Source organism: Lynx canadensis, chromosome B2 (assembly GCF_007474595.2).
Source record: "Lynx canadensis isolate LIC74 chromosome B2, mLynCan4.pri.v2, whole genome shotgun sequence".
Taxonomy (NCBI): domain Eukaryota; kingdom Metazoa; phylum Chordata; class Mammalia; order Carnivora; family Felidae; genus Lynx; species Lynx canadensis.
The window spans coordinates 63362368-63506546 of record NC_044307.1 but is presented as its reverse complement, the minus strand read 5'-3'; the positions used below and the strand labels follow the sequence as shown (position 1 = coordinate 63506546).

The 144179-nt window shown below is 36.2% G+C and overlaps 1 protein-coding gene across 4 annotated transcripts; it reads left to right on the top strand.

The window, feature by feature from the left end:
* The first annotated feature begins 23150 nt into the window (after positions 1 to 23150).
* Positions 23151 to 135046, top strand: LMBRD1 (LMBR1 domain containing 1). Of its 4 annotated transcripts, XM_030315782.1 has the most exons (17): positions 23253 to 23339; positions 26312 to 26387; positions 29529 to 29705; positions 34882 to 34942; positions 51204 to 51301; positions 53423 to 53490; positions 65386 to 65474; positions 69024 to 69097; positions 78071 to 78196; positions 83155 to 83307; positions 102353 to 102417; positions 102524 to 102626; positions 103168 to 103272; positions 105211 to 105360; positions 107136 to 107214; positions 134238 to 134329; positions 134472 to 135046. In XM_030315782.1, exons 3-17 carry the CDS (start codon positions 29679 to 29681, stop codon positions 134586 to 134588), a joined length of 1407 nt encoding a protein of 468 aa, XP_030171642.1. In that variant the 5' UTR covers positions 23253 to 23339; positions 26312 to 26387; positions 29529 to 29678; the 3' UTR covers positions 134589 to 135046. The 4 variants fall into 4 exon arrangements, with proteins under 4 accessions (XP_030171641.1, XP_030171643.1, XP_030171642.1 ...); XM_030315781.2 differs by lacking the exon at positions 26312 to 26387 and having other exon boundaries at positions 23151 to 23339; XM_030315783.1 differs by lacking the exon at positions 26312 to 26387 and having other exon boundaries at positions 23180 to 23314.
* Positions 135047 to 144179: the final 9133 nt, after the last annotated feature.

The window sequence follows — 144179 nt, the reverse complement described above, 5'->3', positions numbered from 1 at the left end:
GTTAAGTGTCCGACTTCAGCCAGGTCACGATCTCGCGGTCCGTGAGTTCGAGCCCCGCGTCGGGCTCTGGGCTGATGGCTCAGAGCCTGGAGCCTGTTTCCGATTCTGTGTCTCCCTCTCTCTTTGCCCCTCCCCCGTTCATGCTCTGTCTCTCTCTGTCCCAAAAATAAATAAACGTTGAAAAAAAAAATATATAAACAGGCTGTGGGGCGGGATTTTCAACTTTCTAAAAGAAACAAACAAACAAACAAACAAAGGACCTGATTAATTTAACTACATAACATTTTATAAAATTTACTTGACAAAAGGCCCAATAATTGAGACCAAAGACAAATAACAGCCTAGGAGAAAACTATTGCACATATATTGCAGTTTTGCTAATTTTCTAAATATATAAAGAGCTTTTAAAAATCAATGGGTGTTGGGGCGCCTGGGTGGCGCAGTCGGTTAAGCGTCCGACTTCAGCCAGGTCACGATCTCGCGGTCCGTGAGTTCGAGCCCCGCGTCGGGCTCTGGGCTGTATGGCTCAGAGCCTGGAGCCTGTTTCCGATTCTGTGTCTCCCTCTCTCTTTGCCCCTCCCCCATTCATGCTCTGTCTCTCTCTGTCCCAAAAATAAATAAACGTTGAAAAAAAAAAATTAAAAAAAAAAATCAATGGGTGTTAACTAAACTTATTGTGGTAATCATTTTGCAATATATACCTATATCAAATCATTATGTTATACTCGTAGAACTAATACAATGTTATATGTTCTAGTACATCTCAATTTAAAAAAAATCAATGGGGAAAAAGGGCCAAAACCAATAGAAAATGGGTGCCAAGAAAACAAAAACAAAAACAAATCTCAGGAAAGAATTACAATGTCTCTAACATATGAAAAGAAGACTCAACCTGTCATACTAAGAGAAATGTTAATGAGAACTACTTGATACATTTCTTACCTATCAGGTTTGCAAACATTAAAAAGCTTAATAATTGTGTTTATGAAGCACTCATTCATTGCTAATAGGAGAGCAAAATGGTACATTCCCTCTGAAGGGGAAATTGTTATTATTTAAGGGAGAATATTTATGAATTTATTTTTTGATCCCAAATTCCCACTTTGGGAATTTACTGTGAAGATTAATTTGATCCTCTATATACTTACACATATATGAGGTTATTCATCATAGCATTATTTGTGAATGAGTGAATAGTAATGCCATCAAGTTATTGAGAATAAGGAACAGATTTCTGAGAGAAGATGAGTTCAGATTCATATATGTCTTGAGATGTTCCAAATAGAATATCCCACAATATATGTGTAGAAGGCCATGGAAACTCTTGAAGAGATTGGCACTATGTTCCACAGTACTTGGTGCCCTGCAGTGTACTTCAATGTGTAAAACATATGACTGCTCTTTCACTTCTGCCTTCTTGCAAAACGTCTTTTGTGGCCAACACTAATCTAGAACTATAAAGGTTAGAGGATTTTAGGAGCTATAATTCTAGTCTAATAAAGTCAACACAGTACAAGACCACAAATGGTGAACTGAGCCTCTGAAGGTTTTAGTTATTTGTGCACAAGCCTGCTGCGAAAGGGCTGTATGCTATTTGATTCTAAAGCTGGTGTTCTTTCTGGTACATTGCCCTGAAATTTTTACCTGGACTGGCTACACATGGGTGGGGAAAAAAGACCTGTAGATGGAAGAACTTTCTTTTTATATAATCATGCATACACATAATAGAATGTCTTTATTGCTTGTGGTTCTATGCCACTTATGTAAATAGATGTTTAGCAAAATAGAGGAGCTATGTGGCTGAGAATACTGTCTATAGGTTTCTGGAGAGCAGGTTGCTATTCTGACAGGAGAGAAAACTGGTGCCATCTTTGATCTTTGTACCTGGAACCATCATTGAGATATGAGGGTGTGGCATTTTCTTAGTCTGCTTGGGCAGCTATAACAGAATACCACAGACTTAGTAGTTTATAAACAATAAACATTTATTTTTCAAAGTTCTGGAGGCTGGATATTCAAGATTCTGTATGGTTGGTGAGGGCCCCCTTCTAGGTCAAAGACTTTTTATTTTTCTCCCACAGAGTGGAAGGGGCAGGGGTTCTGTGGGAACTCCTTTATAAGAGCACGATCATGATCCCACTTTTGAGAGGTCCACTATCATGACCTAATATTCTCCCAAAGGCTGCACTTTCTAATTCCATTACATTAGGCATTAGGATTCCAACATGTTCATTTTGAGAGGATACAAACCTTCCAGGTCATTACAGGCATATAGTGGAATGATTCCCATATATCGTTGGCACAGGGAAGCCATTCGTGGAACTATCTACTTGACCTTTGGTGTTGGATGGATAGAATTCCTAGATGACAACATATTTTGTCTGTTAATCTGTTTTGATTAGAGAGACTGGTAACTTTTTGGAAATGAATACTTCTGTAAGGAAGATGAACAGATAGACAAAATGCAACTAAAGGTTATAGTCAGGATCAACTTCATGGGAATTCAATCACATTCAGATAGACCCCATGCTTGGTTTAATGTACTATCACTATCACTGCCTTGAAATTCATAATAATTACATTTGCTTTACTTATGTGAATTTGAATTCAAAAATTGTATTGGGGCACCTGGGTAGCACAGTCACTTAAGCATCCAACCCTTAGTTTCAGCTCAGGTCATGATCTAATGGTTTCGTGAGTTCGAGCTCTGCGTTAGGCTTCATGCTGACAGCCCAGAGCCTGCTTGGGATTCTCTCTCTCCTTCTTTCTCTGCCCCTCTGCCACTCACACTGTCTCTGCCTCTCTCAAAACTAAATAAATAAACTTAAAAATTTTGCATTTTTCAGATGCCTGGGTAGCTCAGTTAGTTAAGCATCCAACTCTTGATTTTGGCTCAGGGCATGATCCCAGGATCATGGGATAGAGCCTCAAATGAGGCTCCGTGCTGGGTGTGGAGCCTGCTTGAGATTCTCTCTCTCCTCTCTGCCCCTCTCTCTGCACACTTGCATGTGTACATGCACTCTCTCTCTCAAAAAAAAAAAAATTGTATTTTCAAATTTTGTAAGTGAAGTCCAGTGGGGAAATGGAGGAAATGGAAGAAATTTAAAAAGCTGTATATTAAAAAAAAAAAAGCTATATATTTTACTACCTTTAATAGCACTTTTTTTCTGCTTTTATAATAAGGAGTCCCTCATTTTCATTTTTCCCTGAAAATTATGCAGCCAGTCCTAAGAACAGTGGTGATATGAAACTAGCACACTCTAAAATCAATGAAATAGATATTTGAATTATGTGTTAAAACTAATACCAACAGTCCAACAGTAGGGACTCAATAGTAAAAATTCGATGCCGTCATGAAGCAGTAAATATTTTTCATTTAACAAAACTAAGCTTATTCACAAGATTGAACTACAGAATATTAATATATCTACGATGTTTCACCAAGGAAAACCTGGATATTTGATGTGGAACACTAACATTTGGACCTGTTTGGAGGCAAACAGCACTTGTGCCATGCTCAGAGGTGGAATATGGGATAGATGAACATAACTCCAAACAAAGGCAATGATCAAAATGTTTTGGAGTTTGGAATTTGGAGACTCCCAGCCTGTCCTTACAGCCACTGGGTAAAGCAGGGAGGTCAGGTAAGTATGCCTGGAAGATGGCATACGGCTCAGAGAATTAAAAAAAGGAGCAGCTGGGGTACCCTCAGGAAAGGCAAAATGGAGCAGATGGGCATGGAGAGAAGTAGGAGGGTGCAGTGGGAAATGGGCGGTGAGGCTGCTGGCTGGCCCAGACCCAGCACGTGTGGGAGTAACAAGCTGGAAAGCATATCCCAAAGAGGAGAGATAGTATTCCCTTTTACAAATAGGTTCAGGAAGAAGAGAACAAGAGCAAAAGAGACTGCGGGGAAAAGAAAAGACCAAATATATTCATCAAGAGGCAAAACATGTACAAAGAAATATATCTAAAATGCTCCACAAAATTGGAGTAGAATACAGACGTATTTTATTGCTCAAATGAATCATTTGACCTACAATATATCTGTTAGGAGAAGTTGAGTCTTACCTTCTTGAGGCATTTCCCTTTACCCCACACACTCATCATCAATAAGCCCAGGGCATGCTCCTTAACCAAGGAGAGCCGGGCCCACAGAGTGATGCAGTACACAACTCCATTGTTTATCCCTGTCATGCAGTGTGAGGTTGGAGACTGGTTTGGGGTAGCTCCAAAGTCTTATCCATCATCTCAGGGATGCTCTTGCTGGTTCAGAGCTGTGTACAAGGTCACAGTGGTGCCCTTCATTGGGAGCCAATGTGGCTTCTCTTTTTCATTCACATTCCCTTGATCAGCTCTTATTCTCCAAAGCCTAACAACTGTGGCAGAGTCAGGAGGCACCTTTAGACCTTGTCAGCATAAATCCTCACATGATGCTTGGGGACCAACGTAAGCAATGTGATTTCAGGGACAAAATTTTCCCATGATAATTTTACCTCAAAAGTTTCTTGCTTTTTCTTGAAGTCTAAGACTTAGTGGAAACTGGTATGGCAGTTTACACAGCTCAGATTCTCAACATCATGTCTCAGAGAACAGGATTTGGGGGTTGATTTTCTTTCCTTCCAGAAAGCCTTGGATTCTCCTCCAGGGTAATCAGCTTTTGCGTACAGGACCTTTAGTGAGGGACATCATTAATCAAATGATAAAAGGTTCTATTGCACTTTTCCCATGCCCATCACTAGTAAGTCTTATGTCCCTGCTATTGTGTAAGAGAAGGAGATTCTCAGTGATTCTTCATAGAAAAAATAGCTGCTTATTGTGACTTTACATTTTGCCTTTCTGTAAGAAAGAAACAGAAACAGAAGTAACTTCTCTTATTAAAATGTGTGTGTTTATGTGTGTGTGTCTAATGTATCCGCCATATCAGACACTATATTTTGCACAAATGAAATATGTAATACATAGAGATGATTAAGGACTAGTTTATGTGTTTGTACCTTTTTAGAATGGCTGTTTTATTTATTCATTTGATAAAAATTTATGGATCGCTTCCTGTGTGCCAAAACTGAAGACGTAGATAACAAAAATAGCCCCAGGGCTAGAGACTCAAGTGGAGAAAAAATCGATAAGTAGACAGACCATTTTAATACAACATAGTAAGTGCATATGCTAGCTAATGAGTACCGTGTTCTGCAATTATAAAAAGGTTGTATTAATTAGGCCTTCTTTGTTGTTGCAACGGCAGAAATTCCCTCAGAAGGACTTTAGTCATATGGTGTTTATTAGAAGGCTTCATGTGGAAATAAGAAAAAGAGAAATCTCACTCATGTGTCCTGGCCTCCTGGGAATCCAGGAAATGCCCCCAATCCAGTCCCCATGGGAAGAATTGAAATCTTTTTGGTAAAGCTGGGTTTCCTGAACTGCAGGAATGTGGACAGTCATTCAGGATTCAATCTATGCCATCATCAATTCCTCCATGATGTAAATTTTAAAATTCTTTACCTTACATGCCACTGCTCATTCAATTTTCATTTATCTCCTTTCTGAGTTATAGCTTATGTTTCTTTCTACCTTCTCCTGGTATTTGGCAACTCGCTGCTTCTGGCCTGTAACTTTTATTGCCAGGTGACGGCTTCTGCTTTCTCTCTCTACCTTTTTCCTTTTGCTCTGTTATCTGGTCAACACTCTCCCTTTCTCTTTTCTTGATTTCAAAACTTCCTGTGTTTGTAGTCAGTTTATCCCCATTGTCACTGTTAGGCATAATTAGCCAGCATCCTCCTCTTATTTTCTCCTGTCCAGTTTATAGACCAGGTCCTCTCTTCATCTCCAGTATTGTCATCTGGCATGAAATCAGAATCAGGGCATAACATGGGCACTAAAGTGTCCTAATACTTTTTTGCAACAAACGGTTACGGGCAGGTTCACCTTCAAAGGGCCAATGGGCATAAGAGGCATTTCAAGGTGAGGTTTGCCTAAGACAAAGATCAATTTCAATATTTCTAATAATTTATGAACTACTTATACAACATTCAAGTTACCAATTACAAAACTCTATTGGATATATAATTGTACAAGAGGTGTCATGATACCCTTAAAAGGTGATGCCTAAAAGCTTTGAGGCTTTTATCTTATAGGTTCCAAGCTCTCTACTTGAAGCCACAGATTTTTTTTTAAGTTTTTTATTGAAGTAATCTCTACACCCCACATGAGGTTCAAACTCATGACCCTGAGTTCAAGAATTGCATGCTCTTCCAACTGAGCCAGCGAGGTACCCCAAAGTCACAGTTTCTTATGTGAATTTTAGTGTTACAGTTTTTGATTAATCAGAAACTTTCTTCAACTGTCTGATTTTATATGCATACCACACATTGATAAATATATAAATAATTGGGAAACCTATAAGATATTCAAACATAACTATAACAAAAGACTAAACTGACAGTCATAATTTTAGTAGTAAATTGCTAAGGAATATTTTTATGATTATCTTATTAGTAAAGCAAAATAACATTGAGAGTTTTTTAGGTCAATTTATTTTTCATTTTTTGTTTTTTTTTCACAAAAATCTTGCAATCATATATGAATTTGAGCATATACAAATCATTTGAAACACCTGATAACTGAATACTATCTTGCAGTTGGTATTTCCTGTCCTGTTGGCAACAAGTGAAAATCAGATGACAAACATATCAAATTGAATGTATGAAAGTAGTTCATTGGTTGAAATAGAAAAATGTGATGGTAGAATTGAATGATCCCATGGCACAAGATAATGCAGGCTTACCAAATTTAAAATAACCTCTTCGGTTAGTTGATGTTATATTCACATAATGAACAAGTGATTTGAAGAAATTCTATCTGTGTATGTCCCACTTCATAATACTTCATTAGCAGAAAATGCATAATAATAAATTGTTCTATCCCCAATTCCAATAATAATTGAATTACAAAAACCATTTAATGCATACTTCAGTATGTGCCAATAGTGCCAATACATTATTTTCAAGGGAAGAAAAAAATTCATACAATTATCAAGTGGCTCCACTTTAAACTGACACTCAAGGATAACTCACTAGCACAGACTCAGTTAAACATAAAGTCTGAATAAACTTAGTTAGCAAACAAAGATTTGAAGTTATTAAGTACTCTGGGCACAGACATTTTCTACATTTGTGTTATTGAAATCAGAATTCCAAAACAGATTAATTATATAGCAGACATAAGCCTACATCTTTCTACTATTAAACTCACCACTGGGTGATTTTGTTTCAGCAAAACACCATCATGCATCATATTAAAATAATGTTATCAACATGAAGTTTATCTTCTTTTAAATTTTTGCTTAGATTTTATTTTTTAATTTGTTTTAAAGTATAAAAGGTCTATAAGTTCAAGGTATTTATAGTTTTATATTTTTACATATTTAAATAGCATCACAAAAAATAATTTAAATTGACATAGGGGATTCCCCAAAATGTTTCTCTCTTTGCGAAGATCCACCCATATATCATTCAAGTTTGAGAAATACTGGCTAATCATGTAAAATATGGAGAATTTTATTCACTTTTAATTCCAAAGCAGAGACCTACTTCTGAGAAATGAGTAGCCAGAAGGGGGGGGTCAGAGTAATAGAACCCAGATACTTAGCAGTTTTATGAGGTGGGAACAGTGTACAAAAAAAATTCAATAGGGGGACAGGAGAGGGAGGGATACTGCTGAGGAAGGAGTGGTGCTTAGCACAAAAATGTTAGCCTGTCTGGCCTTTAGCAAAGTTTTCTACAGAGAAGCCAGAGGGAGAGAGAGAGAGGAGAATTTTTTTCTCAACTGCAAGGCAGAAACTTTGGGAAGGGGGTTCCTTTCACATGAAAGAATACAAAATTGTGAATACAAAGTCAAACTCAAAAGTGTATTTTCATTTAGAACAAGAAAAAAACAAATTAGAAAATTTTAATAGCTGACAAATATCACAGACATAAAAATACAACAACAACAAAAAAGTCCTCTGGCTCTATACTTTTCAAAAGTTTTGTCTCCATCACCCACAAACTTCTGCTGTTGGGCACTATGAGATTTGTCTTCCTATCACAATACAGGACTCTGTCTTGGCCTTTGTGTCATAGCATTTATTAAGTTGTGGGATATTTACCAACACCAACAAACAATTTTCAATTCTCCTGACACAAGCTGGGTGTCCAACAATTCAATTCAAATCTAAAATAATCTACCTGGAGCTGGTATCGGATCCCACAAGTTAAAGGGTTCAGTTCCACAAGACTAAGGTACTAGGTCATCCATACTTCTGATTGGCAATAAATCTGGGTTTCCCACAATTCCCTCTGTGATTTGCTAGGTTCCACAATTAGCTAGAATGTCACACAAAACTTAGAAAGGCACTTTAGTTATATTTGCCAGTTTATTCAAAAGGACACAGCTCAGGAACAGCCAAATAGAGGAGATGCACAGAACAAAATATGAGGAATGGGAGTCCTTAGAACTTTTGTGCTGTCCAGCATACCACCCACCCAGCACCTCAATAGGCTTACACTCTGGAAGCTCATCCAGTCATTCAAGAGTTTTCATAGTGCTTAATCTCCAACCCCCAATCCTTCCCTTCTCAGAGGTTGGTGAGTGAGGCCGAAAATTCTAAACCTCTAATTGCTGAGTCTTTACTGTGACTAGTCCCACCCTAAGATTGTCTAGGGACCCCACCCTGAGTTACCTCATTAGCATCAGTTTCAGTGTGATCAAAAGGGACTCATTGTAATAACAGAAGACACTACTGGGGTGTCTGGGTGGCTCAGTGGGTTAAGCATTCCACTCGGTTTTGACTCAGGTCATGATCTTGCAGTTCATGGGATTGAGCCCCATGTTGGGCTTTGTGATGAAAGCGTGGAGCCTGCTTGGGATTTTCCCTCTCTCCCTCTTTCTCTCTCTCTCTCTTTCTCTCTCTCTTTCTCCCCCCACTCACACACACTCTCTCTCTCAAAATAAACAAACAAACAAACAAACTTAAAAAAAAAAAGACACTCTTATTACTCAGGAAATTCCAAGGGTTTTAGAAGCTCTATGTCAGAAATCAGGAACAAAAAACAAATACATTTCTTATGTCACAAGTGGAATAGTAAGCCATAAAAGCATTCCTAGAAGCCATTCCTGTAACTGGACACCTAGCAATAACTTAGCTATATAGGATTATAACTATGAGCCACACAAATACATTCCATTAAACCCACACTAAATGGAAACTTAACCCTATTTGCTCAGAGGTGGATCCTCAGAATGCCTCTGGTCACTCAAAAGACACTCATACATAGGAGGGGAATTGTGATAGATAATCTAAATGGAAAGAGACAGTGATATCAAAAGATTAAAGAGAAAATACATTAATTTTTTTTATATTTGTGTATTTATTTTGAGAGAGAGACATACAGACAGACAGAATGAGTGGAGGAAGGGCAGACAGAGAGGGAGAGAGAGAATCCCAAGCAGACTCCATGGTATGTTCAGAGCCTGATGCAGGGCTCAATCTCACGGACCTCAAGATCATGACCTGAGCTGAAGTCAAGAGTTGGATGCTCAACTGACTAAGCCACCCAGGCACCCCTAAATTTTTTTAAAGGCTTACTCTTTCTTTCTTTCTTTCTTTCTTTCTTTCTTTCTTTCTTTCTTTCTTCCTTTAGATTTTTTTTTTTTTTTAATTTTTAAGTAATCTCTACACCCAGTTTGGGGCTTGAACTTACAACCCCAACATCTAAAGTTGCATGCCTCACCAACTGAGCGAGCCAAGCACTCCTACTCTAAAAATATTTTACAAAAAAACACAAAAGCATGTGAACACATTTCTAGGCCCTCTTTCAGAGACCATGGAAAATGCCTATGCAAGTGAGTCATTGAAGTTTAAGTTTCATTAGTGTCACTGTAAATCTGACCCTGCAGACATGTGAGAGGAAATGAGAGTGAGGTCTAAAGAGGATTTTAAAGAAGTTTAATTACCCTAATTATCCTTTGGTGTTTTCTAAAGAGACAGAATAAAGATTTCACTTGCTTCTAATTATATTTTTATGCCCAAATGGAACAATTCCTTGAATGTGACTCTAGACTGTATTATAAGTAGCCCCAGAATCATACAGGTTATGAGATAATTAGATAATAGTAAACAGATAGTTGACTTTGGTAGATGGTAAAGGTAAAGACCAAATGGTTTTCTTTTCTTTTTTTTTTTTAATGTTTATTTATTTTTGAGACAGAGAGAGACAGAGCATGAACGGGGGAGGGTCAGAAAGAGAGAGGGAGACACAGAATCTGAAACAGGCTCCAGGTTCTGAGCCGTCAGCACAGAGCCCGATGCAGGGCTTGAACTCACGAACCGCAAGATCATGACCTGAGCCGAAGTTGGACGTTTAACCGACTGAGCCACCCAGGCGCCCCAAGACCAAATGGTTTTCAAAAAAAGTTGTGAAAACTTGAATTTGCATGTATTTATCAGAAAACAAATCTGGCCTAAGGAAAAAATGAGTTGTGAACATCTGACGTGGGAAAATTTCTATAGAGCTCCATTTGCCCTTCAAAATTAGGCATATTCTAGAATTGGTCAGATGTTAATTGCTGTAATGGCTTAGTGTTTTTGTTTTTTGTTTGTTTAAAAGTTATGAAAAGGAAATTTCTTAAAGGTTTCTATCAAATTTACTACCAAAGCTGTCTTTTATGTATGTATGTATGTATGTACGTATTTATTTATTTATGAGAAAGAGAGAGAGAGAGAGAGAGCAGGGGAGGAGCAGAGAGAGGGGACAGAGGATCCAAAGCAGGCTCTGTGCTAACAGCAGGTAGCCTGATGCGGGTTCCAACTCAGCCAAAGCAGGACACTGAACTGACTGAGCCACCCAGGCACCCCTCTTCCATTTCAACATGAGAAAATGCTTCTCTGAATGACAATGAGGTATCAATCCAGAAAGTGTGCATGTGGGCACATTTATGTATTGATGAGAATAATTTAAGAATTTGATACCTACTGTTTCTAGGTTCTTTTTCTCTAAGGTCTTATATATGTAGAAATAGCCTTGGCTTTTTATTTTACACAATTCTTAAACTGTCTGCTAGTTAAAGATTATCTATAATTGATTCTAGAAAGGAAATAGATATGGAATCAATATTACCAGGGTCACTTGATCTATAAGACCTACAGAAAGTTTTTTTTTTTTTTAATCCAGGATAGTTAACACAGTGTTATATTAGTTTCAGGTGTACAATATAATGATTTAAAAATTTTATATATTACTAAGTATTCATCAAGATAAGTGTCCTCTTGGGGCACCTGGGTGACTCAGTTGATTAAGTATCCAGCTTCAGCTCAGGGCATGATCCTGTGGTTCACGAGTTCCAGCCCCTCTTAGGGCTCTGTGCCAACAGCTCAGAGCCTGGAGCCTGTTTCAGATTCTGTTTCTCCCTCTATCTCTGCCCCTCCCCCACTCATACTCTGTCTATTCCTCAAAAATAAATAAAACATTAAAAAAATTAAAAAGATAAGTGCACTCTTAATCCTCTTTACCTATTTCACCCATACCCCCAACCACCTCCTCTCTGGTAACCATCAATTTGTTCTCTATAGTTTAGTCTGTATTTTGGTGTCTTTTTTTTTTTTTTTTTTTGCCTTTCTTCATTTGTTTTATTTCTTAAATGCCACATATAAGTGAAATCATATGGTATTTGTCTTTCTCTGATTGGCTTATTTTGCTGAGAATTATACTCTCTAAATCTACCCATGTTGTAGCAAATAGCAAGATTTCACTCTTTTTTTATGGCCAAATGATATTTCAATATGTATATACACACATATATACACACACGTATATATACACTACATCTTTTTTATCCCTTCATCTATAGATGCACACTAGGGCTGCTTCCATATTTTGACTATTGGAAATAATGCCTCATAAACATAGGGGTGCATATAACCTTTCAAATTAGTGTTTTTGCATTTTGGGGGTAAATACCCAGTAGCGGAATTACTGGAGCATATGGTGGTTCTATTTTTCATTTTTTGAAAAACCTCCATACTGTTTTCCAGAGTGGCGGCACCAGTTTGCATTCCCACCAGTTGTTGTATAAATTCTTTATGTATTTTGAAAACTAACCCTTTATCAGATATGTCATTTGCAAATCTTCTTCTGGTCAGTAGGTCATCTTTTAGTTTTGTTGATTGTTTCTCTTGCTGTGCAGAAACATTTTTATTTTTATATAGTCCCAATAGTTTATTTTTGCTTTTGTTTCCCTTGTCTCAGGAAACATGTCTAGAAAAATGTTGCTATGTCAGAGAAATTACTGCCTGTGCTCTTATGATAAGAAAAAAATAGGATAAAATGGGCAGAGAGGGAAAGGATTAGGACCTGAGGTCCCTGGGCAGGGAAAGACATATTTTAGAACAATGCTGGGAGTGTCTGACCATAGAAAACCCCTTCAGGTGACTCCCCCTCAGGTTTCCTTCAGGAATTTGACAAAAGACCTGACTAAAAATAAATAGACCATAAGACCTAATACCCACAGGGAACTGGTATGGCCATAGACCACTCCTCATACAATGGAAACAAGCCAGTCAGATATGGAGAACCCAGCACCTAGAATTATCAAGCCAAAAGGGGTAGAATCTGAGAAGGAACAAGGAGAGGGTTGTCTAGAACCTTATAAAACAAGGACCCTCCTCTTGCACTGTTGGTGGAAATGCAAACTGGTGCAGCCGCTCTGGAAAACGGTGTGGAGGTTCCTCAAAAAATTAAAAATACATCTACCCTATGACCCAGCAATAGCACTGTTAGGAATTTACCCAAGGGATACAGGAGTGCTGATGCATAGGGGCACGTGTCTCCCAATGTTTATAGCAGCACTTTCAACAATAGACAAATTACAGAAAGAGCCTAAATGTCCATCAACTGACGAATGGATAAAGAAGATGTGGTTTACATGTACAATGGAATACTACTTGGCAATGAGAAAGAATGAAATCTGGCCATTTATAGCAATGTGGATGGAACTGGAGAGTGTTATGCTAAGTGAAATAAGTCAGGCAGAGAAAGACAGATACCATATGTTTTCACTCATATGTGGATCCTGAGAAACTCAACAGAAGACCAGGGGGAGAGGAAGAGGGATAAAAAAAAGAAAAAGTTACAGAGAGGGAAGGAGGCAAACCATAAGAAACTCTTGAGACTCTTAAATGCTGAAAATAAACTGAGGGTTGATGGGGGGTGGGGGAGAGGGGAGAATGGGTGATGGGCATTGAGGAGGGCACCTGTTGGGATGAGCACTGGGTGTTGTATGGAAACCAATTTGACCATAAATTTCATTAAATAAATAAATAAATAAATGAATAAATAAAACAAAGAGCAAGGACTCTCACCTAGAATCCTCAGTATTAATTTTTGAATGTCCCTTCTATGTAAAGAGAGCTTTCCTGCTATTCTTTTTTTCTAATCTTATATTCTAACCAACTTTTGCCTGCTGCTCATTTTGTGTTCACCTTTTCATTCTTTGAAGTGGTGAGACAACCAATCCCGGGTATTGTGGTAAAAAATCCTACAACACTCTTCTAGGATTTTTGTGGTTTCAGATCTCACATTTGGTCCTTAATCCATTTTGAGTTTATTTTTGCATATGGTTTAAGAAAGTGGTACTGTTTCATTCTTCTTCATGTAGCTGTCCAGTTTTCCCAACCACATTTATTGAAGACTTCCCTTTTCCTGTTGCATATTCTTGCCTTCTTTCTCAAAGATTAATTGACCATACAACCATGGGTTTATTTCTGGGCTCTCAATTCTGTTTAATGCAAAATCTATTTAATGCAATCTCTAACAAAATACCACCAGCATTTTTCACAGAACTAGAACAAACAATCCTAAAATTTGTATGGAACCACAAAAGACCCTGAATAGCCAAAGCAATCTTAAAAAAGAAAAACAAAACTGGAGGTATCACAATCCCAGATTTCAAGCTATTCAAAGCTGTAGTAATCAAAACAGTATGGTACTGGCACAAAAATGTACACAAAGACCTAAAGAAAGTTTTAACATTGTTCATTTTTTTCAGGGCTAAAGTTATCAGTAGCAGTTATTTTTTTAAACATCAATTTATTAAAATTTTTGAAAAAAGAAGAGTCCTCTTAATTATAAAGCTGTTTTTATGTAAAAAGACAAAACATGTCAATAGCTTTGTTATTCTGCATAGAATTAGAATCTTTTTTAAACCATACATATCGTTGGTTGTTTTGATTATGTACAATACGAAATGCACAATGAATATTAATTAAGACAAGGATGTTGGGCCTTTTCTCATTTAGAAATATCAGTTTCTCATTAACTAGGCAAAAATTAGAATAGTCTTTGTTGTCACTACTCCTAGAGTAAATCACAGAATCTGTAGAAAATGCCCTCTTTGTCTTCACCAGGAGTTCCATTGTCTTGGGTCTTAATTTCCTTTTGGACAAACCCTTCCTTTTCTGTTAATTGTCTTCCATTTACTCCTCCAAATTCGTTCTCCACCCTTCTCTACCCTGCTGTGTACCCAGGGAGGCTAACTATTATGCTGTGCATCAAATGGATTCCCTTACCCTTTGGCTTTGTGAATTTATCCAAAGGAGGCACTGGCAGGAGTTAAGAGGATGGGAGAAGAGAGAATTCAGGGCACTTATCCCCTTGGCTCTCTCTCTCTAAGAGATGTTGGGTTGACAATGGCTACTAGGTGGCTCTTACCTAAGTTTATAGGTCTTGCCAGATTTCAGTAACTTCTTGTTTTGTCCTTTTAGTGGTGGTACTGGCTTCCTGCTGTTACAATTTTAGGATTAGTTTCGCTTTTCCCTGCTCACACTTTTGTAAATAGTCTAGTCATTAAACTCTCTTGATTAACCCCTTTTGGCTATACTCTCTGTTTTTTTTTCTTCTTACCAGAATCCTGGCTGATTAACTCATCTCCTTCCTCTCACCTGACTACCTCATTCCCAGTCAGAATGGCTAAAATGAATGAATCAGGAGACTATAGACGCTGGAGAAGATGTGGAGAAACAGGATCCCTCTTGCGTTGCTGGTGGGAATGCAAACTGGTGCAGCCACTCTGGAGAATACTATGGAGGTTCCTAAAAAACTAAAAATAGAACTACTTCAACGATCCAGCAATTGCAGTTAGGTACTTATCCAAAGGGTAAAAAATACAGATTCCAAGGGGTTTATGCACCCCAATGTTTATAGCAGCATTATCAACAATAGCCAAAGTATGGAGAGAGCCCAAATGTCCATCAACTGATGAATGGATAAAAACGATGTAGTGTAGGGGTGCCTGGGTGGCTCAGTCGGCTAAGCGTCCGACTTCAGCTCAGGTCATGATCTCGCAGTCCGTGAGTTCGAGCCCGGCGTCCGGCTCGGTGCTGGCAGCTCAGAGCCTGGAGCCTGCTTCCGATTCTGTGTCTCCCTCTCTCTCTGCCCCTCCCCTGCTTGTGCTCTCTCTCGGTCTCTCAAAAAATGAATAAATGTTAAAAAAAATTAAAAAAAAATATGTCATATATATATATATATAATGCAATATTACTCAGCCATCAAAAATAATGAAATCCTGCCATTTATAGGTTCCATGTGGATGGAGCTAGAATGTATTATAATAAGCGAAATAAGTCGATCACAGAAAGACAAATACCAAATGATTTCACTCATATGTGGAATTTAAGAAACCAAATAGATGAACATATGTTGGGGGGGGTAGAATAGAAGGAAACAAACCACAAGAGACTTTTAATAATAGAGAACAAACTAAAAATCAACAAAAAAGGTTGAAGGAAGGAGGTGGGAAGGGGGTGAGCTAAATAGGTGATAGCATTAAGGAGACCACTTGTGATGAGCACTAGGTGTTGTATGTTAAGTGATGAATCACTGAATTCTACTACTTAACCAACATTGCATTGTATGTTAACCAATTGAAATTTAAATAAAAATTAAAAAAAAATCAGAATCTATGAAATACAGATTTTTGTCATTCCTCCTTCCTAATCTGTTTTTCCTAATGTGTTCCCTATCTCAATTTAGTGTCACTGTCATTCTCCACAGCTCTAGATTGAGAACTGGCAACAGTGTTGCTTTGTAACAACTATGGTTAAGTAAATGAGATTATTTTCTATAGTCTGGATTGGTTTGATCCAATCAGTTAAAAGGCCTTAAGGGCATAATTGAGGTTTCCCAGAGAAAGCAGAAATTCTGCCTGTGGAATTTCTGCCATTGTCAGCTCCTACCTTAGAGTTTTCAGCATGCATTTTCTCATGGCCTGCTCTATGGAATGCAGACTTGCCTAGCCAGCCCCCATAATTGCATAAACCAATTCCTTGCTATAAATTTCTCTCTCTCTTCACCTTTCACACTTAGACACCATGTCTTGAAAATGAATCTTTATTACGATCTCATAAATTTGTCTTCTTCTTTCATGTTGACAGCTTGCTTAGCTTTCATCATCTCTTGCCTTGACTGTAGTGACAGCATCTTAACTGAAATAAACTCTGCTGCAAGTATTCTCCAGCTCCAACTCAGCATTCACATTCTTTTCCTAGCCTATCTGATAAATTCTTACAAAAATTAGTCTCTTATGATTCTGGAATCTAGAATTCCAAAATCAAGGTCGCAGCAGGGTCATGCTCCCTCCAAGGCTGGGGTTAGGGGCGTGGGGGAAGGTTCTGTCCCTTGCCTCTCTCCCAGTGTATGGTGGTTGCTAGCAATCCTTGGTGTTCCTTGGCTTATAGACACATTAATTCAATCTCTGTCTTTGTCTTCACATGGTGTTCTCCCTGTGTGTCTGTGTTGATAAACTCATTTTCATCCTTTAAAACCTAGCCCAATGTGGCCTCCTCCTGGAAGCATTTCTAAACCTCAATGAATATATTTCATATTTTTAATTAAAGCATTTTTTTTAAAAAGGATTTGGACATAGTGGTTGAAATTCCCTACTTTATATCATTAAAAAACAATAGAAGAATTTACAGTATCTATTGGCAACAAATAAAAACATAAGGGTAAATGTCTTTAATCATTTAAAAACTTAAAGATCGACTTAAAATTCTTTCATATTGTGCTACAATATCTAGAACTGAGCTACTTTAGCTCCATATGTTCTAATGAGAACAATTGGTTTTTACAAAATTTTATGATTTATAAATTATTAACATGTGGGAATTTAACACCAAAAGTTACATTTTGATTTCAAATATAAGCTGAGAGCTGTGTCCAGAAAATGAAGGAAGCAGAACTACACATGAACAAGAATAGATGTTGGAGTCAGGAGAGGAATCCTATTGTTAGAAAAAAGCACAACACAAGTTACAAATAAAAAATGCATCATTTATTAAAATTATTGAGTATGCTATGGATCATTTTAAATATAAATTTAGAATTAGTTTTTATTGTAATTTCTAATCAGAAATGATTTTGACATTCCCTTATGTTTGAGTTGTATATGCAAACTTAGTTTATACCTTAAAGTACATAAATACCAGGTTTAGGAATTGACACCACGGAAAACATTTGGATGCATTAAGTGATATTTTAGCATGTCTAGACTATGTTTAAATAATTTCTTTCATAGCCAGAAGAAAAATCTTAAGAAGAAAATGAACATGTACCACAAGTTCACGTGGGAATGTTTGTCCCACTAGAAGTATATAAATGGTATCCATTAAGAGTTTATAATTGCAGAAATATGGAAATGTGGATTTTACAATTCACATTATGATACTATGTGCAATCTAATTTTAGGATGACAAATTGGAAATTTGCCTCTGTGTCCACAAATCAGAAACACTCAGATATTAACATTTCAGTGCCATTTTCTATACAATGAAACAGATGAACTATACTTTTGAAATACCTTATACTTTGGGGCTCAATAAAGCTATTTTGATTTTAAATGAAAAAATGTAGACCATAAACATTTAATTTTTCATGGGTTGGCTCTTGTGCAAAAACCTCTGGCTCCCCACAGAATTATACACAAATGAGCAAATGTTCTAGCAGAACCAAATTGGCCTCTCCACCATATGTGCCAGTTCCCTCATAAACACACTTTCAGCCCTTTACAAAGAAAAGAAGAAACTTCTTAGGGTTGTGATGACAAATTCAGTTGGATGACAGTGGAAGGATTACATGGGAAAGGAGATAATGTAGTGATGGGAGAAAAAGGTTTACTCCAACCTTCTCAGGCCCACAGTAATGTTCACTCAGGATCACTGTTAAATCTTTTTGACAGAAGATTAAGTGTAGGCAGTACATGGAGCACAAAAGAGAGCTAAATTCTAAATCAACAAATAATGGATCAGGATAGACATGTGCAAAATCACTAGGATCTGAGGCCAGCAAGGCTTAACTGTAACCTGACTGAAGGTATTAAACAAGCTAAAGAAAGAATTTGTCAATCAGAAGGATTATTGGTTAGCAACAGAAGCACAGACAACATGACAGAAAGAGAAATTTTGAGGCTTTTCAAGTATCTTATTTGCACAGAAAGTCCAATGTTTTACATTTTCAACAAAGTAACAAAATAAAAAAATGATGTATAAAAATCAGCTGTTTTAAAAAGAAAACAACAGCATGTTAATATCTGATCTGATTGTATAATACATAGTTAATTTGGATCCATAACTAGACTTTGTTATGGTCTAAATGTAATTTCATAGTACAAGCCATATCAACTCATATAGTTCCCATTGTGTGATTAGTTTGACTATGGAACTTTTTTGGATTGCTGATCCCTCTGCTGGGTCCTGATCCTTATGTGTCCTGACTCATCTTCTCTTCTACCTTCTAGATCCAGGCCTTTGTTAGGCCTCTAAATCCTACTTAATTTCTTCATTCTCTACTCCCTTGGTGTCCCCTTGACATCAATTTTTCCTCCAGCCTGTTACTTCTTCTTCTTAATTAATTGAAACTTTCAGTTTTCTTTTTGCTGTTTCTACCAATTCCTATGTAAGATTGTTTTTATAAATTTTACTTCCTAGCATGATCATAATCCAACCTTTGGTTTTCCAAAAGCACTTTGTAAAGGGAATGAGAAACCATTCTCCTGCCTCTTGTTTCCCAAACCCATCCCCAATTCTCCAGCTTAGGGAGGGGAACCACTTGAGTTCCATAGGGGCCAGAGATGAGAGGAATGATTATCCTTTCTTTATGAACTCTTTTGCTGGGAGTTTTGGCATCTGTGATCATTGTAGTTTTCTTTATTCCATCTTTGTCTGGTTTTGGTACCAAAGTGACCTTTGTAGGTCATTACTGCTTGACCCACTTGGGGCTGTTCTTCAACTTTCTGCTGTCCACATGTTCCTGGTTCTCAGAATTCTTAGAAAGGCCTCCTCCAGTACAGGTTGCTGAATCCATCCATAGGAATAAGCACATAGATAGGGTGGTTCTCAGAGGCCATCTACCAAAGCCTTCAGTGTGAACTTAATGGGCTATGGTGGGGCAGGGCTGGGAGGAAGGGCGGGGCTGGGAGGAAGGGTGGGGAAGAGCTAATCCACACCCTTTCTGCACAGAGATACTCCCAGCACAGGTTTCTATGCTAGCTCAGCACTAGGCACCTCTGTGAGTCACTCCCTCTCAGCACTTGGAGCAAAATGCTGGGCCTCTCCCAAAATTCAGGTCACACCCTCTAACCATATGGGTGATTCCCTGTGTGTCCTCTTCTCACTGGCTTTAGGAAAGAAGGACTACTCAAAAGCTGAAGGAGAGAGGAATGGGAGAAGGGTAATTGCTATCTTGCAAATGTTGCTTTCCCCCTCAGAGGTCTCTAGCTCTCTCTCTCTTTTTTTTTTTTTTAACATTTATTTATTTTTGAGAGAGAGACAGAGTGTGAGTGGGGGAGGAGAACAGAGAGAGAGAGAGGGAGACACAGAGTCTTAAACAGGCTCCAGACTCTGAGCTGTCAGCACAGAGCCCAATGCAGGGCTTGAACTCAGGACCGGTGAGATCATGACCTAGGCCGAAGTCAGACACTTAACCAACTGAGCCACCTAGGTGCCCCAAGAGGTCTCTAGCCCTCTTAACAGTAATGGGGGCTAGCTTTTGATAGGTTTTCTGCAAGGTATCCTCTTATTAAATCCCTTGGGAGTGATGGGGTCTACATGGCCATTACTTTGAACTTAAAATGGAGCAGATTCCACAGAAATTCTGGTACCTTCCTGGTGGGGAGTATGGCAAGGGTATTCTTTAGTAACTCCATGCATCTTAGTCTCTTTAGCCTGCTGTAACAAAAATACCATAAACTGGGTGATTTATAAACAACATAAATTTATTTTGTATAGTTCTGGAGACTGGGAAGTCCAAGATCAAGGTGCCAACAAATTCAGTATCTGGCTAGAGCTTGCCTCCTGGTTCATAGGTGGCTGGCTTCTTATAATTTCATATGGTAGAAGGGGCAAGGGAGCTATCTGGGGTCTTTTCTATAAAGGCAGTAACTATTCATGAAGGTTCCACCTTCATGACCTAAGTACCTCCTAAAGGCCCTAGCAATAAATACCATTACCTTGGGCTTTATGACTTAACATGAATTTGTGTGTGTGTGTGTGTGTGTGTGTGTGTGTGTGTGTGTGTGTGACAAATATTCAATCTATAGCACCTGGAGAGCAGGACAGGATTACCTGTATCAACAGATAGTATCTGTTATTTCATCCTTGCTGGCCTAGTCTGTATGCTAAATGAATAGTCCATCCTGACTAGGCTGAAGAATGGAGAGACAGGTTAATATGCACATCTCTACCTGTCCAGATGCCTCACATTCTCTTTCTTTTCTTTTCCAATTTTCCTGAATCAAACTATTACTATTCTTCTACCTAGTCACACTTGTCAGCAACACAGGTTATAAGCTTTTCCAACTTGAAAAATCATGCAACTGCCCAACAGGATCCCAGTACTTAGGCATTCAGAGACAACAGTTTATTAAATGGACTTAATTCAATGGACAGCATATCAGTACAGAAATAGGCTGTTTGATCTTGCTAAAAGCTCCAATTTCACATAAAATGTAAAGTGGTAGGGAAGATTATGGTCTTTAACTCTTTGTTTCCCTTCTAGCCTTATGTAAATTATCCTTTATATGCAGAATTAAAAAGGGATGTGAAATGGGGCACCCAGGTGGCTCATTGGTTAAGCGTGGGGCTCTTGATTTCAGCTCAAGTCATCTCACGATTTGTGAGATTGAGCCCTGAGTGGGGCTCTGCGATGACAGCATTGACAGAGCCTGCTTGGGATTCTATCTTTCCCTCTCTCTGCCTCTTCCCCACTTGTGCTCCTGTGTTCGTGCTCTCTCTTCTTCTCCCTCAAAATAATAAACATTAAAAAAAAAGGGATGTGAAAGGAATTTTTTCTACAACTCTTGAACCCCTCAGCCAGATAAAATACTAGTAAATGGATTAGAGTTGGGAGAAGAAAAGTTACAGAGATTTCTTTCATGAGAATTGTTGTTGGTTTGTGGATCCCCACCTTTAACTCCAAAAGAGTGTGAGTTTGGGGGTGAGGGAACATTGGGTTAGGATGTTCCCATTTAACCTTAGACTAGTGAGGCCTCAAGGGAGCTACTTGGAGAATTTGAAATATGGTCCCTGCAATTGAGAGATACGGAGGGCTGGTGCCTGACTCAGGCATGGGAGAACTACAGCAGACTGTGGAGTGTAGGCTGACTCCCTCTGGGATATCCAAGAAAGGCTGATAGCTTTGATGGTAGAAGTAGCAGAATAGTTACACTGAGATTGGCCTGTGCTTCCAAAGGTTGTTATGTAAGGTACTTATGATCATTTCCTATACAGGGGATTTGAGCCATGAGGGAAAGGGGGAAAACTGGCCTGGGGTTGTCTTGAGACCTTTCCTCCAAGCCAAGTGAGCACCTAGGAGAGGATTAGGAGACTAGCAGGAAAAAGCAGAAGAGTACCACAGGGGTGCCTGGCTGGCTCAGTCTGTAGAGGGTGCAACTCTTGATCTTGGGGTTGTGAGTTTGAGACCCAGTTGGTTGTAGAGACTATATAAAAATAAAATCTTAAAGCAAAAACAAAAACAAAAATATACCACAGTACGTCTGGAAACTGGTGAAGGAATTTAAATGACCACTTGGAATAGAGATGTCACTATTCACTTTAAGGAAACTATATAGGAAAGATGTCTCCAGAAAAGTGAATGTTGCACAGAAGAAAGACATGATCAAACATTCACAGGTACAGAAAACACAAAGCCAATTTATGACAGTATCAACTTATGTTAAAACCGTTCTCTCCTCTACTTTCTTCTTTTCTCTTCCCTTCATCCCCACTCCTTCCCTACTTCTGGATTCAGCTAGAAGTAGGTCTTAGGTAGGGGGGTGGGGAATAATTTACCACCACATAATGCATTGTAAAGATATGGTAGGCTTAATTCATAAATTGTGTCTTGATTACAAGTTATGCTCCTTCAATTTAGTGGTTTAATATGTACTCCGACTGCAGGGGACCCAGGCGATCTATCCCAGGAACTATCTCCTTGTCTCAATAGGGCCTACCATACTGTTTCCTTCATTTATGATTAGGAGAGCCTGCAATTTCCCTATGAAAATGTTCACAAAGTCATTACGGAAATTCACAGTCATGTATAGAGGTAAATCGAAAAGCCACAGCACCATGTGATAAGCCCATGTCCAGTGAAGCAGTTACTCAGGCTGGGGGCCCTAATGTCAGCAAATTAGAGTCATTTAGGCATTGGGCAAACTTTTTTTTTTTTTTTTTTTTTTCAGACGGCCATTCCCGCAACCTGGTGAGCTCTGCTAACTGCATGACCCATTCTGTCTTGGACAGTAGGGACAAACTTCCTCTCTAGGAGAAAGTTGAAACTCCTAATGTTGGCTTGAATTTCCAGAAAAACCCAATCCAGGCCTTGTGGAGTTCCCTCGCTTTCCCGTCTATCAGCTTGGGCTGAACCAATTTTTCTAATAAGGTTGCGATGCAGTAAAACAACACCCTGACTTAAAGCCTTCACCTCACCTCGGGAGTGAGCAGCGCGGTGACGTCACGGCGTCCCGGGCACGCCCCGCCCCCCGCCCGGCTCAGCGCCAGGGGACGCTAGAGGGCTGGGGCTCCTTGGCAACCATTTGCTCCGCCCCTCCCGCCCCCTCCGCCTCCTCCGCCCCTTTAACCTTTAGGGTGCACGGGCGCAGAGTCCTTCACACTCTTTCCCCTTTCCCCCTCCCCTTTCCCCACCCCCCGTGCCCAAGTCTCCGGGCCGGAAGTGAAGATGGCGGCGGCGGCGCCTTCTGGCGCGGCTTCGGCGGAGCTGGTGATCGGCTGGTGCATATTCGGCCTCTTATTACTGGTAGGGGAGGTGCTCATAGTTTTCCCAGTGTTTGGACTGGTGGGAGAGAGGGAGGGGCCGGTCGGCCCGGCAGCTGGTCTGTTAGGGCCTGGGAGACCCTCCTCGTCCCGCCCCGCCCCCCTTTTAGTTTGGACTGTTGGGGGCTCCTCTGCTCCGGGGCGGGGCCTGCGCTAGGAGTGGGTACGGAGGCACTGATTTCCGGCTGCTTTTGATGTATTTTCCCTGATGACGTCTAGTATTGTAGGTTTCCATTATCGAAACTCTTACCCTCATCCCTCACAAGAGCACTGGGACGGGTGGAGTTTGGGAACGGAGGAGACCCTCCGGGTTCAGAAGGGAGAAGTGGCCCCTGGTCCCCACGTGAGACGGGAGCATAAGGTGTGGGGCAGCAGCACCTGATCTTTGCAAGTTCAGTAGGCGCTGGCCTTGATCTGGCAGGAGGCCTCTGCTTCCCAAAATTGTTTGTCCGTGTTCCCTACCCTTGGGATTATTAAGTCTGCAACCTTCTGTACCGATTGTGCGATGCTTTGATGACGTGAGGTGTTCTTTCTGACTTCCCGGTTTCACATTCCTTTTCAGTCTTTTGTGATAGATGTAGAAACCTATGTAGGGAAGAGCTGTAGCCCTCTTTACTGCCAGTATCAGGGTGTGTATATACTAAAATGTATCTGACCTCAGGTACCACCTTTCCCAGTCGTCTTACTCCTGTTTAGTGATCAAAACGTGGGCCTAAATAGCCCAAATGGCCTAGTTTTTACTTTACTGCCTCATATTAAAACCCTTGGGCTTATTTTATTTGGGGGTCCAATTTGTTTCTCTCCATAACCCTCCCCATTCTCACTCTCCTTATCCTGTTGGGTACTTTGTGTCCCAAAGTATTTTGCTGCTTTGCAATTACTAAAACAGAAAACAAAAATCAGCCCCTAAAACTGCTAACTTCAGTTCTGGAAATCAAGACTTGTTAGATTCCACTACAATATCTGCAAGCCGGGTAGTATGTTTTGCTGGTAAATGTTTCAGAAAAAATGCTACAAAGAAAAAAATGTGAAAACTTATGGAAAATTATCTCCTGCTACCTTCACTCTCCCAGAAAATAATACTGCCTTTACACTGGAACATACTTTATTTACTCTTCTTGGTGGAGAAAATGGAAACTATAGAGGGTGGCCATGTCTCCAAAGCCATCCAGTCTTGTACTTACGGAGTTCTCGCGTTCAGGAGTTCCTGAACAGACTATCATATTCAGTTGGTTTAGAAGAAAACAAATGAGCATGGAACCAGTATCAAAGTCTGGCAGGAATATCTTGGCAGTTATCAATTAATAAACATTTAATGTATATGAGTTGTGCTATAAACTGTGGGAGGATGTAAACAAAACAAAGTAGCTTTTAAGTGGGCCTGAAGATAGGTGGGAAAACAAAAATTCTTAAAATAGGTATTGTGAGTACTGAAAACCAAAGTATGATTTTATAAATGATATAGGACTTCAGAGAACAGAGAGTAATATCAAAAGAAAGTGGAATTGAGGTAGACATTGGATGGATGAATAAAGGAAGTCATTGAAATTGGTGATGATACACCAGGAAAAAAAATAAAATGAGAAGGGAATTGAGTTTGAAACTAGATGTTGGAACAGGAAAAAATTAGTAATAAGGGCTATCGTTTAATTTTCTGCAAATTCCTATAATTCCTGGCTTATTAGAAGAGAGCTAGATTCTTTTTTTTTATTATTTTTATTTACAAAATTTTTTTTAATATATGAAATTTGTCAAATTGGTTTCCATACAACACCCAGTGCCCATCCCAAAAGATGCCCTCTTCAATACCCATCACCTACCCTCCCCTCCTTCCCACCCCCATCAACCCTCAGTTTGTTCTCAGTTTTTAAGTCTCTTATGCTTTGGGAGAAAAGAGCTAGATTCTTATGTCTGCTTTTGCATTCAGTCTTTTGAAATGTTATTTTGGTTGAAGTGTATGAAGAAAATCCCGTTTTAGTGGTACCTCGCAGAGGAGTATTGTTTAGGTAATTGTGGATATTCTTAAATATGACACCAAAACTCAATAAATAGAAGCTTTCTAAAGGTTAGTTGAAATAATGGAATCTGAAACCCTGTGAATAAACTTCATTCTGTTACATTAAAATTTGTTGATCCCTGTTGAACTTGAATGGATCTTTCTGCCCCATGCATGGTTTTATAACATCATGCATTGATTATTTGGAAAATACTGGTTCACTGAGTGATGCAGATATTCCAAATATGGATATATTTCAATATATAATGTTAACATATCACATTCATTATTATTACCACTGATCTTGTCAGAAGAAGTGTTCCAGAAATAAGTACTGAGAAACTGTCAAGCCCACAGTTGTGGATACAAGTTTTCCAAAATTCTGAGTTTCATTTAAACTCTCGAATTTTATCTTTGGGAACAAATACTGTCAGGTTTTTTTTTTTTTTTTTTCTTTTTTTCCCTCTTGAGGTGATAGGTTCTGTTTGTTCATTTCAACAAAATATGCCAAGTGTCCCAAGTCTGAATAACCATAATCACACGTACTGTCAAGTCAAAGCGATATTCCTTTGAAACCAGTGCCTGACTTGGTTTTCAGCTCCTACATTACTCCTAAGAGATAGCTAGCACACCTTAACGTGCAGCAGCAGAAACTCCAGCCTAATCTTCGCAGTTTCCCCCATGGAGTATTAAAAAAGATTCAAGGGTTGAAGTTCAGTAAAGTTAATTTTTACTGTTTCATTAAGCACAGTCTTAAATTGTCCTCTGTGGGTGTGTATCTGGAGGTGAAGAATACAGTAACTACTGGCAGAATTTGGTGCTGTTGTCTTGATTCATGCTTAATTTGCCAGCAGTGTTTACCCATGACTTACACAACATGAGTGCAGATAGCAACATAGTGAAAAAGACAAATGACTTTTTAGTATTATGAGAATAGTTTTCAATTTGCAAATCCTTAGGGTTCTGGGACTGCCAGTGGTTGGAGGACTTCACACTTTGACAGCTGCTGCCAGTAATCTACTGAAGAATCGAACAGTAAGATTGACTTATTTGTGTGATCCTGGGCAAACAGAATGGACTTCAGTTTCTTCTGCCACATGAGGAATGGTTAGATTTAGTCCTCCAAGCCTATAATCTAACTACCTATGTTTACTATATGAAATCTAAACCTTTCTATATAAGTCCTCCAAGATCCTCAATTGCATTTCCCTTTGCTATATAAGAGAGAGACTTCATTTCTGTAAAGCAAGTTTATTCTTGTTACTCAAAGTGACCATCACCTTGTTAGATATACTAACAAGGGAACTTGTTAGATGTACTAAATATAAGACCCCAGCCTTACTGACACAGAAAGGATCTATGCTCATTAGTTTAAGAAACATTCATCCGTTCTCATTCCTGCCTCTCCCCCAGTCATTGTCAACCTTAACTTCTCATCAAAGTCCACTAAGGAGTTTTAAAAAAGCCTACTGCCCAGACCAGTTAAATTAGAATCTGTTGGGAGAGGTTGGAGACTGCTCTAAACTTTTCTTTGTAATTATTAACAAAATTGTATATTTCTTTTATGAAATGTTCTTAAGATGTTATTTCACATGACATTTGATTTCATATGATGTAGTGACCTATGACAATTCATATGACAGTTGCTATTTGTGAAGCAGTTATTGTGGCCAGGCACTGTGCTAAACTCTTTACATCTTATTTAAGTCTTATAACCTGCTATGAAATATTCTTATTACTATTTTGTAGATGATGACATTTGATTTATTTTATAATGTAGTCACTACTGATAGATTTTACCCACATAAACAAAAAGCTCTTTGGGGTTCTCAGTTTTAAAACTATAATATCTCCTGAGACCAAAAAAATTCAGTATTCTCTGTCTTAACTATTTTGCTTGAGTTGCCCTTTCCCTACTTGTCTGTCTGGTTTTGGCAAACATCTTCCTTTGCAGTAATACCTATCACTTTGAACTTTGTAAAGTGCAGATCTTTTTGAAATCCATCAAAAAAATTACTGAATACTTTGTGTGTCAGGTCCTGCTAAGGATAGAATGGTAAAGCTCAACTTGCAGTGGCTTCAAAGTAATTTGAGGAATGTTTTAAATATTTGTGGATTCATTTAAAAACAAAAATGGTACAATATTAGTATAAATTAATGAAAAATGTTTTCCTAACACAAAAATAAATTCATAAATAGCCAGAATTTGACACTAGGTCTTATTTTTCCTCCAACATCCAGTTTCCAAAGTCTACATTCCCTTCTTATGTTATTTTTTCTGCTGTTCTGACACCAGCTGAAATATTAGTAATATGAAGGAATTACATGCAACAACTTGGATGGATTTCAAATGCATTATGCTAAGTGAAAGAAGCCAGACTCAGTAGATGACATGCTATATAATATAGTACATTATGACATTCTAGAAAGGCAGAAGCTATCGGGACAGATAACAGTGGTGGAGAGTAGACAGAGGGGTTAACTACACAGGGGCAAAGGGGATTTTTCTGTGGTGGTGGAACTGTTCTTACATCTTGGTTGTGGTAGGGGAATTTGGAAGCTGTGAAACAAGTTGAGTGGTGGTGTTAGTTCAGTTCAGGCTCCTGAACTAGGATACCCGGAAAGGAAGTAACAGTGGAATCTGTTGAAGAGAGTGAAAGGACAAAATGACGCTTTTGTCCCAGAGCTCTTAATAGAGTTTATTTAAAACAATGGTTCTCTCTTATGGTTAAGTCATATTCCATTGCCATTTGCCACAACATGGATGGACCTAGAGGGTGAAATAGGCCAGAGGCATAAAGGCAAATACCATATGATTTCACTTATATGTGGCATATAAAAAGCAAAACAAAAAACCAGAAACAGACCCATAAATACAGAGAACAAACTGGTGGCTGCCAGAAGGGAGAGGGTGAGCAAAATGGGTGAAGGGGAGCGGGAGGTACAGGCTTCTAGTTATGGAATGAGTAAGTCATTAGGATGGAAGGTCTGCGATATTGTAATAGAGTTGTGTGGTTATAGATGGCAGCTACACTTGTGAGCATTGCATAGGGAGTAGAATTGTAGAATCACTATGGTGTACACTGGAAGCTAATGTAACATTGCATGTCAACACTACTTTAATAAAATAAAAAACAAAGTAACAGTGGTTCTCAAATTTGGCTCAGATTGGAATCCTCAGGCTTTTTAAAAATGCTGTGGCCTGCAGGAACCTCACTCTGATTTGTGGGGACAGCATAAAGGTATTTAAAAACTGCCCAGGTGATTCTAACCCAGCCTAGGCTGAGAATCACTGGTTTAGTACCTATCTGTAATTCCCTACATTTGAGTAGAGGAGAGTTTCTCAAAATGTAGTTCTTGGACCAATAGCAGCCTCAATTGGAACTTGTTACAAAGGCACATTTTCTGGGCCCACTCCAGACCCCTGAATCTGAAACTCTGGGGGTGGCGCTTAGCATTTTTTACTATAACAAGCCCTCCAGGTGATTCTGATATTCCCTAAAATTAGAGAATCGTGAGCAAAGTCCTATGCTCTGTGTTAGTCATTAGAAAGGCATTGACAGCTATTAAGAGTACCTGGTGGATTAGAGATGTCATCCTCAGTACCTCTGAGTGTACTTTTATCACTGGAAAGTTCCTTGCAGTGCACATGTACTCATTTTTAATGTTCACTTTTCTTTGTTTAATGCCCTTTAAAATTTGAATTCTATTATAATTTGTTGATTGCATCGTGATTATTGGCAGTTAGTCTTTTAGCTGAATGGTACCCTTGAACTGTCATAATGGGGCAGAAGTTAATTTCAATTCAAGTTATATTGTATTAGTCTGGAGAAATCTATAGGTAAAAAGTATGCAAAGCTAATTACAACTATGACATATGAGACCATTAATGATTGCAGTGTATTCAATGAGGATATATGTAACTGAGCACTGTTATCAATAACTTGTTTTTTGGTGTGTCTTTGCATCTAAGTGAGGTTGTACTGCATTCATGAAATAGGCTTTGAAAATTATAAATCTAGAATAAGGTTATAAGAGGTAATGGACCTTCATTACACATGTAAAAGGACCTTCATTTGACATAGTTTCCCATTGGAAACTTTCAAACACATGCTAAAATCAGAGTTAGAGAATACATAGTGCAGTAGCAAAACATTTCTTTTTGTTGTCTTTCAGGCTATTTTGGCATTCTGCTGGATATATGTTCGTAAATACCAAAGTCAGCGGGAAAGTGAAGTTGTCTCCACCATAACGGCAATTTTTTCTCTGGCAATTGCACTTATCACTTCAGCACTTCTACCAGTGGATATATTTCTGGTTTCTTACATGAAGAATCAAAATGGTACATTTAAGGTAATTACTATCGTACTTTAAGGTAATTACTATCATACTTGTGATTTTTTTTCCCCTTTCAAATTCTTGGCAAATAAGTGTTTAAGTTTAGTAGTCCAGTATATATTATGCTTCTGTTGTTGTGTCTGGGAATCAGTGAGGGTGCACATGCAGCACAGAGGCTAAGAATGGGACAGCCAACATGGAAGACTAGAAGTGAACTGGTACTGATTCAACAACTTTCCAAGTGTGAAGAATACCTTTTGTCAATCCGAAAATATATTAAGTAATGCAGTAGGTTTTATTTTTGTATCTCTCCTAGCTCCCTTGAAGTTTGAGTTGATTTACATTAATGAAGTAAATAATTTACAAGGGCTTTTTTTAGTGGTGGATCACAATTGTAGTCTGTTTCACATTGAGTACTTTGAGTCTGTATGGTATATGGAAAAGACCACTAAGCTAGCTGGGAGTTACAAGACCTGAGTTCTAGACTTGACTCTACTATCTAGGCTATATTTTGGTCAAATTAGTTAAGTTTTCTAGACTTCAAGCTCTTCATTTTTAAAATGAAGGATGTTGGACTGGAAGATTTCTGATTTCCTTTCCAATTATGCAAATTATTATTTAAAACATTTTTTTTTAATGTTGTTTATTCTTTGAGATTGAGAGAGAGAGAGAGAGAGAGAGCACGAACAGGAGAGGGGCAGGGAGAGGGAGACACAGAATCTGAAGCAGGTTCCAGGCTCCAAGCTGTCAGCACAGAGATTAATAAAACACATGAAGCTGCTCTTTTCATGGAGCTTACATTCTGTAAGATCAGGCCAACAGTAAACAGTCAAAACAAGTGAATTTCATGTTGATACATTCTGTGAGGAAATATAATAGATTGATGTGAAAGTTTAAGTTGTGGGTAATTCAGATAGGGGCACAGGAAGGCCAGATTGCTGGAACAGATTACTTGAGATGAGACCTGGATAAAGAGAAGCCAGTCAGGTGAAGAACCAGAGGGAAAAGCCTGTGGGGAGAGGAAACAGCAAATACAGAAGCTCGAGATGAGTTTGGCCTATTTGTGGTATTGTGGTGTTGCACTTCGGTACTAGCTGAGATTAAGACGAGGCCTGGTGGATTGTTTATGACCTTAAGTCATGTTAATAGAACTGTATTTTGGACAAATTACCTTCAAAATGCCTATTGTATATATAAAAGTGGAGGTATCAAGTAGGAGTTGGAAGTGTTGCTGAGAGGTGTAGGGAGAGGGGTAGAGAAGTGACTGCTGGCTTTGGTCAGTGGTAAGCAAGGAACAAGATAGTTTCAGTGGAGCACATGGGTGGTCAGGTTGGAGTGGGTTAACTCTGGATGGGAGGTGAGGAAGTGGTGATAGGGAATGCTGAAAACTTTTTGAGAACTTTTGTTCTCTAAGGGATTAGGAGGTGGGATCAAGAGAGGTGTTGTTATTTGTGGTGGTTATGCGTATTATCTCTGTGCTTGATGGAAGTTACTAGAGTTGGTATACTTTAGGATTCAGTACAGTGGGAGAAATTTTTGAGAGGGAAGATAGGATATCATTGCAGGGACGGTGTTCTTGAGAAAGCAGAGGAGTTGGAGATCTAAATGTGAAAGGATTGGCCATAAATAGGACTATAGGTACTTGGCTGGAGGAAGGACTAACATTTGAATACAGATGGAGGTAGGTGTTAGATTTGGTAGTAAGTTGAGTAAGCTCCTGTCTTACGGCTCCAAATTATTTTAGGGAACTCCAAGTCAGCGTTTTTTAGGCATTGACATTTTGTGCTGGTTTATCTTTGTTGTGGGGGTTATCCTGTGCATCATAGACAGTTAACACATCTTTGCTTCTACACGCAAATGCCAGTAGCACACTGACACTCCCCCCTACCCCCTGGGTCTCCTCCATTGCCAAATGCCCATGGGAGCCAGAGTCACCCCTGAATAAAAACCACTGGCTTAAGGTAAGAATACCAGGTAAAATCGAGGTGGGTTGTGTAGTTTTGGGTTGGGCTGATCATTTCAAAGTGTCATCTTGAAGAATAGAAAGGAAATTTTACATACATGATCCACTATATCTTTGTTCTATGGAATTTCTATTTTCCTTTCATCTCAAGTGGTCTTTAATATTCTCTAGTATTAGTTCTTGGGTCTTCAATGACTCTGTAGTTTCTTTTGGTTTCTACCTTGGGAGGCAGTGGTCTACAAAATGTATCAAGGGCATAGCGGTTCTCAAAAGGTAAAAGAAGGAAGGTTTCATAAACTAAGCTCTTTTGACAATATATACCTTGGAGGCAAAACTGTATAAAAGCCAAATGCACTAATAGTACTTGAATGATGTATATTTTACACATATTTTTAGCTTTAAAATAGTAACAGAAGTATTTTCTTATTGCCATAAGATTTGGTTAAACAAAAGAACCTTGCAGGATGAAAAATACTAAATGTCAATGAATCTTTGGCTTTAGATTACCTTAACATACTTTCTACTTTTAACTTTTTTCTGAGGTTGGGGTCTTGTTTAATTTTAAAGTTTAACTTTTAAGTAATTCTCAATGGCCACATTAATTCTTGTGGGATTATTTTGGAAATTGGAAGGGAGTTTGTATTAGGGATAGATGAATTATCCTCTATTTCAAAAAATCTTCAGGATTCAGAAATCTTTTTAAAATTCTGTTTTGTGCATACACAACAGCTAAAGAAACTGTTAGGAGCTGAAGTTTTGATTATGTACATATTAATTTGGATACCTGAATCATTGAAAAAATTTCCAGTCATGGAACAGAATTCTCCCCAGTGCTTTGCCATGGCCATGTGGTAAACACTGTTGCAATTTTTTTTTTTTTTTTTGTATATGTGTGGGTGTTTCATTTTTTAGACAAAGATTGCATGTGTTAAAACTATTAGCTGCAATGTGTTCTGTGCTATCCCCTCATGGATATCTATATATGCTAGTTTATATAGATTCCATTGTTTTTAATGTCTATACAGTTTCTCCTCAGGCATTTAGATTATTTCCAGTTGTTGTTACTGTTTTTTAATTTTTTGAACAACACTACACTGAATATTGTTGGATAAAGAGCTCTTGAGTGAAGAATCAATAAACATTTGGTGCAGGCTGGAATTACGGAGAGAACGGTCAGCAAGTACACAGGTTCTTATCTACTTGACATTCTGCAAAACGATGACCTTTCCCAAAGTGCAGGTGCTTTAGCAGAGGTACCTCTTCCTCCTTTTGTTCGCTCGTCTTATATGGCAAGAAGGAGAATGGCCTTGCAGGTAGATAAACAGTATGGACTTGGGTGCCGGGTAGTGTGCACTTGATACAAGCTGTTCATGAGGTGCTTGGACATTCCAGTTGCTGAACCTCTAGAGACTTTGGGCTCCTTTAGTCCTGTGAATATGGGGTTCAGCTCCTCCTACTGTATGGGAAATGGAGGCTTCATTTTGGTAGCTTGTTGCCATATAATCCAGTAAGAGCTCTTGAGGTCATTCATTAGACAGTACTATTTGTCTTTAAAACATATCTGTGTACTGATACCTGTCCTGATTTGTGTGAATCTTTTTAGGATATATTCCAACAAACAATGTTTAGATCATAGACTATTTTACTTACCATGTAGGAGATGGCTTTGTCTCCACATTTGCCACTAATAATGTGTTTTAAATTTTGCCACCTAAGTAAATGAAAAGTTACTATAATAATAGATTTTTATGTTTTATTAACAAAATCTCATAATTGGGTAAATTCCTCATTGTTGATCTTTTTCGAAAAATTTCCTAGCTCTTGCCTGTATGTTTTTCAGATGATTTTTTTAATCAGCATGTCAAAATACTCCACCTCCTAGTATATTGGGATTTGGATTGGCAGTATATATAGTTTTTATAGATTAATTTGGAGGGATTTGGTATTTACAGTCTTTTCATGTGGGAACATGTGACTTTCATTTATTTAGATCTTTAAAAAGTTCTATAATCAATTTAATTTTCTTTGTATAATATAACATTTTTATTTAACCTATTAAATTTTTTATAGTCTTTATTGCTATTGGAAAAATACTATTTTATTCTACTTTGTGTGTCAAGGTTTTGCTTTTGTGGTGCTAAATTTGGATTTTCCACATTTTTGTTCTTTTACCAATTTGTCAGCAAGAAATTCATAGATGTTCATTGTTCAAAGGATTTGTAGGTGAAAAAGAAAAAAAAAAGAAAAACCTAAATTATTTTAGAAGGAACTTTAAATGCTGATACCCTTCCTTAAGAGCCGGTATAGTGGGATGTTGATACCACTTGAGCTCTTAAAGTGTTTATAGAAAAGAAATGACCTTTGATACCAATTTGAGCCTTACTACTTAATAGCAGTAGTCACTTAGACTCTCCACATTTAATTTTTCATATGCATAAAGTTTAGGACATTTAATAAAAAGATTTGCATTTAGTTCTGATTCATTAGTATACAGATTTTTTTATTTGAAAAGATTAATTTGAATTATATTTTCTAAGTTAAATTACTACATTTAAATTACTAATTTAAAGAACACTTGTGTGGGATGAAGGCAAAGAAGTTTAGATTGACTTTTTTTTAGGTATTTTTAAAAAATGTATATTGTACTCAAATATCTTCTTTCTAAAATTCAATCGTATTTCACTCTCTGTATAATAATTCGTCACTATTTTCTGTTTTCCTTAGGACAAAGTCCAAAATACTTAGCATGACTCATAGTCCCTTAAACCTGGCTCTTTCCCTCCCTTGCTCCACCTGCTTTTTCTTAGCTTTCCAAAGGCTCTAATGAAACTATATGTTTAGTTTCTTGCAGTTTTTTCAAACTTCCAGCTATGTTCCTCCTATCTTCTGTACTTCCTACTGTTTGTTTTTTTTTTCCTCCTATTTTCTGAGAACGACCTTTCTTTCTTCATTTTTCGGGTTAGAATCATTTTGGGAAGCCATCCCTGATCTTTAGGCTGAGTTTGGTGGCTCCTGTTTATGTGTTTCCCTAGAACTATGTTGTCATCTGAGCATTTGCCTGTTGAAGTTTGTTTACTTATCTGTCTCTTAATTAATTATTGAAGGCACAGGCCATACTTGTTTAGTTGATGATGTATTTATAAGTGACATTTAGTTATATTAAAACCTAATTGTAATTGTTACACAAATGGATGTTTCGTTAATATTTCTATTTCCTTTTTATCCCAGGACTGGGCTAATGCTAATGTCAGCAGACAGATTGAGGACACTGTATTATATGGTTACTATAGTAAGTATCTCAGTTTCATTTCCTATTTGGGCTGCTAACCAAAATGTAGAATTAAGCTATGTGTAAACATTTTGCTATCACTTTTGTGATTATTGTTTCAACACTAGGAGTAAGTAATACAGCAATACAGCATTCATTCCCATAATCTGGAAACTTTTAACCTACTCTGCTTCATTTGGGTTTATTTATATGTCTCTTTAGAGTTTCAGTCAAGTTACTTTAAATCTCAAGTCTTGTCCTTTGTTAACATTACCAGTTTCCCAGTTGCGCTCTTGAGTTAAAAAAATCTCTGTTTTCTAGACATTTTTTTCTAAGTATTGACACTAGTAGAGGGTACACTGGAGAGTTTGTAGCATCAACTTTATTGTGCTATACTGATCCAGTTTAATCCAAGGGATTCTGGTTGATTGGGTCTTTCCTCTCTCTTCCTTCCCGAATGTTCAATTATAAAAGCTTATTATAAGCACCTAAATGTTTCCCAGATGTTCTCTCTGGATATACATAAGACTTGTGTTTTTACAAAAATATTAATGCTGATTTAAGGAAGGGATGTCATTTTTTTTTCAGCAATGAATCAATATGTTGAATAAGAATTCAGCAGGACACTAAATTGGAGACTGAAAAAACATAGCAGTTTCTTTTGGTGGGATAATTTTTTCAAGGGTTTCATTGAATTTTAACTTAGTTGCTTTGGCTCTGCCTTTGCCTTTTCTCCTGATCTAAAATCTTCAGACCCCATGAAATTCTATCCCTCTGGCGTGTATTTTAGAAATATTTTGTGGTATTTTAATGTAGAATTCATTATTTCTGATGAATACATTAAATGTAAATTATAAACTATAAATTTGACCTGTTAGAACCTTCGAAATGGTGCTGTATTAAACAGAATGTTATCTTTTCAGTACAGATTTTGGTAGGATGTATATAAATCACTTCAAAAAAAGTTTTGGGGGAAGGGAGCCTCTCTTCTATGTGACAGTAAAGTGTATTTGTGCAATAGAGCACATGACAAGATAAGGCAACTTTTATCTTGGTGCAGTCCAGGTTGAAGAGCCATATTTTATCATTGAACCTAGAGGCTACCAGATTAATCCATTGTAACCAAGGTTACAAAGACATTTATACAGGAATGTTAATTGAATGAACATGTTAATGAAGCCCTTCCAGTTGTTTTATGGAGAGAATTAATCTACCTAAAATGATTTTAGTGTGTATTTTTCTCAATTCTCCTAAGGAAAGTATGTCCCTACTATTTTAAATGCATAGCATGGGAGATAAGTTAATCATTACAAACGGTAGAGGACTTAAGGATAAAGGGTTTGATTTTTGGCAGAACTTGAGTTATAGTTGGAAACATAACTACCTTGGGATAGTATAGTTGAGATACTGACTTAGGGAAGAAATTTGCATGAGAAGCCAAATAATGATAGAAGATTTCTTGATGACTGTGGATTCAAGGCAAGACTAATATTAATGGTTTTTGGCATAAAGTTAGTCATATCCACCTTAGCTATGGCTAATAGGCTCTTGGCTTTTACTTAGATGGTGACCTACCCCCCGGGAGCCTAAAGGATTGTATAGCTTCTGAAATAGTTACTATTCCCAAGCCCACCTGTTTCTCCAGAAATGCTAGATATTATCCAAAGAACTATTTTTATGTATCCATTCTGTGAGATTCCATAGTTTATCTAATTACTTCTAACATATCAACATGTTTTCATTGTCTAACCTTGCCAAGAACTGTATGAGACTTTCATATTCAACGTTTTACTTAATTTTCATGAATGTCATTTTTTGGGAAGTATTTTCTGTCTTTTACAGATGGAGAAATTGATATTTAGCGATATTAAAGATCACCTTGTTAGTGAGTGGCATAGCCTAAAGCTGGAGCTTTGTGGCATTAAATGAGCTGCCTTTTAATAAATGGTTCTGGGGATGTTACCTGTGGGAATTCTTCATAGCACTGAACCCCCAGGGCAGCTCCAAAAATCATCTGGGATCTTTTAAATAATACGGAATGCTAGATTACACTCAGAATGAGTCTGGTTTACTTTGGTGTTCCATTAATGTCACCAATGCTCTTATCAGAAAAGTGTTTATGTATTGGAAAGTTGTAAAACTCAAGGTGGTGGATTCAAGTTTTCCAAAAATCTTAATTTTCTTTTGAAAACTTAGGTTTTATTGGGCAGCAATACTGTTACTTATTTTTTTTGAAGTGACAAGGCCACTTTATTCATTTTTGAGAAAGTCCATCTAATACTCAAGCCTGGATAACTACTGCTTGTCTGTCAGTTGTTCTTTCAAGAAAAATGGTGTTCTTTGAAAAAAAGTGCCTAGTGTAGCTCACAGGTGAAATACCAGAGTGCTTCTCACAAGGGCAATTTATGTGCACCTCTCTTCTCACAGGATATTAAAAAGGTGGGTACTCAAAGGTAGACATCTAATGGAATTATTACCGCATCAAAAGGGACTTGCCTAAATAAAAGTTTTCCCCACTGGTGATTGCTTGGTGGTGAAAAATATTATAACTATGGGGTGCCTGGTGGCTCAGTTGACTAAGTAACTGACTCTTGATTTCGGCTCAGGTCATGGTCTCACAGTTCGTGAGTTCAAGCCCCATGTGGAGTTTTGTGCTGACAGTATGGAACCCCCTTGGGATTCTCTCTCTCCCTCTCTCTCTCACCCCTCCCCTGCTCTCTCTCTCTCTCTCTCTCTCTCAAAATAAATAAACTTAAAAAAAATAGTAGCTGTTAGTGGAATGGCTAATGACATTTTGATATTATTATGAAAATAATTTTCATATTTGCATACCCTGAAGTGATCCGTGCTATTCCTAGGGTCTGGAAACCGTATTTTTGAGATACTTCTGTTATATTAATGGAACTTTGGGTATTTTTTTCCTGGAAACTCAGGCCAGCTAGCTGCTGCTTCTACCTGCTTGTTCTCCCCTAGCTATTGATTGGTTATTAACAGTCCTCAGGTACCTGAAGCTGCCTGCAAAGGAGTCTCCTGGAGCTTGTTGAAGGATGAGAGAGTAAAGTTGTTTATTTCTGCCCTTTTGCCCTATACTCATAGGGATTCTGTACTCAGAAGAGACCCCCTCATATGAGGCTATTGTTTATCCTAGAAACATTCAGGATTCAGTCCTTTTTTCCTTTTTGAATGTTTTTATTTCTTGATTTATATCTTTAAACTTCTTTGATATTTTCTTTTAAAAAACTGCTCTTGTCTGACATTTTTGTTTCACTTCTGTTTTAATCTCATGTTTGAACCTGTTCAAGTTTTTATCTCACATATGTGTTTAGGCTTTTTATCTGAGTTCTATTTTTACATTTCAAATTTATTTTAATCTTTAAATTTTTACATTGTATTAATTGTAATTTATTGTAAAGCTTACTATAATGTTTTCTCTAACCATTCTTGAAATTTTTAGTTTTAACACTTCACTACTTTCTTTTAATTTCTTTTTTTAAATTTTTAATTTTTTAAAAATTTTTTAGTTTTTTAAAATACAATTTATTGTCAAATTGGCTAACATACAGTATGTAAAGTGTGCTCTTGGTTTTTGGGGTAGATTCCCATGGTTCATCACTTACATGCAACAGTGCTCATCCCAACAAGTGCCCTCCTCAATGCCCATCACCCATTTTTCCCTCTCCTCCACCGCCTGCTTCCACCTTCAGTTTGTTCTCTGTATTTAAGAATCTCTTATGGTTTGCCTCCCTCCCTCTCTGTTTGTAACTATTTTTTTCCCATTCCCTTAGATCCACATATGAGTGAAAACATATGCTATCTGTCCTTCTCTGACTGACTTATTTCACTCAGCATAATACCTTCCAGTTCCATCCACATTGTTGCAAATGGCATGATTTCATTCTTTCTCATTGCCAAGTAGTATTCCATTGTATATATAAACTGCATCTTCCTTATGCATTCATCAGTTAATGGGCATTTAGGCTCATTCCTTAATTTGGCTATTGTTGAAAGTGCTGCTATAAGCATTGGGGTACACGTGCCCCTATGCATCAGCACTCCTGTATCCCTTGGATAAATTCCTAGTAATGCCATTCCTGGGTCATAGGGTAGTTCTATTTTTAATTTTTTGAGGAACCTCCACACTGTTTTCCAGAGTGGCTGCACCAGTTTGCATTCCCACTCACAGTGCAAGAGGGTTCCCATTTCTCCACATCCTCACCAGCATCTGTTATTTACTGGGTTGTTAATTTTAACCACTCTGACCGGTGTGAGGTAGTATCTCAGTGTGGTTTTGATTTGTATTTCCCTGATGAGGAGTGACGTTGAGCATTTTTTCATGTGTCTGTTGACCATCTGGACGTCTTCTTTGGAAAAACATCTATTCATGTCTTCTGCCCATTTCTTCACTGGATTATTTGTTTTTTTGGATGTTGAGTTTGGTAAGTTCTTTATAGATTTTAGATACTAATCCTTTATCTGATATGTTATTTGCACATATCTTTTCCCATTCCGTTGGTTGCCTTTTGGTTTTGTGATTGTTTCCTTTAATTTCTTTTAAGTGAATTTTCATTTTACTTAATAGTTTCTCTAACTTTTTGTTTTGATTTTGTATGCATTCAGGGGTTGTAGCAATAGAGCCCAAACCAAAAGCGGGAATTATTCAAGACTGGTGTGGGGCGCCTGGGTGGCGCAGTCGGTTAAGCGTCCGACTTCAGCCAGGTCACGATCTCGCGGTCCGTGAGTTCGAGCCCCGCGTCGGGCTCTGGGCTGATGGCTCAGAGCCTGGAGCCTGTTTCCGATTCTGTGTCTCCCTCTCTCTCTGCCCCTCCCCCGTTCATGCTCTGTCTCTCTCTGTCCCAAAAATAAATAAACGTTGAAAAAAAAAAAAAAAGACTGGTGTGTTCAGCCCTTCTGTAATTGTCCTATCACTTTATCCTAGAGACCCTTCCTTCTTCTGACACTGATTCTTGGGCTGTCATTTTTTGTGTAGATGTAAATTGAATTATATAGTATATATTGTTTTCTGTTTGGTTTCTTTAGTGTTTAGCATTATGTTTGAGATTCATCTGTATTATTGCAGGTAACAGTACTTTGTTGATTGTCATTGCTATAAATATTCCATTGTATTAACATATCATAGCTTGTTTATTCTGAAATTCATGATCAGTTGAGTTCAGTTTTGGGCTGTTTCTTTTTTTTTTTTTTTTTTTTTCAATATATGAAGTTTATTGTCAAATTGGTTTCCATACAACACCCAGTGCTCATCCCAAAATGTGCCCTCCTCAATACCCATCACCCACCCTCCCCTCCCTCCCACCCCCTATCAACCCTCAGTTTGTTCTCAGTTTTTAACAGTCTCCTATGCTTTGGCTCTCTCCCACTCTAACCTCTTTTTTTTTGTTTCCTTCCCCTCCCCCATGGGTTTCTGTTAAGTCTCTCAGGATCCACCTAAGAGTGAGAACATATGGTATCTCTCTTTCTCTGTATGGCTTATTTCACTTAGCATCACACTCTCCATTTCCATCCATGTTGCTACAAAGGGCCATATTTCATTCTTTCTCATTGCCACGTAGTACTCCATTGTGTATATAAACCACAATTTCTTTATCCATTCATCAGTTGATGGACATTTAGGCTCTTTCCATAATTTGGCTATTGTTGAGAGTGCTGCTATAAACATTGGGGTACAAGTGCCCCTATGCATCAGTACTCCTGTATCTCTTGGGTAAATTCCTAGCAGTGCTACTGCTGGGTCATAGGGTAGGTCTACTTTTAATTTTCTGAGGAACCTCCACACTGTTTTCCAGAGTGGCTGCACCAGTTTGCATTCCCACCAACAGTGCAAGAGGGTTCCCGTTTCTCCACATCCTCTCCAGCATCTATAGTCTCCTGATTTGTTCATTTTGGCCACTCTGACTGGCGTGAGGTGATACCTGAGTGTGGTTTTGATTTGTATTTCCCTGATGAGGAGTGACGTTGAGCATCTTTTCATGTGCCTGTTGGCCATAGTTTTGGGCTGTTTCAAATACTACTGGTTTGAGGATCTAGTGTATCTGTATTTTTTTAAAAAGCATTTACTGCATTGTTGTTCACCATACGAATGCTCTTATTCAAAGAATCCTAGATTATTAGGTGTTATAATAAGTTCTTTTTGCTCTTCAGTGTTTCTCTAGTGAAAATAGATGTATGCATATTTAGATGAGGTAAGTTATGGAACTAAGGAAGAATAAGATGGACCAAGAAACTTTCAAACTCCTATTTCTATGCCATGCCTTAAGAGCACTTAAGAGGGCTTTTATGAAGTTTTTCGTTACTCCCTGTTGGTTAAATCCTGAAAAGTTGTACCTGGAGTCTTTACTATGCATTTTGAATGTAGGGTTTGCAACCTCCTAGTGTCTAGTTTGAGATGAGTACTGTGGGACCTTGAAGTCATTTAACTTCTTTATGACTACTCCACTTGTGAAGTGGTGATAAAGTAGTATCTACTTCATGGTATGAGGAGTATGAGACATGTGGTATCTGGTATCTGTTGTTGTTTTAATTCACATCAGCTAAGAGAGCAAGGAAAGTAAACCCCTGTGCAATGATACGGGAAAATTAGAAGAATTGACCTAACATCTCATCAGATTTACATCTTTTTGATTCTTTGTTTTAAAATATTTTTTTAAGGGTTATTTATTTTTGAAACAGAAACAGAGACAGAAACAGAAACAGAGCGGGGGAGGGGCAGAGAGAGAGGGAGACAGAATCTGAAGCAGGCTCCAGGCTCCGCGCTGTCAGCACAGAGTCCGACGTGGGGCTCGAACTCACGAATCATGAGATCGTGACCTGAGCTGAAGTTAGACGCTTAACCGACTGAGCCATCCAGGCGCCCCACATCTTTTTGATTCTTTATTGTTGTGAAAACATCTCTAAATTGCTTTTTTAGGTAAGATGGACTGAGACTAAATTGGAGGACTTTTTTTTTTTTTTGATTCAGTTTTGTGAAGTTCTTGATGAGATAGTTGTGCTTTCCTTCCCCCTTCTTAAAAGACTGTATTCTTAATCATTGGGGGAAGTTTTCTAAATGGCTTTGGATTACATTTGCTCAAGACATTCTCTGGATAATGACTCCGTGAGACTTAGTGTCCTAAGGATTTGTTTCCAAGTGGAAATAGTAGAGGAAACAAACAACCAAAAAAAACCAAAACAAAACAAAACAAAAACCCTTAAGGAAAATGACTATTCTTCAGACTACATATTCTAAGTTAAAGCCTATAAACAGTTTTGTTCTCTGTCAGATCATGCTCCTTGCTGAGTTGTATACTGTCAGATCATGCTCCTTGCTGTTTGAATCAGTGAGGTACTATTAACAGCAGTAGTAGTTACCTGTTGTGTGTACCAAATCACACCCAAATTTAGCAGTTTAAAACAAACATTATCTCACAGTTTCTCTGGGTCAAGAATCCAGATGCAGCTGACATAGCAGTGTTGCAAATATTGACAGATTTGATGTTTAGTCAACATATAATACTTTTATACTTGCAAAATATTTATTAAGCATGTAACATATAAAGTTTGAAGTCCCTTGTGTGCCTTTCCCTGGTGCCATCTCTCCTCCAACCCCCTTAGAAGTAATCACTATTCTGACTTTTTTAGTCTGTTAATCCCTTGCTTTGCCTTGCTGTATCTGCCATGCTGTATCTTTGGTTTTACATTTTGAACTTTATATGAAATTACTTGTTTTCATTCAGCCTTATGTTTCTGAGATTCTTACGTGTTCTTGCATAAGGTGTAGTTTATTGTGTATGAATATAACACATGGTGATCAGTCTGGACATTTGGATTTTTTGCTACTAAAAACTGTGTGAGGAACATGTTTGTACACGTTTCCTGTTGCGTATGTGCAAAATACATACATAAAATTGATGGACCATAAGTTATGTGCATCTTGAACATTCTAAATAATGACAAATTATTTTCCTCAGTATTTATACCACTTTAATTCCCATGAAAAGGGTGTGATCCTTCCAATTGCTCTGTATCCTAAAGTTGGTGTTTTTGTTTTTGCTGTTATATTCCAATAGAACATTATTTACAAAAGCAGGTGGTGGGCCAGATTTGGCCTATAGGCTGTAGTTTCCTGGCCCCTGGCCCAATCTATTACAGTTATATAGAAAATAAAAATAAAAGCTGTGTGTGCAATCAACAACTAAAAGAAAACATCCCAAAGGTTAAATTAGGTGGCATTTAGGTAGTTGAATTATGTGTAACTGTTTTATTTTGTGTGTATATTTTTATTTTGCAAAATTACCCAAATGAGTATATACTACCTTCAAAATGAAGGGGAGAAAAAGAACATTTAAAAGTGTTCATGGGGGCGCCTGGGTGGCGCAGTCGGTTAAGCGTCCGACTTCAGCCAGGTCACGATCTCACGGTCCGTGAGTTCGAGCCCCGCGTCGGGCTCTGGGCTGATGGCTCGGAGCCTGGAGCCTGTTTCCGATTCTGTGTCTCCCTCTCTCTCTGCCCCTCCCCCGTTCATGCTCTGTCTCTCTCTGTCCCAAAAATAAATAAACGTTGAAAAAAAAAATTAAAAAAAAAAAAAAATAAAAGTGTTCATGTATTGGGGCACCTGGGTGGCTCAGTTGGTTAAGTGTCTGACTTCAGCTCAGGTCTTGATCTCATGGCTCATGAGTTGGAACCCCGTGTTGGGCTCTGTGCTGACTGCTCAGAGCCTGGAACTTTCTTTGGATTCTGTCTCCCTCTCTGTCTACCCCTCCCCCGTTCGTTCACTTTCTCTCTCTCTCTCTCTCTCTCCCTCTCTCCCTCTCTCCCTCTCCCTCTCCCTCTCTCCCTCTCCCTCCCTCCCCCTCTCTCCCTCTCCCTTACCCTTTCTCTCTTTCTCTCTTTCAAAAATAAATAAACATTTAAAAAAAGTGTTCATGCATTATCTAAGTTCTTGGAATAGCAAGGAAACTGTAACCTGAGATTAAAATATTGCTATAAAATACTACTGACAAGGGGTGCCTGGGTGGCTCAGTCAGTTGAGCATCTGACTTTGGCTTAGGTCATGATCTCCTAGTTAATGAGTTTGAGGCCCACGTTGGGCTGTGTGCTGACAGCTCAGAGCCTGGAGCCTGCTTTGGATGCTGTGTCTCCCTCTCTCTGCCCCTTTCCCTCTCATGCTCTGTCTCTCTCTGTCTCTCGAAAAATGAATAAACGTTAAAAAAAATTTTTTAAATACTACTGACAAGGCTAATATTATATGGATAATATGGAACAGCAAGACGGTGGCTGTAGTTTCAGAATCCATAGTGTACTTTTTTTGGAGTATAGTTGACACACAATGTTACATTAGTTTCAGGTGTTCTCTATGCCAAACTTTGATACTGCTATGTATTTTTAGTTTTTGCCAGTGTGGCAAGTGTGAAATGATAGGTCCTTAATCTTCATTTCTCTTATTTTGAAAAAGAAATTGCATGTTTTTAAAAAATTTATTGGATTTTTCAATTTTCTATTTGAGTTACCTTTTTTAAAATTAGGTTGTTTGTGTTTTTCTAACCGTTTTAAGACTTTTTTTTAATGTGCTCTGAGCTGTTCACACAGTGATTCCAAATATTTTATTTTTCCTCCCACTGAGTTCCACTCCCCCCATCTTTCTTATGAAAGTAGGGACTTCTGAGCTTTGATTTAGCCATATTCATGAACCCTGTAATGATGACTGGAACATACTCATTAGATGTTTGAGTTGAATACATTTTATCAGAGGAGATCATCATGTGAGGTGGTTTTTTTTTTTTTTAATCTTTTAAGTAATGTATTACATAGGTAAATTATTCTTCAACCAACTTTGCACTCCTAGGATAAACCTTGATTGGTCATGATGGTGGCTTTTTTGGTTTTTAAATCTCTTGTTGGACTTGTTTTGCTGTTACCTTATTTGGGATTCTCTTGAAAATTGACTGAGAGGTGAGACTGGTTTATAAATTTCCTGTATCTTATTATTCTTGTCAGGTTTGCATATGAAAACCCTGCTAGCTTCATAAAATGAACTGAGAAGTATTTGTATTATTACTATTATTATTATTTTAGAGAATGCTATGGACTAGTGAGCATTACATGGGACTCTGTCCCATAATCTGTACCCATGTTTAATAACTAAGGGATAGAAGTGAGTGTGGTAGTTTGTACAATTATTTCTAATGACCTAGTCACAAAACTTGTTTCTAATAACTGAGTTCTGCTGGTTAGAATTCTTAATAGCCAGATGGAAGCACTTCTAGTAAGGATGAAACAATAGTTTCATTGAATTGGAGGTATTACTTCCACCTAACCATTTGGTTTCCTTATTCTATTGAAATGAACAGGCAATAATAGTTACCATGTTGGCTGCAATGATTGATGCTGGTTATTAGGGGAAATAGAGTTGCTGCTACACAGTGAAGGCAAGAGGTATACCTAAAACCCAGGGGATTCTGGGGCATCTCATGATGCTAGCATGTTCAGTGGTAAAAGTTAATTGAGATCTGTTACACTCATGGCTCACAGGCTCTGGATAGTTCAGGAGTGAATGTTTGGGTTCTTCTATTTCTCGTGTCATATTCTGTTTTAGGGCTTACACCTGTCTGCTGGTTAACAGATTGGAAATACATGGCATGTATAGTATAGTGTTGTCCTTATTTTATTTTATTTTTTTTTAGTCTCATTTAAAATAAGTCTGGAAATGGGTTATTCAGGGATCATATGGCAGTACTATGGCATCATGAGGGTCGTAAACTTGTGTGTTTTTTTTTTTTTTTTTTTTCCCTCTGCTCTCCATCCTTAGTACATGACTTCCATCTTATATAGTTACCAAAGTCCAAAATGATGGCTGGAGTTTAAGTTGTCATGTATCCATTTCAGGCAGGAAGCTGGAGAAAAGGGGAAGGACAAAAAGGGGCATAGCAGCTGAAATGAAAATGAGTATTTGGATATGCAGCTAGCAGTCCTGACCCCGGATTCTTTCAGCTGGGTAAATGGGATAATTTTAGAAGGCTTTTAGAATTCCCAGAATATCTTTATACTTTGACCCTCTAAAACAAAATGCTTTGTAGTAATGATTAATTATATCTCACAATATTGACTAAATTATCCTTTGTTTTAGTGTTTTCATCGGTAGTTAGGAGGAACAAAGAATGTCTAAAAATTCAAAAGCCTAATTTATCCCAGTTGGGGCACTTGGGTGACTCAGTTAGTTAAAGCGTCTGACTCTTGATTTCACTTCAGGTCATGATCTCATGGTTCATGGGCTCGAGCCCCATGTTGGCTTTGGACTGACGGCATGGGGCCTGCTTGGGATTCTTTCTCTCCCACTCTGTCTCTGCTCCTTCCCTGCTTGCGTACTCTCCCTCTCTCTTTTTCAAAATAAATGAACTAAAAAAAAAAAAAAAAGCCTAATTTATCCAAATTCATTTTCCTGTGAGTTGCAATTTAATGATAGACATTTTTTAAAAGGTAGATTGTCTGCTTTGTGTATATGAAAAGATCGTAACAATTATCATATATTCTTTGACCCAGTTTTTGTCCATATCCTTTTAAGATGGACATGACATGATTGCTCTCTATTCATTTGTTTTTGCTGCTTTCTTGCTAAGTTTTTTAAAAAAGAATTTGTTTTATGAGTTTAATTCTTGCCAATTTTTGTGGACATGAGGTTCTAAAATTTGTTAATATGTTTTCTTTGATGTTAGTGGGACTATTAAACCAGTCTGTTTATCTTTTACTTGCTAGTAGCAATCTTTTAACAAAAACATTTACAAATTAAAGCACACTTTATAAAGATGTAAGGATATCAGAGTGTCATCACTGTTAAGAATAATTTTCCTTTGTACATAATTATCAATTTGAAGTAGAACTTTAAAAGAAGCAATTTCTCTGTTTCATGATAGTGGTAGCAGCAACTTTTTTTTTTTTTTTTTATTTACAGGTATATAAACTCAACCTGGACATTAGGGAACTAATCTGAAACACATAAAAATGTTAGTTTTTTTTTTCTTTACAGATTAACATTTATGGGCTAAAGGAAGGGATCTTTATGAAGGACACTGAAAAAGAATAGTCAGAAGATAGTTGATTTAGAGTGTGGTGTTAGCAAAGCAAAGATTTAGAGCAGTTGTTCTACATGTATTTTGAATCACAGACTGCTGAAGGGATATTATAGAATCTTCTCGGAATTGTGTCTGTTCCCCACTTCCTTCCTTCAGGTGTTGATTCCTAGAAACTGTCTCTTTTGGGATGTTCCTGTCAGCAACATATGCAAATTTTAGTTGCTGTACATCTTCATGTCTCTTTACAGTAAGTAGCTACCACAACCACGTTTTTGACTTGTGTTGCAATAAACTAGTTTTCCAGTTTTAGAACTTCCTTAAGTTCAGTCACAAAAAATGTACTCTTGTGTCTGGGCTTGTTTTATTACTTGTGTGTATCCGTAGTTTGTTCTTTTTTGTTACTATATACTAGTCATTTGTTTAAATACAATACCACTTAGTTTGTTTATCTGTTTACCTGTTGATGGACACTTGGATCGTTTCCAGTTTTTGGCCACTGTGAATAATGTTGCTGAGAACACTTTTGTTGTTCACCTGAGTCAGTTATCGCCTACCTTCAGGAAGGCCTGCTTGTGTGGCTGACCCTGGACTAACTCCTGTGAACCCAATGCTTGGATGTACTTTGTATTGTGCCTGTTTTACAAGGCCCCAATAAAAGCCCTGGACTCTGTAACCTCAGCAGGCTTCTCTGGGCAGAAACACTTTGCATATTTTGCTGCTCTTCATTGAGAGAGGAATAGAATTGCTGGATCATGTGGTAGTTGTAAGTTTAACCTGGTAAGAAACTACTAAACGGTTTTCTGTAGTGTTGGGCCACTGTACCCTGCCTCTAGCAAAGTATGAGAATGTCAGTTGCTCTACATTCTTGGCAGCACTTGGTATTGTCAGTTTAATTTTAGCTGTTCTTTTGGGTATGTGTATCTCATTGTCGGTTTAATTGACATCTTCTTGATGACTAACGATGAGGGCCTTTTAAAGTGTGCTTGTTGGGGCGCCTGGGTGGCGCAGTCGGTTAAGCGTCCGACTTCAGCCAGGTCACGATCTCACAGTCTGTGAGTTCGAGCCCCGCGTCAGGCTCTGGGCTTACGGCTCAGAGCCTGGAGCCTGTTTCCGATTCTGTGTCTCCCTCTCTCTCTGCCCCTCCCCCGTTCATGCTCTGTCTCTCTCTGTCCCAAAAATAAATAAACGTTGAAAAAATAAATAAATAATAAATAAAGTGTGCTTGTTGGCCATTTTGTATATCTTCCATGGTGAAGTGTTTGTCTTTTGTCCACTTTAAAAAATGGGTTATTTGTATTTTAATCAGTTATAGGAATTAATTTTATAGTTTGTTATGCTAATTGAATACGATGTTAACTTATGTAGCTACAAGATCATTGATCATAGGAGTTCAGGAATATAAGTAATGTTTATGAAATAGCCATAGGCTATTTGGCTACCTAAAGGCATAAGCCACCAAGTAGTAGACATAAGATAAGCAACATGCTGAGAGTGAAGCCAAGCCTTATTGCACCTGTTAATTTATGAGAATTTGGGGGATGTGGCTATCAGCCCACTAAACTCTGTTATGCTAATTTAGTGTTCCTCCTATTCTATATAAGTTATTTGATTAATTGATTATTTATTTATTTATTTATTTATATTTTGAGATAGTGTATGCACCTGAGCATTTGAGTGGGGCAGGGGCAGAGAGAGGGAGAGAGAGAATCCCAAGCAGATTCTTTGAGCTATTAGGGCAGAGCTCAAAAAGGGGCTCAGTCTCAATAACCATGATATCATGACCTGAGCCGAAATCAAGAGTCCAAACACTTAACCGACTGATCCACCCAGGTGTCCCTATTCGATTATTTTAATCATAATTATTAGAATAGTATTTAGTGTGATTTGTAGTTGTGTCCCTTTTATTTTTACTTTATTTTAAAGTTTTTAGAATACTTATTTTCATTACATTTGGATTATGTGTTATTTCCATTGGCTGTTAGATTTATAATAGAAATATTAATAATAACTACAGCTGATTCTTGAACAACACAGGTTTGAACTGTTAGTTACGCTTAATGTGGATATTTTCTGATAAATCCGTACAGTACTATAAATGTATTTTCTCTTCCTTATGATTTTCTTAATAGCATTTTCTTTTCTCTAGCTGATGTTATTGTAAGAATGTGTTGTATAATACATGTAACATATAAACTGTGTGTTAATTGAGTGTTTATGTTACCAGTAAGGCTTCCAGTCAAGAGTAGGCTATTAGTTAAGATTTAGGGGAGCCAAAAGTTATATGCAGATTTTCATCTCTGCAGGGAGTGTGCCTCAATACCCACATTATTCAGGGGTTAACTGTATTCTCAATCTTGTGATAGAAACACCAGTGTTCATTACCCTTAAAGAGTTACTGCCATTAATAGTTTCTCATAATATTAAAAGACTGCATATATTTCTTTTTTTTAATATGAAATTTATTGTCAAATTGGTTTCCATATAATACCCAGTGCTCATCCCAACAGGTGCTCTCCTCAATACCCATCACCCACCCCCCATCAACCCTCAGATTGTTCTCAGTTTTCAAGAGCCTCCTATGGTTTGACTGCCTCCCTCTCTAACTTTTTTTTTTCTGTCCCCTTCCCCCATAGTCTTCTGTTAAGTTTCTCAGGATCCACATAGGAGTGAAAACATATGGTATCTGTCTTTCTCTGTGTGACTTATTTCACTTAGCATAACACTCTCCAGTTCCATCCATGTTGCTACAAAGGGCCATATTTCATTCTTTCTCATTGCCAAGTAGTATTCCATTGTGTATATAAACCACAATTTCTTTATCCATTCATCAGTTGATGGACATTTAGGCTGTTTTCATAGTTTGGCTATTGTTGAAAGTGCTGCTATAAACATTGGGGTACAAGTGCCCCTGTGCATCAGCACTCCTATATCCCTTGGGTAAATTCCTAGCAGTGCTATTGCTGGGTCATAGGGTAGATCTATTTTTAATTTTTTGAGGAACCTCCACACTGTTTTCCAGAGCAGCAAGACTGCATATATTTCACTAAACATCTGTAGTGCCCAAATTTAGTTTGCTGACAGTTATTTTATGATTGCTCAGTAAAAATCACCTTTTACTTTTCTATTGATAATTTAGGGCTGTTTGCTGAGTTTTATAGCTATGCTGCATTTCATGGGGGCTGTTTCATAAGTGGCCTCCAGATAAATAAGATAGTGCTAGCAAGTATTAAGATCATGTTTAAAAATTCTATAACTTATATAATCATTCCTTCCAACAGTAAAGTAATTGAGGTTATATTATACATTACTAACAAATCCTTTTTTTTTTTTTACAAAGGAGTATAATGATTATTATCCTGTGATTGTCTTATATAATTATATTGTCCCTCTTTCCATGAACTTATGTACATGCAAATAAGTGCAAATTCACAGAAAATTTTAAAAACACGTTTCTTAGGTTTATGAAGCCTCTAAAAGTTGTTTATGTTGTTTTTGTTGTTAAATATACTTTGGCTGTTCAAATTTTAAGTTTTAGACTGAATTAAAAAAATACTTTGGCTACTGGGTCAGAGTATCTTTAGTATTATTTTAAAGCAGATAAATAGTAATTTGTATCTGTTAACTTTGAATCTGATTTTACTGTTTTACCATTCTTAACTTTTCTCAGTTTTGATTTGTGTAAGATCAGTTTTATAACACTACATATTTTAAACTTAGATTGAGGAAATTATTTGTACCAAAAGAACAGTATCAATTATAGCTGTTTCTTTAACTTGAGTGACTGGCAAATGTTTTGTCAACTTTACTTGATTTTAAGTTGGAAGGAATATAAAAGTTAACATTCCCTTAAATGAGGTGGTTCATAGGAAGTTGTTAGCACTGTGGTGAGTACATAGTAAGAGCTCAAATGTTAGCCGTCACACTTGTTATAGGCACAGTTATTATCATTATTATTGCTGAAAATTGACCCATAGTTAATTTGAATTAAGATGGTGCTATTGATTTCTTGGGACAGGGATCAGAAAAGGCTGATTTGGTTATTACATATAAACATAGAGTTACAGGTATAAAGATCAGATGGGGGAGCAAATTTGGTATGTAAATGTGAATTTGGTTAAGTTAATTTGTATGTTAATATACACACACATAAGAATATATGTATAACAATTATTAAGTTCAAATGTATTCTGTAGAACTCAGTCTATTATTTCTTTCCACAGCCTTATATTCTGTTATATTATTCTGTGTGTTCTTCTGGATCCCTTTTGTCTACTTCTACTATGAAGAAAAGGATGATGATGATACCAGTAAATGCACTGTAAGTATGTTTATTTTAGAGGTCCCAATTTAGGGGGAAGAGGAAAGATTATTTCCTCAAAGGATGACATGACTGTTTGAATTTATTATAGAGTTGTGTTGTCTAATAGAAATACAATGTGAGCCAGGTGTGAAATTTCAAATTTTCTAATAGTGACATTAAAATAAGTAAAAAGGAGCAGTTGAAATTATTTTTAATGATACGTTGTATTTGATGTAATAGGTTCCAAGTAGTATTATAATTTCAAATAGAGGCAAAACACATTATTAATGAGATATTAAGTTTCTTTTTTCACACTAAGTCTTTGAAATTTAAAGTGTATTTTACATTACAGCACATCTCAGTTTGAACTAGCCATATATCGAGCGCTCAATAGCCACATGTGACTTGTTTAGAGCAGTTCTAGAACAGGGATTGGCAGACTTTTTCCCTAAAAGGCCACGGAGTAAACATTTTAGGCTTTGTGGGCCGTATAGTCCCTGTCTCAACTACTCACTTTTGCTCTTGTACTGTAGAAGTAGCCAGAGACACTACTTAATGAGCATAATGTGATCCAGTAAAATAGGAAGCAGGCTACATGGGGCCCACAGGACAGTCTGCTGACCCTTGTTCTAGGACGTAAAGAACACTTGCAGACAATTTTTACTAATCCAGGATAACACTCATATAAAAACCTGATAAATATAACATACATGCATGTTCCAAATTTCAGACCATTGTCACTTAATATTGGTATAAAAATCTTAACTGAAATACTACCAAATTTAATTCAGAGGTATCTTAAAAATACATTAATATAGTATAACTGAGTTGTGTCCATCTCTAGATTACATGGATAATTTGGAATCAGCACACCTATTAATATATAGTAATTTAATAGGTCAAAGAAATTGTATGTTGAAAGGTATTTGCTAAAATTGAATAATTTTTTTCTGATTTAAGGGAAAAAAGCAGCATAAAAGGAATGTCTTTTATCTTTTTATTGAGTTACAGGACTTTGTTTTATACCTTGGTTATATTTTGTATTTAAGCACAAAAAAATATATGCAGTTTTCACTCAAAAGCCAGAATTATGCTTAATCAGGTTTATTAAAACCTTAAAGTATTTGCATTAAGATCAGGAGCAAGTACATAACAATATTTTAACTGATTACCTGAGTGGTAAAAAGTACAATTTGTTAGAGAAAAAATAAGATGTTTAAATATTTATAAAGAAAGTCAAAATTAATTATTTGCAGATACCTATGTAACTCTATTTGAAAACCCAACATATGTAAGGTACAGTGGCTGGTTAGGACATTAATGTTAAAAACTGAATGAGATACATGCTTTCTCTTTTCACTTGTTCTAAAGTTCATCTTCCCCAACTCTTTGGTTGATCTTAAGATCCTCCTTAACCTTTAGTTTTTTTCCTAAAGACTGTCTTAAGTCCTTTGTGAAGAATTCGTTTATATGAAGCATGAATTTAAATTTTAAAAAGTGATTTTTAGAGACTTCATTAGGCTGAGAGACAAAAAAATTTTTTTTTTTTTTTACACCAATTTAACCTTTTCTTTGAGGTTAACTTGTCTTTTCGTATTTAGAATATCCAGCTTTGTATTTTTCTTTGTCTTTGAACAAAGATAATGATAGATGTCTTATAAACTTACATATATGTTTTATATATTTTTGTTTTATATAAATACATATTTTATATATAAAGCATATACACATATATGCATATTAAATATTTATTGCAATTACTATAACCCATTTCAATGAATTGGGGGAGAGGTATTATAGATTCTGATTGCTTCCTGTTTGGGGGAATATTTTATTAAATATTCTGATAATTTTACTAATGATGCTCACTGAAGAATTGATTATGTTTTTGAGTACTGATTTTCATAAGGTCTAATCATTGAAAAGATTTTAAAATCTAGTATGGTTTGCAGAGATACTTATGATGTGGCATATATATTGTTTTTTATTAAATTTTAAGATTCTTTTTTTTAACAAGGAAATTTTATGCAGTTGAATATAAATGTACATTTGATATGAAAGTACTGTTACACTGTAGCAAGAATATTTTATATTTTAAAGGTCTTACTAAATAGTATACTTTTTCTCCTTGGCATCTAGCAAATTAAAACAGCATTCAAGTATACTTTGGGATTTGCTGTAATTTGTGCACTTCTTCTTTTAGTTGGGTAAGTCTTGATTTTTTCCCCCCTGAAAATGGAAATAGTATATAATGGAAATAATAAAGACTCATTCAGAAAAATGTATAAAGAAAATATAAGAAAAAGAATAAACCACCTTTTATATCATCACCAAGCAGTAACCACAATTATCCATTTTTGTCTGTGTTGTTCTGCCTAGACATTTTTTTTATGTGCTCAGGTACATGCAGAGTGCCCTTCCCCCCATACATATGCCCTCCATGTTATAGTTTTACAGAAATGTGATTTCATTTTATGTAATTCTTGATAACCTACTTGCTGACATATTTTAGGTATGTCTTTAGGATAGTAGTGTAGATTCATTATTTTTGACAGTATTGCATTCTCTTTTTAGGATACAGTTTATTTAGGGGCCCCTGGGTGGCTCATTTGGTTAAGCATCCAATCTTGATTTTGGCTTGGGTCATGATCTCATGGTTTGTGAGCTTGAGCCTCGTGTTGGGCTCTGTGCTGACAGTACAGGGCCTGCTTGGGATTCTCTCTCTCTCTCTCTCTCTCTCTCTCTCTCTGCCTTTTCCCTGCTCACACTCTCCCTCTGTCTCTCAAAATAAATAAATGAACATTAAAAAAAAAAAAAAAGATGAAAGTTAAAGGATACAATTTATTTAATCTTCTAGTGACGACTACTTGGACATTTATGATGTTTGCAGTTTTTCCATTTTTATAAACAGTTCTTTGATGAAAACCCATCTGTGTATCTTTTCAAATCCAATGCATCAGTCTAAATCTTTGAATTAATGTTTGTCAGTGAGTTCCTTTCTTAAATCTTCTTCCTTAACGTTTTAATATCAATAAAGTTTTACAATTTTTTTTATACATTTAAAATTTTCTCTTTGGAAAACATTTATCCTTGTTAATGGAAGACATTTCTCCTTATTAAAATAGGTTTTGATTCTTTTTTTTTTTTTAATGTTAGGAAATGTGTGAGGTGCTAATAAGCTTTTAAAAGTTCCCTTTTGTAATTTGATCTCAGAAACTTCAATAAATAAAAAGTAGCATTTATCAAATGCAATTTGTAGTGGGAATAAAATTGGTCAGTAATCCTTTGTTGTTCTGAGTTCTTAGAACACAAATGCTTTATAATCAAGGCATATTTCCAGTACTCTTTGTCTGCCTTGATGTGTCATGAAAAAAGAGTACTTATTGAAAGAACATTTTTTTAGTAGTTTTTCTATTTATTTTAGGTATTGAATATATTTTTTAAGTGTCTTTTGGCCTTTTAAAAAAGCCAGTTATGTTAATGTGAAAGTTAATGTGAAAGTCTCTTCTCTAGAAACATAAATTATCCAGAACAGAGATCAGCAAACTTGAAAAAAAATTTTTTTTAAATGTTTATTTTTGAGAGACAGAGCATGAACGGGAGAAGGGCAGAGAGAGAGAGGAAGACACAAAATGCAGAGCAGGCTCCAGGCTCTGAGCTGTCAGCACAGAGCCTGATGCAGGGCTCAGACCCATGAACCATGAGTTCATGATGGGCTGACGTCGGATGCTTAACAGACTGAGCCACCCAGATGCCCCAAACTTTTGTTTTTTTAATGTTTATTTATTTTTGAGAGAGAGAAAGAGACAGCGCAAGCTGGAGACGTGCAGCGAAAGAGGGAAACACAGAATCTGAAGAAGTCTCCAGGCTTTGAGCTGTCAGCACAGAGCCTGACTTGGGGCTCGAACTCGTGAACCATGAGATCATAACCTGAACCAAAGTTGGACGCTTAACCAACTGAGCCACCCTAGTGCCCCAGCACACTTTCTTAAAGCGTAGTTTTTTAAGTTAGAGGTCGATACGGTTTTTGTGGCAACTGCTCAACTTTACTGTAGCTCTATAGTAGTTGTAGACAATATGCAAACAGAAGGACGTGGCTCAGTTCTAATAACACTTTATTGACAAACACCGGCAGTCAGAAGTTTGCCAGCTCCTGATTTAGAGCATAACTGAGAACCATCAGTAAAACCACAAATCTTTATAACAGCCAGAGTATCTGTCCCAGATAAAAGGTATCCGAAGTGTGTGTGTGTGTGTGTGTGTGTGTGTGTGTGTGTGTGTTTAAGAGAGAGAGAGACCTTGAATGGGGGATAAGTGTAGGGAGAGAGAGAGAGAGAAAGACAGAGAGAGAGAGAGAGAGAGAGAGAGAGAGAGAGAGAGAGAGAGAATCTTAAGCAGGCTCCACGCTCAGCAAGGAGTCCAACACAGGGCTCAATCCCATGACCCTGGGATCATGACCTGAGCTGAAATCAAGAGTCGGACACTGAACTGACTGAGCCATCCAGGCTCCCCCGGAAGTATATTTTTAAATTTACTCATTGTTTCCATGGCACATTACCTTCAATCCTCATTTAGAGTAACATTTTGCACGATTCTGATATTTTTAACAGATCTCTAGATGACATTTATTTATTTATTTATAATTTTTTTTTCTTTCTTTTTTTACTGTTTTATTTACTTTTAAGACAGAGACAGAGCATGAATGGGGATGGGGCAGAGAGAGATGAAGACACAGAATTTGAAGCAGTCTCTAGGCTCTGAGCTGTGAGCACAGAGCCCAACACACGGCTCGAACTCAGGAACTGTGAGATCATGACCTAAGCTGAAGTTGGATGCTTAACCAACTGAGCCACCCAGGCGCCCCAACATTTATTTATTTAGAAGCAGTATACTAAAAGTTAAGCAAATGTTTCTTGCAAATATACCAATAACAAGAAGCGACAGTTTGACCAGCCATTTTGAAGACTGTAACATTCACTTTTTTCCCACATATTATTGTGTACTAGTTATGTTGCAGATACCGTGCAAGGTGCTGGTGAAACAGCACTTAACAGAAAAGACAACTCCTTTTCTTCATGGCATACATTCAAGAGAGGCTTAGAGGGGCAGAGAAAGAAAATATACAAAAATAGGTCGTGTTGAGGTTGTGAAATGTTAGGGAAGGCACTGATGAGAAGTTAATATTTGAGAAGACATTTGAAGCAAGTGAGAGATCCATGAATATTTGTGGGGGGAAGAGCATTCCAGCAGATGAAAAGCCCTGAGGCAGCCCTGAGCCCTGGCATGTTTGAGACAAAGTGAGGAAACTAGTGTGGCTGGAGTGGAGTGAATGAAGGCTGCAGTAGCTGAAGATAGGGTCAGAGGTAACTAGATCTGCCAAATTTAGTAAGATATCATAGGCTTTTGTTAGGACTTTGACATTTCTTGTGGGAGAGATGAGAAGCTATTAGAGAGGTTTTGTTATTGAGGAACATAATCTGACATTTTAAAAGGATCCCTGGATGATGTTTTGAGATTTGACATTATGGGGCTAAGGGTAGAAATAAGAGATCTGTGAGGAAGCATGATGGCAAGGCATGATGGTAGCCATTGGAGAAAGAGCCAGCAGGATATTCTGATAGGATAGATAGGTAGGGTGTGAGAGAAAGAGAGATTGAGGGTGTACCTACTTTTAGCCAAACTGCAAAGTCTTAGGAACATTTCTCTCACTTTTAACACCAACTGCAACTTTGGGAAATTCCTAAAACCATTCTTAGGTTTCATAATTCTCTAGAAAGATTTAAATAAATCACTGATAGCTGTTACGTTTATTGTTACCATTTATTATAAGAAGTGAATACAGGTTAAAATCAACCAAAAGAAGAGATGCATAAGATAGAGTCTGGGAGGATTCCAGATATGAAGCTTCCATTGTCCTCAAGATATGTAACTCTTCTGGCATTGATGTAGGACTGTATACATGGAGTATTGCCAACCAGGGAAACTCACATGAGCCTTAACATTCAGAGTTTTTATTGAGACTCTATTATGTAGACAAGTCTGATTGATTGATTGCCCACAAAGTTATCTCAGCCTCTAGGTCAATGGATGCCATATGACCTAGAGTCCACCACCGTAAATCATATGGTTGGTCTTTCTGGCCCACGACTTAAGATTGGGTGTTGCCAGCTCCTGCCCTAAATAAAGATACTCCTATGAGGCATGACAATTGGGTACCTGGTGGAGCCATGGGCAAAATTCACACCTCTTTTTGGGCAAGGCCAAATTCTTTGCTACACAGAAAGGTGAAGTTGTCATCAACTGAGATAGGCACTTCTGAAGGAGGAGCAGGTTTGATGGGAGAGTATCAGAAGCTCAGTTTAGTTCATGGTACATTTTATAGGCATTCAGGAAGAGATGATGAGTAAGCCACTAGATTAAGCATTAGAAAAGTCAGAGTTTAGTCTCTGCTCTTCCAATAGCAGTATCTAGCTCCAATGAGAAAATGAGGTTTTTTTTTTCCTTTGTAAAATATGAAAGATAAGCTGAAGAATTGCTAAGTGTTACTCCCTGTGCTACCTCCTGCCTTTCTCAATACTATGGTCCTTTTGTAATTGAATTGATAATTTTGGCTCTCATGGTGGATAACAGGTGAGAAAGAATGGCATAGAAAAGCACCCATACAGGTGGAAGGCTTTGATTAAGGTGGAAGGATATTTCCTCCATTGTTACAAGAACGATAAAAATGAAAAGAGGTACAGGTAGGTTCTTAGGTTTTGTGTGCAAATAAAAGTATCCCTCTTTGATTGGCCTCTATTTTCTCATTGATATTTGAGATCTTTAGCTGAGAGCACTGATAGAAAAGGACATATGTGGACTCCTGTATTTCACAAGCCTGAAATTTGTGAATAAAAGACTAGTAATTGTTTTGGTTACCCAAGGTAGTGTTCTTCTCATTACCATATTTGAATGAGGTATATACATTTAAGTTAAGTGATTGACTAAATTTCCTGAAATTTTCTTGATGGTGACCTACTCCTCATTTTTGTTAAGTGATTTTTTTTTCTTTTAAAACAGTAGATAATTTTATGGCAAAAACATTGTTGAGGTTTAATTCATGCAACTAACATTTTTGGAGCACTTTGTTGGGTAGTGTGCAAAGTCTTGGGGATAAAGATGGAGGGTCATTGTCTATTTCCTCAAGGTTCACAGTGGGGAGAGAGATAAATATATAACTTGAGTTATAACATTTAAGTGCTGTAATAAGAGATAGGTACCAGGTTTTGATGATGGAGTAGCAAGTTCCTATTCTTTTTTTTTTTTCTAACATTTTATTTATTTTTGAGAGAGAGACACAGAGAGAGAGAGAGAGAGAGACAGAGTATGAGCAGGGAGGAGGCAGAGAGAGGGGGAGACACAGAATCCAAAGCAGGCTCCAGGCTCTGAGCTGTCAGCACAGAGCCAGATGTGGGGCTTTAACTCACCAACTGTGAGATCATGACCTGAGCTGAAGTCAGACGCTTAACCAGCTGAGCCACCCAGGTGCCCCAGCAAGTTCCTATTCATATAATAGGAATTCTGCATTGAAGAATCAGGAAAGACCTACTAGGGAATAATATTTGAATTGAAGTTTGAGGAGTGGAAATTGATCAGCTGACTAAATAAAAAAGTAGAATAGCATGTATAGTGTATTAGTCTTTTCAGAGTGCTGTAAATAATAGACATTTATTTTCTCATAGTTCTAGAGACTAGAAATCCGTGATCAGGATGTTTGCAGATCATGGCCTACAGGATCTTTCCTCTGTGCTGTCACTCGGGGAGAGAGTGCTCTCTGGTGTTTCTTCCTCTTCCTAAAGGACTCAATTCCATGGGGCTAGGATCCCACCGTTATGACCTCATTTAAGTAATTACCTTCCTGAAGGCCCTGTATCCAAAACCCTTCACATTTGGGGTTAGAGCTCCAACATAGGGATTTTGTGAGGACAAATTCAGACCATAACATTCTGTTCTCTGGCCCCCCAAAATTCATGTCCTTCATACATGTGAAATACATTCATCCCATCCCAGCAGCCCCCAAAGTGTTAACTCAGCATCAATTGTAGGTCTAAAGTCTCATCTAAATATCCTCTAAATCCAGTATAGGTGAGACCCGAAGTATGATTTATCCGTCTGAGTCAAAGGAGTCAAAATTCTTCATTAGCAGTGAACTTGTGAAAACAGACAAATTTTGTGCCTCAAAGGTAGAATGGTAGGACAGGCATAGGATGGACGTTTCTATTCTAAAAGGGATAAATTGGAAGGAATGAAAGGGTTATGCATCCCATGCAAATCCAAAACCTAACAAGGCAAATTATTCAATCTTAAGGCTCAAGAATAATCATCCTTGGTTGAATGCTCCACTGTCCAGGCCCATTGAGGGGTAGGTAGTAGAATCACTACTATGGCCCTAGGTATTGGGCCTGTCCTCTTAGTTCTGGGCATAGGTCCTGCTCCCTTGACTCCTTGCAGCAGTTGCCCTGTGGCCGCAATTGAGGAAACAAGAGGAGGCAACCTTTTCCCTGGGCCTATAGTGGGAGTGGCAGCCCTCATTATAACTGAATTGCTTTTGGATACTTTTTCTTGAAGGATAAAGCACGTTCTCAGCTAAATAATTCTGTTATCCTGTCCTGTGAATCCCCCAAATCTCATAACCTTCCTTATTTTGTCCCATCTGTGTTCCCTTTATGTCAAATTGGCAGTGTTTCTGCTAGTATCATCCCACCATTGTTTCTGGCTTCTGGTGAGATGGCTGATTAAATCTGTGGTTTCCACCCTTATTAATCTCCTTATCAGCCTGTTCAGCCACCGTCTTAGAACAGGCTTCATTATTTTTTACAATACTTTTGGGCCAGTTCCTTTTTGCTTAACAGTTCCTTTACCTTACCTGTTTCCTCTCTCAGTTTTCTGTAAACCGTAAGGAGAAACCAGCCTACTCCTTCAATCAACACTTTGCTTAGAATCCTCCTCAGCTAAGTACCCAATTTCATCTCTTAAAAGTTCTGCTTTTCATAGAACCACAAGACAATTCAGCCCAAAAGTCCTTGTCACTGTATAACATGTTATCTTCTTTCTTTTAGTTTCCAATAATATGCTCTTCATTTCTAGCTAAGATTTTACCTGGATGACCTTTAGCAGCCATATTTCTACCAACATTGTATTCATGAGATGATCTATGTCTTTTTTCAGTTGTTCCTAGAATTGTGTTTAGCATCCATATTTTTTATCAATAGTCTCTTTGTTAAAATACAAAATTCCACTGGGTAAATTTGAAGATCTAGTTGGCTTTATTCAGCAATTCATGAATTGGACAGCATCCATCTAGCAAATAGAAAGGAGCTCTAAGGAGTTAATGCAAAATGGAAGGCTTCTAGAGGGAGAAGTTGGTGAGATAAGGAAATTCAAAGAGTGAATTGTTTCAGGGAAGGTCACCTTCCCTGAGGGGAAGGCAGGGGATTTTATCAGGCAGATTACCTTACTAGTACTGACTAGGAAATTTCAGATTGATTAGTTTAAAATTCCACTTCTAGGGGCCCCTGGGTGGCTCAGTCAGTTGGGGGTCTGACTTCGCTGGGGTCATGATATCTGGGCTCCTGGGTTTGAGTCCCGTGTTGGGCCCTTTGCTGACAGCTTGGAGCCTGGGGCCTGCTTCTGTTTCTCCGTCTCTCTGCCCCTCTCCTGCTCAAGCCCCCCCCCCCCCTCTCAAAAATAAAATAAGAAAATTAAAAAAAAAAAATTTAATTCCACTCCTGGGAGAGGCTGCAACTGCAATTAGGTTAGGTATTAATATTGGTGGGATTCAGCACAAGTGACTCCATTTGGGACTTTTTTTTTTTTTCTTTTATTCTTTTTTCACACCTTCAGGGCAGCCTAGGCTTTTTCTGACGTGCACCTTAAAACTCTTCCAGCTTTTGCCCATTACTGAATTTCAAAGAGACAGCCACATTTTTAGGTATTTGTTACAGTAGGAATCCACTTTATGGTATCAAAATCTATAACTGTCTACTTGGGCTGTGGTAACAAAATAGCACAGACTGGGTAGCTTACCCAGTGAACATTTATTTTCTCACAGTTCTGGAGTTGTGAAGGCTAAAAGTCCATGATCAAGGTGTCAGCACATTTGGTTTTTGGTGAGGATACCTGACTTGTAGATAGCTACCTTTTCACTGTGTCCTCACATGGTCTTTACTCTGTGCTAGCAGGGGGAGAGAGAGCTCTCTAGTGTCTCTTCCTCTTCTTATAAGGACACCAATCCTGCTGGATTACAGCCTTACCTGTAGGACCTCATTTAACCTTAATTGCCTCCCTAAAGGTTCAATATCCAAATGCCATTAAATTGGTGATTAGGGCTTTAACATATGAATTTTAGGGGGACCAGTTGAGTTCATAACATTGTGGTAACTGAGAGGCTGTAGTTAGCATGGAGTATTTGAAGAATGACCTAAAACATACAATGTGAATTTAAACTCTCACAGTACTGAAAAAAAGTATGTTGTGACGTTTCAGGTATTTGTGTGGGTGACAGGCTATGGCATTAGCCAGGAAGGTGAACTCTGGGTTTTATATACAATGTTTAAGAAATTTCCAGTTTTATCCTGCTGATCAGTTGAAAGACAGTGAAGATGTATATACATTTATGTTTGTGAATGCATGAAAGTAATTATATATGAATTTATTTTAAGAGTTGCAACACCATGAAGGATGCATTTGAAAGGGGCATTTGGGAATTGGGTTGGAGAATTGAAATATAAATGATAGGAAGACCAGTTAGGTAATTATTGTAATAGTTCAGCTGACAGATGAGGGTCTAAACTAGAGTAGTTACAAAGAGAACAGACTGGAAGAAACTGATAAAATATTTGCAAGATAAATATGACTTGGTGATTGAGTGTAAGATGTGAAAAATGTTACTTTCTATTCTACTGAGTTTATCATTTCAGTTTCATATCTACTGAAATTCATTAGCCTTTCCATTGTCTCTTCCTTTAAGTGATAATCTGTATTAAACTAATACAGTGAGTCAAATTGGGTATAAAATATTTTTACTAAGCAGTTTTTCAGTTTTACTATTTTAAGAGTGTAAGAGAAATTTATAACCTTATGAGGCCGCAGTTCTCATCTTGATCTAGTATGGTGTGTCTTTGGAAGCTGAAATTCTCTGTATGCATTTTTTTTTTTTTTTTTTTTTTTTTTTTTTTGGGGAGAGACTGAGATTAAGAAAATATCTGTACTTTCTACCACACAAATCTCATTATACTCGTTGGTTATTTTAGTGTCATCATCATTTAGAAAATGGCTGATAACCTTATTAAATGCTGCCTCCTCATCAAAATTGATGTATTTATATTCCAGACACATCTGACTTTAGTTTTAGTTGCCATTGCATCTGTTAGAAGAAGCTCCTTTCTCTTCATAGATCTTTGTCTATAGGCTGACATTTGGCTGGTGAACACTAGTTTGCCCCTTCTGGTGGTTAAGAGGTTGAAACGCTTCCATATGAGTCAGCTGCTGCTCTGCCTTCTTGAGTCTTCTTACCCCACCCTAGGCCCATTTAAAGGGTAAAGCCTGGTTCAGCAGTGTCTTCCAGAATTAAGGCCAGTGTCTCTGTTGACTGGTTCATGTCTTTGCCATATTGGTTGTTAAATGTTTTGGATATTATTGTCCAGGATATATAGATGAATTTAGTTGTAACTCTTGAATTCTGCTTATAGATGTTTATCTTAGTTTATGTGAAAGTATTTTGCAAATGTTTCTTAGATTATACAGTCCTGATGGCAAGATTCCCCTAACTGAGGAGAACCTGTTTGGGGTTTGTGCTTTCGTTACTCCCTATAGTTCCTACCTAAAAATCAGTGCTAAAATGTTAACTCTACTGGATCTCTTCACAATCAGTATTTTTCCTGAAGTCATCCTGATAGTAGTTTGGGCCATTTGAACTTTAAATTTTTTTTTTTTTTTTTTGGTTTTCTAAAGAAACTTTAGAAAGTTTCTTTGTTAAATATTTGAACTGCTAAAGAACCCAGCTCAGGAGTTTGAATATGTAAGTGTCATCAACAACTAAGAGTTAATTTTCTTCTACTTTTGGGTAGAACCTTTGTTTACCTAAAACTGACATACATAAAAAATATTCTAAGTATGAATACTAGTTTTAGATATTTGTAATACATATTTCTGTTTAAGTACTATAGGTGATATTTTGTGCAACACAGAAGTTTTTCCTCCTACTCACAGAATTGGTCACTGCCAACTTACAAATTCAAAATAAACTTTTTAAAATATAATAAATATATATATCTGGAAAAAACTCTGTCCAAATAAAATAGATACTATATAGATAGTTTTTTCTTCCTTGCTTTATACTTTTATTGAAATGCAAATAAATAAGTTAATATCATCATAGAAGTATAATTTGCAAGAGGTTTATTTTTTTATGTTTTGATTCTACTTGACTACTTTTATTTGTTTTTTGATTTTATGGCCAGGGCAACAAGTAATGAACTTTTTACATTTATTGCTCTAATTTTGTCACTTTTCTTTCTGAAAGTGGTGTGAAATAAGTCTCCAAGATTGAGTGTAGTAAATGGACATTAGTGCAAATAGTTAAAAATTTAAATAACCTCCTGACATGCTCTGATCATTCACCTTTTTATAAGAATAAAAAGTATCAGTAGTAACAAGGGGTAAAGATTTAAAACAGAAAAGTAGAATGATTGCTTTGTTTTACTTGCACACATTATCAGAGTGAATACCTTACTGTATATATTGTTGAACTCATTTAGTATTTCGTCTTTACAGAAGAGGATAGATCTTTGTGCTTTGCTTACAATTAAATTAGGTTAGAAAGGAGGGTAGTGTTAGAGTCATTTCTTACATTCCTGTTTGATTCTCTACATGTACAATTTAAGGGATACCCAGCCTTTTACCTTAATCTTGTTTCTGAGTTAGGCACTAAAGTGACTGTCAACCTTCTTCCTTCTCTTCCCTTCTCTTTTCTTTCTCTTGTTTATTTCATCTCTGTCTTCCATTTTCTCCCAGTTTAAGCATCTAGAGTAAGTCCTAGGAAGCTAGCTCACTGTTACTTCCATGATGCCCTTTCAACTGTGGATTGAAAAATAAATAGAAACTACTTTAATTATATGTATTGGTTAGAATCTTGAATGACATAAAAAAAAATGCTGAGAGTAGAAATTGCCCTAGCTTCACAACATGATACTTACCATTTATTTTGATATATTTCTGTTCTATTTATATAAATATGTTGAAATCATTATATATATTCTGTTCTTCTGATTTAAGACAAATTCTTGACCTTTTTTGTATTATGGCCTTTTTGGTTTTTAGCCCATGTCTCCTTTTCAAAATTATCTTATCTTTGAGAGAGCAGGAGAGAGCGCCTTCAAGCCAGGGAGAGACAGAAGGAGAGGGAGAGATAGAAACTCAAGCAGGCCCCATGCCCAGCATGGAGCCCCAATGGAGAGAGGGGCATGATCTTATGACCTTGAGATCATGACCTGAGGTGAAATCAGGAGTCAGATGCTTAACCAACTTGAGCCACCTAGGTGCCCTCTTCTCAAAATATTTTAAATGCAAAAAATAAAATACATAGGACTACAAAGAAAACTAATTATACTGAATACAGTAATAAAACTAAAAGAAATTTATAATGTAGTAAACACATATGTAAGAAACTTACCACACCCCTCTGTACATGGTGCAGATTTGGTTTGTTAATGTGTGTGTGGTGGTGGGGGAGGTTAATCTTTGTATAAAAAAATCACTAGACGGGCACCTGGGTGGCTCAGTTGGTTGGGCAGCCAACTTTGGCTCAGGTCATGATCTCACAGCTTGTGAGTTCAAGCCCCGTGTCGGGCTCTGTGCTGACAGCTCAGGGCCTGGGGCCTGCTTCGGATTCTGTGTCTCCCTCTCTCTCTGCCCCTCCCCTGCTCACACTCTGTCTCTGTCTCTCAAAAATAAATAAACATTAAAAAAATTTTTTTTAATTACTAGAAATTGAATTTTAGACCATTTCCTTTTATTCAGATTTTTATCTTTAAAACCATTAAGCAGAATTATTTTCTTTTTTGTAGTGCTTTTGTTCCTCTGAATGTTCCAAATAACAAAAATTCTACAGAGTGGGAAAAAGTGAAATTCTTGTTTGAAGAACTTGGAAGTAGTCGTAAGTATTCTTTTTAAAAACACACTCATAATAATACATATTTTGTACCTCTTGGGACTTTTCTGAGTAGTCTGTCTTTATAGTGTTAAGAATTTAACTTTACAGCTCTTTTGACTTGTGGTTAAAAGTGTGCTAGAAAAATTGGGAACTGTGTGATGTTAAGACTTACTTCTAGCTATTGTGTAGTTAGTCTCTTCATACAGTTACCAAGTTGAAACAAAAATATGATCTTCAAAGAATTTTAGCAGTGAAGGTCTTATAATTTCTATGTATTCATTAATTCACCTGGGATTATATAGACAATGTTAAAGAAATGTGCTTGATATATTGTTTTTTATTTCTAACTTTTAGCCAATGAGAGAACCTTATATTGCTGTTTGATCATGATTAATTTTTTAAATGTTTATTTATTTATCAGAGTGACATAGTGCGCGCATGTGAGAGTGTGGGAGGGGCAGAGAAAGAGGGAGAGAGAGAATCCCAAGTAGGCTCCATGCTGCCCACCCCCTAGACACAGGATTTGATCTCACGAACCATGAGATCATGACCTGAACCAGTATCAAGAGTAGGATGCTTAATCGACTGAGCCACCCAGGTGCCCCAGTAATTTTTTTATATAGAATATAAATTACAGAGGTTTTATATGAATGAAATAACATTTTATTATAAATGTACCTTACCAAAACATTCAGAATTGCTTTTTCAGAAGTTTTCCTTATGTGATTTAGGGTTTTAGAAGGAAAAAAATAGGCAGGTTCAGGTTAGGTTAAGAAAGATGCTCACTCATTGAAAAGATACAATGGGTATTAGAAACTGATATAAATGTGTACTTACTACTCAATTTCATGTGCATTTGAACATAGTAATAACTTTATTTTCGAAGAAACCTAGAGTATCTATTTTACAAACCTGAAAAATTCTTATTGCTTTTCTATTTATTTTTAATAGGTACTGTACATTCTTGATCAACATTTCTTTTTCCTTACCCAGATACAATAATAAATGATGATTAAATTAAATCTTAGAGTCCTTGCTATACAACTTCTTAATTTTCTTGCTTTCCACTTAAGATTTCATCTTATAAATTGTGTTCCATTAATATCTTGCTGATACTAGCAAGAACTAGGATAGCAATCCTGGCATCTACTAATACTAAATTGTCAGGATTTATGCACCTGATCCTATTACTGAGGAATAAATTGCTTCTTTTCTTATAGTTAACTCCTTCAGGTCTCTTGAGTAATTACTCCTCTGCCTTAAACATCATTTCATAAGTTTTGCTAGTCTTTGAGTATTAGTATAACTTGAATCAGTAATTATATAGGTAGCATTATTCTAATTTCTGTAATCTCATGCTCTTTAGTCTTAACATTATTTCTTTTACCTCAAATCTTAAACACCATATCCTAGAGTACATTTTACTTACCAAAATTAGTAATATTAATTTTTTTGACTGGTCAACCATGTTAACATAGTACTCCATTTTATCAATTGTAAGATGCATAGTTTCCCACATTTTTATATTTCTAATATTAGGATGCATTTTATTTTTTCTTTAATTTTTTTAACGTTTATTATTTAATTTTGAGAGAGAGAGAGAAAGAGAGAGAGAACAAGCCAGGGACAGGCAGAGAGAGAGGGAGACACAGGATCTGAAACAGGCTCCAAGCTCTGAGATGTAGGCACAGAGCCCAATGCGGGGCTCAAACTCAGGAATCATGTGATTGTAACCTGAGCTGAAGTCAGATGCTTAACTGACTGAGCCACCCAGGTGTGTTTTATAAGTGATAGTACTTTAAAATTGCTGTCAGCAAAATACCAGATCTCTCCTTGTTTTATGAACACTTTCCGTTGATAATTCTAGTAAGACCAAGAAAGTAATAGCATCAAATGTTTTTGAGTCCATAAAATATGATGTTTTAGCTTTATGAGATTAAGGCTTAAAATTTAGCCTTGCATGGTTTGTGTATTAGTTAATAATATGCTTTATTCATGTGTTATATAAAAGCAAGACATGAGTTTTAAGAAGATAGATGATGAGAAAAAATGAAATATGGCCTTTTGTAGCAACGTGGATGGAACTGGAGAGTGTAATGCTAAGTGAAATAAGCCATACAGAGAAAGACAGATACCATATGGTTTCACTCTTATGTGGATCCTGAGAAACTTAACAGGAACCCATGGGGGAGGGGAAGGAAAAAAAAAAAAGAGGTTAGAGTGGGAGAGAGCCAAAGCATAAGAGACTGTTAAAAACTGAGAACAAACTGAGGGTTGATGGGGGGTGGGAGGGAGGGGAGGGTGGGTGATGGGTATTGAGGAGGGCACCTTTTGGGATGAGCACTGGGTGTTGTATGGAAACCAATTTGTCAATAAATTTCATAAAAAAAAAAATAAAAAATAAATAAAAAAAAAAAGAAGATAGATGATTCTAATTTTATTGTTATTCATGAAAAGATTAATATACATTAAATTAAAATTATATTTGGTTCCACAGGACTTGCATTTTAACTAGTTCAAAACAGTTTCGGGGTGCCTAGGTGGCTCAGTTGGTTATGCATCCGACTTCAGTTCAGGTCATGATCTCACAGCTCGTGGGTTTGAGCCCCAGGTCGGGCTCTGAGCTGACAGCTCAGAGCCTGATCCTGCTTTGGATTTTGTATCTCACTCTCTCTCTGTCCCTCCCCTGCTCGCTCGCTCTCTCTCTCTCTCTCTCTTTCTCAAAAAATAAACATTTAAAAAAATGAAAAAAAAAAGAAAAGAAAATGAAACAGTTTTGATAGGACCTGCATTACAACTGGAAAAATTAGTATTACTAACATTTAAGAATATTCAAATTTGCATTGTATTTTATTGTATAATCTGGTATAATAATTTAAAAGTGTTACTCCTGCCTCTGACTTATTGGCCTTCCCTTAAATAATTTCCTAAGTCTAACTTGTTAACATAGAATTCTATATTGGTGCTTTGTTTGAATTTATTTTTTTGTGTTTGCTTTTTTCCCCCCTGTCACATGGGCAGGCCAGCTCCTTTCAAATTAAAGGGTGAAATAAACTCTCTAAGATTTTAGTTTTAGACTCTATGTTGAAAACTTAATTGAAAATTAAGAACAAAGAAACCAAGAGTATCAAGATGGAAGGGAGAGGAAGAAAAAGTCAAGGTCACTGGCTTTCCTGGGTAATGTTATTTTTTTCAAGGTCTGCCATTGAGAAAGTCTAGGATGGTTTTTTTTGCCACCTTTTGAGCATGTAATATTTTGCTGCTTTCTTTTTAAGCTCAATTCGACAGTAGTTTTTCTGTTTAATTTTAAGAAGTGAAAGAAAGAAAATCTTAGTCCGAAAGATCTTCTGCAAATCAGTTTGTGAATAGCTCTTTAAAAACTCTTGTCTCCACATGGAGTTGACACTTCAAAGATGAGGTAATACACATTGAGTTTATTCCTTCAGAATGTATTAAGAAACGCAGTTTTTATATTTTTATATTGATTTTTTGAATATGAATGTTTGAATAGTATATATGTACACTTTTAACAGAGTTCTTATTCCTTTGCAGATGGTTTAGCTGCATTGTCATTTTCTATCAGTTCTCTGACCTTGATTGGAATGTTGGCAGCTATAACTTACACAGTAAGTGTAATGTTGATGATTGAGTTAAAATTAAAAAAAAATACTTCATAAAGTAATACCTTAGTCATGTATTCAATTATATATTCCTCTTTAACATTTTAGTGCATTCTCCAGGGAGGATTGTCTTCCAATAGTCAAATGGTAGATGCTATGAAGAAAAATAAGGCAGTATAATGGGATAGACTATACTGGAGGCTGGTTCTGCTGTAAAAGTCAGGAGTGCCTTCTCTAATATTTAAACAGAGACCTGAGTAACCAGCCATGAGGAGGAGTTAAGTGCAAAAATCCTGAGGCAGATACGTGTATGCTGTGTTCAGATAATAGCAGTGAGGCAAAGCCAGTGTGGCTGTAACTCAGTTAACAAGGGGAAGGATGACTGAAGTTTAGATGAGAAATGGCCAGAAGCCATGTTATGTAGAGCCTTTTAGACTATGGTTAGGATTTTGAATTTTGTTTTTTTTAATTTTTTTTTTTTCAACGTTTATTTATTTTTGGGACAGAGAGAGACAGAGCATGAACGGGGGAGGGGCAGAGAGAGAGGGAGACACAGAATCGGAATCAGGCTCCAGGCTCTGAGCCATCAGCCCAGAGCCTGACGCGGGGCTCGAACTCCCGGACCGCGAGATCGTGACCTGGCTGAAGTCGGACGCTTAACCGACTGCGCCACCCAGGCGCCCCTGAATTTTGTTTTGAGATTAGAAGCCATTGAAAAGTTTTAAATGGAGAAGTAATAGGATCTAACATTTTAACACCATTGCTCTGGTGGATCTGAATTTCATAAGCTGTGGCAATGGTGAGTGTGGGAGTGGAAAAAATGTGTGAAGTTATTAAAATTCTTTAAAAGAGAGCTTTCCTCTAGGAACAATATTATTGTAAAGTAAATATTTTGAAGTAATATTTTATATTAGTCTAGCTGAAGCTGCAAAAATTGTCATTTAAGCAATCAACTAAACCAAATAAAATAATCATACTGACTAAGTTACGATATCCTTAGAAGAACTTTATTTTTCTAGAGTGCAGAAGGCTGGGCTGAGGACATTGATATAATATGGCCCATGCTGGGAACCTAAAAGACATAGATGGTATGCTGAATTGGTAGAGAGGGATCCCTTAAGTCCTAAGCCCAAGGGGGAGGGTCCAATGTAACAGCATAGTAAGATTAAACTACCTAGGACTTATACGTTTTTTCTTTAAGTAGAATAAGCAATAAAATACGATCTTTGGTGAAGAGTCGTAAATGTGGATACTGTCTGTGGGTCCCTTGAACTACTCTACTATCTAAATTTATTGATTCCTAAAGTGGGAATAATGTTTGATAAGATTTTGAGAATTTAAGCAGTTTACAGAGTCTTGGAATTTGTTGGCCCCTCAGTGGTCACTAGTAGCTCACACTGTTGAATGTTCACACTTTAGTGTGATTTAAACTGTAGTGTACTCCTCTTTTCTACATCTTGCAGTGAAAGTCAACCAGATGCTAATAGCAGTTGGGTCATGATCAGTGAGAATGTGGTTTATGTAAAGATGAGTAAGTCAAAGAGGTATTCAAAGTTCTGTGGTCGTTGCTTGGTGGGGGGGGGGGGGGGGGGGGGAGACAAACATCATTTAAATAGCACAAAATGGGGGCGCCTGGGTGGCGCAGTCGGTTAAGCGTCCGACTTCAGCCAGGTCACGATCTCGCGGTCCGTGGGTTCGAGCCCCGCGTCAGGCTCTGAGCTGATGGCTCAGAGCCTGGAGCCTGTTTCCGATTCTGTGTCTCCCTCTCTCTCTGCCCCTCCCCCATTTATGCTCTGTCTCTCTCTGTCCCAAAAATAAATAAAGGTTGGAAAAAAAAATAAATAAATAAATAAATAAATAAATAGCACAAAATGTGCTCAGAGCTCAGTGGAAGAATGTTTTGCTACCATACCAGTCTGGCCAGTTTTACTATCTAGTGTGTATTGAAGAGACCCTGTTTAAGGGGGTAGCATGGTGGTTGTAGCTGAGCGCTAGTCCCGAGTGAAAGTCTTTATGTAAAATCTGTTATCTGAACCATAGCTTCTCTGTCTGTAAAAATAGGCCATTAATACTCCATCTTTATTTAAAACTTGAGAGTTGAAAATTAACCTGTTTATAGATAGATGGTTTTATTATACAGAGGTGGTTAATAGTATTAATTATCATATTTGCTTACAGATATAAAGCTTTCTTCCAACTTGTTATGGAAAAGCTTGAGAATTGAGCTTTTCACATTGGTGGAGCATGGAAAGAGGGTACAGTACATATCCATGGGAAATAGAGGAGATTTAATTTTAATTAAAATACCCAAAGTGGGAAGTTAATATTTAGACTATTTTGACCCTGAGTGCGAAGAATTAATTATTAAAGGTAAAGTCATGTCTGTTACAGACCCTGTAACTGTTAGTTTTGAGACCAGAGAAGTTTTTGTAATGTGTCAATAGAGTGTGATTTTTCTTACCTATACGTTATTGTTTAGTTTAGAAACTAGTTGATTATTTAAATTTTACCAAGATTATATCTATTCTGTGTCTTTAAGGGATAACCCAATAATTGGGCGCTCAATTTTAGAAGAATATCAGACAACATATAGCTTGACTATTGTTTTCAGCTTAAATTGAAAAGAATCTGCTACTTTTCAAATAAAAAAAGGAAACCTTTAAAGACAAATATTTATGTGGATATTTTAATTTTTTTGGTGCCACCAAGTGGGGAAATGCTGAATATACTTTTCATACAAAGTGTATCCTGTGGACCACTGAAGTGCCTATAGAGGTGGTAACTACTGAACTTTCTATTATATACACATTGCAGTGAAAATCTGACCATGTCACATGTGTATATATGTATACACATGCACATACACACACACATATAACATTATGCTAATACATATATATTTAATATAAAATATAAAATATAAAATACTGGATTAAAGAAAATAAAAATGATAAACTAAGGATTCAGAAATAGAAATAGAGCATTGGTTCTCAGTAATCTTTGAGGAGAGAAAGGCTCTTTAAAAGTCAAATTTCTCAGCTTTCCATGTGATACTGTTTCATTAAGTCTGTGCCACTGATTGTAAAATGTACTTTTACTTTACGTACCACTATGATGATCTCTGCCTATGCTTTTTATTATTTATAATTTTTGTTTTATATTTCATGAGGAGTGTTTTACATATGTAAGTACTTTTTTTTTCACTTATATAAATACATTTAAAAAATCATATTCTTCATATATAATAAAAATATATATACATGAAATAAATTGAAAAGGTGTTCCTAAAACTTCACATTTGGAATCTGAGTCTTCTGAATCACTTTTTTGAATTGGTTATTCATGTCCATGTTTTACTCTACAAGATTGTTTCTTGGGGCACCTGGGTAGCTCAGTTGGTTGAGAGTCTGACTCTTGGTTTAGGTTCAGGTCATGATCCCAGGGTCATGGGATCAAGCCCCGTATTGGGCTTGCTTAGATTCTCTCTCTCTCTCTCTCTCTCTCTCTCTCTCTCTCTCTCTCTCCCCTTCTGCCCCTCACCCCAGCTCACACATGTGTGCTCTCTCTCTCAAATTAAAAAAAAAAAATGTTTCTTTTGTCTTATCAAGAGAATTAGTGATGTAGCTTTTCTTGAAGCCTCCACTCTTATCTCTGAAATTTTCTTTGAAGGTGCTAACATACCCAATGTGTGTATAAACTGATTTTGTTGTTTCTTGTCTTGCCATATGAAGGGCAAATGGAAAATGGCTTTTACCTTGGGTATGTTGCTTTAAGCTCATAAAGCACTTGACTGTTGCTTTGCAAGAAAATACAGAATTATGCTCCTTGCTTCAATAAATATTTGCTTCACTGTTGGCTCCTTTGCTCTCTTTCTACACATTAACTTTTTGTTTCACTGTCAAATCACAGCCCTATCTTAAAGATATTTTAAGTGGCAATTAAACTCAGTAGTGATAGCAAGAATGCATGTAACTCTGATGAAGAAGTAACTATAAAGCAACCAGCTGAGACCAAATTTGTGCCTGGGCTGGTAATGACAGCTATGTCATGACTTCTGTGTAGCCAGTGATTATAAGAGGCATCCGAATTTCACTAATGTTAAATGTGAGAAAATATATATGTATCTTAGAATCAATGAATATTTAAAGGGGAAATCTTAACTGAGTATATGTTTAATGAATTGTTTCATTAGTCATAACAGCACACGTGTTCTTGAGTAATAGGTGTTACAAGTACATGTAAGACACTTATGCAGTCTACAGGCAGTACCTTTATAGTATTCCATGGATCACAGATTGGAAACTATCATTCCGGATATTAGAGATATATATATAGGGAAAAGTTGCTGTTCTAAACTGGGCGGTGTAAGAAGGTATTAGAAATGTTTGTAATTTGTATATATTCTTTTGAAAATTTTGGGTTTTAATATGGATGGTGCTTTATTTTTGGAACTTGAAACAAATAAAATTGGAGGCAATTATGACCAACCTGGAAGCATATTAAATGATACAATCTCTTTAGCCTTGTTGATTTTCTGGTAATTCACTAGAGGGCAGTAGTAAGCAATAAAAGTTTGTTTCTGAAACGGATAGCTTTTTAAATACATTTTTTCCAAAGAAGTCTGAGGTTAAGTTCAAAAAGACTATTTGAGAACCTAAGGTTGTATTGACTAAATGTTTCATGTCAATTTTATTAGAATCTAAATATTATGGTTACATTTCCTGATAATCGTTGAAACTTAAACATGCAATCCTTCCTCCCCCCCGCAAAAACTCTAAAAGGTAGGTAACCCCAAACAATGACAACTTTCTCTAATTGTTTTTTTCAGACAATTAAAAATTCATGAAAAGATGTATTCTGGTCCCCTGTTAGCACAAGGTGTTACCAAGGACATATCTTTATTTTCTTAGATTTTTGTGTTAAGCTATTTAGGAATTTAGTTCAGCTAGTCTAATAAATATGTAAATTCCATGTAAGGAATTAGGTTTGTGTGAACTAAGATTTATTTTTCAAACAATTTTTGGCTAAATATTAATAGAAAAAATTATTTTAGTAATTTGATAAATCTTTATTCTTAGAATAAAGGTAGGAAAAAGAATTGAGACCTAGTTTTTATAGATCAGATAGTCTCCTGTACTTGTTAGTAGTCTGGCTGATAAATCTATGTTTATAAGAATTTTCTGAGTGATTCTGATTAGCCAAGTTGGACCAATGTGCAATGTGTTTAGTGATGAAACAAATGTACAGACAAATCATGTTAACTACAGTGTTTTGTACTATAATAGAGTTATAAGCAAGGCACATTTCAAGTCAAGGCATATTTCTCAGACATGGTGTAATTAAGCTGAGGCCTGAAGGGCATTGAAATTTGCTAGAGAAGTAGAGATGATAAGTTGGGCATTCTAGATAAAGGCACTGCATGTGCCAAAGTGTGGAAGCTGGAAAAGCCTTTGTAAAACTGGAGTGTTTTAAGAATAGTGAACAATTCAGAGGTATGAGGCATGAGACACGCTGGTAGGGGTCATGAAGAGGTTTGTATGCCAGGATTAGATAATTACAAGACCAGTAATTCACAAGACCAGTCATTCTACCTATCATTGAAAAAAACAAAACAAAGCAAAATGAAACAAAACAATCTTACATGATACAGAAAAAAGTTGTACAACATAGAATTGCTCTGGTTGAAGTATTAGCAGGCCTGGCTACCTGCCTTCTTGTCTCCTGTAGTGGCCCTAAAGGCATCTACCCAGAATCCTAGGGTTTCCTCCTAGAGCCCTTTGAAAACTATTTTAATTCATCCTAGATATCTTAATGGAAGTTAGTTAGAGGAGTGACATAATCTGATGTGGGTGCTAGAGATTACTTTGTAAGCAGTGTAGAAGTTAGGTTTATAGAAGTGAGACTAGAAGACTACAGATTCTTTTGGAAATAATACTGAATACTGAGGTTCTGTATTTAGGGATAAAATCCATTCAACAGAGAGTAACAAGCATTGGGGTAAAATAAGCTTGTTTGGAGGTGGTTGGGAGGACAGGGAATTTATTTGGGCATAAACTGTTTAGCAAAATATTTTTGCCTTGGAATTTGGTTGTAAAAAGCAACATAGACTTGGTGTTAAAACGATATGTGAATGCAGATGATTGGTAAATAATCATGGTAATACTGCTTATTCATCAGAGTCTGAAAGTATTATGTTACTTTCTTCCCAATAATGTTTTGAAAATTTGTGGAACTACTAGAAGAAACAAATGGGTCAGATGGTAAAAGGGATAGGAAAGTCCTGTAAGGAAAGGTTAAAGAGCTGTGGTATACTTTGGCTCCTGTAGGCTTCTTAATTTACATTTTCAGTGTTTTAAGTATATAATATTTTATATTCTTTACTTTTTCTATTTTATCAAGGTCATTACAAGTATAAATTTGATAAGAATTTATTAATTGCAAAAAAATTACTCTAAATTATGTGTTATTCTAATATGAAATAGAACCTTCTTCCTACTATTGGAACCTACTTCCTACTACCACTTTAGGAAGAAGGGGAGATGATAGGGAAATCATGAGAACATTAACTTTAAAATACTATATTTTAAGGTATTTCTCCCTTAGAAAATACAAGGATTTGAATATTGGGTAATAATTTTATATAATTATCTAGATACAATGTGTTACAGGTAGTTGGTATTACCTGATAGAACTAGTTGATTTCTGGGATTTTAGTATGTTCTTTGTATTCTCCCTTAATTAAAAATAAATAAATAAAATAAAATAAAATAAAATAAAATAAAACAAAACCAAACCATGGAGGGAGTTTAAAGATGGTGGCATAAGAAGACCCTGAACTCACCTTCTCCCATGGACACGATAAACTTACAGCTATATTTGGAACTAGATGAACAGCACCTCCACAACAAAAGACAAAAAAGACACATTCAGTAGTGTAGGAGAAGCAAAGATATGGCCTCACCTAGGGGACCCCATCCCAGGTGACACCACAATCAGGAGGGATCCCCCAAATAAGGAACTCTCCCTTGAGTAAAGAGATTGTGTCCCCTATCAGGCATCCTGACCCTAGGGGCTGGCACTGGAGAGATAAGCTGCCCCCCCCACCCCCCTGCCAAAAAAATCCTATCTGGTTTTGAAAATCAATGGGTAGGTTAAGAGAGGGAGAATCATAGAACTATAGGGAACAGAGATTTCTGCTCATAAGTGGTGTGTGCGTACACCTGCTCTCCCCAAGATCCAGCACAAAAGCAACAGATTGAAGAGTACTTATACTGTGAGAGAGAACCACTTAACTGATTTTAAGGTGGCTATGACAAAGGCAGGGACCTATAGGGACTTTATCTGGTGATGGAAGCATTGGTGGAGTCCATTTTTGGAATCTCATTCTAACTTGCTGATGACAGAGCAGATGTGTGCCATTTTTGTTATCCTTCCTGTAGCAAGCTAGCACTAGAGTGCATACTCTGTCCACTTACCCCTTACCCTGGCTGGCAAGCACCGTGCACCACATAGCCCCCCAGCTGCAAAAGGGCCAGGCTAGTGTCTCCACTGTACTCACTCAGTGATTAGACTGCACATGGGCCAGATGAGCACCATGATCCCCACTTTCCCCATGTAGCAGCCAAGCTGCAGGTGGTCCAAGTGGGTGCTGTAAGTCCTGCCCAACCTGTGCAGAGAACCAAGCTGCAGCTGGGCTGGTAGAGTGTGCTGAGCCCTGCCCTCACTGTGCAGCAGCCAAGCCACAACCCAGTTGGTCCAGCAACTTGAGTCCTACCTTCCTGTGCACCTGATAGGCTATAACTGGGCTGATGAGCACCTGAGCCCTGTTGTCCCCTAGCAGCAGCCAGGCTGTAATTAGCTTCCAGAGGGACCTTAAGCCCCATCTAACCTGCATAGAGACTGGGTCATAACCATGATGGGCAAGCAGCTGGAACCCCACTCTTCCTGCACAGTGCCTGAGCCACAACTGGGTGGGATGAGTGACGTTTCCACACAGCAGTGCTGGCTCTGCCACAGCTGGTGGGCATATGCAGCAAATAGAGTGGACATTCATATGAAGTGCCTGGCTCTGATGGCCAAGGGAGATTGGTCTCATGGCCCACATGAACCAGCTGTTACACAAGACCACTCTTTCAAGACTGAGGGAGGTAGCTATTTCACATAATACATATAGACATAGAGGCAAAATGAGATAGAAGAGTATGTCCCAAACCAAAGAATAAGGCACATCTACTTAAAACAAAACAAAAACTTTAATGAAATGGAGATAAGCAATTTACCTGATAAAGAATTCAGTAATGGTCCAAAAGATGCTTACTGATTTGGGGAGAAGAATGGATGAACACAGCAAGAACTTTAACAGAACTACAGAAAATATAAGAAGGTATCAAATAGAAGTTATAACTGAAATGAAAAATACACTAGAGGGGTTCAGTAGCAGAAGGGATAAACAGAAGCATGAATCAGTGAGCTTGTTGTACTATATTTACATTATTTTTGCAACTTTACCTTTGAACCATACATGTTATCTATTCTGTGAATAGTATTATACAGATGTAAATTTATATAACTGTTAATGTGAAATAAGAGAATTATGGGACAGTATAATCATGATTCACTCTCATGTACCATGTTCTTCCGTGACTATAATCCTTTACAACTGCTTACTCTGCAGTTGCTCTTTTTTTTTTTTTTTAATTTTATAAAGAGAGAGCACATGCGAGTGGGGAGAAGGACAGAGAAAGAGAGAGGGAGAATCTTAAGCAGCCTCCACGCTCAGCATAGAGCCCAGCATGGGGCTTGATCCCACAACCATGAACTTGGTCATGACCTGAACTGACATCAAAGTCAGACGCTCAACTGATTGAGCCACTCAGGTGCCCTGGCAGTTGCTTTAAAGGATCTTTCCCCCTCAAAATTGTGTATAATTGTGTGTAAAATAGTGGTACTAAAAACACATTTTAATTTTGTTTCTTTTAGGCCTATGGCATGTCTGCATTACCTTTAAATCTGATAAAAGGCACTAGAAGTGCTGCTTATGAACGTTTAGAAAACACTGAAGACATTGAAGAAGTGGAGCAACACATTCAAACGATTAAATCAAAAGTAAGTTGGTATTTTATTGTAATTGGGAAGCATAAAAGTACATTGTCTTTGTGCTATTTTCTGATATGACTTAGACATTGGCAATTCCATATTTTTGATATTGTTTGAATTTTTTTGCAACATATCCTTAAGAAACTATGTCCTTAGTTTTAAAATTTGTCTTCTGTGAAATGCAAAACATTGACAATTTGAGAATTTCTATCAGTGTTCAAACAACTAAAAAACAAAAATTCTTCTCAGGTATGAACAGGACCTTGCTTATCCCACATATACTGATTACATGTGTAACATCAGATTTTACTGTATCATTTATGTTCATGTTTTACGTACTAGTGGAATAAGCTAAAAGTTACATGTAACCACTTGCCAATTAAATGTACTTCTAAAAACACAATGAAGTTTTTCTTTCTCTATCACCTTCAAGGAGCAGATAAATATTATCTATAGAGCATAGTAAAAAATGGAAAGTTTTCTGAATTATTCTACTAAACTAGCATAATCCTGATATAGAAACCAGATGGTAATTGCACACAAAAAGGGATATATATATATGTACTGATCTCTCTTATGAACATAGAAGCAAATGTTATAAAGAAAATATTAGCAATTCAAACCTATGCTATAATAGAATATGTTGTAATTATCAGATTAGGTTTATCATAGAAATGCAAAGTCTGACACATTAGAAAAATCTATTAGAATAGTTTAATATGTTGATAAAGAATGAGAAATATTAGCATCTTAATAGACGCTAAAGAATATTTAGTAAAAGTCAATTTGTAGTTATGATTTAAAAAGAAGCCTTACCCACTTTTTGGGATGAGTACTGGGTGTTGGATGGAAGCCAATTTGACAATAAATTATATTTATAAACAAACAAAAAAGAAGCCTTACCAAATTAGAAGAAAAGAAAGTACTTAGGAAAGGAAGCCTGTAACAAGCCTCATACTTAATGATGAATGAAACATTCCCATTCAGGACAGTGCAGTCAGTATCACTGTTGCTCGTTAGCATTTTCGTGGAGGTGCTAGTCAGGTAAGAAAGATTGCAGGTATAAACATTGGAATGAGAGAGTGAAAACAAGGGAAATATCCTTTATTATTTGCAGATATCATCTACCAAGAAAATCTGACAGAATCAAAGAGTCAGGGTTAGGGTTAATTAACCCTGATTGTTTATTAATTAACCTTAATTAGGGCACCTGGGTGGCTCAGTCAGTTAAGTGCCCAACTTCACTCAGGTCATGATCTCACAGTTTGTGGGTTCAAGCCCCATGTCAGGCTCTGTGCTGACAGCTTGGAGCCTGTTTTGGATTCTGTGTCTCCCTATCTCTGCCCCTCACCCACTCATGTTTTATCTCTATTTCTCTCAAAAATAAATAAACATTACAAAAAATTAAAAAAAATTAACCTCAATTAATTATTAATCAAGTTAATAGAACTAATAAGAGTTCATCAAAGTGCCTGGATACAAACATGCAGAAATCATGAACCACTTGGAGGATGTAATAGGAAATGATCTCATTCACAATAGCTATAAACCGTAAAATAATAAGAAATGTCAGAATTTTCCTGGTAGAAATTATAAAATTTATTGAAATACATAATAGAAGACTGAAATAAATGGAGAACTTCCTCAGTTCCTGATTGGAAAGATTCATTATTGTAGAGGTGACAGTTGTTCATAACTTTAGGTAGAAATTCAGTGCAATCATAGAAGACAAAAAATGAAATTTTCATAGACCCCCCCTACCATAGAGTAAAACAATCCTGAATTCAAATCAAATACAAAACTTAAAAAACATTAGGAGAAAGTGAAAGTAAAGTTTTTTCTTCGTGTATAGAAGACCTTTCTAAACGAGGCACACAAAAATCCCAAATGCTGATTGAGACATTGGTGAGTTTTACATTTTTATGTTCTAAAATGTATGTACCCAAAAAGTACCACCAAAAAGGAAGTTAAAGAACCAGCAAAAAAAGTGTGAGGAAATAATCTGCAGTATAGGTTATGTATAAAGAACATCTTCCAGTCAGTAAGAAAAAAGGACAAGCGTTACATAGAAATATTGAACAAAAGACCCAAATAGCATTTACTGAAGGAAAAACTATCCAGTGAAAGTTATAAAATGATGCTTCAGCTCTTTAGTAGTAAGTAGGTTGACCAAGTATCCTAGTTCACCTAGGACCTGAGAGATTTTCCAGAACATGGAACTTGCAGTACAGAGACCAGGATGGTTGGTCACCTTCATAATCAGAGATGTGCTAATTAGAAGTACTCCTTATATATATTTATTTTTTTATCTTTTAGAAATCTTCAACATTTTCACCTCTGTCAGGTATTAATGAGATTTGGGGCATAGATGCACTGTTTGTGGGAATGTAAAGTCTATAGCTTTTAAAGAAAATTATGTGATATGACATGTACATATACAAACAAACACACCTGTTAGTAAAGTTTAATCCAGCAGCTGATGTCTAGGAATGTATCCTACTTCATTATATAAGGATGTTCATGCACACTGTTAATGCACACCCTCCCCTTCCAAAAGAAAACAGTCTTAAGTGTTCAAAAATAAAGTATTTATTAAGGTACCATGGTATAATGTGGTGTGCAGTGATGAAAAAGAATGAGGTAGATTATCAAATCAGTCTCTCAGTTCAAATTCTAGCTCTCCTTATCATGCATATTATATCTGTGAGCCTTATTTTCCTCATCTAGTAAATGGGTATACTAGTACTACCAACTTCAAAATTTTGTTCTGAAGATTTAAGGAGAATAAACGTAAGGGAACAGATAAGTTTTAGGCACAAGAAATGTGCTCAAGAAATGTTAGCTATTACGTATAACAAAAACCATATGTATATTAGCATATATGAATGCATATAAATCCATAGAAAATGTGTGTAAGGATACTGATTTACTTAATGGTGATAACAATAGGAAAGGGCAGTAGTACTTGATGACAGTGTGAAGGGAAGCTTTCTTTCACATTTTACTTTTTTTTGAAAAAAGGCTATGTGTTCATATACTTTTTATGTATATTTTTTCCAGATGAGATAATTAGTTGCCTAGTTTCTTTAAATATATACTTTTTAACGTTTATTCACTTTTTGAGAGACAGAGACAGAGTGCGAGCAGAGCAGGGGCAGAGAGAGAGGGAGACACAGAATCCGAAGCAGGCTCCAGGCCCTGAGCTCTCAGTATAGAACCCGACGTGGGGCTCGAACTCACAAACCAGGAGATCATGACCTGAGCCACCCAGGCATCCCGCTGAGTTTCTATCCTGGTGTTTGTTTCTCTAACCAATATTCTTCTTATATTGGTTTGGTCAATAGGCAAAGCAGAATGGACTTCTATCTTTTACTCCACTGAAATATTCACCAAATAGGCAGATAACTTGGATTTATTTTCAGTGGACCCTTAAATCAGTTTACTAATTTTTTTTTTTTTTTCTGAAATAGTGAAAGCCAGCTGTTAAATAAAACTACTTTATTGCTGGTGTCCTTTGGATAATAGAATGGCAGTTTTGAGAAAAACTGAATATTTAAGGTACAAAGTACCAAACCTTTCTCATACCATACACTTGAAGTATTATTGCCTGGATCTGTCTTCTAGAAGGGAGTGTTTGTTTTACTCCTTTGTCCTTCTGAAAATACCTTTCTCCCAGGTTCCTTTTATTGAGGATACAATTTGATAGTACATATGGTATTTGACTTAAAGGAGTGAAGATAATTAAATATAGCCTCAGGTATGTCAACTATGGTCCCTGTTTGGGTAGCACCAGCATCTCCTGGGACTTTGGTAGAAATGCAAATTTTAGGCCCCACCCAAGACCAACTAAATTTTATTCATAGGGTCTAGAAATCTGTGTTTAACAAACTTTTCAGGTAATTATGCATGATAAAGTTTGAGAAGCAATATGGTAAGGTATGGAAGAGAATGGCTCGGTCTAGAAGAGCATGGCAGTGCCATTATGTAAAGAGATCTTTATAACTGTGTAAATTTCTTTATTAAAGGATATTTGAGTATTGTCTTCATTATTTTGATGATTTCAGATGAGCCTGCACTGGGATACGCTAGAGAGCAATTTTGTTGTCTGTGTCTTAAGAACCTACTTAAACCTAAGTAGGGATATTAACATTTTAATATCTGATGTCTTTATACTTTAAAAATGTAGTTCCATGTAAATATGTTTCTTGTTGCTTCCAATAAAAACAAGTTTACATTTCACCTTTTTGTATATTCAGCAGTTGTCATATTACTGTAGTTTATTATTGTACCTAATTGAAGACACTTAAGGCCAGGAGAATTCAAGTGGGAAAGTGTTATCTTCGAGACCATGGAAAAGGTACTGCTCATGGTTACAGTAAGCATCACATAAACATAGATCGATGGGAGTTTTCCTTCAGTAGGTTGGCTAAAGAAAACATGATTCATTTTGCAAAAGTACTTGGAGAATAAGAAAGTGCAAGTTCTCAGCAGTTCTAAAAACCTCTGCATAGCACATACTAGTATTGCATCTCTCTGCTGATATTTGAAACCTGCGCTGACCAAAGGGAGAGAAGGGGTAGGACCAAACATATTAAGGAATAGAAGGAGGAGCTTGGAGGTAGAATAGAAGAAGGAGGGAGAGTAATTGAGCAAATTGAATAAAGTACCATATAAAAAGGTATTTTTAAAGATATTTATGTCTCTCCACGCAACTTGACCATGTATTTGGAAAATAGGGATCAAGAAGTTCAGTATTAAATGTATATACATCTGCATTTTGATATTGACCTTGGTTCAGAGATGCGTGTTGTCACCTAGTTGTTGTCTGTATTTTTCAGTTTGTAAATTTGCCTGAGGAATATCCAACCTAAAAAAAAGCGTTTGTTGCATGATTTTCTAAATTTGATGGATACTTTACTAAGACCTTAATGGTAAAAAACGGTTTTATTTTGGTCTGTTATTTGTAGAGCAAGGATGGTCGACCTTTGCCATCAAGGGATAAACGCGCCTTAAAACAACTTGAAGAAAGGTTACGAACACTTAGGAAAAGAGAGAGGCACTTAGAATTCATTGAAAACAGCTGGTGGACAAAATTTTGTGGTGCTCTGCGTCCCCTGAAGGTAAATGGAGTTTTCAAAAATTATGTTGTCACTCTTCAGTTTATATAGACCTCTCAGAGAGAATGACTTCTCTTTGTAAGGCATTATAGCATGATACTTATGAGCATGAATTTTGAAGTTAAACTGGTTTTGAATCATAGCTCTGTCATTTGGTAGTTTGGGCAAGTTACACACCTCTCTGAACTTCATTTACTCATGTGTAAAACAAGTATTGTAACAGAGGTGTTGGGAAATTTAAATTAAAATATAGGTAAGTAATGTGTGCTGCCAGCACATTTTTGAAAATTTGTACTTTTTTTTAATGCTTGCTTATTTTTGAGAGACAGTATGAGTGGGGGAGGGGCAGAGAGTGAGGGAGAGAAAGAGAATCTCAAGCAGACTCTGCCCTGTCAGCCCACAGTCTTGACTCTGGGCTTGATCTCATAAACTGTGAAATCATGATTTGAGCCAAAATAAAGAATCAGACCCTCAACTAACTGAGCCACCCACATGCTGCACAAGTTTGTACTTTTCTATAAATAGGAAAACTGGGACCCATTTTAGAGCTCAGGTACCCTAACTGAAATTAATAGAATTTGCTTCCTTGTTAGGTGGTATGTTTCTGAAAGTATATAAAAAGGTATTATTCAGGGCAGAAAACCATTAATTTCTTTCTCTCTTTTCTTTTTTGAAACGATCATTTGCTAGCCTTGATTTCTTCAGATTGGATAGTGGTACCTACACTTAAGGACCTAGATTGAGCTAAGGGCATAATAATACAACTCTGAGTCTAAAAAGTGTCTAGAACTGCTGGCAACAGACTTCTTTATTGTCCATTCTGTATCTGGCATTTCAAACACCTGAACTTTGTATAGAACAGTATGCAGGTTGTAATTTACAAAGTGCAGCGAATAGACTGGTATAAAGAATGTTAGGCAAGATGAGGCTCTAAAGTGGGTTTTACCTAAGTTTAAAAAAAAATGTTTTAGAGAGCCCCATGAAAGGATTAGTTAGGTTGAGTTCTGCTTTATCTTTCTCTTATAATTAGAAAGGAAATAAGGAAATGCACTGGCTGCTCATCCTAAAAATCTCCTTTTTGGAAGAGTTCTTCAAAATTATATCATAATCAGATCTATTGTGTATTACTTTTTTTTTTTTTAATGTTTATTTATTTTTGAGAGACAGAGCGTGAGCAGGGGAGGGGCAGAGAAGGGGAGACACAGAACCTGAAGCGGGTTCCAGGCTCTGAGCTGTTGCACAGAGCCTGATGCGGGACTCAAACTCGCAAACCATAAAATCATGACCTGAGCCGGAGTTGGACACTTAACCGATTGAGCCACCCAGGCACCCCTATTGTGTATTTTTAAACCTTCTGTTAGAATCAATTTTGTTAAAGACTCACCATTCTTTTTTTGCAAGGTGATTTTCTTAGTAATACCAAAGGTATGCTAAAACCCTCCTCAACCTTATCTTCTTTTTTTTTTTCTCCTCAACCTTATCTTAATTCTAAATTTTTTATATGGCTTCTTTATAAATATTTATAACCTGGTCTCTAACATTAGCTGCCTTGATTTAAACATGCTCTGTCCTATTTCACTGAACCTAGTTTAGAGGGATTTTTAAATCAACTTTATTAAGTGCGCAGATTGATGTTGCCAACTATGTAGATATAGAAGACCCACATCACTTCAAAAACTACCCCATGTCTTCCCATCTCCCACTGAACTCAGACCCCAGACGACCGTTGATGTCCTTCTGTCATTATGGTTTAGTTTTATGTGTTGTATTATTTCATATAAATGGAATAGAGTGTAGTATAATCCTTTTTCTGGCTTCTTTGGTGCAACAAAATGTTTTCGAGATTTGTCTATGTTGCGTTTTTTTTTTTTTTCAGTAGTTCATTCTGTTTTATTGCTGGGTAGTATCCTGATTGGTGTCTATGTTACAGTTGGTTTATCCACTCACCTTTTAGTGGAGATTTGAGTTATTCCCAGTTGGAGATTATTATGAATAATGCTGATGTAAACATCTGTTGTAGATGTGTTTTCATTTCATTCATTTTTCTTGGGTAAATAGCTAAGAGTAGAATTTCTGGGTCTAATGTTTAATGTATGTTTAACTTTCTAAGAAAGTACCAAAGTATTTTCCAAAGTGGTTGTACCATTTTTTATTCCCACAGCAATGTGAGATTTCAGATTGCTTCATATCCTTGTCAGCTCTTATATTGTAACTGTTTGTAATAGTTATTCTGATGGCTGTATAATAATATTTTATTGTGGTTTTGATTTGCATTTCCTTGGTGACTAATGATATTTAGTACTTTTTGTATTCTTATTGGCCATTTGTGTATTTTCTCTAAGAGTTTTTTAAGTGTATTTGTTTATTTTGAGAGAGATAGAGACAGTGTGCGTGTGGGGGAGGGGGAGACAGAGATCCGCAAGCAGACTCTGTGCTGACAGCCTGGAGCCCAACAAGGGGCTTGAACTCATGAACCGGGAGATCATGACCTGAGCCAAAACTGAGAGTCAGCTGCGTAGCTGACTGAGCCACCCAGGCACCCCTGTATATTTGCTCTAAAATGCCTGTTTAAATCTTTTGCCCATTTTTAAATTTAAGTTTTTGTTTGATGAGTGAGCTACGAATTCTTTATGTGTCCTGGATTAAATACTTTGTCAAATATATGTATTGTGAATGTTGTCTCTTTTTATGGCTTGCCTTTATGTTTTCTTAACCCTGTCATTCAAAGAGATGTTCCTTAAGTTTTTATAGCAATCATTTTCTGATATGTTTTCTTCTGGAAATTTTACAGTTTAACTCATATTTTAGGTTTGTCGTCATTTTTAAGTTAATTTTATAGGATGGTATAACTTAAGGGCTTCTTCTCCATGTGGAGATGCAGTTGTTTCAGCAACATTTTCTTGTCAAGACTGTTCTTTGCTCATTGGCCTTCCTTGGTACCTTTTGCCAAATCAATTGATCATGTGCATATGTGGGTCTATTTCTGGACTTTTTCTTTTGCTCCATTGATTTATATGTCCTTATGCTAAAACTTGATTATTGGTGTGTTATATAATCAGTCGCAAAATCAAGTAGTCTAGATTCTTCAGTTTTGTTTTTCTTTTCAATATTGTTTTAACTATGCTAGATCCTTCACATTTCAATATAAATTTTAGAATATTACAAAATGCCCACTGGGATTTCTAGTGGGATTACTTTGAATCTGTAGGCAAATTTGGGGACACTTGATACTGTAAACTGAACCAGATGACAGTTCATCCATCTGATGCACAGCAAGCAAGTAAAAACTTGATACCAGCCTATTGCAAGAAAGGCTGTTTATTGGTGTGGCACCACCCAGGATAACAGGGAGCTAATGCTTCACAGTCCTGAACTCTCCCAGTGGCTTACAAGTGAGGGTGTTTTTTTGTTTTGTTTTTTAACTTTAGGGCACAAGAGTGCAAGTGTGAGCAGGGGAAGGGCAGAGGGTGAGAGAAAGAGAGAGAGAGAGAGAGAGAGAGAGAGAGAGAGAGAAGGAAAGAGACAGAGTGAGACAAAGAGAGAACTTTAAGTAGGCTCCACTCAGCATGGAGTCCAACTTGGGGCTTGATCCCATGACCCTGAGATCATAACCTGAGCTGAAATCAAGATTCAGATGCTCAGCTGACTGAACCACCCAGGGGCCCTGAAAAACGAGGGTTTTTAAAGGCAACTTTTGGTGCAAAGGCCCTCCTGAGAAGGTGGACCCCACTGATTGGAGGCCCAGAAGGTCATGTTAGCAGGTGCTCTGGTGTTGCTTTGTCTGGTCTCCTGGAAGTCTTTTCCATTCCAGGAGACTTGGAATCTGAAAAATGCTTTTACTCTTTATGTTAGAGATTTCATTAGGTACATTTGGTGATTATATCTTTGTTTATAAGCTAGTGGAGTTGCATTTCTGCAGGTTCCCTGGCCAGTCCAGCCTTGCCTGGGGATATACAACCTTTAGTGCTCATTCTTTCATCTGCTCTTTCATCTGAGCTGACAAGATGGATGCTGGCTTATATTTTAATACTGAACCTGCCAATTCATGGACGTGATAGCTTTCCATTTATTTATGATATCTTAAATTTCTCTTTGCAACATTTTGTAGTGGTCAATGTAGAGGTTTTGAAAATATTTTGATAAATTTACCTATATCTTTATATTTCTGTTCCCCCAAAATTTGTATGTTGAAATCCTCATCTCCAATGTGATGGTATTTGGAGGTGGGGGCTTTGGGAGCTGATTAAGTCATGAGGGTTGAGACCTTATGAATGGGATTAATGCCCTAATAAAAGAGACCCCAGAGGGCTCTCTCACCCTCTCCTCCATGTGAGAAGACAGAAGATTTTATGATTTTGTTTACCTTCAATCCTGAATTATTGGCTTCTCTTAGTATGTAGAAATTTGTTTTTGTGCATTGACCTTATAGCATGCAACCTGGCTAAATTTTTACTTCTAGTAGCTTTATTATAGTTTCCTAAGGAATTTTTATGTACATGAACATGTTAGATGCTTAAAGACAGTTTTATTTATTCCTTTCCAGTGTAAGAGTCCCAATTGCTTTTTTTTTCTTCCCATTATTGCACTGGCCCAAACCTCCTGTACAATCAATTTACCACTTATTCTTTTTGTTATATGACTGTATTATTCTTGAAATATGGATCTAAATTCTTACCTTTCTTTCATTTTCTGGGCCTAGGTTAAGAATAAGAGGAATAATTAGGAACAGTGAGGAATGAAAATAGGCATGCCTGAAGGAAAACTCTGGGGATACAAACTTAAATTGTTATAAAATTGAGGGTTTAACATGATTGTGACGGGATAAACACTGCTTTTTTTTACTCAAATGAAATATAAAAATTATCATCACTTCTGTGTTTGTGCATAGTTGATATAGTTCATAAAGTGGAAGATACATGCTCTTAGTGCTTCTTAAATATTAGCATCTAAGTAGTCCTAGTGGAAGAAGGTAGAGACAGGTCCACTCATCCCTCTGCACTGCTCCCTACCTGCCGGAGGTGCCTTACAATCCATGAGACTCTCCTGATAGAAAATTCCTTTGAAGTTATGTTCTATCTCAAACTCTTGTGCTAATATTGCCTTTTAATCTGTATTCTGATCCATGTTTCTTTTATTAGAAAATGTATTAGAGGGGCGCCTGAGTGGCTCAGTCGGTTAAGCGTCCGACTTTGGCCCAGGTCATGATCTCATGTCCGTGAGTTCAAGCCCCGTCTGTGCTGACAGTGCAGAGCCTGGAGCCTGTTTCAGATTCTGTGTCTCCCTCTCTCTCTCTGACCCTCCCGCATTCATGCTCTGTCTCTCTCTGTCTCAAAAATAAATAAACGTTTAAAAAAAAAAATTAAAAAAAAAAGAAAATGTATTGGATTTAAATTTTCGCAAATGGAAAAATTCAGTTCTACGATTGTTTTTTTAATGACAAAATATTATAATTTTTTTTCATAAGAGTAAATTCTCATGAGAAACCTAATGATCTTGTGGTTTCACATTGCTCTGCATTCTTAGGGTATGCATACCTCATTTCAGAGGCATGGACTTTGCTGTTGCATACACTTGGTTTTGAGTCCTTGCTCTGATCCTAACCAGCTGTCCAAACTCTGTTCCTTCACCTTTCTAAACCTTAACTTTTCTCACCTTAACTTAACTCACTAATGGAGTTATATACTTACCTTCTTTTTGTTGTGAGAATTAAAAGAAATAATGTATGTAGTGTTAATGCCTTTTGATGTAAACAGCTCAGGAGATTGCAGCTGCTATTGTTATAGGTTTATATTTAAAATTTTTCAACTTCTTAAATGCTGCCATAGAACTCAAGGGAAAATACCCGTTTTATGTTGTAGACATTTATAAAACTAAGCATCTAATTAGAATAAATTAATGGCTTCTTAAAACAACTTTCGGAAATAATACTGAACACATTTCTAAGAATACAGTCTGATGTTTGTTAACTACCTGACAGCATACTTCGAGCTTGTATAGCTAATTGGCCTGGGTAACCTATGGATTCATTAGGTTTTAAATCCAACTTTTGGTTTTACTATATATATATATACCTTATATTATATACATACCTCTTGTATTTACATAGAAAGTTATAAATACATGTTCATAATTATATCACAGATTTTTTGAGACTTTTTAAAAATTGTGGTAAAACGTATATAAAATTTACCATTTTAACCATTTGTAAGTGTGCATTCCGTGATACTAAGCATGGAACATTCGCAACATTATGTAACAATCACCCTTATTCATTTCCAGAACTTTTTTTCATCTCAGAAACACCATACCCATTAAACAAGAATAACTCCCCATTCCACACCCACCCCCAGCCCATATCCCCTGATGACCTCTGTCCTGCTGTCTCTGCCTGTTCTAGGTACATCATCTAAGTGGAATTACTACTGTGTTCGTTTGTGTATGGCTTATTTCAAATTGCATAATATCTTCAAGATTTATCCATGTTGTAGATGTATCAAAATTTCATTTCTTTTTAAGACTGAATAACATTCTGTTGTGTATGTAATCTACATTTTGCTTATCTATCTGTTGGTGCACATTTGGGTTGTTTCCAACTTTTGGCTATTGTGAATAACGCTACTGCGGTAATTGGTGTTCAAGTGTCTGTTTGAGTCTCTGCTTTCAGTTATTTTGAGTATATACTTAGAAATGGAATTACTGGATGACATTTCCGTTTTGTGTTTAGTTTTTTGAGGAACCTACAAACTTTTTTTTCACAGCGACTGTACCATTTTATATTTCCACCAGAAATGCACAAGGGTTCTAATTTCTTTCCATCTTTGCAAACACTTATTTTCTGTTGTTTTGATAATAACCAACCGTATGGTTTTGGAGTGATACCTTGTGGTGGCTTTGATTTGCATTTCCCTAATAATTAGTGATCTTGAGCATCTTTTCATTTCATTATGGCTATTTGTGTATTATTTTCTTTGGAGAAGTGTTCACTCAAGTGTTCACTCAAGTCTTTTGTCTGTTTTTAAATTGTTTATGTTTTATTGTTGTCAACTTGTAAGGGATTTTTTTTTTTTTAGTAGTCTGAATATTAATCCCTTATCAGATATAGGATTTGGAAATACTATCTCCCAACCTTGGTTTGTCTTTTCACTATGTTGATAGTGTCCTTGATACACTAAAGTTTTTAATTTTGATGAAGTCCAATTTATTTAAAATTTGTTGCTGTTGTGGCCTGTGCTTCTGTGTCATATCCAAAAAATAATTGCCAAGTCCAGTGCCATGAATATGTTTCCCCCTTTTTATCCCTAGAAGTTTAATAGTTTCAGCTCTTAGGTTTAAGTCTTTTTAACTATATTGAGTTAACTTTTTCATATGATTAAGGTTAAGGGTCCAATTTCATTCTTTTGCATTTGGATGCCCTTGACCCAGCACTATTTGTTGAAAAGACTGACCTTTTGGTCTTGACACCATCGTCAAAAATCGATGGATCATATATGGGAGAGTTCATTTCTGGGGTCTATTGCATTGGTTATATATCTGTCTTTATGACAGTACAAAGCTATTTTGATTATTGTAGCTTTGTAGTAAGTTTTGAAATCAGGAAATGCGAGTCTTGTAACTTTTTTCTTTTGTAAGATTGTTTTGGCTATTTGGGGTTTTTTGAAATTTCATAGGAGTTTTAGGATGGGTTTTTCTGTTTCTGCAAAAAAAAACCCAGAAAATAAACAAAAAAAATTGTAATTTTGATAGAGATTGCATTGATTCTGTAGATCACTTTTAGTAGTATTGTTATTTTAATAATACTAAGTCTTGAAGTCCATGAACATGGCATGTGTTTACATTTATTTATGTCTACTTGAATTTCTTTGAGCAGTGTTTTGTAGTTTTCAGTGGATAAGTCTTTTGTCTCATTGTTTAAGTTTATTCCTAAGCATTTTATTATTTTTGTTTTATTCTGTTTATTTGAATCAGACACATAATAAAGAACTATTAAAATTTATATTTCTACTTGTCCCACTAATCTCCTAACCCCCCAACACATACACAAACACAACTAAAATTCATAAGGTAAACAAACAATGAAAAATAGTTTTATCATACATAGACAGTGCTTAGTTGTTTTGAAGGTGTGTGGGAATATTTTAATTTTTTTAACTAATATTTTTGTCATCCCAGGAGCCTCTAGAATTTACTACAACTATGTTTAAAGATGTAGCAGATTACCTTTCTAAGAATAATATTTAAAGCATGTATGTTTTTATTGTTTGTTTTAGGTCATACTATTTAGGTATGTCTAAAGAAAAAGACTGGCACTTTTTAACTTTAAAGGAGGCTTTTACTGGATGTATAAATGTGCATTTCAAATTTTACTTGATCACTATTTGAGAGAGATTTTTTGGGGAGTTTTAATGTAGATGCTTCTTAGAGTAATAGTAATTGTATATTAGAGTTTCTGGAACAGTATCTTTTGTAGATTCCCAGTAACTTTATGGTATGGATATTGTAGTTCATATAAAGAATAAACCCACTTGTAAGTGACCTAATCCATCTTTACATTGGTATAATAATGAAACTCCAGTGCATAGAAAAGCTTGGAGCGGGTCTTAAAAAATCAATGACTGATCTTTTTTTTGTGTTTGTGTTTAAGAAGACTTGCTTAACATATATGGTTGATTCATTAACATTGAACTGTAGATGTAAGATCAACATCAGTATTACTTCTGTCTGAACAAAGTTTACCTAACACAAGTATATCCTCAGTAATCACAGCCTTCTTAAGTCTTAGGAACACTAGAGAGCACTTCAGCACTATGCTGGGGGCTCTTTGAAAGAGCAAAATTACCAACACAAAAGCACAAAACAAACAATGTAATGCTAACTAGACCACTTACTGGATACTTGTTTACAGTATGAGAGCTGAAACAAGAAAGGGTGTACCCTTGTTCAACCTTAGCTGGGAATTTGCACATCAGGTGGCTTAGATTTTTCATTACCCTGCACATATCCCAGAAGACCACGTAAGTGCCCTAAGTATTGATTTTAAGGTTATAAATAAATTTTAGTGGGTAGATGCATTTGCAAATACAGAATCTGCAAATGAGAATCAACTGTACCTCTAAGTAAAAACAAAAAGAAATTTCCCAATCTAGCAAGTCTTCCCTCCAGCTCTTATTGCAAAACTTTGTGTTTAAACAAAGATAATCAGTCTGGGGAAAAGTGCATGGGAGAAAAGGGGAAATTTAGAGGTGGGCCTAAGATTGATCTGAAAGCCCCTAAAAGTTAAATGAAATAAGCTGGTCACAAAAAAGATAAATACTGTGTAATTCCACTTATATGAGGTATCCAGAGTAGTCACATTCATGAAAACAGAAAGTAGAATGGTGGCCTCCAGGGGTTGGAAAGAAAGAGATATGGGGAGTTGTTGTTTAATGGGTACAGAGTTTCAGTTTTGCCAAATACAAACAATTCTTGGAGATTGGTTATACATTGTGAATGTATTTAATGCTACTAAATTGTGCACTTAAAAGGTTATGATGATACATTTTATGTTATGTATCTTTTACCATTATTTAAAACAAAAACAAAAAACCAGAAATGGCCAAGAGCCAGAGAGACATGAAGAGTTGGACTGTGGGAAAAATGAGAGGAAAACAGAGATGAAAACAAAATTACAGGGTGTCCAAAGGAAAATAGACTCAAAATTTGGTAAGCAGCATTGAAGAAAGGTAGGAGAAACAACCAAGAGAAAGAAACAAGAAGTGAAAAGAATCAAAAAGTGTTGAAATGGAAGAGAAGGAAAAACTACATGTGTTTCATTGGAGAAGGAGAAGCTTAATTGGTCCATGCAGAAGCAAAACAAAAGAAATTAGTGGAACTAATATTTAAAGTTGTAATTCCAAAAAATGACCTAAAAATAGACATGAAATCTACACATTGAAATAGCCACTTTGTACCTGGGAAAATTTATGTGCATTTTCCTGTAACACTGACTTCAGAATTAAAGAAGAGTCCTTAAGATTTCCAAGTAAAAAAAAAAAAAAATCCACTGATTTACAAGGTCAACATAGTTAGACTTATTATCAGATTTTTAAAAAAACATAAAGCAAGCAAGAATGGGGCAGGGGGACATTAAAAAAGGCCTAAATGAACAGTCCAAAGTCAGAAGTTTATATTTGGCCAAACTATCTTTTAGAAAAGCGATTTTTAAACATTTAAGGACTTAGGGAATTCTGTACCCACGGGCTCTTGAGAAATCCACTAATTGCCAAGCTCTAACCAACCAAGAGATGAGGTGGAAAACATCAGCAAAAGAAGTAATGGTGAATATTTAATATTGCAGATCTATGAAGAAAAGATGTGGGCAAGGGTGAGAATATGTGTAAACATAGGTTCTGATGAGACAGAAATCATGCAATTAAGAGAGAGAAGTAGAATTTCTTATAGATTACTGTATGGGTAGTAGGTGGGAGTTGGATACATAAAAACTAATCAATTTTATATTAAAGGGCTAAATATGAAAACAGGGGCTAAGAGCATTTGAAAAATTAAAATGCACTGAAACAAAAGTATAAAGCTACTTGACAAAAAGGACTTAAAAATGGAAGAGTGAAGAACATATTAACAAAGAAACACGAGAAATATAAAATACACGCAAGTCTCAGATAATAATATATGTTGAGATTAATGTTCCAGGCATATCAAAAAATATGAGTGGACCTAACTCGCTATTAAAAGAAAAATTTTAATTTTCCTCACAAAGCAAGGTATAACCTAAAACAGATTGACAAAGGCTAAAAATGTATATTAAAAGATATACTAGGCAAATGGAAATGATAAGAAAACGTATAGCGATCTTGATACTGGACAAAGTAGAATTTCAAGCTGAAAAACATTAAGTCTGACAGAGAAGGATACTTTTTGTGATAGAATCCTTTTCTCCTCCCTCAGTGATTTCCATGCCCTAATCTGTGGAACCCTTTATAGTAGCCACATGAAGTGGCAGAAGGGACTTTGCAAATGCAGTTATGGTTACAGACTTTTAGGAGGTTATCCTGGATTATCTGTGTGGGCCCAGTCTAATAACATGAGCCCTTAAAAGCAGAGAACTTTTTGGCCTGAGTCAGAGAGATGTATGTGGTATAAAGGGTAAGTCAAGGATAGTGAAAATGTGATAAAGGCTTGGCTTGCCATTACTAATTTGAAGATGGAGAGGGCAGTATGGAAAGGAATGCAAGCAGCTTAAGGAACTGAGAGGCTGATAGCCATCAAAGACTACAACCCTGTATGGAGCCCTACAACCTCAAGGATCTGAATTCTATCAACACTCTGAAAGAGCATGAAGGGATTCTTCCCCAGAGCCTCCCGGAGGGAATACAGCGCTGCTGACAACTTGGTCTTTTGGCTTTGTGCCACCTTAAGCAAAGAAGCATCTGAGCTGTGCTGTGCCCAGACTTCTGACCCACAGAATAAGAAGTAGATGTTGTTTTAAGCCACTACATTTGTAGTAGTTTGTCACTGTAGCAATAGAAAACTAATATACTTATTAGGAAAATTTGTAAGTTATGATGAAGATGAAATAGTTACATACCAAAGAACACAGCAACCACCTTTATGAAGCAGGAAGTATGAGATATTCAAGGAGACGTAGATTGAAATATGTTAATAGTAGGAGAATAACATAGCACCATACTCAGGGTAAGACATTTCAGATGCACAAAATTGAGTAAGAATATAGAAGACCTAAGTCAATAAGGTATATCATAACTTTGGGACTTTAAATCCCAATATAGAGTCTATACTTTCCAAGTGCACATGGAACATTCACTAAAATTGATCATATATTATGTCATGAAGAAACTTCAATAAATTCTACAGAGTAGATATATTACAAACACCTCTTCCCTGATTGCAATGCAGCATTAAAACTAGAAATTATAATAAAATCAATAAAGTAGGACACTTTTCACTTGGAAATTAACCTTGTATTCAGCAACTCTTGGGTGAAAGGAAAGTAAAAATAAAAACAAACTTCAAAATTCTTAAAATTAATAATGGAAATATCATATTAGAACCTATGAGATACATGTAAAACGGTGATCATGAAATAAGGATCAGGAAATTCAAAGCCTTAAACACATTTATCAATAAAAAAAGAAAGGATAAAAATATACTCTAAATTCCAAGCACGCAAGGCTAGCAAAGGAGCAAAGTAAACCAACAGAAAGCACAAGGAAAAAAGTAAACATAAAATCAGAAAACAATGAGAGAGGAAAACTAGATCAATAATTTCTATGTGTATGTTTCAACTAATAGATAAAACACTAACTTCATTGAAAGGAAACCGGGCTGATTGGAGAAATGGTTGATGCTGAGGCTGGTGCTGGGAAAGTATATAAGCCCACACCTGTTTATGTCAGACAGAGAAGAAGTGCAGAAGTATAGCTAGAGTATGATAAGGGAATGTGCTTGAAGGGGCTCTTGCTTCCTAAACCTGGGACCATTTAAGTATCAGAATATATGAGTATAATGATGGAAATAAGTAAATGGAGAAAGGAAAGCTCTACCCTACAGAGGCATTCTAATAAATGTAGAATAAATGTCAGAATTAGAAAATCAGTATTTGGCAAACATCACATACAGTACTGTTTCTTGCAAGAGAAATAAATGAATACTAAAATTAGAAGGTGAAAATTTGGGGATAGCAGGATATTTGCATAATCTCACTATTTCTACACAAGACTTACTAATTATAAAGGGGACAGTAGTAATTGTACAGTGAAGAGACATGACTTAAACCACCTTAACCATGTGATCCAAGTTAAGCTCATCAGTAATGGGGTAATAGATACGATTGTGCCTCTGTCATTTCTGCCAAAAATACATGAACTGAATATAAATAATTGTAAAGAAATAGGTAACCCACATTGAAGGATAACGCAAATAACTGTCCTGGACTCTTCAAAATATAAAGGTCATGAAGGTAAAAGTGATTTAGGAACTGTTCCAGATTAAAAGGTGTACTAAACAGATAAAAGCAAAGTATAATGCTGAATTGCATTTTGGACCAGAAAAAAAAACAACAACACAACTTTGTTCTCTAAAGGACTTAAGTGGAACAATTAAAATTTGAATTAAGTCTGTAGATTATATAATAGTGTTATATCAATATTAATTTCTTGATTTTGATAATTGAAGTGTGATTATGTGAAAGAATTTGCTTTTGGAGCATAGGTATTAAAATATTTTTCTGCAGCTTATTCTCAAAAACAGTTCAGCCACCTAGAGAATGATAAAGCAAGGTAAATGTTAACATTTGGACAATTTAGTTGGAAGGTATACCAAAATTCTTTGTGCAGTTTTTGCAGTTTTCTCATATATCTGAAATTATGGCAAAATAAGGCTTTAAAATCTTAACTTCTACTAGACCTCCCCTACTTCCCCCTCCCCCCCCCACCCTGATTTTGGCATTATCCTTACCACTCTCATTTTTAATGTCAATCTTTATGAAAGTCTCTTCTATAAGAATAGTATAGAACAATGACCAAATACCATTAGCTAGTACTACCCTAACAAATCACTATGAGATTCTTTGTAATTTAAAATACAATAATTTGTAGCCAGAGCTGAATATTATTGATCTTCTAACTTTTTAAAAAACTTTATGTACAACACTTGCAACATGTAAAGAAACTGAATTCTTTTCCTAGAACTATAACTTACAATGTCCTATCAAGATTTGATAATGAAAATTATGTATTAACCTTCTACCTCTGAGGAAAGTCTTGAAGACTAATTGATTTGCTACTTAGAGTTAGGGGACCTGGGACCCATGGCCATTAGCTATGTAATACTGGACACATAATGTCAGATGGGCTTCTAGAGAGAGGAATGTTCAGTTTGGGTTAAATTAAAATCCAGTTCTCCATTCCAGAATTATCTTTTCAAACGCTTGTTAACCTGGGTTGAAGTGGTATCTTTTTATTGTAGTCATCTGATATTCTAAATGACTTTTCTAAGGCACAGTTTCTCAATTGTAACATAAGAATTACTTGGGACTCTTGTTAAAATACAATTCAGATCCAGTCCACCTTTGGTAAGTCCCAAGGATGTGTAAGCTCCAGCAAGCTTCCAGAAAGCTCCCAGTTGATGCTGATGGTCCATGACCACTCTTTGGTTAACAAGATTCTAAGTAGTTATAAAGGGAAAACATGCTTCTGTTTCCTATCCTCATTGTTATTAAAGAGTAAGAAAACTAGAAAAAGGCAAAAAAAGGAAGCAGTACATGGTATTTTATTTAAAGTAACAAAAATAATAAGATACAATAGAAATTATTTTTATCTTACATTTGTAACTATTATTTGAGTCTCTAGGTGTGGTAACTTTCTACTTTTTTGGGTTATATTTCTGTATACACAAAAGCTGTTTTATGGATATAGGAAATTCACCTATGAAATTTGATAAGAGATGTGTCCTAAAAAAAAAAAAAAAACTGATCCTAAATTATTTCTTTCTATACTGTTTGGAGGTTTTGTTTCACGTTGTCAGACAGTATTAAATTCTAGGATAAGAGATTTATGGTAGGCTAATTAGCATCTCAAAACAAATGATTTTAAGAGAGTGATTGAAAGTTTATTTTTGCTAAAGTGATAGCTTATTCATGCTGCTTTCTAAGACCATTCAGGGTTCAGTTTAAATCAGACTTTATCAGTCTCAGCACAGTTGACATTTGGGGCCCAATAATTCTTTTTTTTTTTTTTTTTTTTTTTTAGTTTTTTTTTTTTTTTCAACGTTTATTTATTTTTGGGACAGAGAGAGACAGAGCATGAACGGGGGAGGGGCAGAGAGAGAGGGAGACACAGAATCGGAAACAGGCTCCAGGCTCTGAGCCATCAGCCCAGAGCCTGACGCGGGGCTCGAACTCACGGGCCGCGAGATCGTGACCTGGCTGAAGTCGGACGCTTAACCGACTGCGCCACCCAGGCGCCCCCCAATAATTCTTTGTTGGGGAGGGTGACTACTGTCCTGTGCATTTTAGGGTATTTAGCAGCATTCTTAACCTGCTTGCTGTAACACCCCTGCCCAACTCAAATCATGACAGACTTTCTGTAAACACTGTCAAATGTCCTTTTGAAGGGGGGTAGAATATATCCAATTTAGAACCACTGATTTAAATGAAAGAAAAGAACACAGGGTTTTAAAGTTAGTAAAAGGGAAAGGGAAGAGATTTGGGGGAATGGTATGCTATTAATGAGATAGAGGAACATAAATTTTCTTTGTAGGTAATGGAAAATTTTCTGGACAGTTGATCCATCATTGCTTTAGATAACGTCACACGTCAAGTTAGTAACATTGATAGTATTTTTACTCTGAAAAAAGTAATGTCTTACTTGGTATTCTTTGTAGATTATAACGTTTCACCTCCTTAATGTGGTTTAATGAACGTTACATGATTCATATCTGATTAATACACAGGAAAAACTTGGTTTCTGTTCTATATATTTATGTCTCTAAAACAACATTATTTTAAGAGGTCAATTTTTCCCAACTTGACCTATAAATTTAATGCAATTACAATAAAAATCCCAAGTTATTTTGTGGATATTCACAAATTGATTATAAAACATATGTGGGAGGGGGAAAAAAGACCCAGAATAGCCACAACAATACCTAAGAACAAAGTCAGAGGACTGACACCACCCAACCTCAAGACTTACTCTAACGCTACAGTAATCAAGACAGCATGGTATTGGTGGAAGAGGAGACACATAGACCAGTGCGACAGAATAGAGAGCCCTGAAATAGACCCATAATGAGGTTAACTGATCTTTGACAAAGGAGAAAAGACAACTCATTGGAGAAAGGATACTCTTATCAACAAATAGTGCTGAAAGAATTTGACATCTACACAAAAAAAGTGAATATAGACCTAGACTTTAGACCTTTCACAAAACTTAAAGTGAATTATAGACCCGTTGTATTAAAAAACAAAACAAAACAAAACAAAAAAAAACTATACACCTTCTAGAAAGTAACAGAGAAAATCTAGGTGACCTGAGGTATGGTAGTAAGTTTTTAAATACATCACCAAAGCGTGATCCATGAAAGAAATAAATGGATAACTTGTACTTTATTAAAATTAAAAAGTACTGCTCTGTGAAGGACACTGTTAAGGAAGTAAAAGGACAGGTCACAGTAGTGCTTGGGTGGCTCAGTCGGTTAAGCATCTGACTCAGCTCAGGTCTTGATCTCAGGGTTGTGAGTTCAAGTCCTGTGTTGGGCTCTGCGCTGCATGTGAAGCCTACTAAAAAAAAAAAAAAAAAAAAAGTCACATGATCTCACGGTTCCATGAATTCAAGTCCCCCATCAGGCTCTGCACTGCCCACACCGAGCCTGCTTGGGATTCTCCCTGTCCCTCTCTCTCTGCCCCTACCCTGTTTGCACTCGCTCTCTCTCTCTCTCTCTCTCTCTCAACATAAATACACTTAAAAAAAAAAAAACTTAAGAAATAGGCTTCAATCCAAAATATATAAAATACTCTTAAAACTCAACTATAAGAAACTACTAGGTTTATCGAAATTGTTTTCCTACTGTCTTCTAGCCTTCATGGTTTCTGATAGGAAATGAGTTGTTAATCTTGCTGAGAATCTGGTTTACATGAATCTCTTCCTTCTTGTTGCTTTCAAGATCTCTTTGATTTGCCCTCCCCTCCATTTATGCATGTCTAGGTGTGGATGTCTTTGAATTTATTCCTCTTAGACTTTGTTGAGTTTCTTGGATGCATAGGCTATTTTTCATCAAATTTAGATTGTTTTTGCCTATTATTTCTTGAAGTTTTCTTTCTGCCCCTTTCCCTCCTCTTTTTGTGGGAATCCTATTGAGCTTATATTGCTATGTTTCAAGGTGTCACATGTGTCTGAGTCTCTGTTCACTTTATTTCATTATTTTTTCATTCTGTTCCTCAGACTTGGTCATCTCAGTTGCTTTAAATTTGATGATATTTTCTTCTTTCCTGCCCAAATCTGCTGTTTAACCCTTGTAATGAAATTTTCTTATCAGTGTCAACTCCAGAATTTCAATTCACTTCTTTTTTATAATTTCTCTTCCTTGATAGTCTTTAGTGAGACATTGTTTTCATTATTTTAGTTCTTAAGTCACGGTTTCCACTTAGTTCAAGTACTAATTTAAGTTCTCATTTAAATGTATGTTGTTTTCTAGGTTTTTATAAAATTTATCTTTTTACATTTATAATGTATTCTATTAAGTAGCTATGATTAAACAGTTGAACTCTGGGTCATATATCCCAACAGATTGGGAAAATAGTCAAGGATTTTTTTCCTTTTTTTTTTCTTCCCCAAAATCGACATCAAGGAAAGGGAATTTTAACTTTTGCTATTTCTGTTTCATGTTCTTTTACTACTACTTGGTATCTGGTAGTTATACTCCCTCATTCTACAAGCTATTTCTTATTAACAGTCTATTAGGAAGTAATAGGTTTCACTTTTTGATCCTCAGTGTAATCATATTGTCCTCACCTAGGTATCAAATAAAGGTGCTCAAATCTAGTAGAAAAAGACTGTGTAAGCTCCTTTATAGCTTCTACTAATGAACTTTTGTTACTATAAAGGAGTCACTTCGAACCTCTTTAGCAGTGAGACCTTTTTTAAATAAATGAATTCTTATGTGAAATTCCAGGTACATGCATTGTTTTCTATTTCAAGTAATGACTATAGCCTTTTTGGTCTTCTCTTGCCAACTTTCTTTCCCAATGAATTCCAAAGGCACTCTCTCAGAACTGAAGAATTCCCAGGAACACAGCTTAAAATTTATTCCAAAACTCATCTTTATATGTGGGGTAGGATGCTGTTTTACTTCATTTATCCTGTCAGAATTCTAAAATGTACTTCAGTCTTGTGAAGTAAGGTGGAAAACACCATCACATTCATTATATTATCCATCTATTCCTATCAATTCCAGTCAAAAGAGAAGGTAAAAACACCGAACTCTGCTTAATTGGAATATTTTTTTGTTCTGACTTTGTGGACTCTTCAGCCTACTTGTTGCTGGAACTTAGGGAAGATGTCAGGGAAAAAAAGAACCTACATTATTACTGACATAGATTTCAGGAGTTTTTATTTTTTTTTAATAAAAAAATTTTTTTTTAACGTTTATTTATTTTTGAGACAGAGAGAGACAGAGCGTGAACAGGGGAGGGGCAGAGAGAGAGGGAGACACAGAATCTGAAACAGGCTCCAGGCTCTGAGCTGTCAGCACAGAGCCTGACGCGGGGCTCGAACTCACAGACCGTGAGATCATGACCTGAGCCAAAGTCAGACGCTTAACCGACCGAGCCACCCAGGCGCCCCTCAAGCGTTTTTATTCTTAAGAGACCCAGTTCCAAAAATTTTTTGCTTGTTTTCTACCATCTCTAATTTAAGGTTCATACAGTAAGGAAACGTATTCTACTAATTACAATGCTTAATACATTTCTTCACCAGAAATATTAACATGACAATGTCTTCAGTGCTGTTCTGGTCCATAGTTAGTTAGTTAGTTAGTTACCACACAACATGTAAGCAAAAACTGTGAATTGGTGTGTGTGTGTGTGTGTGTGTGTATGTCTGAATAAAAAATCTGTGGGGAAAATGTTCCAAGTTCCCTTTTTGACAAAAGGTTTATATAACCTGATGAGTTTCATGGTTTTGGTTTGTCTGTGTATGTAGTAAGTCTTAGTGTAATTTTCATTTATCTTTGAAGTTTATATTTCAGTCTAACTGAATATAAACCTTTTATGTGACTTAGCAGAGTCTCCTTTGTTTACTTACTAATAAAGACTTTTAAATACTTTGTCTCTTTTATGTATGTGTTTTGAGTCAAATAGCCTCATAATGCAAATTTAGATAATGAATGCCTCGGATTATATACTGAATTAAAATATATCTTGGATCATTTTATTTGGATCATTGTATGCTTGCAACTCATATTGAGCATAATGGTTTTGTGCTTTTAATATCACCTTTTAAAATCATATTTTAATGATATTTTTTTGTGCTTTTAGATCATTTGGGGAATATTTTTCATCTTAGTTGCATTGCTGTTTGTAATTTCTCTCTTCCTATCAAAGTGAGTATAGTACACATAATCTGTACAGCACACATCCTGTGAAGTTAATTAAAAATGTGCTAGTATAATGTATAAATTCACTCTTTATAATTTTTTGTTGTTTTAGTTTGGATAAAGCTCTTCATTCAGCTGGAATAGATTCTGGTTTTATAATTTTTGGAGCAAACCTGAGTAATCCACTGAATATGCTTTTGCCTGTTCTACAAACAGTGAGTAAAAGGAAAAAAAAAATCAGTCATTTTCTTCTCTAGCAAACATTCTCACACTCTGTCAAACTAGTATGTTAACAGACTATTGATACTTGGCAATATATGCTTGGGCTTCTGCTGATTTGGCTCATTTACATATGACTTCTACATCAATAATAGTACTTTCAAGATTATTATAGTGACATATTACTGAACTCTTATACGTAATTTGATTTGGGATACATTATAATACCTAAGATGAACTTTTCCAATGAATTCCTATTTTTGAACTAATGAAGTCTTTTACTCCATACATAAATGTAATTTTTGTTTAATTTGTTACAGGATTTTTCTTAGGATAGTGGCACTAAACAATTTAGTAACTAGTAATTGTTTTTTGGAGGATTATTATTATTTTTTTTGTATTATCATAGTAGCCTGACCTAAATCAGAGTTGATATTTTAAACATTTGTCAAATATGAATGAAGTTTCAGTTAACTTTATATGACTTCCAGAACTCCTATTGTTTGTGTATTAAATTTAATTTTATCTTTTTTTCAGGTGTTTCCTCTTGATTATATTCTTATAACAATTATTATTATGTACTTTATTTTTACTTCAATGGCAGGAATTCGAAACATTGGCATTTGGTTCTTTTGGGTTAGAGTAAGTATAACAATATTATTTTGATTTTTTTCATTTTGTATGTAATTTCCATTACTACAAATTAACCTACATTTATAATATAAAAGTAAATATTTTGATATTAAAAGCGATGGAAATATTTGCTTTTTCACTTCATGGTAACATAAAAATGCTTTTTGTCTAGAGCAGTGGTTTGTAAATGGGCAGGTTTGTCCCCTGGGTACATTTGGCTGTCTGGAGATATTTTCAGTTGGTAAAACTAGTGGGTGCTACTGGTGTGTAGTGTGGGTAGAGGCTTGGGGAGTCTGCTAAACACTCTGTGTTGCACGGGGTAGCCTCACACAACAAAGACTTATCCAGCCCAAAATGTCAACAATGCCAAGGCACAGAGATCCTTGTATTTTTTCCATAGTGTTTGGCTGCATGGAAGTATTGAAGTACAGATGGATACACTATAGCTCAAAAGACAGCTCTTCCTACTAGAAGTTAAAGATTACTATATGATTGGAAAAAGTTATTTTCTTCTTACACTCATTTTGAGGTAAATTAAGAATTTTAAGATGAAGGTGATTCAGATAGAAACTACTTCCTGCTGTGAGTAAAAGAAAACCCAGTTAAATAGTGGTTTGAACTAATAAAAGATTTCTTGCTGTGGAAAATTTCAAAAATCTAGCATTGCTTTGTAGCTCAAAAGTGTCAAGTCCGACATCTCTGTAATTCTCTTGGCTTCTCCTGTATGATCATAATATGGCTGCTGCAGCTCCGTTTATCCTGTTCAAGTTCCATTAGAAAAACATTTCTATCAATAAAGCAGCACTCCCACAAATCCCCAGCACACTTCTTTCCTTTTGATGTTTAATATTTTATCACTGCTAGCTATGATGAGATGTAAGGGAAACTGGGAAATGTCAATTTTTAGGTTATCATGTTTTCATCTCATCCAGAATTGGAGTTAATTTACTCTATGTTGTCCTAAAATCTATTAATAAAACAGGGAAGTGATATCTTAGTTGCTAAAATAAAAATGTTCCCTGACACTGAAATGAAGAAAGTCCTGTGGCTCATTGTATTTGATACCACATGTTTTAGTTTCTCTCTATTATAGATATATATGAAAATATTTACAATCAGATTATTATAAATTATTTTAAACTAGAATTTATAACAGTATGGTAGGAGGATGTCATGAGTATTTCATAGAAATGAGTATTTATAAACATGTGACATGTCTGTTCTTGTACAGTAATATATAAAACCACAAATATATTACTAATACCTACAGTTTAAACTCATTTCTTTAATCTTTGGATAGAATTAGTGATAGTTCATAATTCTTCTTAGCTCTATAAGCTTCTAGCAGATGCTATTACATAATAAGTTTAGAAGATTTGTCTGGAAACAAACCAGCTGAATACTAATATATTCTCTAGGTCTTGAGTTTTTCATGGATCATTTATAGGATCCTTTGAATATAGATGCTTTGCTATGACTAAAGGAAACATAAATATACACCTAAAAGATTTGCAGGGAAAGAATTGTCTTTGTCATTCTCATAATCCTTTGAAATGATTAAGAATTCTTTAAAAAAATTTTTTTTTAACGTTTATTTATTTTTGAGAGAGAGCACACGCGCACGTGCGCAAGTTGGGGAGGGGCAGAGAGAGAGGGAGACAGAATCCAAAGCAGGCTCCAGGCTCCAAGCTGTCAGCACAGAGCCCAACATGGGGCTCGAACCCACAAACCGTGAGATAGATCATGACCTGAGCCAAAGTCGGATGCCCAACCAACTGAGCCACCCAGGTGCCCCAAAATGATTAAGAATTCTTAATATTTATTTTGGAAGAAAGAAATGGTTGACTGAACTGTGTCATTACCTTTAACATATGAGCAGGACTTAGTGCCATACAAGTAAAACATATTGCTGAAATATAATATTGTTACTGTCTTTTTTCTTTGCAGCTATATAAAATTAGAAGAGGTAGAACGAGGCCCCAGGCACTCTTATTTCTCTGCATGATACTTCTGCTTATTGTCCTTCACACTAGTTACATGATTTATAGTCTTGCTCCCCAATATGTTATGTATGGAAGCCAAAATTACTTAATAGAGGTAAGTGTAAAATTTTAAACTTCATTATCTTGACATTTTTTTTTTATTTAAAAATTTTTTTTAGTATTTATTTTTGAGAGAGAGAGAGAGAGTGAGCTGGGGAGGGGCAGAGAGAGAGGGAGACACAGAATCCGAAGCAGGCTCCAGGCTTTAGGCTATGAGCTGTCAGCACAAAGCCTGGCATGGGGCTCAAACCCATGAACCACAAGATCATGACCTGAGCAGAAGTCAGACACTTAACGGACTGAGCCAGCCAGGTGTCCCCATTATCGTGACATTTTAAAGATAGTGATATTTAAAAACAGTTTTTAATTTGTGAAGACTCCAATAAGGTAATAGCTCATCAGATTAAGTTTAATATTGCTAAAATAGGATTTTCATTCTATTTTTGAACTTATTTATATTTGTTTCTTAAAGTTTTTTAATAACACTCTGAATTCTATTATAATAGTTCCTTAATGGATCCCCTGGTACCAAGGTGCTGAGCTTTATCTCAGCACTCTATTGAAACTCATAATATTTTCTCTAAAATAAATATTTCAAGTAATTTTATTAATATGACTTCCTCCAAAATTTTGATGAGCAAAGTTTGTCATCAGTCCTGTGAATCCCACAGAAGAGGCTTTAAAAATATTTTATTTGTGGGTGTCTGAGCTTCCTTTTAACATAATGGGTATCCTCTTACCTGTTACACTCTTTCTTGATATTGATCTTTCAAAAAGCCAGCTGTAGTTCCTAGTTGTAACTGGACAGCTAGTTTGGATTTTTTGACATATTAAAATATTTTGACCATATCTGATTTAACCTTTGTGTGGTTTATTTCTTTTTCCTAAAATACTTTGCTCTACTTAATAATGCAAATCAAATCTGTGTTTCACGTTCTATTTCAAGCCTTGCTCTTAATGGAGTCTTTGGTTACTAATCTACCCAGATCACTCCTTTTTTTTATCATGTAGTTCCTTCTTTCTTTACTTTATTTAACATGTAATTAAGAACAAAAATTTAACAAGTACATCCAGCCTTCCATCAGTACCATACATAATATTACTGATGGTTGAAAAATTAGTTCACTGACAAATATTAAGTAATAATGTAGGTGGAACAAATATAAGCACAAACTGTAATAGAGGTACATGAGTAACCTGAGTTTGGGAAACATAGTACTGGAAGATCACTTGAATCATATTTTCTACTTCTTGTATCTTTTTATTCTCTTCTTGCCTTATCCCCTCCACCCAGTTCACTAGGTCATGCCTGTTAAAATTTCTTGTATGAATAAATGAAGTGAGGTCATGCATTTGCATGGACAAAAGATAATTCTTGTTTTACAGTGGAACAATAAGTAGGCTGTTTCTCTGGGAAACGCTCTGTTGTTCAACCAAGACCTAAAGATTGTTGCAAAAAGGTCCAAATGTTAGAGGCACCTGGGTGGCTCACTCAGTTAAGTGTCTGACTCATGATTTGGGCCCAGGTCATGATCTCACAGGTCATGGGACTGAGCCCCATGTCAGGCTCCGTGGGTTTCTCTCTCTCCTTCTCTCTCTGCCCTTCTGTCTCAAAATAAAAAAATTAATTAAAAAAAAAAAGCCCTACTGTTACATTTACCATAAATCTTTTTCTTCTAATTGTAATTTTGCATAAAAATTACCTTTTAGAATATTAGCCAAATGTAGTTTAATAGAAAACAGAGTTAAAATTCATAATGTGATTACTTTTTAGTCCAAATATATGTATTAATGTAATATTTATATTTTAATTGTATTTTCATCTTTCAGAGCAATATAACTTATGATGACCATAAAAACAACTCAGCCCTCCCTGTGCCAAAGAGATGTGATGCAGATGCCCCTGAAGGTAAGTGAGGCAGCGCTTATCAACTATCTTAAAGTTCATAACTCTATGAGAAAAGAGTTGGCTTGCATTTTGCTGTGTTAATCATTTGATACATCTGTTTTAATATGTGGTGACAAAGGAACTTTTAGCAAGAAGAAATCGTTAAGTCTTTTCAATAGAATTTCTTGGTGATATATTGATTTCCATTAGGGAAAGGACCATTATAAATTAGTTACTTATGAAAGAGCAAAAGGTAGTTATTATTTATTACATTTACTAATATAATAAATCACTCTTAAATACCTTTTTTTTTTCCTTATAAAACTCAAGATAGTTTTGGTAGAATGTGTAATTCTTAGGACCAAGACCGTAAGCACCTATGACTTAGAACTTTTAATTCATACGTGTCTAGTTATTTAATAATAGTATAGTAATGTTAATGACAATAGCAGTTCACTTTTAAGAACATATAATTGCATTCCAGGCACTATGCTAAGTATTTTATGTGTATTCTAAGAAAAACTGTGATCTTATGCTTTTCCTCTGTATAATTTTAGAAAATTATTTTTTTTCTTCTTCCTGTGCATTAGGTGTTTTTTTTTCTTTTGAATATTATAATATTCTGTCCTTACTAAGGATTCCAGATACATTCTGTCAGAATTTGCAATTTTTTTTTTACTCCTGTCTTCAAAATTCTTTTATGTCATGGTAAAATAATATGTCCAATATAGTATATCTCTTCATAAATCACCCATGGGTACCATAATAAAAAGATAAATTTTTCTGAGTTTTTAGCAGGGTCAACTAAAGAATGTGATGGAGTAATAGGAAGAATAGGCGTAGAATACTGGAATAGCCCAGAGGAAGAAGTAATTACCTCTACCTGGAGGAGATCATTGTGCAGTGGTAGTCAAAAGATGGGCTTTGGAAAAGCAATATCAGAGCTGCATTTCAAAGTTAAAGAAGAATTTATCTGGTGTGTGTGCATCAAGGGAGATTGTTCTAGGCAGAGGAACAAAATGCACAAAGTAGATTATCTTAAACTATATGGGTATGTGTTTAAAAGAATTTAAAATATTGTTATTGTTTTGTATTTTAAATTATAGGGGTAAGAGGTTGGAGAGATGGAGGAAACGAGATTGTAGAATTAGGAGTCAGATCACAAAATGTTCTGGAAAGTAAGAGCACCAATGAAAATTTTTGAATGAGGAAGTAGAAGTTATGATCTGATTTATTGTCCGTAACTTAAATTGTAACAGTTGTGTCTTATATAGAGCCTGGATTTGAAACCAGGGCATAGAAATCAGATGAGAGGGGTATCCAGAAGGAGCTATTATAGTAATCCAGGAGTGATGGTAAAAGCCTGAACTAAACAGTGGTCATGAGTGTATGAAATAAAGAAAGAAATTCGGATGAAATGAGATTTCTGATTGGATCTAAAGTGTTTTTGAAGAAGACAGAAGATTCTAGAATGGCCCTCTAGTTACTGAGTCATTTGGTGAATTTTGGTATCACCAAACTGAGATAAAAATACATATGAAGATTAGAGAGAATTGTAAGAAATGATGAGTTGACCTGAGATATCTCTGGGAAATTCAGGTGGAGGTTTCCAAGACAGATGAATATATATGTAAGGAAGTGAGACGATAGAGAGTGAGAGGAGCACAGAGACTGGATCTCAGGAAAGTTATCTGAAAGAAGGTAAAGAAGGTACAGAGAAGAGGACTGAAAAAAAAATGTTGATGAAGAGAAATCTAATCGCATGGGTAAAAAGGAATATATATCTAGTGACTTATTAGTCTTCATGGAAATTTGTATTAGGGACTGAGAGGGTCCCTAAAGACAAAAGGGTCATGCAGGGTCAAAGAAACAAAGATTTTTGTTTTGCTGTTTGTTTGTTTGTTTTAATAGATTAAGAGAGACTTCAGGGATGATGGGATGGAATAGAGGAGGAGAAGTTGAAAAATATCAGAAAGGATGAATGAGGAGACAATGTCCAGTTCCAGAGGAGATGGTATTATGAACATCCAAGACAGGATGCTTTAGGTAGAATGACTGTGAGGGAAGAAGCAAGGATATGGACTCAGATAGTAATTTCTTAGTGATGAGTATGGGCAGGAAGTTTTCATTTGTGTATGACTGTCTCAGTTTGCTCTGAAGTGTAAGTTCTGGTCATCTGCTGAGAATTGAGTAGGCCATGGGGGCATGAAATTGACAAAAGTGGCAAACGTTTCTGATAGGCCATGAAGGTGAATAAATAAGGATATGACTGAAAATAAGTTGGTGATAGATAAATACGTCAAAGGACAAAGATGAAATTGTCAATTTGTGTTTTTGTTGAATAGATCTTTACAACTGATATGATTATTATCCATCAGTGCTTAGGTTGTCTGGGGAATGTAGGTTGAAGAGTTGAAGTAGGATGCAAGGCAAAGGACAGGCTGAGAGTGAGAGAATTAAGTGACCAACCACAGAGTCTGGGATGCGTACGGGATAGGGAAGACTCTAAAACTGGGAGAAAAGAACAAACTAGAGAGGAGATGGGAAAACAAATCCAGTGGGATACCTTTTGTTGCCTGAAGAAAAATAGTAAAACGTTTCTAGTATAAAAAATATGACTTGACTTTCCAATTATACTTATGTAATGACTTTAGTCCCAGATTTTTTACTTTGAAATGTACACATACATCACATCACAAATAGGTTTGATAGTTGAAATGCTTTGGGTTGTCATTTTTAGCTAAGTGAAAATAGAATGAAAAATTACTGCTGAGTTGACTTGTAATTTCTTTTTTTTTTGAACTAAGAGGGCATTGACCCTGAAGATCCAAAATAGGTTCTGCTTTTAAAAATCTTATGGCAGTATTGAAATCTAGCAGAAAAATAAATTTAAAAAAATTAGGATTTCAAATTATGTTGCACTGGTAAAGGGAATTTAAAATGCCCCTGTATTGCTGAACTGAGTGAATTTGTGTATTATAGATTAACAAGCTTTAGTCAGATGGTACAACTTGACCATAACCTTTTATGAATCACATTTAGTATTTTTCTTTTTCATCTAATTTAGTTAAAATGACTCCATTTGAACTGTTGAAGATTTTTCTTAAACTTTTCAGTTGACTTAGCCTTTGAAATGTTACTTTGCAGTACAAAAGCACACCTTTAGATTTATGGATATGATTAATTTTTCTCCACCTTTTTTCTTTGTTTTCTAGTTCATCTTTAAATGTTCAATTTGCCTGTGCATACTTAGAAGAGGATGGTAGAAATATGGCCTTAGTTTTAGGGTAGCAGGGTAGATTTTTTAAATACAAATAATGATGGAGAGAGATGAAGAATAGATTAGAACATGAGATTTGACACATAGGGGTAGGAATGGTGTGGAATGTATGGTGACAGGCTAGTATGGCTGTATCCATTCAAACATGAATTCGGAAATCTCAGCATGCAGAGAAAAAAATCAGCACTAATATTTGTGACATTTTGGTGGGCACATTTGGCTAGCGTAGATGATGCTACAATATAAATATGCCATAAGGCACTTGATGGCACCTTTGTTATGTGTCTTTTGCAAGTAACAGAATTCTGGAGAGTGTTAGATTTAAAAGCAAAAATTATAATTTATAATGTTATACTTAAAATTGTTTCTGAGAAAAATAATCTCCTTGGAAAGATATTAAAGCATCAATTTCTAAAAATACATATATGGATCTTTTATCAATCAGTACATTTTAGAGACTTTTTTCTTAAGTAATATTGTGTTCATATATGGGGTAGTCTTGCATTTATTAAACATATAAGAAACATACTGACACCCTACTTTTAAGTGGTTATAGTGTCTTAAGATTCAAAAGAGTCATTGATCTAAAAATAGTTTAGGTTTTTTGTGTTTAAAATAATCTCTTAAAGAAGGGAATGATTTAGCAGATTTATGAATAATACCTATCATACTATGTTTATAAAGTTTTCCTAAAATGACAATATTATGTGATTTATCTTGACCGGTAGTGCATAGTTTATATGTTTAAAGTGAGTCAACTCAGCAAATTAGAAATCAAGCTTTAACTTTTATATGCCATTATGGCAAAAGGATCTTTACATTCCTAGTTTTATATATTCTTTAATTGCTACTTAATCTAATAAGCATTAATATACAATTTGGGTGTTTATATGAATAAAATATTTAAGAAAAGCACAGAATTATTAAAAGCAACATAAACATATGTAAATATTTGAGTCAAAATAGGAAGATAAAAGATCATTGTCTCTTAATAAACAAACACAGTAGATATTGTGAATACTGGGGTAGATTTTGGGAAAGTGTCAGAGGAAACACCTACCTAGTATGTTTCTCTGCCATCGAGTAGCACACAGACTAGTGCAGTTAGATATGAAAATAAATAATTGTAATAGAAGGAAAAGTAAGTGGCAAACTATAAAGAAATTATAGGCAAAATGCTATGGGAAGGCAAAAGGTGATAATGATTTATTCTACCCAAGAGGCAGTATAACATTTCAGCTGGGCCCAAAAGCATAAGATAAATAAATCTAAATGAACAACAGCAACAAAAAAAATACTAGAGGATATTCCAAGCAGAGAAGGCACCTGCATTAATAAGGCATAAAGACATAAATATATTTGGCATGTTATAGTAACCATAAATTGTGGCAGGAACATTGAATATTTGGGGAATTCAGTGAGGGATGAAGCAAGATAATATGTTTCCAAATGACTATTTTTAAAAACCCATGAACCCCCAAGTCTTATTTATGCTGTCCTATTTAATTCTTTTATCTTTTCCTGAAGTTAACTTGTGTTTGTTGTCTTGGAACTGGAAATGATCATATAAGTCAAACTTGATTTTTGTGGGTTATTCTAGTTAAGTGTATTTGTTAATATATATAGCCAATCTTAAAAAAATAATCAGATGATCTATATAGCATTAGATTTTCATGTTAGGCTATAATTTTACCAGGACAAATGGTTAAGATGACTCAAGTTAAATGATGATGCTAAAATAGAATTTGATGTGTTAAACTAAACTACATGAATTACAGAAAACTGAGCAGAGGGACGCCTGGGTGGCTCAGTCAGTTAAGCTTCAGACTCTTGATATCAGCTCTGGTCATGATCTCATGGTTCCTGAGACAGAGCCCCCTTGGGTATGGCTGTATGCTTCCACTGCAGCACCTGCTTGGAGTTCTCTCTCTCCCTGTCTCTCTCTGCTCCTCCCCCATTCATGCTCGCTTTCCCTGTGTCTCTCAATTTTAAATAAACATAAAAAATAAATATTTAAATAAAAATAAACATTAAAAAAATGGAGAAGACTTAAAAAGCTAAAGTAGGGTTATAATTATAGAGCCTAAATACAAAGGGAAAAGTGGGAATTATTTTGAATGACTAAAGAAAAATTTAATAATGTTAATAAAGTAAACTGTGTATTGATAGCTTGCTTTAGAAAGTAGTTAAACACTAAATTCTGGAGTAAACAAGCCCATCATCAAGAAATGACTCAAAATACATTCTCTGTAAATGAAACTTGTTTACCTGGCTGTTATGCCAGCAAATAAACAAGTTGACCTGTTTTCTCAGAACCTCAAGTAGCTATCCTTCTAAAAACATTTATCTAAGATACTGTGTTAGTTAGGCATAGAGAATCTTTTTTTTTTTCTTTGCATTTTCTTTGTGAGAATTCTAGAAATGAAAAAAGGCCACAAAGAGACATGTAAGTTGTAAACAGTTTTAAGATATAAATTAGAATATTAAAGTGAAAAACAAACAAAAAACAAAAGTTACTTTAGAGAGGACATCTAACTATTTAATTCCCTTTATTGCAGATACAGAAACTAAGGCCCTAAGAAATGAGAATTAAAAGTTATACAGATAGTGTGAGACTTTGGACTTCAATGCAAGTGTCTGGATTCCTAGTATCTTTTTTTCCTACATTTAACATTGTTGTGTCTTGTGTTTTGTTTGCATCATCTGTCCTTTAAATTTTAAAAATAAAATTCTAAGGGAGATAGTTATTTGAAGCCTTGAGGGAATGAAAGTCACAGACAATAGAAAGGAAAACCAGAGGTTCAAGAGTTAAACTGAGGCTATTGGAGAAGGAAAGTAAGAGTCTGGAAAACGAGAGATGAAAACCAGACTACTATAGCATTATAGTAACCAAGAGAGTTTTGTGTCCAGAGGTCAATAGTGTTGATGCTTCAGAGAGAGATTTAGCAAGCAAATCTTAAACCTTTGACAATGCAGTTTTAGTAGGGTAGTTTGGGGCTAAAGTAGTAGAGAATTAAGTGAAAAGATTTAACAATGAAGAAAATTCCTTACCTTGATGTGGTTTTGGTTTGGGATTTTGTCATGCTTTTTTACATAGCCTTAAAAAACCCCATATATTACATGGCATATGAACTAAAAGCATGGAGTTATTACTAAAGTTGTATATCAATCTAATTTAAAAAAAATTTTTTAACGTTTTATTTATTTTTCAGAGACAGAACATGAGCAGGGGAGGAGCAGATAGAGAGGAAGACAGAATCTGAAGCAGGCTCCAGGCTCTGAGCCATCATCAGCACAGAGCCTGATGCAGGGCTCAAATCCACAAACTGTGAGATCATAATCTGAGCTGAAGTTGGACGCTTAACTGACTGGGCCACCCAAGCACCCTTCAATCCAATTTTTAATATGAGATTATACTAAAATGCATTCAGGAGTTTGCTCTGTGGCTAAGCCCTCAAGTCTTTTCACAAAGTCAATGTATTCTTTTTTTTTTTTAATTTTTTTTTTTTTATGTTTATTTCTGAGACACAGAGAGACAGAGCACAAGTGGGGGAGGGGCAGAGAGAGAGGGAGACACAGAATCAGAGGCAGGCTCCAGGCTCCGAGCTGTCAGCACAGAGCCCGACACGGGGCTTGAACTCACAAGCCGTGAGATCATGACCTGAGCTGAAGTCGGATGCTTAACCGACCAAGCCACCAAGGCGCCCCAAAGTCGATGTATTCTTAATTCCACATTTCTGTTTCCTTAATTCATGCATTGAGTAAGAACATAGAGTTCAGTTTTGAACATTTTTGTTTGAGTGTTCCTTAAATATCCAAGTGGAGATCTTGAGTTGGCAGAGTTGGATCTGAAGTTGTAGAGAAATTTATGCTGGATTAGTCAGGGTTCAATGGGAAGTAAAGCTGTAAGACTGGGTAAGAGATCACTGAGTATAGTGGAGAGGACGTACAAGAGGCTCTGTGACTGGTGGTTAGAGGTTAGAAAGAAGAAGAGCAACCAGCAAAGAACTAAGAAGGGACAACCAGTGAGTTAGGTGGAAAATTAGGCAAATATAGTTTCCTATAGCCAAAGGAAGAGTGATGAACCATTTCAGATGCTGGCATTTGCCAAATTAAAAAAAAAAAAAAAAGAGAGAGAAACTGTATTTGAACAGATGATAACAGTAGGAAAAGGGGAACTGTTGCAATAAGGAAAACTTTCTGACCATGAAGCTGCAATTGTTTCAGAGATCAGGCAGAAAAGAGGATTTTTCCCTAGGTGGGGAGGAGTAAACAAGGCTAGAAAGAACCAGCATGGTTTCCAAGATGACAGGGCTCTGGTCAAGTTCAACATTGTCAGGATAAGTCAGGTAAAACAAGGACTAAAAAATGACTTTTGGTCATTTTCATGGGTCATTTAATTGGGTGACTGACAAGAACAGTTATGACAAGATGGTGCAGGAAGAAACCTGATTGGAGCAGATTAAAGAGGGAGTAGGGACTTGAGTGGCCAACAGTGTGAAATGATTGTCATGGCAGAAACACCAAGAAAAAACAACTGCTGAGTAAAATACCAAATTTCTTAGAAGTATCAAAGTGCTGATAAGATCTTAAGACAAAAGCCTCAGGGGCACCTGGATGGCTCAGTCCAATTCTTGATTTCAGCTCAGGTCATGATTTCATAGCTTGTGAGTTTGAGCTCCACATTGGGCTCTGCGCTGAAAGCGTGGAACCTGCTTGGGATCCTCCACACCCCCTCCTGACACCCCCCCACCCCCCACCCTTCCTGGCCTCCCTGGCTTGCTCTCTCTCAAAAAATAAATAAATAAGCAAAACTAACAAACAAAAAATCTCAGTTCTCAGTCAACATCATTAGACCAGCAATATCAGGGAACTTGAGAACTTGTTAGAATACATTTAAATTATTAGGCCCCACCTAAATCAGAAACTCAAGGGATGGAACCCAGCAGTCTGTTTTAATAGTCCCTCCAGGTGATTCTGGTGCTGCATTGGTCTGAGTGAAGGAAAGAACCCCAGAACAAAGAAGTAAGTAGAGTGCTAAGCTGCTTTGTTCTGAGGTCCCTTACCAAATTCAGTGATTTAAGCTGCAATTTTCACAGCCTTTTGAGGGAAAAGGAACAGAAAATAAAGTCTAGAGCAGTACTGTAAAATGAAAATATAACGTGAATCACATAAGTGATTTAAACATTTTTAGCAGTCACGTGAAAAGAAACAGAGGACTTTAATTTTATTAAATGGCATTGTATTTAAAGCAGTATATCCAAAATAATGTTTCAACATGTAGTAACTAACATAATGTTTTACTGAGATACCTTATAGCCTTTTTCCTACTAAGTCTTCAAAACCTGGGGTATATTTGACATGTAAATAACACCATAATTCAAACCCTAAGTTTTCATCATCTAAATAAAACCATTTATTTTTTTAAAAAAATTTTAATGTTTATTTTTGAGAGAGAGAGAGAAAGTGGGCGGCGGGGGGCAGAGAGGGAGGGAGACACAGAATCTGAAGCAGGCTCCAGGCTCTGAGCTCTCAGCATAGAGCCTGATGTGGGGCTCAAACCCATTAACTGTGAGGTCATTACCTGAGCCGAAGTCGGACACTTAACCAACTGAACAACTCTAAGTGAAACCATTTATTAAGGTGAAATATGGTTCTACCAAAGCAGGAAGGTTGTGTTTAATGAAAAAAATGTTATACACTGCTTCAGTTTTTAATTTGAATTAATTAAAATTAAATAAAATTAGAAATTCAGTTCCTTAGTCTCAGTGGTCACATGTGAAATATTTAACAGACACATGTTCCTAGTAGCTGTTATATTGGATATGCAGGTCTAGAGCCCACATGAGTGGTAGCATCTCAAAGGTGATGCAGGTACCCTCTTGTAAAGCTGAACCCCTCCCTCCCCTAAGAATTACATCACCAACATGAGGGTGAACAGAAATAAAGCTATATTACTTCCAGAAAGCTGAATGAAAATTTGGCCTTAGTGCTAAGACTGAAAGGGAAGAATCACATCCCTGAGAAATTGTAACCACAAAAGTACTAACCCTTTGCAGATTTGCAGTCCAGATACACATCACTAGAGTGAATCTGTTTCATTGTCATCTCAGACGGGCAGACCAGGCACATGGCACAAGTAAATGCTCACTAGAGGAACATACCTTAATTGAGGCCTCAAAAAATTCCTGCAGAGGAGCACAAATAAAGACATTGGAGCCACATATTTAAGCACACGATGAAACAAAGCACCATGAAAGAAAGCTAGAAAAAATAGCAGGCAGCAAAAAGGGACTTGCAAAGACCAAATATTGGAATTATCAACACAGATTATAGAGCAGCTAGCTATGATAAAAGGAGTAAGAACAGGTCAAAATATTGGCAGGGGACAACAGAGTGAGTGAATGAAAAAGTAACAGATTCGTAATTGACCCAAATACAATATTTAGAAATAAACACACAGTAATGGGGATTAAACTCACTTGAGGGACTACAGCTTAAAACCACAATGAGTTCTGCACACATTGTTTATTAGTTGTAAGAGGAAATGTAGTAGCTATGATAGCTGTACATCAGAGAAACTGGGCCATATCTGTACCAGGTGAACAAAATTACTGTCATCAAGTGGCAGTGCATCACGTGACTTCAGATATGACATCCTGAGAGGAATGGAGAGCATGAATCAAATCATGAAGAAATATCAGACAAAACCAAATTGATAATTGACGAACGTGGTATAAAGTAACTAGCCTGTATGATTTTAAAATGTCAGTGTCGTAAAAGACAGGAGGTTTGGAACTGTTACAGATTAAGGATATTAGAGACACATGTTAACCAAAAGTAATATATGATTTTGGATTGGATCCTGTAGTAGAGGATAAAAATACTAGAAGGAATAAAGTGGGATAAATGACAGGGTGGGAATATGAATTGTAGAGTAAATTTCTAAAAATATAGTATCAATGTTAAAATTCTTAAATAGCTATACTCTGGTTATGAAAGCAAATATCCTTCTGCTAAAAAATACAGACATGTTAAGATGTTAAGTCACAATATACAGTTCAGAAAATATAAGTGTGTATATGTTGAGAGAATGATAAACGGAGTAGACTGCCACATGGGAATGGCTGTACACCAGCAAATGACAACTATTTTAAACGCTCGCAGTCCCAAGGATAGGACAAGATATGAAACTACTAAAGATGGCCATTTCTAACTACCATTTGGCAGATGTTATACATTATATTATTTATATAATTATATATTATTTATTACTGTTAAAAAATTTATACATGTATATGATATTTTTCTTAAATTCCATAAATTTAAGTTTATATCCCCAGTGGTTCAATGTTACATTTGCCCTACAAAATGATAGAACACATTTTGAACATAAAAGTTAGTGAATTCCCTAAGCAATTTCGAATAAAAGGTATAAATTTTTATGAAAGTGAGTTAATCTTCCTTGTTTATTTTTAATTTTGAATCTTCTACAAAATAATTCATGTATCACATTTTCCTGTCACTTCTGGTATAACTTTCTAGCATCAAATAAACCTTGATTCAGTTATAGACATACATATTCAGTCATGTAAAATGAGTCTTCTTTGACTAGGTTTACAGAATGTATTCCTATTGAGGCCCTATGCAGAAGGACAGTTTAAATCCAGAAAGAACATATTAAAAACTCTTTAGAATTAAACCTCTTCTCTAAAGGCACATAGTACTTTAAAACTTACTGAAGAGAAATATGGCCTTTTGTAGCAACGTGGATGGAACTGGAGAGTGTGATGCTAAGTGAAATAAGCCATACAGAGAAAGACAGATACCATATGGTTTCACTCTTATGTGGATCCTGAGAAACTTAACAGGAACCCATGGGGGAGGGGAAGGAAAAAAAAAAAAAAAAAAAAAAAAAGGACGTTAGAGTGGGAGAGAGCCAAAGCATAAGAGACTGTTAAAAACTGAGAACAAACTGAGGGTTGATGGGGGGTGGGAGGGAGGGGCGGGTGGGTGATGGGTATTGAGGAGGGCACCTTTTGGGATGAGCACTGGGTGTTGTATGGAAACCAATTTGTCAATAAACTTCATATAAAAAAAAAAAAAAAAAAAAAAAAAAAAAAATAGAAAACTATTGAACTCAAAAAAAAAAAAAAAAAAAAAAAAATAAAACTTACTGAAGAATTTTTTCATATTTTTAGTAATCCACCAATTTATAAGTGCAAAGATGGTGTTCTATATTTGGCAATATAATCCAGTTTCTTTAAACAATTTAAGATTTTTCTCAAAATTTATTACCTATTTTTAATGATAGAGCAGTTTTTACATTTTTTTATGTGAAGCTTTTGTTTGAAAGCTATGAGCTAAAACATGTGAGTTTTCTAACTTGTTTCTTACGATAGTGCCCACAACCTAGCCTTCTTCTTTCTGAACACTTTTTAGATTTACTCTGTTAACTCCAGCATATTGTCCTTTCCAGAGTATCATATTTTAACAATTCATGATATACCGTCTAAAGCCTAAACCATTCTCAACTGCTTGTCAATAAATGTTAAAATCTTTTGAATCCCATAAAATGTTGGGAACTGACACCAACACAATGTTGCTAATGTTCAGCAGTTTTGGGCACAGACCTATCTCCTATCCCTATGTTAAATAATACTGAGAACAAAAATAGTTTTATCTACTTGCTTCAGAAAGTACTCCTGACTGTGAAACTACTTGCTCAATAAAACTTACTTTAAGATTTCTCATTTCATTGTATCCACCAATCCAAAACTGTCCAAAACCTAGCCCAATTGTACCCAGTTCCGTACCTTTCAAGACCTTGATTAAAGTGGTCCAGCACATTCCAATCCCTTAAACCTTATAAATATCCTGTCTTTTCCCTTGTTTTCCCTCACTATAGTTAGTCTAATAAATTTAGCTCCGCTAGTTGACAATAAATAAGCCTACTCATGCTGAGTAATTTAAGAAGGAATAATAATTTAATCAAGAGATTCAGAATCTTACACCTCTATTTTTATTTGCTGGCTGCTAGTATCTATATGGAAATGCATGCCCAGCCAACCCCTCAAACCTCAGGTCTAAGACTCTTCCACTTTTCCTGCCTGTCACCTTCATGTTATTGCGGGGAGCAGGGGGAGTTATCCTGTTCCTTTTCTGTGCCCACAGCTATTTACTCAGATGGAAATCTTGAAATCGTATTTACATTTTTTTGCTCTTCCAACAGCTAGCCAGTTGCCAAGTCCCACTGCATTTAGATAGAAATAGCAAAGAAAAAGAAACAACTTAATGTTTATCCACCAGTGAGAATTCTTGAAATAACATCACAGACAATGTAATGATATAGCTTTATGTTTCAACATAGAAAAAAAATACTGTATGATAGTAGGTGGAAAAATACTGTATGATAGTAGTAATTAGAAAATGATACTCATTTTTTATTCTGTTGCTGGCAAACACATCTAGAAATCTGTCTGTACCCCAGGAAAATGAAATTTGGAGTAAAGACAAGAAGTAAATATTTACTCTTTTTTTAAAGAATGGATTTTATTCTGTAATTAGAAAGCACTGTAAGCGTTTTTAGGGGTGGAAATAATGACAGATGAAATAAAAATGCATCTACCAAGTAGATACTGATTTTACAGAAGACTTTTTCCTCCCAGTTTGTTGAAATGTGTGAGTGGGTTGGGCATTTACTGAAACTTTGAAAAATTTCTTAAATTCTTCGTACCATCCTTTTTGCCAGAATATGGAACGTTTTTTTCTACTTAAGCTTCTGAGGTTCCAGGAAATTTTAATTTTGAAGTCTTAGGTAACTAAGCAGTACTCAAAGCATTTTACATGATCACTACACTAACAATGGATTCAGGTGATTTTTTTTTTTTTTTTTTTTTTTTTTTTTTTTTTACCTACCTACCCTTACTTTGGCCAATAAAAAATTTAAAAAAAAATTTAAAAAAATTAAAAAATGCATTTTGTGGGAGATGCTGACCAGTATTATTAGGGGCACCTGGGTGGCTCAGTTGGCTAAGCATCTAACTTTGGCTGTGGTCATACATGATCTCATGGCTCATGAGTTAAAGCCCAGCATCAGCATCAGGCTCTGTGCTGACAGCTCACAACCTGGAGCCTGCTTCAGATTCTGTGTCTCCCTCACTCTCTGCCCCTCCCCCACTCGCACTCTCTCTCAAAAATAAATATTAAAAAAAAAAAAAGAAACATCTGTATTACTAAAGGAGTTACTACACTAGTTGACATTTCATGTTTGGTTTATATAATTATAAATAAAATGTACTTTTTAAGGAAAGCCAGTTTTAATAGGCTGAAAGTGAAGCTGCTCAAGAGATTTCATTAGAAACTAAGCCTTAAGGGTTGAGGTCAAAAAAAGGACATGGCTGTTTTGTGATGACAGTATTTGTTAATGTCTCCTGTGGTGCTGTGTCCACGTCAGTGGTCTTTAAATATAATCTGAAATGAAAATGATAGCAGACTCTTACTATGGAGATTTAAAAGGCAGATATAAATATGGACTATCAATTTAACACCTCCTACCCCATATTGGGTGAAGCTAATTAATTTTAGCTTTCTGGAATTTTGTAACTAATAAGTAGATCCATTTCTGGAGAATATGTGTCATCCTTACCCTCAGACTCAAGCACATTAGGGCATTGGCCTTAAAAAGAAAAACTATATGGTCTTTTTGTTTTATGAAAATTTGGGGGTGGGAAGTTAAGGATAAGTCAACTCTTAACATTGTGATGATTTTAATAGCTTTATTCAGAAACTTATCCAGTTTGAGAAATCCAACATTAAGTACTGACTATTATAATTTGCACACCTTTAGAAGATATTGACATCTTTTTTAGTAATACTAAGGATTATAGTCCTATTTGTCTTGAAGTTCTGAGGTAAATTTATAGATGTGCTAATTTCCAGGATTCCATATGATCATTTAATTTTACTTACCTATTATTCCTGTGTTTTTTCACTTAACAAATGTTTACTGATATCTACCATGTGTCAGACATTTTTTTAGGTATTAGTGATATAACAGTGAACAAAATAGTCAAAATTCCTGTCCCCATGAGGCTTACTTAGTAGAAGGAGACAAATAAGTATGTCAAGTGTTAAGTATTATAGAGAATAATAAAGGGCTAAAGGAGAGTGAGTGGTGCCCAGAAGGAGGGATGATTGGAAATTTTGAGTAGAAAGGAAATTACTACTGAGAAGCTGTCATTTGAGCAAAATGACCTTAAACAAGTGAGGAGCAATGGCAGCTATCTGGGGAAGAGCATTCCAGACTTAAGAAATGTGCAGAGTGGGAGTGTGCTGGAGGAGGTAGAGGAACAGGAAGCAGTCAAGTTTAAGGACTTTAGCTTTTACTTTCAGATGCAAGATTGTGAGCAGAACAATGACATGATGTTCTCAAGGGATCACTTTGATCACTGTGTTGCATATAGGCCAGGGCTTGGCACACGTTTTCTGTAAAGGATAAGATAGTAAATATTTTATGCTCTGTGGGGCACACTGTTCAACTCTGCCGATTGCAACATGACTGCTGCCATAGATAATACATTATGGATGGCTGTGGCTGTGTTCCAGTAAAACTTATGAAAACAGGTGACAGGCTAAATGTAACTCTTGGATTATAATTTTCCAAACCTTGAGATAGGCCATTATAAACCCAAGGACAAAAACAGGTTGCCAGAAAGCTTTTGCAGTAATCCAAGGGAGAGCTTGGGGTGGTGCAGGTGGCAGGAAGTGGTCAGATGCTGATGTATTTTGAAGGTAGAACCAGTAGGATTTGCTGAGGAATCTAGTATAAGATAGGAGAGAAAAAGGAGTCAGGGGTTATTTCTATGTTTTTGTTTTTGTTTTTGTTTTTGTTTTTTAATGTTTATTTATTGTGAGAGAAAGCACACATGTGAGTAGGGGAGAGGCAGAGAGGGAGAGAGAGAATCCCAAGCAGGCTCCACAGTCAGCACCCCCTGCTGATGTCTATGTTTTTTAGCATTTTAATTAGAAAATGATACTTAATATTATATATTTACTTATTAGATAACATCTAGAATAATTATCTTTAAAACCAATATTTGTAGCTATTAAGGTTATACATTTTTTCCTTGAGCCTGTTTGACTTTGCTTAGTTTATGGTATTACTTCATAAGTTGGAAACTAACAAGATAACTTACTAACTTCTTAGTCTATGGTTAGTCATTGCACATTTTCTCATTAGATTTCCCTTACGGCTGAGAGCAAGTGTGGTATGTGGTATGTGAGGTTAGGGCATTACCTCATGGTCAAGAAAGCAAGCAAAATAAAGATGTGAGCCTGTTAGCTATCTGTGCATAGCTCTAAATAAGATTTATCAATCCAATGAAAATAATATATAGAGCCTACCTTATTCTGTTAAATGTTTAAAATGAATAGTTTTTAGAGTGCCTGGGTGGCTCATTGGGTTAAGTGTCCAACTTTTGATTTCAGCTCAGGTCGTGATCTCATGGTTTGTGGGATTGAGCCCCATGTTGGGCTCTGGGCTGACAGCACTGAGCCTGCTTGGGATTCTCTCTCTCTTTCTCTCTCTTTCTCTCTTTCTGTGTCTCTCTCTCCCTCTCTCTCAAAATAAATAAATACACATGAAAAAAATAAAATGAATAGTACTCGATAAAGAGAATACAAACTATTACATAAGGACTTTGGACTATACTTACCGACTTCATTGTGTCTCACACTACCACCATTCTTCAAAGCACAGTTACCTTCAATCCACTCTTTCTGCACACCTAGTCAGCTGCTAAGGGACTGTAGCCAGATTGACCCTCAGATCTCACGTGAATGACATCTCACATGAATTGCTGTACCTTTTAACTAGTACTCCACTCTAATCCACACTACCCAGTGCTATTAGCTTAATTGTCCTGAAGCGGTGATTATCGAGTTTATGCATGCATCTGAGTCTCCTGAAGGCTTGTTAAACATAGATTACAAAATTTTTGATTCAGTGAATCTGAGGTCAGACTCCAGAATTTTCTGAGCATTCTGATCTGGGAGCCACAGTGTGGAAACCACTATTCTAAAGTACTCTGATAATGCCATTCCTTCAGTAGAAACCTTAAGTTCCTCTCCCCTTATCGTCTGACAGATTCAGACTAGGGTTGATGGACTACCTACCCTACCACTATTTAATCCATCCTTCAAATATGTAGGATTTTTCCATACATTTTCTGAACATGACCATCTTTTCCACCTTTACTTTTTAACTATTTGTCCTTGAAATGTCACAACTAGTTTCTGTGTCACCCTGCCCATGTTCATCACCCAGAATCCTGACTATCTGATGTTTACTTCAAACCTGACCTTCTGATTTGAACCTTCAAACATGTGCGGTCTCTTTTTTTCCTTTGAATTCCCATAACATTTACTTGTTATCACATTACCTTACTCTGTCTTAATTTATAGTCATTTATATATCTTATCTCTGTTCTACTCTTTCTTAAATAATCTCTGTGCCCAATATGGGGCTCAAATTCATGACCTCTAGATCAAGAGTCACATGCTCTACCGACTAAGCCAGCCAGACACCCTTTTATAGCTTCTTCAGGCTAAGAAAATGTTACATAAGTATATTTTTCTGTCTCCCTCAAAACAACAATTTGTAGAATTAAACTACTTTTTTTATTTGTTATTCTTTTCTCTTTTTAAAAAATGTTATTAAAGTATCATAAAATATTAATATACCTAGCATCTTGTAACTTCTTGCTTACTTATCTGTTGAATGACATCCATTGTACCTTCTAAGTCCCTACTGACTTCCTTTTCTTATTTGGTTCAATTGCTTTCTGATTCTGCTGCTCATCTATAATGTTATAATTTCTCTTCACTGGACTTTTGATGCATTATAAACCATATCTTTTTTCTTGATTTCTTCCCCCAAGCTCTGGCTTTACTTGAGCTTAAAAAAAAAAAAAAAAAAAAAAGAAAAAGACATGCTTTGTATGAAATACATATCAGAAAACACCTATATGTCTGAAAACTGTTTTGTTCTCAGTTGATATAATTGATGGGTTGTTTGGTTATGCTTAGAATTCTGTATAAAAAGTTATTTCTTTTAGAACTTTAAAGGCATTGCATCATCTTCTGTCTTTCATTTTTAACTGGTGAGATATCTAATGCCAATGTATTTCTTCTTTTGAAGCTAACTTGGTAAGCTCTCCTTTCTCCACTTTCCTTTTGGGAGCTTATGTTCATTAGTTGCTGGATATCTTCAGTCGATCATTTGTCTTATCTGTATTTCATATTTTATGCCTACCATTTTTACTCTGGATTCTTAAGTATGTGTTCAGCTTTATCTTCAGACTATATCCTGAATTTTTTATTTCATATAACAAAGTCTTACTTTCCTCAAGTACTTTAGTATTCTGGTCTTTTTCAAACATCTTTGTTTTATGGATGTGTAATATCTTCTCCAATATCTGAACGTTTTATACATTTTTCGCAATGGTTTTCTTTAAATAAAATCACAATTCTGTCTGTCTAGAAACAGTTCTGTTTATCTTATTCTTTCTCCTTCATGCTGATATTTTCTATATATATCTGATAGTGTATTCATATTTATGTTAATTTATATTTAACTGTCAGAAACTAGGAGGCCTCATCATGAGAATTCTGTGACTGAGGTTTCTAGTGTTCCTTAAATTTATATTTTATAATAAATAGGAGGGAAACCAGTTTTACTGGAAAGCTTTTAAATGTGGCTTTTCATCTTCCAGATTTTTGTTGAAGTCTCTAATCACCTGATGGCCTTCTTCCCATTCTATTTGCTGTTAAAAGATTGCTCCTGGCTTTATTCGTCTACTCTAGCTTTAATGAGGTTCTGGGAAGGACAAGGAACAAATGACTGTGCCCAGTCTGTCATCTTGAACCAAAAAACTTTTGTTCTCAACAGATTGAAATAGTCCTTCATGGTTAAGTACTGTAAATTTATAATATTTTACTTGACAAATAATAAGTTTGTGAATTGATAGCCTTATTTGATTTAAATCTACCCATCAAATACTACCATACCTTGGTGATCACCGACTATATTTGGCTTCAGATACCTGGGCAGAAGAGAGACTAATGTATTAGCCAGCTGTGAGTTCATTAATTTACCACAGGAAGCACAACTATCAAAGAAACTAGAGGCCTGGGTTAGTGAACTCTCACAAGAGAGAAAATCTGTATGGAAAATCAGATTTATAGTCACATAGTTTCTAGGTAGGCATGGAGTCAGAAAGAGGGCCTCATTGATCTTACTGGCTGGTAAAATCCAGCTGAGATAGACTAATGTCTTGTGTCTCTTGTCAAGTGAGGTTGCCATGCAGACCAGAAAATTAGGTATTGACCAGAGCATCATTTTTCTTGGATTTTGCTTGAGATCCCGAGAGTTTCTTGATATCAAAGTTCTTTTTCTAGGTGATGATAAAAGTTCAACTAAGAATAGTGAAGTTAATTAGGTATAAGCTTTCTAAGTTCTCTGGAGTCTATGCCAAAGCCAGTCTAGGTAATTTGTGAAACTTCTCAGCCACGAATATGCAGATTCTTGCTTAAGGTTGCTAACTCCTAAAACATCAGCAATCACATGTAGATTTCTCTCTATTTTTAATTCTCAGAAGGTCAGTCTATCCTGTCATTGTATACCTCGGGCAGATATCATCTTATTGTCACTTACAAAGAAACTGATACCTCCGTTTTCTATCTCCAACTTTAGTATTTTTTACTATACCCACTAACCTATTTTTTTTACATGAAAAAACTAAGTAGTGGAAAACAATTGTTTTCTATTCCCTTTTTTTATTTGACTATCCTTGGTCAATTAAGACTAATAAATAATATGAGGAACTTGGGTGGCTCAGTTGGTTGGGCAGCCGACTTCAGCCCAGGTCATGATCTCACGCTCTGTAAGTTCAAGCCCCGTGTCGGGCTCTGTGCTGACAGCTCAGAGCCTGGAACCTGCTTCAGATTCTGTGTCCCCCCCCCCCCCCCCCCCGCCCCGGCCCCTTCCCCACTTGTGCTCTATCTTGCTCTGTCTCTCAAAAATAAATGTTAAAAAAAATTTAGAGAAAGACTAGTAGATAGTAAATCTTGTTAATTTAGAGTTTACTAATAAGTTTGCGATTATTTCTACAAGTTATATGCTAATGCTTACCTTTGTAACTCCTTTTTATAAATTTTATATGGCCGGTGAATAACACAAATGAAATTAGAACTACATAATTTAGCACCTTCGAAATATCTTATTAAACTTAAACGTAATCAGAACTCAACACCAGTTATACTGGCTCTTAAAATTAATCACTATAAAACTCATTGTTTAGTGTAAAACATCTGACAAGTGTTATCTTTATTAACCAGATATAGTTTGTGTATTCATAAAACACAATAAAACTATTTCCTTTAGAATTTTGATTTTTAATGTTCACCAATTCTTTCTTTCCCTTTTACTTGGCTCCCCCAGTGAAATTCAACAAAATATTGATTTAACTATATGCTATTTGTTAATTTTTTTTGATTCATTTTATTTAAAGACAGCAAGTGAGTGGGGGAAGGGCCGAGGGCAAGAGAGAGAGAATATCTTAAGCAGCTCCACAGGGCTCCATCCCATGACCCTGGGATCTTGTCCTGAGCCAAAATCAGACCCTCAACCAACTGAGCCACCCAGGTAACCCCATTTATTAAATTTTAAAATTTTTTTTTTTTCAACGTTTATTTATTTTTGGGACAGAGAGAGACAGAGCATGAACGGGGGAGGGGCAGAGAGAGAGAGGGAGACACAGAATCAGAAACAGGCTCCGGGCTCTGAGCCATCAGCCCAGAGCCCGACGCGGGGCTCGAACTCACGGACCGTGAGATCGTGACCTGGCTGAAGTCGGCCGCTTAACCGACTGCGCCACCCAGGCGCCCCCCCCATTTATTAAATTTTAAGGTAAATATACGACTTTGGTTTTTATTACATATTTAAATTTTTTTTCTGCTCTTTTTTTTTTCTTTTTTGGAAGTATATTGCCAGTATCTCTTTTTTTATTGGGATGTAATTTGTTAGTATCTCAAAGGTTTTTATGTGTATATATTTCATATGCTGTAAGTCCGTTTGACAGTAAAACAGTGATTAACTGGGATTTTACTTCCAAAACCTTTCAGTCCAACCTGTTTTTCTATCCTGACAGCTCACGTTTTCACTCAGATTGTCTCCTGACTTAGTGAACTTCTATCTACTCTCAATCCCCTCTGCCAGTCTACATTCTACTCATGTTATTCCCTTTCTTAAAATCATTTGATAAATAATTCCTAATCATATCACAATAAAGTCAAGCTCCTTAGCCTATGTACAGTTAAGATTTACATGTCTATTCTAAATATTCAGTAGTATCAAGACCCTAAGCAGAAATCAGAGTTAGCATAATCAGGGGCAACCATGAGACATAAAGTGACATTCTAAATAGTCCAGATGTCTGTTTTTGTCAGACAAAATATTTGCCTTAAAGTTTAAAGTTCATTCTCCATGGCACATGAATTTTCTCAAAGGCCTTCTCTATATATGCATATGTAATATAAGAATTCATTATAGGGGCGCCTGGGTGGCTCAGTCGGTTAAGCGTCCGACTTCGGCTCAAGTCACGATCTTGCGGTCCGTGAGTTTGAGCCCCGCGTCAGGCTCTGAGCTGATGGCTCAGAGCCTGGAGCCTGCTTCCGATTCTGTGTCTCCCTCTCTCTCTGCCCCTCCCCCGTTCATGCTCTGTCTCTCTCTGTCCCAAAAATAAATAAACGTTAAAAAAAAAAAGAATTCATTATATAAGTTAAGTACAGATATAGAGTGTAATTAATTCTGAGTTGATTTCAGGTGAAGGTGTAACATGATGACTTAATTGTGGCTTAAATCAACACTACATGTTTTAAAAATATATTTGAAGTAGAAGTTGTGGTTTATCATAGTTAATAACCAAAGTTATTTTAGTGTCAGCACACATTAACAGTGACATATGGGGGCACCTACGTGCCTCAGTTGGTTGAGCATCTGACTTCGGCTCAGGTCACGATCTCATGGCTCATGAGTTTGAGCCCCGCGTTGGGCTCTGTGCTGCCGGATGCTTTGGATTCTGTATCTCTGTCTCTCTCTGCCCCTCCCCTGCTCACTCTCTCTCTCTCTCTCTCAAAAATAAACATTTTTAAAAATGACATAACAATTTAAAAGGAAACAGGAAATACATAATATAAAATTTATCAGGTATATTTATAATGGTTGCTGTTACATGAGAAATAGAGATTTAATTGCACTTACTGTTATTCATCTGTTTGATGATAAGTGAGAAGAGATGGAGGAAGGGTAGACCATCATGTCAGTAGTCAAAAGTACCTTGTTTTATTCATGTGCTCCAGATATCCTTTCCTGGCTCTTAATTTTGATCCTTTTTGTGTGGCCACCTTATCATCAGAAAAAAAAAAGTTTTTATCTGAACCCTTATTTTAATTTTTCATTGTTAACAGTACTCTTTAGTTTAATTAGAACTTTTATATGTCCTTTTGAGGAACAACAGAAATTTCCTGAACAGTTAATTTTAGAACACAATCCTTAAATGAAACATCCAGTGATTTAAATTTATTTTGAAGGTCAAACCAAGTTCAAAATACTTAATTATAGGGGCACCAGGGTGGCTCAGTCTGTTAAGCATCTGACTCTTGATTTCGGCTCAGGTCGTGATCTCACAGTTCATGGGATCAAGCCCTACATCGGGCTCTGTGCTGAGGGTAGAGCCTTCTTGGGATTCTCTCTCTCTCTTCTTCTGCCCGTCTACCCCACTTGCACTCTTTCTTTCTAAAATTAAAAAAAAAAAATCAACAAAATATTTAATTATAATTTTTTAGATAACTGTATAAAGACATCCATAGATCTCCTAGATATCCATGATTCAGGTAAACAGCTGGAAGATGGCAGATGGTGAGGAGAAAAGCCCCCTCTGTTGATTGAGTATGGAATCATCACTTGGATATAAAATATTTGCATGCACTTATTAACCAAAACTCTTCTGTGGACATATACCACTTTATATCAATATAAACATAATGATATATACATTACATATAAAAATAGCTATAAAGAGTTGTTACATACTGTGTGTATGGATTTGTGATCTAATGTCATTTTTCAACAACATAGCAGAAAACTAACAATGACCAGCTTTTAATGTTATTTTAGAAGGTTTGTGTCAAATCTACAACCTTTAAAAATGGTAAACATGTAAAATAATATGATAGGAAAAATGAGATATATTTTTTTGTGGTGGGCCAAACAATCAGTGGTGATAAGACAAGTTAAAATGTCACTGAATGGTTTATTAGACCTCTGTGGAAAAATAAATTGATTTGACTGACTTCTGCCATTTCAGCCTGTTTTAAAATCCCCGTTCTGGCCCTGAGATTTCTAACTCAGTGGTGTTTTGAATCCCGAAATATCTTTCAGTATGGAAGGGAGTAATGGAACTTTTATTTTTAAAGTTTAGAACATTGTAACAACGTGGAGAAGGTTGAAGAACTTTTCTCAAACATGTTTATACTTGTAGGGTTAAGCTCCTAAAATACTTAAGCCATAGAAGATACTGTTCTTGTTTTTAAAATAATTGTTAACAGGCGTTTTTTGCACAAGTCCCAGCCTGTCCCTCTCTTCATTTCTGAAACATTCAAATGGATTATTTTTATTTAAAGGTATATTACTGTTTAGCACATATCATATTACTGAATTATACACATTTGAATTTCGCTAAATCCATTTGTGTCTGAATTTGTAACTGAACCAACATGAATTCTCTCCTTGGTGAGTTAGAAAGTGCACCAGGTTGAGTTGTCACACAAAGAAAACTTTTATTTGCAGCAAATAAGGAGATCATGTGGAATGGCTTCCAAATCTGTGACTCCCCAAGAGAGGGTGAATGAGTACCCTTTGTTTAAGGTTGGGGTGAATATTTAGATATGGAAGCCTTGTAGTCATATGTAGAGGAAGCATAAGGTCACGCATGAACCTTAAGAAGACATGTCTATACATATGTTATATGTGATGTAAATGAGGCTAAGGCTCCTCCTTGGGCAGACGTTCAGTATTATAATGAAGTAAAGGTAATTGCTGGTCATTCCAGGGATCACTTCTTGGTGCATCTGTGCAGGCACAAGTCAGGGGTTTAGCTCAAATGGTCTGGGTGATCTAGTCCAGTGGGAGGTCTTGTCAGGGCAGTCACCATCACCTGGGGGTGGTTTCCAGTTTCATTTGCCTGAATTGAGAGGTAAGCAAGAAAGAAGTGCTTAAGGAAAAACATAAGACAGAGATTAGTGAATATAAGCTAGTGGGCAGTAAAGGTCAGGTCTTGGGGTCTAGGTGGTGACATTTTGACTATAGAGACATAAAAATAATGAATATAGACACAATAGTCATGATACCGATGTCTAAGCCATTATTTTCTTTACTACTATTGGACATATACTTTAAAAATCTTAATATTAGTTGTTTTTCTTGAGACCACTTGAGCCGCTCTTAAGTATGTTCTTTATCATGGGTTCAGTTATACCTTGAAGAAGGGGAAAAAAAAAAGAAAGAAAATTAATATTAACTGCCACTTTGCATGGAGATTTTGGTATACCTCATTTGGTCTTTAGAATGACCCTGTACAGAGGCAGTCTCTCCATTTTACAAGCATAGTCTCAACAGTTCACATTTGCCCATTCACTTGGCAAGGAAGTGGCCAAATGATATTTGACACTGTTTGTCAGACATCAGAGTCTGGGTTCTTCCTTCACCATACTGGACATTATAGTTATACTTCATATTCATGATCTATGCAGGTCTCTCGTTTTGACATCCTTGGAATCTTGTCAGATTTTAGTTACGTTAGAAAAGGTACTATTTAGCAATACAATTTTTAAATAAAATACCCCTTTTAAAAAATTTTAGCTTACTTTGGCAGCTATTTTAAATATGAATGCCAGGTTCACTGATGGATACTTTAGAGTACTCAGACTTATCTAATGGGAAAAGTGACAAATTGAATACAGGCATACCTCGTTTTATTGTGCTTTGCTTTAGTAATGCACTTTGCAGATACTGCATTGTTTACAGATTGAAGGTTTGCAGCAGCTCTGCCTGAGCAAGTCTGCTGGTGCCATTTTTACAACAGCATTTCTTCAATTCATGTCTGTGTCACATTTTAGGATTCTCACAAAATCCCAACTTTATTATTATTATCATATTTGTTATGGTTATCTGTGATCAGTGATTATGAGTTGCTGAAAGCTCAGGTGATGGTTAGATTTTAGCAATAAAGTATTTTTTAATTGAGGTATATATATTGTTTATTTAGACATAATGCTGTTGCACACTTAGACTACAGCTTAGTGTAAGCATAACTTTTATATGCGGTGGGAAAACAAAAACAATTCATTTTATTTGCTTCATTGCAATATTGGCTTTTTTGAGGTGGTCTGGAACCTAACCTGCAATATCTCCAAGGTATGCCTGTGATTCTGTTACTTTGAAGCAAGATCTGTAGTGGAGGTGAGAATAAAATATTGTGGAGCAGAGTAAATGACTAATGACTTTCCTCTCTGGGATTCTCCTCTGTTAGACTGAACTCTCATCTCAGCACAGCACCCAGCTATAATCTTGAGTGCTAGTAACCATAGGACAGGAGATAAACATTTGTTCAGACGCCACTGCTTGAAGCCATTTTGGTGTTTGTTAGAGAGCTTTGACTTTTCCTTCTAGACTTTTCTGTTGAGAAAGAGAGAAAAAAATATGAAGGAGGCCCTTGATGGGGGACAGTAGATCATCATTAGATTGGTGGTTCTTGTTTATGAAAGGAAGAGATTGCTTCTTTATTAAACTGCATGTTTCTCTGCCAGAAAAAAAAAAAAAAAAAAAAAAAGATTGCTTTGTCCAGTTTGGTATTGAGCAATTCAGAAATAAATGTTTGAAGTACAGTGGAAGGGATTAGAGTAGATAAGATTTAGATTATCTTATATGTATGTAACATATCTAAAACTTTACATAACAAGTCTTGTATTTGTATAAACTATAACCTAAAGGCTATTCTCAGAAAACCATGTGATAGTCCCAAAATAAAGTGTATTAGAACCCTTGTGTAATAAATTGAGCTACAGATTCAGCTTAATTTTATGTTTTAAGAGAAAATAGCATTTATTAATGATGATAAGAGAGTTGGTAAAATTAGAAATCAACAGTGTATTTATTTTCTTAATCAGCTATAGGATTATGATATTAGTCTCCTAACTGCATGTGAAATTTCTTGCCATTGTCAATTTTGGTTAAAATATGCAGAAATCATAGTCTTTTTTGTAATTAATAGACTGAAAAGAAATTGCTTTGTAAGATAAGGATTTTCTTCTGTAATGAATGAAGGGCCCTCTGAAGTTTAGAAGGTTAGAATCCTTTATTAGCTGCAGCATATATAATTTTTCAATCAGATACATTATATTGTATCTGTTGCCCCAGCCTTTTCTGAATGGTTTTAATAAACGAATATTTCCTTAGATATTATTTATCAGATATATGTGTATATGGATAGAGGACTCTGTAAGCTAATGAAAATACTCTGTTTGGATAAAACTAGTATGGAGTCTGACAAAAATGTTAAACAATCAGTCTCTTTAAGAGTTACGTTTTTCTTTATGATTGATTCATTTTGGTGTATGATTTATTTTTAATTCGAAATTTAAATACTAATCTAAAATTCAAGCAATAGCATATTAGTAAATAACAATTTTGTATTTAAAAAAGTAGCAGCCTTTTCAATAGCATTCTTTAAATTTTTTTTTTTTTTGAACGTTTATTTATTTTTGGGACAGAGAGAGACAGAGCATGAACGGGGGAGGGGCAGAGAGAGAGGGAGACACAGAATCGGAAACAGGCTCCAGGCTCCGAGCCATCAGCCCAGAGCCCGACGCGGGGCTCGAACTCACGGACCGCGAGATCGTGACCTGGCTGAAGTCGGACGCTTAACCGACTGCGCCACCCAGGCGCCCCTTCAATAGCATTCTTAAAAAGAAAAAAAAATCTCAAAAAACTCTCAAATTTGAGCTGTCCTGAAAATTGGATTCTTATAAAAGTACAACTTAATTATAATCAATTCTGATTACTTTGGTTTTTTTTTGTTTGTTTTGTTTTGTTTGTTCTTTTGTCTTCATCAGGGGAACTTTTTATCTGTTTTGTTTTAGCACATATCTGGCACTCCAGGTTTAAATGCTTTTTCTATTTCAAATTAAACTAGCCTCTCTCTCTCTCTCTCTCTCTCTCTCTCTCTATATATATATATATATATATATATATATATAAAATGTGTATATATAATCCTGCTTTTAAGTATACACACACACACACACACACACACACACATAATCCAATGTAATCCTGGCTTTTTATATATATATATATATATATATATATATACATATATATATATATATATATATATATATATATATACTTATATAACCCAGGATTACATTGGAGACATTCCTTTTTTTAAATATCCTATTATTTGGTAATTTAAAAGAAAGGGTACTGAAAGAGTGGACTTTGGAGAAGGACCTAGATTTCAGTCCTGTCTCTAACACTTACTGACCATGGCCATTATTTGGTTAACAGTCTTTTAGATAAAGTGTTGATAGTCCATTTCAAGAAAGAAAATATCTCACCATAGTCCTTTATTTGCTTTTATAGATCAGTGTACTGTTACCCGGACGTACCTGTTCCTTCACAAATTCTGGTTCTTTAGTGCAGCATACTATTTTGGTAACTGGGCTTTTCTTGGGGTAAGTACTGTTATCATACCTAGGGATGATATGATCCTTAATTTCCCATTTGTATCACAGTAATGACATTGGATTTTAAATTCATTACTTTCTGAATGATTTTAGATTTAAGAACTAACATGTAACTTATTTAAATTTATAGGTATTCTTGATTGGATTAATTGTATCCTGTTGTAAAGGGAAGAAATCAGTCATTGAAGGAGTAGATGAAGATGATTCAGACATAAGTGATGATGAGCCCTCTGTCTATTCCGTTTGACAGCCTCTGTCGTAGGGGTTTTATAAGGCTGACTGAATGTCTGTTATGCATTTTTAAAGTGTTAAACTAATATTAGGATGAACTGACTAGCTTTCATCAAAAATGGGAGCATGGCTATTAAAAAAAACTATATTTTTTATGTTATCTGAAGTAACATTGTATCATAGATTAACATTTAAAATTGCTATAATAATTCTATGTAAATATAAAACTATGGATTTTGTGAAGGAATGTTTGTGGAAATTTTTTTTTTCTCTAGTGTATAATAGTGTTGAATTGATTAAAAATCTTCCAGAACTAATATTCCCTTTTGTCACTTTTTAAAAAACATAATAAATCAATTGTATCTGTGCCTTTGAGTCTCTAGAGTAATGTGGAATTCTGAAGTGTCTATAAGTGATTGTCTAAAAATAATACTCACAAAATAGCTGACAAATAAATGTTACTCCCCTCTGCAACTTGTTTTCTGTTTTGTACATTAAATCAGTAGTGCCATTCAAATATATTTCATGAACAGATTTCAGGCTACCTAATGCTATGAGACCATGGCATTCCAAGATGTGTTCTATTGTTCAGATATTAATCCATGAGATATCCTACCACCTCTACAGGAATTAAGGCCTATACATTGTTGTGGGTAGCCCACCTCAACATTTGCCTTCCAGCATAAATGTGAGTGTTGTCAAGAATAATTAACCTTGAAAAAATCATTTTACTGATTAGTTTAATACATTTGACATTTCTGGCTTTAAAGGTTTTTTTTTTTTCATTCCAAAGATTTATAATTTTCAAAAGGTATAAGGAATGTTACATAATACTGGTATTTTGAACACATTTTGGATAGTGAGAAATCATCACAAACAATATTGTAAATCAGAACTCATAAAAAGCACAAATTAGAACTCTTAAAAAGCCCATCTTTGAAGTAAAATACCATTAACTTCCTGAAAAAGTCTTAGGAATTAACAGCCATCTCCCACTAAATTCTTCTTGCCCTTAATTTTTGTGCCACTCTCTTTTGTTCTCATTCTTTGTCCAGATATACCTTCACAGCCTTCATGTTTGGCTTCTTCATGCACCCTTAAAGTTATTTACCAAATTTCATTCCCTTCTGTTTTTATTTTATATTTTCTTTCTAGATAATCTCCTGTACCCTGGGCTTCCATCTATATTGTTGGATTATATCATATCATTAATATATTTATTATTTTTTCCTAAGCTTCAAATTTTACTTACCTGTTAACTAGAAATGAGTACTTCAATTGCAACTTGAACTTCTCACTTTTCTGAGCACACCAAGCCTCCTTCTGTATTGTTTTTGTTTGTTTTGACAAATGGCACCAGCACATACCTGATTGCCTAAAGCAGGGATCAAGCAGAACTCCTTATCTCCTGTGTATACCTGACTCATCAGTCAAGTATTTGATTTCTACTTCTTAACTATCCTTCCATTTGTCCTCTCTTCTCCATTCTTACTGCCAGTCACTTTGTTATGTACTGAGTTGTGTTCCTGAAAAATTCTTGGGTTGAAGTCCTAACTTCCAGTACCTAAGAATATGAGTGTACTTGGAGATGGGGCCCTTTAAAGAGGTAAGTAAGGTGAAAAGAGGCCAGTATGTGGAGCCCCAGTTCAGTAAACTGGTGCCTTTATGAGAAGAGGAAGAGACATCAGGGATATACACACAGAGAGAAAAGACCATGCGAGGCCTTCTGCAAACCAAAAAGAAGACTCTGGAGAATCCAACCCTGCTGCACCCTGATCTTGGATTTCTAGCTTCCAGAACTGTGAAAAATAAATTTCTAATGTTTAAGCCACACAGTCTGGGGGTTTTTGTTATGACAGCCCTAGCAGAGTAACACAAAGTACTTGAACTTTCTCACTGGATTTTGTGCCAAGCCCTGACTCCTTTCAGTCTTACCTTGATAATACAAATCAGATTATTCCATTAGTTTGCTGTGAAAAGTTTTCATTTACTTTGGAATGAAATCCTTTTTTGTCAAATGTGACACATAAAGCCTTTCTGGTATATTTCTTACCTGACTGTCCTGCTTTCTCTGCTATCCTCACACTGATCACATGAGCCAGGTATCTCGCCATTATCCAAGTGGCTGATTTCTCAGATCTCTTGTCTGTTGAACTGTTCCTTCTTCCTATGATACCCTTCCCTTCCTTTTGTCTCCTAAGAAAATCCTTATTCTTGAAATCTCCTCCGGTACTCTTTCCCTAAGTCTTTCAGGCAGTTAGGTGGTCTTTACTCACATGGCACCCTGTCGAGTGTGATGTCATTTATTGCTTTCATGTGTGCTGCCTCTGGAAGGTAAGTCCTTGAACACCTGTCTGGGTTTTCAAGTTCGTCCCTGGTGCCTAGAATAGTTACTTGCACTTGGAAGGCACTCAGTTGACAGGCAAATTTGCTAGTTAGAATCTTTAAGTCTGAATACATGATTTAAGCCTATATAAACCGTTAGGTTAAGGGGAATGTATGTTTGGCCTACTTTTAAGATTTATTTTGCTTTATTATGAAAATATTGCCCTATTTGTCTTGAATACTAAATATACATTTTGTTACTGCTAGGATTAGTTTCTGTTATTATTTATGTCAGAGCAACTCTTAGCTTTTCATTTGGCTAGTTCTATTTTTTAAATATGTTTTTTTTTTCTTCTTAGATTCTATACATTTGCTTCTTGCCTATTTAGAAGTTTACTTTAACAAAGTTTCCCCCGACCCCTCAGTCATGGAATGGCTTTAACTTTATATTTTATGACGCTGATTGGAGTTTTGTGACTTCACTAATGAAGGACTGAAAATGCCTGACTTAGAGATCATCCCTAGTGATGGCTTTCTAAAAAGTCAAGGCCCTCTTATTCCATGCAAACTTCAAACAAGTAATTAATTTGTTCAGACATGCAGCAGGGAACTGGCAAAATGAGGACCCTGGAACTGACTTCGGTCACAGTGCCACTATGCCAAAGGCAATAAAAATGCATATTCTTTTTTTTTTTTTTTAAGTAAAAGGGAAAGAAAAGTAGGAGCTCCAGGAAAACAACATGGAATACAAGAATGCTTAAAGTATACTGCTGAACTTTTCAGTGAATATACATAGTTACAGTAATATACTGTTTTAGAATTAATCCATAGAGCACAGTAGACATTGATTACGGTGCTGAATGTAAATATCAACCTTGACACTGTAAAAAGACAGCTGTTAAAAATTGGAAGATTGAAAGGAGGTGGAAGAAGACCTAAGAGGAGAGGGCATTTATATCCTTACTTCACAGGAGATTGGTGAGGGGTGGAGGACGTGAAGAAAGGAGAGAGACTGACTCTGATAGAGGAAGCAGAGAAGAAAGAAAAAAAAAAGTTATAAAGGTAACCAACAAAGCATCATAAAAACTAATAACTTGGGGGTTGAGGGAAGAAAAGAAAGCAAGGAGAAATGGTCTCAAGCAGGCAAAGTTCTTTTTTACCATGGAAAGTCAGTAGATGTTTAAGGTGGATAAACTTAGAAATAGCAATATGTTAAAATGTAACAAATAAAAGATTAAAACTATGAGGTATTATTTAAAAGAAATCTTATCAGAAGATAAAATAATCATTGCAATTATACGTAAATATATCTTTGAATTTCCTGGCAGCAAAGACAAAAAGACTATGATGGATGATGAAGTTTTTACAGCAGATAAAAGGAAGCACTTAATTTTTCCTGGAGTTAATTTTTTCTGGCACCAGAATTTAGAAGGAAGTTACATTGTGAATTCTTACGTAAAGAATGTTAACAATGAACAAATGTCTTTGCTAAAATTTAAATAGGAAGGCCTATTCAAGGAGACAATTTGGGATCAACAGAAGGAAATATAGTGGGCTATCAGTCAGCCTCACAATGAATTAGCAATATGTGCACATCATTTATTCATTCCACTCAGTAACTATCCAAGCTCCTACATATACCAGGTGTTGGATGACAGCTGCTGATTTTCTAGGATTAAAGAAGAGAGTTCCTATCTTTTCAGAACTTGGTCTGGGAATTTGTAGCTAGCTGAGTGGTTTTTGGCAGTAACTGGACCTTATCAATATTTACTAAAGTTGTATGTATCTGATACCATGAATACATTTTTAAAAATCACTTTTGTCAGGTTAGAATTACAATGGAAAACACTCCGGTAACTGTAATGGTCACATCTCCAAATCACAATGTATCCTCTCTTTATGTAATCATCAGAAGGCTACTTGTGCATGAAACTGAAGTGGTGTGAGGTAAGTACTTTTAAGGGACATTTCAGGTATTTGGTGTTGCTTGATTAAGTACCCTTTTTTTCAGCAGAGACCACTTCCAAAGTGACCGGGTTGCTCAGTTTGTCAGATTGTTGTGCTGCCTAGGACACAGGCCTAGACACATACCACTGTGTTTAACTGAATTTCAGTTGACACATTTTCCTAGAACCACCCATAATCTTCAATTGTGATTTTACAGGGCACGTCCAAACTTTCTTCTCAGAACAAAGCCAATAAGAAAATATTAAGTCATAATTTAAGGATAATTCTGTGGAGAAGTAAGCTGGTATAGTCAGGGATATAGCTTTCTGTATGTTTCCCTCATTGGCTTTTATTTGCTTCAGCTCTACATTGAAGCTGCTGGGTGGTACTCAAATCAATGTTGAGCTCCTTGACAGGTATATAAAGCGATGTCTTCTGTACATTTTTGATAGCAGATGCGCAGGAACAAAGTTAATACTTGGAGAAATTAGGGAGAACTTAGAGCTGTTTCATTTCCACATCAAGAGCTAGGGTATTTGTAGGCCAAGATAAAATGTGTATCTAAAATAAATGATTGTCATGTTTGTACAAAGTTCATTCAATGTCTACCCAACTAGTGGTTACCATATGCCAGAATAAGTGGACCTTATTTTAATATTTAATGAAAAGCCCCATCATATTTGGTAATATCTAATGTCCTCACCAGTTCTAGTTCCTCTTTCTACTATATTCATTGAAATTTTAAAGACCTTAGGGGTATGTGTGTGTGTGTAAATATTTATACGAACATGAACAAAAGCTCATTGGATGTAAGGGAAGTAAAAGAATAAGGGAAATGTAATGTTTATTTTTGATGTATACAAGAACTCAAGTGCTGACAAAACTATAATCAAGTCTGAAAAGTCTTCTGTAATGGACATACTTAGTGAGTCATTAACACTAACCACTATTTTTGGCCTCATATGTATCAGCAGCTGCTATAAACAGGAGATGCATAAATGAAGAAACAAAATGGTACCTATTCTCAAAAGGTTTAGAAACCATGGAGCAAATAAATTCAAAAATAGAAAATTAACAAATGCTATAAAAGATGTATTGCAGAATATAGTGAAGCTAAGAGGGATAACTTTTAAAGCTTAGGGAAAGCCTAAGACATGAGGCAAGCAAATATTAACAATTACAGGCAATGAATAATCCAAGCAGAAAGAAACTAGCTTCTATTTAGTGAGCCCATCCTGGCCTTAGTGGCAAAGAAGTAACCTAGAGGAAAGTCCTGAATGAGCCGAGTGGGTGGGAAGCAAGGCTGCATAAGAGTTGAGATGGACCAGTAACCCAGGAGCAGAAAGGGTAGGGCCTGTCTCACCAGTACCAGCATGTGGTACTCTGTAACCAAATGTCCTCTCAAAATTAATCTCAGTCCTGGGAAAAAGAAGGGAATTCCAGATTGACATTAACTTTCAACTCCCTAGGTAGAATGAGAAATAGTAAGTTGTTATAGAAATAAATTCTATTTCTTGTACTTCTGAGTTTGTAGAATGAGGTTTTTGCCTGCCAAAGCTAAATACACTCAGTAGTAAACATTTTGATGTAACTGCTACTTAATTCTGTAAATTAGTTACTTCAGTAGTGGACTAGAGAAAACGATCTCATATTTACACTGGGTAAGAAAAACCTCTTTAGATTGTACCTGCCCTTTCAGTGTTTGATTACTCCAGGGATTGGCAAGCTTTTTCTACAAAGGACCAGATAGTATATATTTTAAGCTTTGCAGAGCTACATAAGGACTCTATCATATAGTCTCCTTTCTTTTTATAACTTAAATGTAAAAAAAATTTTTCTCTTGGAATGGATTGGTAGTTGTAGTTTGCCAATCTTTTTAAAAAAATTTTTTTTCACATTTATTTATTTTTAAGAGACAGAGAGACAGAGCACAAGTGGGGGAGGGGCAGAGAGAGAAGGAGACAGAATCCGAAGCAGGCTTCAGGCTCTGAGCTGACAGCACAGAGCCTGACGTGGGGCTTGAACTCACAAACCGCGAGATCATGACCTGAGCCAAAGTCGGACGCTCAACCGACTGAGACACCCAGGCACCCCATAGTTTGCCAATCTTTAATTACTCAATCATTTTGCTTAAGGTAGTTTTGCTAAACAAAGAAAAGTTGGCTAATGACATCAAAATATAAAATTACAGAAGGGGGATTGTTAACATATATGAAAAGAACTTTTTCAAATTCCTTTAGCATGTTGTTTCATAGCTTTGTTTTTTAATGAATAAACTTTTATTCTGAGGTGATAAAACTTGTAAAAGAATTCAAACGATCTGAGGTTGTGATTGACCGAGAGAGAGAAAAAATATCTCCAAAACTATTTGTCCAGGGACCTGTTTGACCCATATCTTCTTATATGGAGCCCAGTAGGAGAAATGATGGACAAAATGATCTGTAAGGTACCTTATGCTTCTAATATTTGTGTACTATTTCTGTCTTGGTCATAGAGAATTATAAGTGTGACTCCAGGGTTGAAAATTGTGAATGCTAGTAATTTTTCTCTGTGACACACTTTCCTCATTTATAAAATTGGGATGATAATACTATTCCCTCCATAAGATTATTGGAGGCAATAAGTTAGTATGAAATGCTTAGTATAGTGCTTTATAGGTGGTAAATTCTCAATATTTATTAGCTATTGTTATTTCTTTTTTTTTAATTTTTTAATGTTTATTTTTAAAAGAGTGCGAGTGGGGCAGGGGCAGAAAGAGAGGTAGACACAGAATCTGAAGCAGGCTCCACGGTCTGAGCTGTCAGCACAGACCCGATGCAGGGCTTGAACTCACGAACCGTGAGATCATGACGTGAGCAGAAGTTGGACACTTCACCGACAGAACCACCCAGGTGCCCCAACTATTTTATTTCTAAGATAGCTTTCCTTTATTTCATAATACTCTTCAATTATCACGTCTCCACACACTTTATGTTTAAGAAATAATCCTGTATCTCAACCTGTAGGTTCCAGTACCTAATAGATTCAAAAACAAGTGTTGAATTGTATTATGAAAGCTTAGAGTGTAAGAAACCCTAGAGTAAATATTTTTGAGACTTAAAAAAACTTTTGTAATGTAAATCATCACTATGAACGACTCTATTTTTTAGAGATCTTATTTTCTTCAAATTTTATTTCAAAACTCCCAATAATGAAATGCAAGAGTACAATATCCCAGTTATTTCAAGCATAGTGGCAGCGCATTGTGGTTAGAGCACTAATTATGAAGCACAAGCCATTGTGTTCCACCTTCTTCACATTGCTCCCTTGCTGGGTTGGTTTGAAAAGACTGCATTACAGCCTTTGTCTTCTAGGTTTTTGTTTTTCTGTTTACTTAAATGTAAAAAGTGAAAAATTTTCTCTTCAGTTCTTCATGGGAACATTGTGAATTCAAAAATAACACTTGTAAAGCTTTTTTTCTTTTAAAGTGAATAAAATATTGTATGCATATCATCATTGTGAGGTACAAAACCAAAGTAAAATTAAATGAAACATTTGCTGTCACTTTAGAGGCTGGACTTTGTAATTTATTACATAAGTTTCTGTTTCCTCATACACCTCCAACAAGCTTGCTTCTGTCAACAATGGTTAAAGTAGAAAAGACAGACCTGAGTCAAGATCCAACCTGAATTATTCAGTAGCTTGGTGAACTTGGGCAAATTATTTTGCTTCTATAAGCCTATTTCTTCATCTGTAAAATGGGCTCACATACCTAACCTGCTGAGTTATCAAAAGGATTCACATCACCCAGAATATAGTAGGCACTCAATATCACCAAGGACTGATATACATACCTACAGCCTTAGGAAGGCACAGGGTTTTAAACCTAAAATTAATTTGAATACTTCTGGGTGTGGGGCGCGTGCGTGGCTCAGTCAACTGGTTAAGCATCTGACTTCTAATCAGGTCATGATTTCACTGTTCATGAGTTCAGCCCAACGTAGGGCTCTGTGCTGACAGCTCAGAGCCTGGAGCCTGCTTCAGATTCTGTGTCTCCCTTTCTCTCTGCCTCTCCCCCACTCACACTCTGTGTCTCTCTCAAAAATAAATAAACATAAGAAAAATACTTTTGGGTGATGCATATAATCTCCAATTGGCCACACTTTCAACCCAATAGCATCACATATGCAAATACATGCTCCAAGAAGTCTTTTGAGTTTGGCCCTGGACCCTGGCTTCTTTGCCTAGAGTTCAAATGGATAGGCTTTCCAAAGGAGCAGTTGAATGAAAAACACAGATTTCTTTCCCCATTCATTTACTAACATTTCCTGTGGGCTGCCAGTGAACAGAAGTGGAGAGCTACAAAGATATATAAAGCATAGTCCCGGTCCAAGGAGCTTTTCCATTCAGAAATAGTTTTTTTTTTCTTTCTGAAATTTGGAATTAAAATTAGGTAGTATATCATGCATGACCAGTGTAAATGAGTATGGTGATATTTAAAGACATGTAAATATACTGAATTATTTTTCTGTCTTACCTTTATGTATTCTTAGTCTTAATCTTTTCCTAAAGCTTTAAAAACTGAACCTCTAATTTTTCATCCATGTTACTTCAGGTGTCAATTTTTGGTATAAAAATACAATTTCACACCATCAAAGATGAATGACCCCCAGGAGTATTTCTCAACGTGGTAACTGTCTTTTATCTCAACCTCTTCTATTTAGCTGTTGAAGTAATCTCCTCAGAGGATTTTGTGTTTCTCCCTTTCAAAACTATCTTTCTCTTCTCTTTAGTTTGACAGAAAAAGAAGAAATTTCAATTGTAGAGGCTCCACATTTCCCAGCATGACTCTATTTTTCTAACCAGGAAAAGTGATTTCTCACCTTTTCTGTCACAGTCAACTCTTTCTCCTGAATTTCTTTATAGCTTTTGCAAATTTTTGCCTTGATCCAAGTTGTTTATGTGTAAAAGGGTCATCATTTCCTTCAGTATATATTAAAACAACTTTGAAAAATGCATCTAAACAACTCAACATATTTCAAAGCTAGATATGAATTTGTTCCTTAACTATAAATTTTTAAATGAAGTCATCAAAAACCAAACAAAAAACGGGGTTTGCTCTCACAACATAAAAATCACAGCAACATCAAAGTTATGCTTTCTGTTCTGACTGTCCTTTTGAAATAGAGATATAAATATCATATTTGTAAGACTAAGCATTTTTAGAATCATTAAAGGAAAGTGAAATAATTGGAATCTATAGATTTCTAGATGACCCCACAAAAGAGAGAGTAGGGCCAAGGGGAATGCCTTGGGTGTAGCCTCAGGAACCCCCCCAGAGGGCTTTCCAGTTCTG

Bases quoted from the DNA above. Each gene is read 5' to 3' on its own strand.
- LMBRD1 (XM_030315781.2), top strand. From the start codon at position 23,262: ATGGCGGCGGCGGCGCCTTCTGGCGCGGCTTCGGCGGAGCTGGTGATC. The intron at 53,491-65,385 runs GTAAGTCTTGAT...TCTTTTTTGTAG, and splicing joins GCACTTCTTCTTTTAGTTGG to TGCTTTTGTTCCTCTGAATG. The intron at 65,475-69,023 runs GTAAGTATTCTT...ATTCCTTTGCAG, and splicing joins TGAAGAACTTGGAAGTAGTC to ATGGTTTAGCTGCATTGTCA.